This window comes from Daucus carota, chromosome 2 (genome assembly GCF_001625215.2).
Source record: "Daucus carota subsp. sativus chromosome 2, DH1 v3.0, whole genome shotgun sequence".
In the NCBI taxonomy this organism is placed as follows: Eukaryota; Viridiplantae; Streptophyta; class Magnoliopsida; order Apiales; family Apiaceae; genus Daucus; species Daucus carota.
The window spans coordinates 48,175,722-48,318,216 of NC_030382.2; the positions used below are offsets into that span (position 1 = coordinate 48,175,722).

The window sequence follows — 142,495 nt, forward strand, 5'->3', positions numbered from 1 at the left end:
CCAGTGGTTTTACGAAATATGCAACAATATATCACCAGTGCCAATACATCACAATCAATTCACAAATAAAACATCAATAAAGCATCAGAAATAGATACCAATTAAATATTTCAAAAATGAATTAATCATGCTTCTATTATTCTATCAAAGTCAATCATGAAACAAATAGGCATATAATTGTCATGGATCACAATTTAACTAAGATAAAATAATAATTACCTATGCAATATCATATAATTATCAGATCAACATATAACAACTAAAATCATGACAATCATACAAAGATATTCGCAAGCCCGAGGGAAAGTTGAAGAAAAGTTCACGAGTCTTATATAGATAATCATTAAACATAAGTGAACTCACACGACTCCTCGCAGAAAAATATTAACAATTAATATTAGTGATCTACATATAAGCATGCAAAAATATCACTAACACTAAAAGTATCACAACTATATGCAGTTAGACATGAAATAAAATATCAATTAATAAATCATCAAATATCCAACACAAATAGTTATGCTTCATATATACAAACTAATATAAATGGATTCATCCTAGAGAGAATCTAAGTAACTCCACAAATACTAGTATATCATGACTAAATTCTAACTAGATTCTAACCACATACCAATTACTGATACAAGTCACAAGTCTAGAAACAAATAAGTCATGCTTCATATTTTATACCTATAAAAATGAATTCAACCTAGAAAATAATCCTAAGTATGTTCATAAATACAGATATATCACGACTAGATTATTACAAAGTTCTCTACTAGATACCAATTGTTGAAGAGGTATAGATCAAGAAAAATAACATAATTAAGTCATGCTTCATGTCATCTCTAATCATTTAAATCATGAACAAATAATTCACTTAATTGTCATGCACCATAATTTAAATAATTTGAAATAACAAACACTCATGCTAAAACACATAATCACCATCTAAGCATGCAAAGCAATAAACATGGCAATCACATAGAATAGCAAAAAGCACGAGGTACTGGATTTTAAATAAATTCACAAGTCCTATGTATAGACAATTTAATACTCATGAATTCATTCAAGAAATACGATAGACATGCTCATGAAAGAAGTAATACCTTATAGTATGTGATCTACTTGCAGTTAAGTAAAGTGATAAGTTGAATACCTCTGAGACTTGACATTTCAGTTGATGTACCTTTCTTGTACTGATCAAGTCCAGTGGTTGTTGGCATAAGTCTTGACAGGTCTAGAATCTTCCAAAATGCGCATATTCAAAAGATCCTTGACTTCCTTTTATTGCCATCATTCTTTAGGCTAACTAGTAGACCATCAAGAATTGCAACTTTCCAACAAACTCATCATATCACTAATCTGCATTCACTTAGCAATTATCTTGCACAAGTGACGTTAGTCCACATATAATATAATCATGGTATCACAGCACAGATAGTTGTATTGTGTGTGCCTTGTATCATGAGAGGTAATAATTTGGATACCAAATATGATTCTAGCAAACAGATATTAAAATAATATGCTAGTCAGAAGTCATACCATGTCTATGACGATCATCAGGTGTTGGATAACAACTCATAGAGAGCTGGTGAAGAATGAGAATACAAATTCCGTTGGATCTGCAACTGCAAAGTCCTTGAAATGTTGCATGAAGCTTCATCTTCTAGCTCACTGTAATATCCTGAACCCGAGTCTCGTCAATGGTGCTTTAGTTCAATCATGAAGGTCATTGAGTTCCCTAAGATGTAGAGTTCTGAACTTGAAGATTCTGTTTCCATAATCTTCATAACCTTCTCCTTTGTAATAACTCTAAGCAACCAAATTGGCTTGTCCCTCGTAACAGAGCCAAAAACATCCAGTTGGAATCTAAATACCCGACAAATACTAAGTACTGAATTGTTATTAGGTCAGGGTATCAGACTCCGCATAATCTGCTTTCAAACTGACTGAGATCATCTTGCTGTGCAATCACTCAATCTGGATCCCATTAAGAGCTTTTGAATCTTCCCCAAGTTTCACTTCAGATTGAAACCCAAAGAAATAACATCCTTTCACCATAGCTCTCCTAGTCTTCACTTCACCATTAGGAACATTTAAGAACTAGAACCCGAGAATGATATTGATTTCAAGCCCTTTGTCTAAGCAGATACGTTCTTGATATGTCCTGTTCATCTTCAATTTGGTGTTGAGTTTGACTAGTGGATCCACCAAATGCTCCCCCTAAGCTGTTGTTGGGATCTCCTTAATAATCCTTATCCTTGCAAAGAGATTCTGCTTGGATCTGAATCATTATTAAACCAATACTATCCCCTTTAACAGCTTGGAGCAAAGTGTTGTTCAACGTCCCATCCAGACTTACAATCACCTTCTGTTGATCAATCATAATCACCCTGTAGACTATAGACTCCATTGAGTAGCTAAGGAAAATATTCTTTGATTTTCAAATGCAAGACTTTCAAAGAGGCATTTTCCTCCAAACACATACCAAGAGTTAGTGTTTGCTTCTGATTGGCCACTGGAAAGAATGGTGTCTTTCTGGATTTATCAATGATCAGGGTTCATCTTGATCAACCTTCATTTGTGACATCTTGTCCTTCGAACACATATGAACAACACAAAAGACTCTAGAGTAGTCAACGATCATCACAAAAAGATATCTGGCTTTGTTGTAGATATAACATTAACTGATCCGTAGAAATCCATATGTATCATCTGAAGCGGCTCAGAAATGTTGATCATATCTTTGCTTCTTTGTGATGCTCCTTCGACTTCCCTATTGACATACCTCATAAGCTTCATCCATATAGAATCCCAGATGAGGTAGTCCTCTCACTAATTCTCTTCTTACGAATAAAAAGAGCTCCTTGTTTTGACATACAAGTGCGAGAGCTTCAAGTGCCATAGCTAATACTCATCTGATGAGGCTTCACTATCAAAACAGCTCACTCCATCTTCAGTTGAAGTTCCATATTAGCTACGAGCAAAATTCACATCCTTCCTGATTTGAGATAAAACACTATTCCATGAACTGACATACTGTCATTTGTCAGAGAACAGTCTGATACTCAGAATTTGTGTGCTTTGACTCTTTTCAAGAAAGATATGCTTCCATGATGACATTCCATAAAACAGGCATGTCCCGAAAGAGAATCTTTGTCGTCATCTTTCAAAGACTATTGACGGAACTGCTCGCACGATCACATTTGCTAACAGGGTACTTTTGTGAATCATATGATTTCAGCTACTCAGAAAATAGAGTGCACCAAAAATCATATGGATCATATGTAACCTGCAATCACAAATGGAAAGAGTTCTATGGTCCCCAATCATAACTGGGTCCGGATGGATTAGAGATTTTTCTTTAACAGTGGTAACAACAGAAGCAACCTTAACATGCTAATTCTTATCTAGACATTGCCCTAATGTGATTCTCAAACATGCTTTTTCAAAATCAATGCAAGTACAAAGACATGCATTCATGACATGAAAATAAACAGACATGATGTTGAGTACACATGGCAAACAGTCAAAGATAAGACAAGAGCAAGATAGGCAGTTATGCAATTCAGAAGATTCAGTATTCTCTACTTAAACCAATTAACACAAGTGCAACAGGTATCAAGTAGAATTACATATATTCAATAATCTTCTAAGAGCATAAGAATTTGACTCCAATCTGTTGTTATATGGCATTATACTATCTCTATTACCTAAGTCAGTTTTAGATCTCACATGAAGTTCTAAAATTTCTACTGACACAAGGTAGACATTCCATCATAGAACAAATAAATTCCTTAACAAACAATTCAGATAAATAAGCAAGTCTAATTGTACTAGGGAATCTGAAAGTAAGTGTTTTAACAAAGTTATACATGCTAGGATCATAACCCCTAAAACTAAGAGTCGTGTTCCAAAGGAAAGCTTCTAATCTCACCATTGCAAATAATCAAATCCTAAATATTCATACACATGTTAAGAATCTGCTAAAGACACATGCACAAGATTATCATCAATCCTAGTTACCAGAACAGTGATCTAGCATACTAGTCCAATCATTATCTATTGTGATGCTATCATGCTTGTGCTTGTGTGTTAAACAATTCTACTCAGAGATTTATAACATGCTTTGAATATAAAGAAATATGTATTGCATAGTTAGAAAGAATTCGTACCTGAGATGTGCAAGTTGAGTCATCTTCAGAGAATGCTAGGATAGCCAGATAACCATAATCATCCTTCTCATCAGCAACTGATCCAGCTCACACCTTTCCTAAAATAGCATAAGAACTTGTTGTGATGTTTCTTTCAAAACATCCACTTGAATTTCAGACAAGCCCTATCATCCTTGTTTGTCGAGGCTTCAATATATATAGCAACCTTCTTTTGCTAAAGATACCAAAAATATTGTGTGCGCTGACCAACTCAGTTTTCAAACAGCCTGTTGAATTGAACCCTGAAGAGTCTCCACTTGAAACCAATAGATTCCATCTGAATCTGACATGACTAAACCTCTCAGACAGTGTTATGCTAATCCTTGAAGTTCTGTCCTCACATTCTTCAAAAGTGTTAACTTTCGTCGACTTGAGCTTCCTCAAATTCAGCAGTTACAAACTCTTCTGTTCAATCCTAAGGTTCTGACATAAATGCACGAAACTGATTTGGTGCGGTAGTAACTCGATAATTATATCCTTAAACCTCCACAGTTCTCTGTCTTTGGTTCAGTTGATTCTGGATGGATTTAGCATTGGTACAATTCACTGAGTAATTGTATATCCCTGAATCACTGAGTTAGATTGAAATCCCTTGAAGATTCTTCTGCAAAAACTTCTCTTTTCCTACTACTAGTGGTGCCATTCAAAGTTGACATTCCGAGCCCTGGAAAGATGCTTCATTGTAGATGTAGCAAATTCCCATCCTGATCTGGTGATCTGATAATCAAGTCGGAGTAATTACTCAGATCAAGGCCTGAAGTACCTTCTTCAAAATCCACTTTTAGTAGTACCAAATTAGTCTTCAATAGAATCTTCTTCGAATCACAATCAGCTTTGTCGAACATAGAAAACTGCTTCTAATAATCCTTTGAGAAATCAATTGGATTGGGTCATCAATGTACTTCCATTACCGGTTCTGAGAATCTGGTATTTGAAAGCCCGGTGTTTGTCTTGTAATCTGTCAGCCTCATCTGTCTCAACTAAATGTCAATCTGATTTGTCTTGGACTAGAATAATTAATAAGGTTACGGGACACTTGATTATTTAAACTATGTTTAAATTATAAAGAAAATAAATTTAAAAATAAGTTTTAAAAGATGAAAGAAAATAAAGTATAAAATAAACTTAGTTAAATCTATAAAGTAAATTTATTTATATTTAAAAAATAAATTCAAATAAATTCATAATAAACTGAATAAGTTTAGAATAAATTTATTTCCAATTCATTTAGTAAATATATTAAAATTTATTAGATAAATTTAATTTTTGAAAATATTCAAGTGTCTCGTCTCCAATTAAATCATAGCTTCCAGAACAAATGAAATTGAACCCTTGAACTTGAACTTATATCCATAATCAGTTAAATCCTCTTAAATTTATATTTTATATTTTAACTTAAATTTAAATCATAAACTATACAAATTTAAATAATAAATTTATAAAAATTTATGATAAACTTGATAAAGTCTAAGAGTAAACTTTACAAGTCTAAAATAAATTTAAGCAAATTTATTAAATGAATTTAGCAAAGTTTATAAAGTAAATTTAATTAAGTTTATAAGATAAATTTAATTAATTCATAATAAACTCAATTAATAAGTTTAAAATAAATTAAGTTAAATTTATAAAATAAATTTATTAAAATTTAAAGTATAAATTTATAAGTCCCGGTCCAAAGTTCAGTATCCGACAGATAATCCTTGCTTAGGCCTACGGACAAATTTAGCAACACAAACCGGAAGAACATTTCCCCTAATCAAATATCAAAAGCTAGGTTCTTGATTTTCCGTACGATAAGGATCCTGATTTGTATATCAATCAGCCTGCTCTGATACCAATTGTTAGGTCCAAAGTATCGTAGAAGGGGGGGTTGAATACGATACTCACTACAATTTAAAATTCTTTCGAATCTTGCGGATAAATAAATTGCAGTCCTGTAATGGGTTTCGTGTTCCGGATATTTATTGGGTCGGTTTATGAGGATATGAAAATATTAAACCAACACACAATATTTTCCAAGGTATATCTGTATATTGATAAATACCTCGAAGGTGCTATAAATCCAAACCCGAAGGTTGGCTACAATGACCACTCCTCTAAATATTACAAGCCCTATCCACTACAAATATTTATGGTACAAAACTAGTCTAGGGTGTGTATATATTTAAGAGAGTTTGTGCATAGCACTTGGCCATCCATCCCGAAGGATGATGTTAATTGTGAGAACCACAATCACATATTTATAGGCTTTCATAAACTAACCATGGTTAACGAGTTCGTCCTGGACGACTTGAGTTCGTCCTGGACGGATTTGATTTAACAAAATAAATCTAACTCTAGAATGTACAAAGAGGTGGCGCCACTTTCATATACATATATATATATATATATATATATGAAAGTTGCGCCCCAAATGTATACATATGCTACTGTGGTCAAACTTGGCGCCATGGTCAAAGTTGGCGCCAGTACAGTGTGTCCCTGTGAGGTGTTCTTGGAAGAATTCCAAGTTGTAATGGTTGGCCCAAGGGAGATGAGTAGAGGCGCAACATTTGACCGGGTCAAATGTTGCGCTTCTTCATTGTTGTTCTTCCACAGTGGATGAGTAAGGGACTTAGAAAAATCCAAGCAACTTGCGCCATGACCTAGGAGGGTCAAACATGGCGCCAGTCAAACCTTGCGCCACATACAGTTGGTCCTCTCAGAGTGTAACCACTTAGAAACAAATCCATCATGTTGAACTTGCGCTATACAGTGATCAATTCCCCTGTTGTCTCTCCTTCAGGGACGTTGCATGGCTTCAGTGTACAGGAGCTTAAAGAGAGTGAAACCCTAGCTCCATGGACACATGCAAACCCTAGGGTGCCCTTGACACCTGACATCATCACATGCATGCATAATATATATAATATAATATATTATGTTGTTATTATATTAATAAATAAAAGTATATATAAATATATACACACATATATATATTATTTATATGAACATATAATAATATATGTACATATATTTAAATATATTCTCATATATTTAAATATATATAATATATAATTATATGTAAATGTAAATATATATATATAAATATATATAGAGATATATATATAGTTATTTATAAATATAAATATAAACATAAATATATATAAAGAAAAGTATATATAAATATATACATATATATAATATTTATATAAACATATAGTAACATATATATACACATATATTTAAATATATTCTCATATATTTAAATATATATAATATACATATAACTATGTGTAAATATAAATATAAATATATATATAAAGATATATATAACTCTCTCTAAATATACATATATTTATGCACATAATATAATATATATATACACTTAATTATATAAATGCTTATGTAAAATATAAATACATATATTATATACATATATATTTATTTAAATATACATACATATAAATATACATATACATATGTTTAAAAACATATATACATATATATTATATATATTATATTTAATTAAATATACATATATACATATATATAAATATATTTGTACATATACAAATATATAAGTGCACACATATAAAAGATAGGTCACTTTGGCATAGCTTGCAGAGGCTAGGCATTTGGCTTTGCTTGGCTTGACTTTGGAACAAATGACTTGATATGACTGGATCAATTCTTCGATCGATAAATACTTTGCAAAGCTCCGTACGTGCTGACGCTTAGTGCACTGGTCTGGTTCACAAGCGACTAACACTGAAGTTAAACATTGTACCTTCTTTGTCAACAAACATTGATCAGTCGGTTCCGGGTTAGTTTATGCTTCAGTTTGTTGATTATAAATAACCAACCAAGATATATAGAAATATCTTGCTTCAGGGGTTGCACTGAAATCTTTCGAGTACTTGGACAACATCTTCATTGCTTCCACAATCTTGAATACTTCAATCTTTATTCTTCACTGAGGCATGAACATATTAATGAACTTCTTCCAGTGAACTTATTCCTTCAAGACTGTAGATGGCTTCTTCAACCTTTGTCTTCGTATCTTCCGATTCCGGTGCAGGCGTAGTGTTATTTACTTGTCCTGTTCTATTGTTGAGTTATCATCCCTATGTAACAGATAGGGTTGTCTTTACATTTAGACTTACATGTATCTAGGAGAGGTTGGGCACAAAGAGCCTTATAGGAAGATCCATCCCTTCCAATTATGGTTTCTAAATCACATGGGATTAGGCCTCTGGAGATCTCCATCACCTTTATCGGGGAATCATGAATTTTTATTATAAGAAATATAATTAAAACTAAATGCAATACAAAAACAAAATGTAGAAAAAATAAAAGAAATCGAGAATAGAGATAAATGGAACTTTCACCTGTTGTTTTAGTCTAATGTTTTCTTTCATTAGTCGCATCTCCTGCATATATTTTAAAATAATCATTAATATAACATAAGAGAACATAATATGTAATGTAGTATCTTAATATTTTTAATTCTAATTACCTTTTGTTGTAAAGTCTCAATTTCTATCATAATCATCTCACTCTATATATGGATCATTAGGACATAAAATTTATAAGTCAGTACAGAGTCCCACAATTGAGTATGAAATTGCATGATAAGGTTCTCAAAAAATGTAAAACAAAATAAAACTTACCTTCTTTTTTACTAGACGACTTAGTTTATTTTCAAGAGATTTCTCTAACTGCTCTAATTCTTCTTTACTCATGCCTTCAAGAATTTCTCCTCTTATCTCCCTGTTTTATTGATATTTGGTCAAAATCTCAATCATCGTCATAATTATATACTAATATATATATATATATATATATATATATATATATATATTGTCATGGTTTTTAATGATATTTAGTCAAAATCAAATCAACGTCATTATAAATAACATATAATCATAATTACCTTAATGGATTGTTCTTAATATTCACTTTGTGGTTGCTCTGTACCTGCATATAACATACTTTATGTTAATAAGCTATAACATTAAGATATAATCCATATTTATCATTATAATGTATGTATATGACAATTTCCAGTTTTATGTGCGTTTCTTATGATCAACCAATCAACTACAACTCAAATCACTTGTTCATTATAAAAAAATCACTAAGTGCAACAATATATTTGATATGCTTAGTCCAATTAGTTAAATATCTTTTTTTTTATCATGTTTGACTTGTTTCTCAAAATCAAAAAATTGTCAAAAGATATTTACCTGAGCAGATGTTTGTTTCTTTTTATCGGCAGATGTTTGTTCCTTCTCCGGGAGATTCTTCAAGTATAAACTATGCCTTTCAAGTATATCATTCATTCTGGAAGAGATGTTAATACAACAAGTTTATATAGAAAAATACCTTTTTTCAAAAAAACAAGAGTTAACCCCAACATATATCATCTTCTACTTCAGAACTTAATAATGAATATATTTTTTAGGAGAGTGTTAAAGCATATATAAGACTTCCTATTAAGATTAAGATACAGTTATACATCTTTATATATCCTTAAAAATTTTAGTTCATTAATAAAAATAATTAGTAGGTTTCCTATATATTTCAAGGGCTTTTAATATTACTATCTATCACTTTTGAAAAGTATTCACAGATGAATTTTGATATAGAGAAATCAAATTATAATTATATTTTCCTACATATTTTATTATAAGATTATCATACTTACAAACAACTAACTGAAAATGGAAACTAGTATTTATATTTTGTCCTGGTTAACTTTTTTATTTCTATATAATATAATGAGATATGTGACCTACTCATGTCATGCACATTTTTTTATCTTTTTTATTTGACTCGGTAACACATGATATTTTTTATTTTTCTTATTTGACTCGAGTAACAATAGACTATGTTTTACATGATACATAAATATTTATTTAATTTATATTTATAAACCATATTTATTGTAAAAGATATGAAATTTAGTTATATCTTGAAATTTTATATTATATTATAGAAGTTTTAATAAGTTCTAGTACATTTATTGTTTTATTAAATATACTTTCAATAGTTAATAAACTTAAATATATAATAGAAAACTATCAAAATTTATAAAATAGAAAATTAGCCTGTTTTTATGAATTAATATTAATTTAAAAAACTATTTTCACAAAAAAAAAAAGTATCGAAAGAGACGGGTAGTTGGGAAAGATAGACACGCTTCCAATGGATTAAGCAACTTTGAAAAGATGATACCATAAAACAAGTTTGAAAACATGAAAGACTTTCACTCGATCAAGGAGACAAAAAAGGAAAGAGAGGACCTCGAACTAGCATATTGAAAGAGTTGTCCAGTAGAGTCTATGATGATGAGTGCAACATCAGCGTCACAAAGCACAGAAAGCTCTTCAGTTTTCTTGAAAATCCCTTTTTTTCTTTTGCAGAAAGTTACCCTTCTAGCTCCCGTGTTCTCTATCTTCTTTATCTCAGTGTTCTTCATCTTGTTTTCTAAATCAATCTTATGTTGCAACACAAACAATAACTTAATAATACCATGCATAGAAAACTGTGACACCGTCATATAAAGAATCCCAAGAAAAATAAAATATAAAAAGCACAGTAATATTTTTGTCATATTAAGGAAAACAACAAAACTCTTTCTCATCTCTGACAAGACAAAAGTAACACGTGGAGAAAGATAAGACCCTGTTTTTAAATAAGCAAGATTCCCTAGAGAAATTGGCTCTACTAACAATTAAGAGACACAAAAACTGACACCTAAAAATATGTGAGAATCTCTACTCTTAATATGTACTGAGTACTATGCTTGGACTATGTTGGTCTTTTACTGGAACTTTTATTTATAATAATTTTTTATTAAACTAATCTATTAAAATAATCATAAGACTTTTATTTTATAATGATTATAGGTTACACTAACCTATTAAAATAAATATCAAACATTCTTAGTTGATTAAGCAGACAAAGGAGGAAAGAGAGGACCTGGAGCCAGCATGCATATTTGAAGAGTTGGCTAGTATCAAAACCCAGAATGCTCTACAGCTTTCTCGAAAATCCCTTTTTTTCTTTTCCAAAATGACACCCTTCTACCTCCACCTCCTGTGTGTTCTATCTTCTTCATCTATGTGTTCTTCATCTTGTTCTCTAAATCAATTTTATGCTCCAACACGAACAATAACTTACAATATCATGCATAGAAAACTGTGACACCGCCATATAATAATATAGTCATAAATCAAGAATCCCAAGAAAAATAAAATATGAAAAGCAATAAGACCCTATTTTTAAATAAGCAAGATTCTCTAGAGAACTTAACTCTACTAACAATTAAGAGACACAAAAACTGACATCTAAAAATATGTGAGAATCTTTGCACGAATGTTTAGACTATGTTGGACTTTTAGTGGAACTTTTATTTTATAATAAATTTTTATTAAACTAATCTACTAAAATAATTGGAAGACTTTTGTTTTATAATGATTAGAGGTTAAACTAACCTATTAAAATAAATATCAAACATTCTTACTTGATTAAGCAGCCAGAGGAGAAAAGAGAGACCTGGAGCTAGCATGCATATTTGAAGAGTTGGCTGGTGCCTATGATGATGCCTATGATGATGAGTGCAACATCAGCATCTCAAAGTTCAAAAACCTCTTCACCTTTCTTGAAAATCCACTTTTTTCTTTTGCAAAATGATACCCTTCTACTTTCACATCCAGTGTTTTCTATCTTCTTCATCTATGTGTTCTTCATCTTGTTCTCTAAACCAATTTTCTGCTCCAACACAAACAATAACTTACAATATCATACATAGAAAACTGTGACACCGCCATATAATAAAATAGTCATTAATCAAGAATCCCAAGAAAAATAAAATATGAAAAGCACAGTAACATTTTTGCCATATCAAGGAAAACAACAAACACTACAAGAAAAACGACTTTTAGCGACCGACTTTCAGCGACCGCAGTTAGTCGCTGATAGGCTTTAGCGACGGAACCCGGTAGCTGAAAGCTGTCGCATATAATCTGGTCGCTGGCATGCACTCCAGCGACAGCTTTCTGCGACCGACTATTTAGCGACGGCTTTTAGCGACCGAACAGAGGAGAAAAGAGAGACCTGGAGCTAGCATGCATATTTGAAGATTGGCTGGTGCCTATGATGATGAGTGCAACATCAGCGTTTCAAAGTTCAAAAAGCTCTTCACCTTTCTTGACAATCCACTTTTTTCTTTTGCAAAATGATACCCTATACTTCCACATCCAGTGTTTTCTATCTTCTTCATCTATGTGTTCTTCATCTTGTTCTCTAAATCAATTTAATGCTCCAACACAAATAATAACTTAATAATATCATCTATGAGATAGAAAACTGTGGCACCACCATATATCAAAATAAAAATAAATGAAGAATCTCAAAAAAAAAAAATATAACAATTACAGTTAATATTTGTCGAATTAAGCAAAACACAAAACACTTTCTCATATGGACAAAACAAATGGAACACATGAAGAAAAGAGAGGATTTGTTTTAAATAAGCAAGAGTCTCGAGAGAAATTTACTCCACTGACAATTAATAGACACAAGAACGGACACCTAAAAATATGTGAGAATCTTTGATGTTATTATGCATTTACTCCCTCCGTCCCCTTTTACATGTCCCCTTTGAAAAAAAAATTTGTCCAAATTACTTGTCCACTTCTCTTTTCAAAGCAACTTTTTGTATGTTTTTTCAAAAAGTAACAACTTCCAATGTTTGACTAGCATATATATATACACAACTCTATCTAATTCATTACATTTATTAGGCATATGTATGAAAACAAGATATTCAACTAACATTTTCTTAAGATGCGTTATTTTTTCAAAAGGGACAAGTAAAAGGAGACGGAGGGAGTAATATTGATGTTTAGATTATGTTGGAATAGAACATATGAAAAATGATACTAGTAAGACCCTATTTTTAACCGAGACTCCACTAACAATTAATAGGCAGACAAGAACTGACACCTAAAAATATGTGAGAATCTATGTTGTTAATATGTACTACCTTCGTCCCTTTTTACTTGTCGACTTTTTGCACGTAATTTAAGGTGAGTAAAAAACATAATTCCGCTCATTATTTTTAAAATTTTCTTTTTGTGAATAAAAATATAAATTATAAACTTTAATTCAAAAAAAGAAAATTTTAAAAATAATAAGTAGAAGTATGTTTTTTAATCACATTAAGTTACGTGCAAACAGTCAAAGTGACAAGTAAAAAGGGACAGAGGTAGTATTAAATACTAATGCTTAGATTAAGATGGACTTTTATTTAATAATAATTTTTGGTTAAACTAATCTATAAAATAAGATTTTTATTTTCTAGTAATTATTGGTTAAATTAATTAACTAAAATAAATATCACATATTTTTATTATCCATGTGTCATATTTGCAGCTATGATTGGCTTGTCATATTCTCAAACTAACAATAACTATTATATATGGTTCTAATTTATTAATAAATAAAGAATTTATAAAAAATTTGTTTCTCGGTTATTCAAATACTATTATTAACAAATTTATAAATAAAATGAACTCTAGAATTTGATTTTTGGAAGCTTGATATTAGTTAAATATTAAGCATATTACACATTCATGGATAAAGAATAAATCCATTATTTTAACAAATTTAGTATTCTCAATGTAGTATAGTGAAATTTTATATAAAATTATGTGATTAAAAGATAATTAACATAGATGAAATACATATTTTTATAAAGGTATAGAAAATTATTACATATTTAATATCTTTTGAAAAAGTGTTAATGACCAAGTATGTTGAATAAATAATATATTTTATTTATATCTTGTATGATTAAATTATATTGAGTTGAATATGATTTTATTATACTTATCTAGATTAAAGTAATTTAAACTCATTTGTAATTTTTATTATTAAAATTTACTAAACTATTTCTTAATTTCAAAACTATTTTATTATGAAGATTGAAATATGAGTTAAGTTGCACATGCATGATACAAACACGGGTGCATATAATATATATACATATACATAACTTCTTAAAATGAGAACCGTGAGAACTTCCTTAATTTATCATATTTTGGCTAATCTAAACATCAAACTAGTGGGTACCCAATATAAAAAATGTATATAAAACTAGTCTCTTCCTAGCTAGTCAAAAAAAAAATTCAAAAAAAAATTCAAAAAAAAAGTCCACTGCCACGTCATCAGTGAATTTTTTTTATTTTTTAAAATTTTTTTTTCGGCTAGCTAGGTGGAGACCTTAACGATATACATTTTTTGTGAAGGTGCCCCTGGCGGGGCCTTCAAATGAATGAGATATTGATAAATTAAAAAAGTTCTCACGGTTCTCATTTTAAGAAAGTTCTCATTTGATCAAGTGCCTATATATATATATATATATATATATATATATATATATGATTTTTCAAGTTATTATAAATTATGTTTTTCATATTTTGATTTTTTTCGTTTACGAAAAATATTATTTGCGTTGTATGAATTATATGATAACTTAAAAAGATAATCATGGAGTGTTCGTTTTCTAGTATATTTTTTAATATTTTAAATTGGTTGTTTAATGATGTAAGAATAACCCGTGTTGTATCTAGGACAAAAAATGACCCAAAAAATCATCAAAATTTTGTAAACAAATTATAGGGAGTCAAATTTAAAATTTTGTGGGAATTCAACATGTATTAATATATCAAATAATACGTAGTATTTTTATCTTTTTTATTTATATCATACTAGGTAGTCAAATCAATATATTCATTATCTTAAATAATATGCATCATTCTTAATTCATAACAAACCTTATCTATTTTAATTAGTGCTTGTTTTGGAGTGTGGTTAAAAATTGTTGTGCTGTAGTGCTGGTAAAAAAAGTGTTGTGGTAAAAAAAGTGTTGTAGTAAAATCAGTTTGGTATTTTTTTTTATATTTGCATATCTTGAGTAATAATATTAAAAAAAAATATGAGATTTGATAGTGAAATATATGACCCTTTATACAAAAATTAAAAAGCAGCTTTTTGTAAAAATATTGGAGGGTCTGTTTTTTCTAAAACTGCTCTTCAATAAAAACGTTTTAGATTTACCAAACAATTTTACAGTTTTTTTTACATGTTTTTAAGCATAAAATTATTGTTGATTACCTTAATTGATTATGATTTATGTATCTTTTTTTTCTCTCATCTGTGGGTGTGAGAAGTGTTGGATATAAACAAAATAATAGCAACAAACGTGATTGAAACAAAGCAAATGATTTTACTGATATGGAAAGCTTACAACTCGATAAACAAACTGAGAACTACAAAAAGTAATAAACACCTATCTCAACTAGAGTGCTACAAATCAGGGACGTGCACCAGATTTGCTCAACTTATTTTCCAAGACTCCTAAACTAAAGCAACTGCTCTATGACTAAGTCTGTGTCAACGTTTACAAACCAAAGACACCTGACTTTATTTATCGACTAAGACACAGAATAAAACAATTAAATGTTTAGATTAAAAATAAACCCAACATACTCCCCCCTAATCTAAACATCTCCAAGTTCCCTGACTCCCAACAAACTCCTCATCTTCTCAAATTTTGCAACTGCTAACGCCTTTGTCAGAATATCAGCACGTTGCTCATTTGTACTGACATGTTTAATAACAATCAACCCTTGCTCAACACAATCTCGAATAAAATGATACCTCAAGTCAATGTGTTTGCTCCTGCCATGAAAAACCGGGTTGCGTGCTAGATCAACTGCTGAACGATTGTCAATATACAGAGTGACAGGTCCTGGTTTGACGTCCGTAACATGGCTGAGAAGTCGTTGGAGCCATATTGCTTGACAAGCAGCAGCCGTTGCTGCCATAAACTCGGCCTCACACGAAGACAAAGCCACGCACCTCTGTTTTTGAGAAACCCAAGTGATCAGATTTTCATCCAAGTAAAAAGCCATCCCTCCTGTACTTTTCCTATCATCCAAACTCCCAGCCATATCACTATCCGAGAAGCCAGCCAAGATATAATTTCCACGACCTCGCTTGTAAACCAGCCCATAATTTAGAGTTCCTTTCACGTACCTGAAAATTCGTTTCACAGCACTTAAATGGAGTACAGTTGGTCTCTCCATGTATCGACTGACTATCCCCACGGCGTAAGCTATATCCGGGCGTGTGTGTACCAAGTATCGTAACCCACCAACCATGCTCTTGTATTGTGTAGAATTCACAGGGGTTCCATTTTTGTCAGCATGAAGTTGTAGTTAATGCTCCATGGGAAACTTCACAGCGTTGCATTCAAGTAAACCTGCTTTCTCAAGAATTTTTCTTGCATATGAAGTCTGTTTCACCTCGATAAACCCACTGCCCTGAATGACCTCCAAACCCAAATAATACGACAATTTTCCGAGGTCAGACATGTCGAATTCACGACTCATCTCCCCCTTGAATTTGACAATGTCTGACAGATTGGACCCCGTAATAATAAGATCATCTACATAGACGCCAACAATCAAACAATCCGAACCAACACGCTTTGTGTAAACAGCATGCTCAAATGGACATTTAGTGAAGCCCAAAGTTAACAAGTACTGATTCAACCTTGAATACCAGGTCCTTGGAGCTTGGCGAAGCCCATATAATGCTTTAAGAAGTAGATAAACCTTGTGTTCATACCCTTTCTGCACATAGCCCTTTGGTTGTGTGACATAAACTTCTTCTAAAAGAACACCATTGAGAAAAGCGGACTTGACATCAAGATGATGAATTTCCCAATCATTTTTGGCTGCCAACGCAAGCAACAAACGGACTGTTTCCAGCCGTGTAACGGGAGCAAAAACCTCTTCAAAGTCAATGCCTTGACGCTGAACGTATCCTTTTGCCACGAGGCGAGCTTTGTGTTTTGTGACAGCCCCGGTTTGATCTTTCTTCACTTTATACACCCATTTAAGATCGATAGGTTTTCGTCCTGAAGGAAGATCTGTTAGTTCCCACGTTTGGTTTTTTTCGATGGCAGCAATCTCGCTGTTCATTGCCTCCTGCCAGACCTGTTCTTTGGCAGCCTGTTCATAACAAACAGGCTCATCAATGCCCATAAGTAGTAACTCCTCTTCGAGTTCAACTTCAGTAGTTTGATCATAAATATCTTGAATGGGACGAAAATTGCGGGGTTGTTCACTTTCAGCATCCGTATCACCGGAACGTGCAGGGTCTGTCTCCATTTGATGTTGCACTGGTGTATGTACAACAGGTGACGTGGGAGTCTCATCCGTGTCTTCAAATGAGCACTCCACTATAAATTGTGGTGTCACCTGTGCAGTACTAGAAAAATTATTCTCCCAAGGCCAGGATTTATCCTCATGAAAGACTACATCACGACTGACTTGGACTTTGCCAGTGAGAGGATCATACAAACGGTACGCCTTTGTACCAGGTTCACGACCAAAATGTACCACCATTCGGCTACGTTCATCAAGCTTCTTCGTATAAACAGAGGGCACTTTCATGTACGCAATGCATCCAAAGACTCTCAAGAATTCAACACTTGGTTTCCTATCAAACCATGCTTCATATGGAGTAATAGTGGACATCGATCTAGTGGGTAGTTTGTTCAACATGTAAACGGCATGGCGGACAGCTTCTCCCCAATACATTTGTGGTACTTTTTTTTTCAGACAGCAAACTCCGTGCCATGGCAACTACTGTTCGGTTACGGCGTTCTACCACACCATTTTGTTGAGGTGTGTAGGGCGCCGTGTAGTGCCTTAGTATTCCATTATCATCACAAAACTTCTGAAAATCTCTTGAACAAAACTCGCCTCCACGATCTGTTCTGAGGACTTGAATACCTTGTTTAGCACCATTTTCCACCAACTGCTTGAATTGTTTGAAGTAATGGAGAGCTTCGTCCTTCGTTTTCAGCATATATACCCACATCATTCGAGTATAATCATCAACCAATAACATAAAGTACCGGTTACCAGCCGGAGTGGAGGGTGTAATTGGACCACACAAGTCTAAATGAATTAATTGTAGAGCAACTTTAGCAGAGAAATCAGTTTGAGAAGGAAATGGCTTACGAGTTTGTTTTGCCATGAGACAGCCACTACAAGTCTCCTTTGGTTGATTGAATGTAGGTAACCCGTGAGCCATACCATGTTTCGACATCAGTTGCATAGATTTAAAGTTCACGTGACCGAAGCGTTTGTGCCATAACTGGGTAGTCTCTTCTCCCTTTGTCAGCAAACACTCTTGTTGCGATGCTTCGATATAAATCTTATATAGTCGGTTCTCAGATCTCTTCACCTGCATGAGGAGTCGCCCACAACTATCGAAAACGCATAAGTGCTCTCCACCAATCTCTACTCTGTTCCCTTCTTCCGTTAACTGGCCTAGACTTATGATGTTACTCCGAAGCGTAGGAATGTAATATACCCCCTGCATCACTCGTGTTTCACCATTCTTACATACAAGTCTGATCGAACCCTTTCCCTCGATTTTTACCAAAGATCCATCACCAAAATTCACTTCTCCTTTAATAGTTTTGTCTAGTGTTTCAAATTTCTCTCGTCTTCCCGTCATATGATTGCTGGCACCATTATCAAGATACCAGGTGTTGCTCTCCATTCCACCATCATCACTTGATTTCTTGTCCTCGGTGAATGCCAACGTTCCACTCTCACACATAGCCATCAATAATGCTGGTTCATTATCATTTATTTGTGTCAGGTTCGCCTCTCCTTGCTGTTTCTTGAGCTTTGACGGTTTTCGACATTCAGCCGCAAAATGGCCATATCCCCCACAGTTAAAACACTTCACTTGGCTCCTATCACGAACCAAACGGTTGTCCCTCCTACGGTAATCTCTTCCACCCCCAGTGGAGACATTCTTCCCACTCCTCTTTAGCCATTCCTCTCTTGTCAGCAACAATTTGCCCTCCTCATTCTCCCTTTTCTGCCACTCATCCTCGGTTAGCAGAAGTTGCTGTCCCTCACTGCTTTCACCTGGTCCTTGCAAGCGTTCTTCGTGAGCTCGCAAAGAACCAACTACCTCCTCCACTGACATGGATTTCAAATTCCCAAATTGCTCAATGGCTGATGCAATTTGTAAAAATTTGGTTGGAACAGCTCTTAACAGTTTTTTCACCACATATTCCTCCTCAATTGTTTCTCCCAATGCCCTGATTTTTGTGACCAGGCCATTTAGTCTCATACAGAAATCATCGATTTGTTCCGAATCCTTCATCTTCAATGACTCGAATTCTGCCTTAAGTGTTTGTGCTTTGGCTTGTTTTACCTTATCCGCTCCCAAGCACATAATCTTAATAGCAGCCCAGGCATCCTTAGACGTCTTCTTCTCTGCAATCGACAAAAGTATGTCATCAGAGATGCCTTGGTACATGATAGCCATTGCACGCTTGTCAGTCTTCTCCTCAGCCACAGCCTTAGGATCTTTCGATTCAATCGCTTCCCACACCCCATAAGCTTGCATAATCACTTTCATCTTCATAGCCCAGGTGGTGTAGTTTGTTTTTGTCAACATTGAATAACTCAAGCCAAACGACCCTTCTTTGCCCTTACTCGACTCCATCTCTGCCTTGTTCGTGACTCACCAGGCAACCTCGCTCTGATACCAGATGTTGGATATAAACAAAATAATAGCAACAAACGTGATTGAAACAAAGCAAATGATTTTACTGATATGGAAAGCTTACAACTCGATAAACAAACTGAGAACTACAAAAAGTAATAAACACCTATCTCAACTAGAGTGCTACAAATCAGGGACGTGCACCAGATTTGCTCAACTTATTTTCCAAGACTCCTAAACTAAAGCAACTGCTCTATGACTAAGTCTGTGTCAACGTTTACAAACCAAAGACACCTGACTTTATTTATCGACTAAGACACAGAATAAAACAATTAAATGTTTAGATTAAAAATAAACCCAACAAGAAGAATCCTAAAAAATTCTTGTGCATCCAAGAATTCTCAAATATAGTGTAAAATAAATGAAGAATATCGGCTTGTAGTCCCCAACTCTTTCTAAATAGATGGGAGGGGTTGTCAGGGAGTTAATTACCTGCATTAAGGTACCACCATGTGGATGTCTACTTTATTTTCGACTAAAGATTTCCAGATGTTATTGGCAATTACCTAGCCCTTTCAAACTGAAAGCCTTCTCCCACTGTAGCATTATACCAAGTGCAGGTGTAGCATATGCATAAGGCATCACCACTTTAGACAGAGGGTTCAGATCACCGAGCCAGTCAAGCTCAGGAGGATTCTAAGGACAATGATAAAACTGTCAGATACCTTTAGCAATTAAAAAGAAATGAAGTTGTATTAAGGAACAAAGGGCAACCTCAGAAAGAACCAATGTGTCATACAATCAGATAGACTTCCACCTTCAGTGGCTCAACTCCAGGTGAAGGTTCTCCAGGCCAGTGAAGAACTTCCTGCAATTGAAAAGAAATATACACACGATCAGAAATATTTTAACCAAGGATAAATAGTATAAGATTAAACAAAAATCTTATGTGACTGCTATATACACCGTGAGTGGCCTTTGGCTTTGTGTTCTTCAAAGGGATCATACCGCACGAGTCTCAAGAACAATCTCTTCAATTTGTCATCTCCAAGTAATTACATCTGTGCATTTTAAAATCTCAAGAAAGCAAAATGAACATGTGCATGGACCATAGTAAAACTGTTTTCCCCGGAGCAAGGCCGTAGTAGTCTTTCGAGTTTTTTCCTCGAAAATCGGTATGCTCAATGTAGGAACTTTCAGTAACGAAACCTACGTCCGCCAAATAGATGCAAACTTAGTTAGCAAGGATGTCATGACATGAAACTTGCTGAAATATTGCCGAATCAACCCCCAAAAGTGGTAAAGGATTCAATTTTTATTGTGAACCAGCAGTAAACATGCTCAAAAGATATATAATCCTATTGTCTGCATCAAAATTAAGCCTATTTACAAATTCCTAAATATTCAGTCCGTTTCGAAATATAGGTATCTTAATTTTTTTTTGCACAAATCTTTTGACCGTATATTTAAAATCATTATTTTTTAAAAAAATCTTGAATTATAATATTAATCTTTTTTTTATTAAAAAACAGAATTTCAAAATAACAATTTTTTATTATATGATCAAAACATTAAGAATTATATGTCAAAAAGTCAAACGAACAATATTTCAAAACAAAAAGTAACATGACTCGGAGCTTTTGTTCTTTTCACGGGGCCTTGTTTTAATTGAGAAAGAATACTCCTTTTGTAACATAAGTTAATGTTATTAAAACAATAGTACAGGTTTTTTGTATATTGTATAATAATAAGAAAATGTTTCATGCACAAAATGTGGATAAAAAATCGTTCACAAAATGAGCATATGTTAAGTTTTGAATGGAATTATATATGCATTTATATATAACACCATTAAAATATTTCACATCAATTGCTATATCATTTTGTGTGAAATTTTGTATCCAATTTTGTGGATGTAATATTATCTGGTATTAATGACTACGATGATTTATTCACTGTTTTCGCCCAGTGCCAGTACGCAGTACAATTTTTGGATCCTTTCATATTGGAATGAAGAAATGAAGAAGTGAAAGCCATGATGATCTGTTTGAAGCTTTAGTCCCGTCAGTACTATAGGTAATTATTTAAAATAACAAAAGATTTAATTGCAAGTTTTACCACATAAAAAGCCATCGATCGATTTGTCCAGCTGTTGGGAAGGACAGTATGAAATATCTATGCTGTTGGACATTTTTGACTTGAGCTTTCACATTGCAACTACCCTAAGACAAAACTTACGATACAATGCACAAAAAATGTACCCGCTCTAATTATCTCAGTCATCATTACCCGTGTCAGAAACTCGAAACGAAATACACCTGAAATGATAATGACTATGCTCGAACGGAGGGGCCTGATCATGTTGAAGTAGGGATGTCTCGATCAATGGGAGCTTGAGCAACTAAGGAGCATGTCACATGGTTAGGTTTCAAGTACTGGAGTACTGCGTGTGGGACTTGTAGATTCCTTAAAATAGTATGATGGAAAAAAGAGAGACTTGTCATTGTTTTGGTTAACAATGGGCTTGTTGATTATACTTGCGAGCAAATGCAACTGCATGTACTATGCCTTTCTCACAGATTAGGTAATTGATTAGACACTTCGCAATGAAACCGGTTCAGCCCAGCTTATGTATAACTATACCTAGCCGAATGGCGGGTCCTTGTTATATATGCTTCTTCCTTTTTATTATGCAACTATCAAGAATCGATGTTTCGGTCGTACAGTCATATGTTCAAAACGCATACAATACCGATATAATGTTATTTGGATGAAAAAGGCTTGTTACACGACATCCTGATCTACATAAAATTTATTTAGAAATTTGTCGAGTAACTCTATAGTTAACACAGGTAAATAAATCAGATTAAGAGAATGATATGACCTAGTAAATGGGAACTTCATGCAATATGCACGATTCGAACTTGATCTTTTTTAGTGAAATCTAACCACTGTCTTTTTAGCACTCTCTTTCCGGTAGAAAATCATGTTAACCATTATTTGTTGACCATGGAAAAACATTTAAAATTTTCAACCTTCTAAGCTCCAGAATTCATCTCAGGAGTTCAAAGTATGCTGTTACACGTAATGCACAAAAATAAAACAAGGTTTCCAGAACAAGCACCAACCAGCAAACACTAGATTGTTTTTTCTTTGCACCGCTTGCGTGATAGCCTTATACTAACAAGGAACTAATTAGTGGCTTACTCAAGTAATATTAACAACCATAGAAAACTTGTGTAACTTATAGTACAAGTCACTAGAGAGGGCCCATGAAAATAATTCTCTATCTCGGTCGGGACATTACATGTGTATATAATTCCCCCTTATACGTGTACATGATTGGTCCCAGGCACTTAGGGTAAGTGGAGAGAATTAAATACAGTTTAATTAGTTTGTAAACACAAACAAATATTAACAGCAACTAATACATAACCAAGTTAATTAATCAGCATTTGCTTTGTTTCTTTCGGCAAAGTTGTGGGAACAGGGGATGTGGTTAGATTCGCCAAACACCGTAGCTTTGGTCCAAGATTTAGAATTTAAAAATTTGTTTATTGAGTTTAATAGCATAAAAATATTGCGAGTATGTGTATACATGTGTATGTGTCAGAGAAGCAACAAGCATTATATAAAAACAATCAAACTACTCCGCACAAGTCGTAAAAGTATTCAGCATTATGTTTAAATACAAACCACTTCTTTTCTTGGTATTATGGTGCGTGAGCCGACCATAAACTTGTACTGATTAACATGATCATCCTACTCGTTGGATAACTATTAAGGGGGTATTTGGATCAGAAATGAAAATGTGAGTGACAGGTATCAGAATGAGTTTTAATTGGATAATGGAGGGACTGATCGATCCGAAAATGAGATTTCTGTTTCATATAATAAAATTGCTAATTCAATTATAAACATATAAATTTAAGATTTCAATTCTTATTAACCAAACTCATTAATCATGATCCAAACTGTTGATAGTTGGTTGATTATAAGAAACAAAGTTTGTGAGATCCACTTATATCAGACCTGGAGTAAGTAGAACGAAAGTGATGAATCTATGTGCAACTTTAATCACAGTCGACTACTCCTGATCTGCAATTACTTTAGGGAGATCAAGTCAAGATTATACACCTATCAAGAGAGTAAACTATTACACCAACATTATATTAAAATAGAAAAAGTTATCTAACACCGGATTAAAGTTACAATCATTTACCTTAAATACGAAACTGAAAAGCCATTATAATGTTTACTAATCACAACTGGCGACAAGTTGCATTCTAGCTAGATTCTAGGCTAGCTAGTTTCATTCACCACTTCGTGTTAAAATATAAGACATGGTGGTAAGTCCATATATATAAAATAACTCTGAAAATTCCCTCATCCAACCATCACTAAAAATTACTCTTCCCTAGCTGGTAGCACAAACCTAGTTATATTCATCATCTTGAGTAGATTTCCACTACTAAAAACAAAAATTAAATGATTAAAAAACGGTAATCCACTTATTCACTTACTAATCTCCTTGAAAGTAGCCGAAATTTTAGTTTAATTAGGAAAGATGTAGAGGATTTGACTTTAACCATTATATACAAACTTGCTTTGGTTCAGTTTCGATCTCATCACTAAGTTAAGATGAAATGGTTGAGTCAACAAACACAAATCACTAAGCTATTATTTAACTTGTGATGTTCTGAAGTAATTAGAGTTAAAATTTAGTAATGTGAGTTATTGGAGATTTAACTTAAAAAAATAAATTAAATAAAAATGATGAAAATGTACAGAGATGATCCGAGTAAGTGAGAAATAAACATCAGCTTCCCACCAGCTGAAACTAAGAGAGCGACAAGCCACAAAGCCGACTACTACAAATTTCAGATTTTTGGAACTAAAAGCACGGCTAGATCCTAGTCATGGCGCGGCTGGAGCCAAGCTCAAATGCAAATCCAAGCCGAAAGCATCGTCGAAGCTGGGCCCACCGTCTCCTCTAGAAAACCTACTCAACGAAGGCCCATCATGATGGGCTCGCCCTTGCTGAGGCCCGACACTGGTCAATGTAGACTCCGCTACACCGCCAGCGTACGATAACGTCCCTGCACCTCTCCCGACAGACGATGACGTGGACGTGGAAGGGAAAACACTCCCATGCGAAACCTGAAAAGGCTGTGCGGCGCGTGGCACGTACATCCACGACGGCGGTGCGGCAGCCGAGGGCAAAATCATCGGCATCGACGGGGCTAGCAGGTGAGGAGGCGGCGCAAAAGCGGACACCATAGGGTTTCTCATGTACGAAACGGCGGCGTTTCGAGAAGCTTGCATTTGAGCTCGCTTTAACTGCTGCCTCTCTTTTTTGTGAGCGTTTTGATGGCCACCTAGCGCTTGTGAGTTCGCGAATTCACGACAGCAGTACTGACACTCGTATTTCCGGCCATCGGTGGGAGGAACCCCGCCGGAGTCCGACGAACCGGACGGCGTCTTGGTGGAGTCCACCTCTTCATCTTCTTCCGTGACGTTGAAACCAAAGAGTTTTATACGTCCATTAGCAGCTGTGTTGTTATTGTTTACTTGTGTTTGAAACTGTAGTTCCTCCATATATTCTGTGTGAATAATATATATGAAGAGTGAACAAGTTTTGATGCAGATGAGAGAATGAAAGGAGGAATATATATATAGGAGGTAAAGTTGAAGTCGAGACTTAAAAAGAGATGTTGAACGAGTGGGGGTATTTATACAAGTAGGAAAAGGGGTTTCGACTTTGTGGCAATATTATTTTAAACATTCTCTCCCAGAGAGATAGCGAGAGAGAGAGATAGCGAGAGAGATGGTTTCGGACATCCCAAGGAGAAGTAGAAGAAAGGTAGTTAACAAGTCATAAGTGTGTAAATGGAACACGACCCAAGAACAGGGGTCTCCTGCCCTGCCCTAATGGATTGCGCATCAATGAATCCCATGATCCATCTACGTACGTGCTTATATTACTAAACTATGTTTGTGTCTAACTATCTAACTCTATTTTTAAGACAGGAGGCTCGGGACCAATAATAAAATATACTAGGACTCCACTAATATAGAAAGACTATTTGGCAGCAGCTAGTCCTTTAGGTGGTCTTATAGGGTACTTGAATAGTTAAATCTAAGTAGAGAAGTGTCATCTCATTTGCTTGCTTTTTTGTTTTATTGCTTGTACTCGCTCTACTAATTGTTTATCATGAGTTTGTTTGAAGAATATACAAGAATGTGATGCATGTGAATATTGTATGTATGTGCTATGTAGGGTTCTCAACCAGGAGCTTATACATGTTAAATTTGTCCGAACAATGTTCTTCAGCCCTTGGAATATTCTACCTCACTTCCGTAATGCATTTGAAATTTAGTTTTATAGATATAAATTAATAGATCACACTTCCGTAATAAGACAAAATGCGCTGTGTTGCTAGCTAGATCCATCACTTATAAGTAAATTTACTGGAATGGATGAGATAAAGGAAAATTTGAAATTGACCGTGTGGCTAGGTGTATAGCGTGGTGGCTTCACCAGATTAGTTCATTCAAATGACAACTTAATGTCTAATTGCGGTGTCTTAGTTTTATTTCACGAGCTTAATTAACACCCTAATTAATATTTCAAAGTAATTCATCATGTACGTCCACTACATACAATTATATATAGGCCCGGGGGTACTTGTTGCAACTGTCGGAAAATAGATACTAACATATGGTCCAATTACAAGTCGACAAGAGTTGTAATAATATAATATCTACCACTAGTATGAAGATTATGTTAACTCGGTTATAGTGTATGAAGTTGTAACTTGTGCATATTTTGAATTCTGAGATGGAAGTAGGCAAAGGGGGAGGCTAGAACATAAAACAAATATTATTTGGAGATAGTGTAGGCTTATGGAACGAGCCCCAATGATCACAAGTTTTAAGCTTGATTCGTGAAGCCCATCTCTCTGTTCACTGCTTCTCCTGCACTTGCCATGAGATGTTAGCAGACCACCGCGCTGCTGCAAAATGTTTCTTAAATAAATCTCTCTCTCACACTCTCTCTTTCTCTCCTTGTATATACAAGTTCTTCTATAATGATGAATCTCTGAGACTCTGACTTCTTGCTTATTGGTTTCTATCTCAGGAGCCGACAATTCCAGCACCGGGCCAATTAATTATTCGCGTTTCTGAAAATGATACCAAAGTATATTGAAATGCATAAACATAAACGTCTCTCTTCGTGGACGAGTCTCCATCATATAAGCCTTTCTTTATTTCCAAGGACATGCACCCTTGTAGCTTGATGCGCCACAGGAAGCCTCAAATGAGCATTATGTTATATTTGAACATTTTTTTGGATGGAAGAGTGGATCGGACGTCATCGGGATAATTAATATTTTCGTGTTTATATTAAATTGTGAGAATATTGGTCGAACGTGCGTGAGACTTCCGTCAAAACAAAGATATGATTGAGAATCAGTCCAACTAAAATTTTAAGGTGTTAGAGAAAGATCTAAATGAAACTTATATTTACACTATGTGAACCCTTTTTGGCCAAACCAATTTTATTTCTATTTCAAATCATTAAATCAGTTCTAGAAATAAAAGTTCTACTGAAATTCGAACACTGATCTGACTAAGTTGATGCTATATAGATGTTCTAGAGTCTTGTATATATAATTATAAAGGTATTAATTACATGCACATAAAATTAACTAATTAACTAAGTCCTGTATAATTAACAACAATCACTACCAATTAACTGGATAACTTGTCAGTGTGAAAATGATTGTCCTAAAATTGATTGTTTTAATTTTCTAAATGATAAAGTAATCAAACCAGCGGTATGATCAACAACAAAAGTGAGAGGGCGTTTAACGTCTAGAGAGATGTAGCTAGATTTATCACTTTCAAACATGCGTGTTTCATTTGATTTATTCTTCTCAAGTATGCAATTAATTATTGTTCATCTCCTAGCCGAACCAAAAAAATAAAATCTCATACTGGTAATATTATCCGACTATACAAGCAATCTGACCCTCCATAAATATTGGACGGATCCTAACGATTATATTAGTTGTGATATTATTTGTACGTTGATATATAAATTAGCAAAACAGCTGTAACACAAAATTCTGTTCAGGTGTTGCAAGTTAGAAAAAGACCACAGCATGCATTATATTAGGGCCACCATTACGTGTTGATGATGAATCAATGTCTGGGATGTTTGCGTGATTGACGTTGATCAAGTACTTAGTAAAATCAATATAATAATTATGTGAGAATCACAAATAGCTCAACATTTTTATATGGTTTCAGTCCATGGCAAGCGATCTTAAGAAATCTTACTAACTACTCCAACTTACTTGTGAACAAAACTAGTATTACTTTGTGGGTAGTTTGCTTACCGTTTATATTATGTCAAAAACTAAGTCCTCTCGTATCATCAAGCAAGTCAAGAATTTAAATTTGAAGGGTTATGATTATTTTATTGAATGGAGTATAACATTTGATTTAATTAAAGAATGCATGAGATTACGTTTAAATCTATCCATATCAGAAGCTCTTCCCAAGTCTTCATAGCAACTTCAGATATGCCCCACTATGTCTCCTCTTTCTTGTGTTCCTTCGTTTCTTTGATGGACGCAGCTAACTAGCATATAGAGTTTCTCACTTTCTCACCCTAAGTCAAAAAATATAGGGGTTGTTTGGTAGCTTAAAATTAGTGTTTTTTGTTTAAAATAAAAAAGCGGAGTAAAAGTTAGAAACAAGTTAAAACTTATAAGTGATTAAAGTGTTTGGGGAATAAGCAGAAAACAAAAGCAGCATTCCTAACTTTTTATAAGTGCTTCTTGATTTTTTACACAAACGGTACACATAAGTGCTTCTAACTTATAAACCAGAAGCCCGGCTATATCTTATATTTTCTATTAATAAATAAATTAATTCGGCTATCGTAAGGGAGAAAGTTGCCAAAAATACTCTCTCCCTTAATATCAATTTTTGATCTTTCAATGCACATTAATATAATTTGATTCTTTCAAAAAATTTAGATTTTTTATTCAAAAAATTATGATAAGAAGTATATGCTGAACATATCGTTCATAACAATAAAATTACGTTAATAATAATAAGGGTAAATAAGACTAAAAGAATATATTTTTAAGAATAGAGGACATGTCTTTTAATTTATAATTAAAATAAAATGAAACAAGTTGCTAAGTATAAAAATCATAGTTACTAGTGGCCGTATATTACATACAATATTGATATATATACTGTGACAATGTTACTTATTCCAAATCATTTTCTTTTCAAAAAAAAAATTGAAATGGGTGATGTTTTAATATGAGATGATTGATTATATTGGGAGGTTGATGTAATTTTCTATTTAATAACAGAATATTTAACAAAAAATATTGTTAAATTTGTGGGAAGGGGGGTTTTGTCTAACCATTTTCCATATAATAAACCGGCTGGAGTTGCACTGGGCTTATAAAAAGCTAAAAGTAAATTTCTTGTTGTGCTCTAGTTGAACTTAAATTGTTGTTTGAATATATTTCAGCAGCAGCAGGAGTATTTTAATTGGTCTTATATTATAATAAGCACGATTGAACAACATAATCACAGTATGATGATGATGAATGTTGTGTGGCGAAAGTCTAATTGGTTTTGGCACAAGGTAGAGTTGCTTTAGGAAGAAAATTAATAATCGTGGCTGATGGGAAGAAAAGTCAACAAAATCTAATCCTCATGATTATATATAATTTGGCAATTTCTTCTCAACTAGCTCTTAGATTAGCATGTGATGTATCATAAGAGATGGGATAGATTTAGGCAGCCATTCATGCATCATATATGCATGATCTTACGTGAACCAAACTAATTTATTAGTACTACTTATTTGGATGTGTAGGCCTGATCCTAATTACTTATTTTCAGAGTTAGCTTGGACTCTTAGCCATCCTATAGTAAACGAGTAAATAATGGTTTTGATCAGGTCGACTAACCTGCATAGTTTAAGTTCCTATAGTAAAATTCCTCAAACATAAAAAATGTTTTTGAAATATTGATCTCTTGATGTACATAATTATCATTAACACCAGGTCGGGTTCGGCCACGATCATTTCATCAAGGGGCTCGATCAAAGGCATAGCGGCTAGATCAAGAAGCGACACTGTCCAACTAGTTTAAGTTAGTTGTTAATTACAGCTGCTTGTGTGCAGACTTTAACCCAATAATTTTAAGTGACTTTTAACTTAATTTGAAATATCTGATTGTATTATAAATTAGAAATTTATTAGAATTGGAAAAGGTTGTTCAAAATTTAAAAGTAATGTGGAATGACTTTTTCGGCGACTTATTTTATTCCTTATAATTCTAGGTAAAGGAACTTAATATCATCACTGAACTGGATATATATTTATCCGATTTATTTATATACTAGTTGATAACCCGTGCCAAGCACGGGTTTCAATAAAATTTTAAAATTTTTTATTTATTGGAAGAATAATGTCTTTTTTAGTTACATTATCATATTTTTATTATACTTATTTAAATTATTATTTTTAAATGATATTTAAATTATTGTTATTTAATATAAGACTTTCGATATATTAAAATTTGATCCTAGTTTAAATTTATTTCATAACAATATGGGTCTCTGTTCTATGGAGTCCACAAAATAAGAATATTGGCGTCCAAAATTATTTAAAAATAATCTACTCGTTTCAATTTTAATTTTTTTAGTCTACAATATATTTGTAAACATCACTATGTTTACAAATATATTTATTTTAGTAAAATCGCTATGTTGTTTGATGATTTTTAAATTGTGAAAATAATATTTAAGATCAACACATATAAGTTCGTTTACAGCGTCTTTAATCTCGAATAAAATTCAAATTTTTAAGTCGTAATTGTTATATTCAATTAATAGGCAAACATTATATATAATTATATTTGGAGTTTTTGTAGATCTAAACAGTTGTAGTAGTTGTTTGATTAACTGATATTGTAGTTTGACAAAATTAATTAACTTTCCAAAAGTAATTTGATATCAAATAATTTGACGTATGTCCAGAATTTTGGTTCTTTTATTATATGTTGCAATATGGATAATGACTTCATTTTCTTTCAGTTTTTATTTGTCAAGTCAGTGTTACCACCGCCTTATTCGTCTTTATCGCAATCTTCTGGAAAACACTGAATGATAACAATTATTATTATTAAAAAAAATATGACCAGGTTTATTGGTACTTTGGTATCAATATTGAATCTTGTTTATTTTAATTCTGAAATATGATAGAAATTTTATAGATTTGTTTTGTAAATTAAATTGTATGAGTATTAAAAATTAAAACGAATATTTGACGTATGTATAGAGTTTCGGTTCTTTTATTATATGTTGAGATATGGACAATGACTTCATTTTTTTTTAGTTTCCATTTGTCAAGTCAGTGTTACCACCGCCTTATTCCATTATTCATCTTTATTGTACTTTTCTGAAAAACACTAAATGATAATTATTAAAAAATATATGATCAAGTTTTTTGGTACTTTGGTATCAATATTGAATCTTATTTATTTTAATTTTGGAATATGATAGAAGTTTTATAAATTTATTTCGTAAATTAAATTGTACGAGTTTTAAAAATTAAAACGAATAATTTCGTTGACATTATTATTCTATTGATAGGATATTATATTAATATCAATTTGAATTCCTTATTTATTTGAACTCTGAAGCATGATAAAAATCTATAGAGTTGTTCAGTATATTAAATTATTTGAGTTTTAAAAAATTAAAGCAAATAATTGTTGGTAATATATATTTATTAGTGAGATAATTGTTATAATACAAAATCCTTTCAAATATAGAAGTTCTTTGATAATAGTAATAATTGTTAAATAAAAAATAATATGATGATAGCCAAATTTTGATATGAATTTTATAGAACTGTTTCATAAGTTAAATTGTTAGCGATTTAACTGTGCGGATAGGATAAATGTTATATTACAAAATTCTAAACACCATGGAAGTCTTTTTATAGCAGGATAATAATCTTAACCAAAATTGAAATTTTTAATAATAAAATCCGAATATAGAATTCTTTTCATAATTGTATAATAATAATTATAAAAACCTAAAAATGTATAATAATAAGTATAAAATCCTAACATTATGAAAATCTTTTCATAATTCTATAATGGTTATTGTTATTAAATAAAAAAATTTATATAACATTGTCCTAATCAATATTGAAGTTTTTAATAATAAAATTCTAATCAATACAGAAGTCTTTCACTGTCCTAATGAATATTGAGGTCTTTAATAATAAAATTTTATTCAATATAGAAGTCTTTTGATAATAATATAATAATGACTATAAAATCCTAATCAATATGAAAGGTGACCGAATTTTGGTACCTTAGTACAGATGTTCCACCGAAACATGGTTTCGCTTATTAATAAAGGGTATTGATTACATTTTTATTATTCATAATTAATCTATATTACATTTATGTCTTCTTTGATGCCATCTTTATATTATACTATACTTGATGCCGGGACTGGGAGTTCTTAAGATGACAACCTGTTTATTCCTATTTTATATTGTGTAAGAATCTGTTGGCAATATATTTGATTTGATTATATTATGAGTTCATTTTTTGAAAATATATGTCCGGGCCTAAAATAAAATTAGCTAGATAACTTTATGCAAGGACGTCAGAGTATTATTTAGAAAGAAACCGACTCATTTTAAGTTTTTCGCCGTCCAATTTTTATTTGACAAAAAAGTTTAATCGTGTGATGAAAATTGTCTCCACCCTCCCTGATGATTACAAAGTTATTTCAGGTAGATTAATAAACTGTAAACAACTTGGTATCTTTTTAGCCGATTTTATAATCCTTCCATACTCTATTATTACTCTACATGTATATGTCCTTTTCTCTTGGGAAACATGAAACAACCAAAACCAAACTAGTTGGCGTTTATATAATAAAACATGCTAGCTGGGAAGTGGCATACTGCATGCACATTGCTGTCTGGCTAGGCCGAAAGCTATATATACTAGTTAAAACTGTGCATATATTACACATAAAACATCGTTCTGTCGTAAAGCACATGGTCATCCCACTGATGAAGGGAAACATGTGCAGCTGCAATTCTGCATCCATTAGGTATCTAACTGTGCGAGATATTTTTACTTAAATATGAAGTAAAAGTGAGAAGTAAATAAGTTAATAAACTGTTTCGAAAAGAAGTAATAGCTCTCAGAGAAAAACTAGTAATCTCAATTTCCTAAAAGTGCTTTTACTTATTTACACAAACGAGTCAAGAAAAACAGAAGCCGGAAGCTGCTTTTGCTTCTACAAACCAAACAGCCCAATGTAGTTCCTGAGTGTCGCAGGGGCCATGAGTGCTGCTTAATTTGTGCCTAAGCTCTCACAAGTAACAAGTAAACTACCTGATTATCTTTCCCCTTTTTTATTGCTAAAGTAAATTATGAAGATTAAATATTATAAGGAGCCACAAGTTAGCCAGCTAGCTGATAGAGATTAGAGATAAAAAAATGTCTTAATCCAACTTTCCCAAACATGTTCATCGACTACCAAGTGTCTATAAACAATAGAAACAGAGGGTGAGTAATGGTTTCCACCATGCATTACCCTAGTTAATTTATCAATTAACTCACCTTTCAAGAGACAATAATCATGCTTTGCATTTGTTTAATATTTGATTAGATGATGCCCATAATATCATTTTAAGATCTTCCAAATCCTAGGCAAGGCCCACCAAGTTGTGGTTATCGAGGACAATTCAACCAATGAAACAAAAACTTAACTACATGATCATCCTTTCGTAATACGACTCTCCATTAACTTTCTAATCATCTTTTGTATTTAATTTCTTTCTTTTGGAAGGATCTCAAGGAGAATAATATAAAGAAACCCATAAATGTATATGCACTAGTTCAAGTTGAAATCCCCTTTTTTGAGAAATGTTCATTTTAAGTGTATTTAAAATTCCAAACAATGTGGGTATGACTCAAATAAGTCCCTCCATGTATTTCAAGTGACACAACCAAACCTACTCCTACTACTTTAAATATTACAAAGTTTGTATTTGGTGGAGTTAGCTTTAGGTCATGTGAATTAGATTTGAACTCTTTCTCTATCCTCCCTAGATTCATGTATAAACCTATTATATTATTAACACAATATTCTAATCATCCATGACTTGAATCTTAATTACTCTATAGAATGTCTAGATGGAATACTCCCTCCGTCTCTTAATACTTTTCCTGTTTGCCTTCGACACGTTTGCCAACACATATTTTTAATCATTAATATCTTTAATTTTGTATTAATATTAAATATAAAAATTTCACCATATTAAAGTACTCATAAATACGAATCTAACAAGATCACTCATGGCTATATTTGGTTCTATAAATCATGTGTAAATTAATAATTTGTCTCATGTTATGAACAGTGCCGACATCCCATATGGGAAAAGAATAAAGAGACAGAGGGAGTATTAAACTAGTGCATGTCTCTTTTGGTAGCATTACAGAAACATGTTAATGAATGCTGATTAGGTTCTGATCAGTTAATTAAGTGAGCCGCAGTAATAGTAATCCCGTGATTTGAGATTACTCCATCATAGTGACTTGGTCAATGGATAGGACAAATTCGGTGTGCAATTTTTTAACCACTTTCATTCACTAGTATAATCTATAGGAGTAATAAAACAAAGAAGTCTAGTCTTAAGCGGCTACATAAACACCACATAACATATGTATAGAGATGCACTCTCGCCAGACATCCGCACATGAGTAGCTAGGTTTAAAATTCTTATGCTTGAATGCTTAATTAGTTGAATACCCAGCTAGCTGCACTGGTTATACGATAGAGTCTAGCACACCACTAATTAACAGCCAAATGCATTATAAATTAATTAATGACGAGACTCCAGGCCTAGAAAACTTGTCCGTTGTCCCCCAGTTCAGTACAAGTCAAAACCGGAAATTGAAGGACTAATCAGCTAGATAATTAATGTTATATACTCCCTCATCTTTTATAGAGCTTAATAGGTACTCTCTCTGTCCCCCTTATTTTTTTAAATTACTCATAATATATTTTTTAAACTTTTTTTGAATAAAAGTTTGATATTTAAACTTTTATTCAAAAAAAAAAAATTCAAAAAAAAATTATGAAACTATGTTTTATAAGAGCCTCAAAATGCGTACAAACAGTGTACGATTGTACGTAAACTACCACGGGGACGGAGCGAGTAGTATTTTAAAACTATGATATATAATTTAATATATTATATTAAATAATTTTTATTTTAGAATAAAAATTTTATATTTAAATTTTTGTTAGAAATAGAAAAATTTAAAATAAATTGTAAAATTATAAATAAAGACATGAATGAAAGACAATAAATATTAGTTTAATACATATATATATACACACACATACACATGAGTACATCAATCATCTCTTAATAATAATGTGTACACTTGTAGTTGTGGATCCATCATCCATTTGTTCCTTGAATATACTTCATGCTTTCTTAAAAACCGGGTCTCCAAGCAGATAACCTAAGTTGGCGCTCTCTTATTTATTTGTTTAAGCTAGTTTCACAAGTTTTATTAGTGTTCAGATGCATGTCAGTATTATATTGCTTTGCTAAAAAAAATATGCATGTCAAACGTCAATATCTTCTCCTTGGATTAAGGTGATTTTCGGCGATTGAATTATGCGTTTTCTTGCTGACTCGGCCAAGGTAGTTTACATATATATATATATATATATATATATATATATATATATATATATATATATATATATATATATATATATATGCTCATGATCAAATAGAAACCACTCTTAAAATAAAAACTAAAAACCACTATTTACACTCTTGTAATTACTAAATACACTCAACCAAAACAAATCTAAAACCAATAAAACACACCCCTCCCAGGCCACCCAAATCTGCCCCGATCAAATCTTATCCACGCAAAAAACATTGACTCACCTCACCGCCATCATCTGCAGTACCAGCTTTGTCTCTCCCTCTCCCCGTCATCACTATCCCTTCTCTCTCTCTCTCTCTCCACCATCACCAACTCTGTCTTCTCTCCGCCATCACCACCTTCGTCCTTCCCCTTCCCTCTCCCTGATCATTTTTCCGATGATCTCTCTCCCTTAATCTCGTGAACGACTAGATTCTATCATATATTTTAGTGTTAAAGTGTTGATATACTCGTTATTATATTTACAAAAACTGATGATTTATGCGTACAATTTAGTGATATACGCTTCAGAAATTAGTGATATTCTCTTTAGAATTTAGTGATGTGTGTTGTAAAACTTAGTGAAAACTCCCAGAAATTGGGGAAATCTGCAGATATGTTTTTGTATTTGATTCTGGTGGTGGTGGCAGTGGTGGAGATGGTGGAGGTGGCGGTGGATATGAAGGTGAGGACGACGGAGGTGGAGGTGACGGAACTGGAGGTGGTGGAGGAAGAGAAGATGAAGAAGGAGAAGGTGGAGGTGGGTTGGATTTGTTGGTTATAGATACGGTGGAGGCGGACATGGAGAGGCGGCGGACATGGAGGGGCAGTGGACATGGATGGGGTGGCGGCATGAAGTTAAGGAAGTGAATGTGGAGGCAGGTTGGGTTGGAGGAGAAAGTGGGGTTGCAGGAGAATTTAGTGATATTCTCCTTAGAGTTTAGTGATAATCCAGTTGGGTTTTTAGTTTTTAGGATAAGGAGGTTTCTAGTGGAGTATGACTATATATATATATATATATATATATATATATATATATATATATATATATATATATATATATGAGGGTCTGATGGCACGTGATTGAGGTTGTATTTACAATAAACTATATTATTCTATAGTGATTAATAAATTACAGTATGTGAAAACTTGTCACAAATTTAGTACATGTTCATTATGATTTTAATTTATGATATCATTTGTTCAATTTTAGCTCCAGATGTATACAGTTGGAGATGTAGTACAATTAAATCTCGTCACTTTGAGTCGAAGAAATTTATCAAAAAATATATTTTATATTAAAACAAAAGAATAGTATTACTTCTCCAAAAAAAAAAAGAGAATATTATCACTTTTTCAATATTATCTATTTATTAAAATTTTATTATAATGATAAAAGTTCAGCATCTTACACTTTTACGAATACGATGCCTACCGCATAATAACATATATTTTGAGTAGGTTTTTCTAAAGAAAGCAAGGACCTCCTTATTCCAAGTAGGTGTGCTCAGCAAAAAGAAAGAGCGAGAACATTCTGCCCGAGAGGATATGTGAATAAGTTTATCACTAGGAAGTTCTCTTTTTCTATTACTGAAAAAATAATAAAAACAGAACACACAAGGTGTACTAAATTCTGTATTCTATAATCTGACAATAAACAGAAATACAGATGTAAATTATATTTTTGAGTAGAAACTAGAAGGATTGGAGGAGAAGTTGTGAAGGTGACGACAAATGGCAGATACAAATCCACAAGTTCAGGCAATCAGGTAGAAAGCGTAGCCAGAGCTTTTCAGTGCTAGGCAAATATCTAAAAAGATCAATTACTTACTCATATTTAGCCGCCCTTTTTGTCTGATCCTTTCAAACCACCAAGGTTGAACCATTTCTTTTTGCTAGACTTATCTTTCTCATCATCCCCGGGGCTCTCATCCCTAATATCTTCACCTGGTGCATTGCTACTACTACTGTTGCTAACGCTGGAAGTGCTCTGAACAACAGGTTTGTTAACTGTAAATGTGGAATGTATGCTGTCTCGTTGTTTCAGTAGCTCATCAACCTGATTTTATTAGCACGAAATGGGGATAAACTTATCACATTTGTCATTTTTTATATGTCACCAAATTTGCTAAGCAACATAAAACAGGAGAAAATTCTCCTGCAAAAATTTACATTAGTTACTGAACCTAAAACAAATTTACTGGAAATAAATAATTTAAAAGGAACCTCTACTTACATTCAAGACATTGAAAATAATTTTAGTGAAGTTCACCACAAGCACCACAAACATGCAATAGGAAAACAACATATGCAAAATATTTTTTTCTATTCAAGTTAAAAATTTGTCAAGCGGTAGTTTTAAGAGCAATGCATAAGATGGGAAAAATGTTAAGGTTGTCGTTTGGTTAGGGTAAACTAACAAAGTAAAAGGGAAACAATAACCTCGTTGATGTTTGTTTCATAAAAATTACTATTCTCTTTCACTCCTTTTGGTTTTGGGTTTACCCAACATCCCTCATAATATATTTCCCACCCCTAACTAGGCATTTTTAAAAATCAAAAATAAATTTTAATTTAATTTTAATAAATTAAAAATAATTTTGATATATATAAGTCAAGTTACATTTTTAATAAATAATCTTAATTAATAAAAATATAAATAACTTAATTTGATTTATAAATATAATTATATATGACTCTTTTAAAATTATATAATTATTAAAGAATCCGATATAGAATCATAAAAAAATTATTCCATTTCCCGATCAGATCAAAACCAAACAGGTAATACAATTCGGCATCATTCTTTTCCTTTCTGAATTCCACTTTGTTCCTCCGAGTCGAACCAAACGGCCCCTTACTGTTTTTGAGTTGTGAAGAAAGTCTCAGCAATTTTTACTTGATGCTTTGCCTTTCTTGAAATATTTCAATGTGCTATTACTTTTACTATAACCTCGTGTCCATATTAATAGAAACATAGTATGAAACACAAACAGCTACAACGGCTTTGAAAGAGAACTTACAGACTGCTTTTCTTGGCTATATCTGTTAGTCACTTCTTGGTAGCGTGCCAATGCCTACAAATGTCAAATGTATCAAGCTTTATTAGCCACGCATATACCACCATGGTCGAAAAAATTATGTAGTTACCTTTCTGTATTCCGTTTCAAATTGGCGCAGCTCATTTCTCTTTCTCAGGATTTGAGCTTCAATGTCCTTGAGCTTCTCTGTTGTATCCTCGTATGACTTGGTGCAAAGAGCTTCGATTGTATAACTAGCTGTTTTAAAAAAGTTGTCGCCTGCATAGGTCAGGGGCAAATTTAAGTAGTAATTAACTCCTCTCCTTCTGGGGCATTGAGATCATATACAAAAAAGACAAAATTGTTATAAAAAAACTAACGCACCATAGACAGCAAATATGTGAGTGCCAGCTTTTAATTCTGAGACTTCACAAGGTTGTAGGCCTTCCAACCTTTTAAAGAAAGCAGCCTCAGGGTCCTTGGCCATTGCTAACTGCAACTCAATTAGAAATTTAACTCATTGATTCAAGATAGATAGTGCACATATTTTTTTGTTAAAGATGTAAAAGCAACTGGCATACCGCATTTACGGTTGAATCCATTCTGTAAACTTGAAAATGTAAAAAGTACATCCCTGCAGCTGTCACCTTGCCAGCCTTCTCACTGTCTTCCTGTGCACAAAAATTAAGATCACTGTTAGTGTTGACTACTCATGCATCAGAGATTTCATTGCTCAGCCTATTAACACCTTTAGCCTTTAGGCCTTAACTACCTCACTTGGCATAATGGCATCTCATAGCCATATTTTAAATTTTAAATCTGACTACAACATTTTATTTACTGCAACTATGTATAAATATTCTAAAAGTTTCAATTGTATTAAGAGCAACCCAATATAACTGATTTACTGAACTTATCTTGATTGATGCACATCATTTATTTTTATTTTTGCAATCCATTCTTTGTTGTATAGCAACAGCACGAATCTAGAATTCCAAAGTCAGTTATTCTAAACTTGCCGAATAGCATAGCTTGTTCTAATGGTCTATAATGATCCAAGACCCGAGTGTATGAACATGATAGACCAACTTTAAACGTCTCCTTTGGGACATCGTGAACTTAATCAACAGAATCAACAGGATCAGAATCACAATATTATCTAGAATCTAATACACTGCCCTTTTAATTCTCTCGAAACCCAATAAAGTGATCTAGAAGTTAAAATTTAGATGACAAAGTTATTGAGACATTAAAGAGAAGGGAAAAACCTAAATGAGGGGAAGTGAGAATAAGTATCGCTAAGCTAGTTACGACTTAAGCAGCAAATATATGAAGTTAAAGAAACCCTTGAATCTTATGAGAACAATATGTATACCCGGTCCCAGTAGTTTATCAGAAATTACTTGGGCTTCATAATATGAACCATAAATCTATAATAGAGATATTAAGTTTTTGTAAACTCTGAAAACAATCTTTTCCAAATCCTAGCTAGCTGAATAGATAAAAATAGTATAACATTCCAAGCTCGGCATATATGTGCCCTTAAATATTATCACCATCTCCAGTGGAGTCGATTCGAGTTAACAGGCCAGTAAACCGGATGACTACTTAACTAGGACCCTGACCACTCATCCATAAATCAACAAGCTGAACATAACAAATTATAGTAACTATCAAATTTGATACAATATGGCGATAAAGAGCTGAAATTCTAGCATCATAACTGAAAAATAGTTTACGTCATACATCAGAAAATGTATGAAGTATGAAGATAGAGTACTTTCTAGTTCAAGATTCAGTTTGATCATCAAAATAATTAAATACACTCAGCAAAAGAATAACAATTAAATACACGGCAATAAATCACAACTTTCATTCTTAATAACAAGATCAAAGATATCGTAAAACTGAATGAACATTGAATCAGCACAATAATAGAATATACAGCTAAAACTTATAGTACCTGTAAAGCCAAACCATAGCCTCCATTGGCATCATGTTCAAAGTATAGCAACTGAAAAATAACATGCATATACATGCATTAATATGCCGCTGGGGGAAAATTAAGGCTCTTTTCTCAGAAAGAAATGGTGGAGGCCAGAGGGATGCAGCAGTGTTAAATAACTTCATTGTGCATTCGACATACCTTGAACTTGCTTTGTGCAGCTGAAGTAACTCTAACAACTAACCCTGCCTCAGCTTGTTCCTCACTTATAGTAACGCCGAAAAAGTGGGCACTTTGCTTTTCTACCTGTTAGAAGAGCTTAGAGACGATAACTTCATCTAAAGTATAAAAATTTATAAAGCTATAACAAAGATTCACCTTTCCACTAACTAATGATCCGACTGGAAGGGGCCTGACGGTCACGGTTCCATTCATGGCTTCTTCAAGGACATTAGCAGAAATAGTAGTCTTGATAGGAACACCCAGCTTGCTAATAGCAAATACTTCATTAGCAAACATATTTTTAATAAATGAACCCCCCAAATTTCAGATAGAAATCTACCTGAATAATGCAGCAAACACAGTATTGACAGTTCCAAGATTAGATAAATCAATTTCCATATCCATGCCATCAGCATCAATAGCCTATTAACCAACAGCCAGCACTATTAAGTATTAGACAGAAGACAATTAGAAATGGTTAGTTTGATTTTATACTATGATATTAGAGTCTAAACATTAAAACTTTGGTAGTCGGTAAATCGATCGGTCGTTAGTCCACTAGGAAAGGAATACTTTGGTCATCCACATTTTTCGGTGTTGGATACTCGGACAAGAGTATCCCCATATCAGACACAGGGATACTTTCACAATCTTTTCTTTTAGATTTTCTTCTTTACCAAAACTGTTGTAAAGTAGCTACTTTCACAAAAGGAAAGTATTGATATTGGTAAGAAATTTTAAGAAAAAAATGATGTCAATATTAACTTTTGCGGAAATTAAATATTAATGTCAATTTTCATCTTTAAGATGATAAAGTTAAGAATTTGCTTCAATTTGCATTTAGTGCGTAGTTTTGTTTTGTCAGAGTTATTATGTGTGATAGGAAGATCCATTCTGATTTCTATTTGTGCAATTAGCACACTTATGAGTTTTAAGCTCCCAAAATTTGGCTACAAGTCGCATATAGGAAAACATTGAAGTGTGGGGATGTCCAGGACACAAAGTGTAGTATGATGAAGGTGTGAACATTGAACAATTAGGAGACTACTGCTGACATATAGTATAGTCAATCACAACACAGTTATATCAAAAGTATACAGGAGGTGAAAGAAGTAATTAATTAAGTACTTGACGGCGTTGACGCAGACTTTGTCAAACAGACTGCAAGCTTGGTCTAAGAAATCAACTCTGGTTGCAAAGTCTAAACTAAAATGAGGATTACATTACATTATTCACTGGGACTCTGGAAGAACCTTAACTCTATTTATTTGAGTCTCTATAATCTGAAGAGTGAATACAGTATGTATATGCCTTTGCAAATTACATATTCACACATGAAGGCCATCAGTGATTTACTACAAATGGCTATGACATGTTCCTTGCATGATCAAGGTAAAGAAGCATCATTGTCATATCAAATTAAGTCTTACACAATTTGAGCTCCAATTGCAGGGCCGAAGCTTTTGGGGGTAGGCAATTACATGCCTATACATAATTCTGTGGCATACAGAACGCCTAATATATAATGTTCTTAAAATTATATAAACTTCGAGCCTAGAGGTTTGTTATATATGCAACTTGAACAGTGAGGAATATAAATATACAATATTTAGATTGACATGCAATAAATGGTTTTAAAATTTTCAACAGATTTAATTGATCTAGTATGCCAGAACTATTAAGTGTTTGTAGATGCCTAGAAGGAGCATCTGACAGCATCCTATATTTAAATATTAGTTTGATATCTGTTTTAAGTTCATCTCCACTGAAGTTATTTGTCCCCTTGACACAATTAATGGCAGCTAAACGTTCACTCTGCAGATGTATGATTTTTAAAGGCGAGTTGCAACAACAAAGAAAAATCTTACCCCTTGATCCACCAACTAGATTAGGTACAACCCGATGTTTAATAAATTAACAAGGAAACCATTCATTTTATAGAGTGCGTCAAATGCAAAGAAAATTATCTGTGGAAGTATAGCAAGAGTCTTAAGGTGCAATGTATTATATGTTAGACATACTAGTTTAATCTAGACAGTACACCAGGTGGCATTTGTTAGTTCGTAAAAGTAGGGTTCCCTTAACGTACAGATGTTCGTTCCAGTGTAGTACCATAGGAGTCACAATGTACCATCTAGTTGCCACTTACCGGGACTAGGCTAAAAGTGTCCAACTTGGAGACATGTCCAGTGTCGGACTCGGTAATATTTTGTAAAACATACATGTTTTTGGCCTAAAGTAAGTGTCCGAGTGTCTATACCCATGTCCAACAAAGGTACTAAAGGCAAAATGAACAATCAAGGTAAAACAGTGTACCACTACCCCCCTCTCAATGTATTTTCATAACTTACAAATTAGTTCGATACGAGGTTGGTGATTAGCACTAGCAATCTCGTTGCTAGTTTTCAAGATCTCAAAAATCTCACGCCTTTAAGGTTTGATACACAGAATTGAGAGATTCCTATTGATATAAAAGGTAATGTATGCTGGAAAAGGACAAGTGCTCAAAAGTGAAAGTACCGTAGCTTGAATCTCCCCTAAGCAGATCATGTATGAGAAAGATATTTAAGAAAAAGTACCTCAAACCCAGAATTGTCATATTGCCTTCTTTTCTCTGGAGCAGACAATATACTGTAGGAATATGCAACCTCTTTGAACAATTCCGAGGCTTCAGGATTGTTGACATTTTTGTCAGGATGATACCTGTTCAACATTACATGTTAAAACCAAAAAAGTACTAATAACATCAGTCAGGCTTTGTGTTTGAGTCATTAGCTGTTCTCTATCAACCAAAAAAACCACCTCCAATTTTTTTCCTTGACCACATAAATCCATGAAAAACCACATAATTCAACATTCTGCCATCATTTGTTTCATATCATTATCGCAGTAAAGTTACAATGACATTAGTAGACAGATGAAGCTCTTCATATATACCCACCTGTTTTGCATTACTAACACACATAACAGTTAAACCAAAATTAACCTGAACTTTTAAATTAAGTTAAAAATGCCCCATTTTCTGAAAAGATGGCTGCAATACTAAAACCAAATCCTGACAAACAGGCCCAAAGAAACACCGAGAAACTCATAATTCACGAGCAAAAGCATTAAAAAAAAGGAAACGGAGAGATTACTTGAGAGCAAGCTTCCTGTAAGCCGTTTTAATCTCCTGATCAGAAGAATCCCTTGAGACACTCAATACCTCGTACGGATCTCTACGAAGCACAGGGGCAGAAGACCCCTCCACTTTCGAACCGCTCATACCTCCACTTGTCTGTTTCTTGCTCTATTATCCAATAAATATTTTCAACCAACTTAACAACCTCAATTGAACAATGAATGCACCTCTTTATACGCCAAATCTACAATCAAAGATTCAGCAGACTTTAGATAATTTATATGTGTGGTTAAACGATGCTCATCCACAAAATGTAGACACACAAACAAAAGAATTGGATCACTGTCTCGATTCTTGGGATAATACAGAACGCAAGAAACAAGAAACGAAATAAAGGGAATGAAAATCAGAAGATAAATTCAAAGATCTAAGCAAGCAATAATTTGGGGAAAAGTGAAGATTTTATTTACCTCGCTGTAAATATAAAGAGCCGGACAGATAAGAATGATGGTGAATAGTAGTTTAGATTTGAAGCTGCGAAGTGCGACCAGCTTGGTCTTCTTGTATCCTGCTTTAGGAATATACTTGTACTGCAACTACGTATAATATTCTGTGTGTGTCTGGTATTACTACGCACGTTGCTGCTCAGACAAAGAACGTTGAGATGAAGTTATTTTCCCCAAATTATCAGACTTCTGATTTCATCAAGCTACTATTCCCGTTGACTGTGCACCAGATTAACTCCTCCTGTATTTGCTAAGCGGATTTTAATGAATTAATATTATTTTTTTATATTTTAATTATGGATAGTATCCGGTGTTCTAAAAATCCCCGATTTAACCGATAAATCCCCGATTAATCCTCTGCAGGGTCGGCCACCGATCCCGATTTTTGAAATCCGATTAATCCTTATATATATTTAATAATCGAAGTATATGTGATAAATTATTAAAATTAAAATACTATATTACTTTAAATATGAATAATTATATAGTTTATGAATATAGTAAATATATTAGTTACTAAATAGCTAATATAATAATAACTAAATATTAAATAATATTTTAATATTAAAAGAAACCCAATTTTAACTCCGATTAATCCCCGATTTCCGATTAATTCTTGAATCAGTAGCTCAACCGATTATGTACGATTCCCGATTTCTGTAACACTGATTGTATCTAATATTAAACTCCAAGTATTCAGTTAAATTATTAATTGTCTATAAATTTTAATAATTAGGCATTATGTCTCGGTCAATAAACAACATTATGTCGAATTTAAAGAATATGAAAAAGGTTGTGAAAGTCCAAGACAATATATTCATCTGGAAAATTCTTTAGAGTAAATTTTCTACTCCAACCTAGGGCCTGTTTGGCAAAATAAGTTAAAGCTTATTAAGGGTTTTTTTTAAAAAAAATTGTATATTTATTAAAGAAAATTGGATATAAATATTTAAAAGTTGTTTCACATTCATCATTTAACTAAAAAAAAGGACTTATTTCACAAAAAATAAAATTGTTCGTAATTTTCTCCAAAAATAAATCCTTGTTTTTAAAAAATAATTTTAGCCAAACGGCCATCTAGTCTGCTTTGGTATATTATATACAGTTTTAGTTTCCCCAAAATATTTAAATTCTATTAATTTTGAATCTAGAAGTCTCGTTTGATGTTAGTTGTACTTGCTTTTTATATATAAACCTAAATTTTAGAAATTAAATATTAAAATTTTGGTTCAGTTTAACTATGTAAAAATAAGCTTGGACGTACAATTCTTCAACCAAAGGGTTTGCCATCTGAAATAATTTGGCAATATTAAGACATGTTCGGAAAATCCTTAAACTTGAAAAATGCAAGACCCCTTTGAAATCCATTTCCCACAGAAGAAAATAAGTATAGCCCTGATTACATAAGTATAAGATATACAAGCTTCAGCAGAAAATATAAGTATTGCCCTTCCTACATGACATAGAAGATATACAAACTTATCCTGATCGGTACAAAAGATATACATACATAATCCATGTACCATAATTTTCATAGTTCACTGGGAAAAAATGACAGATTCTCTGTACAAAGAACCGTGGTGCAAGGTAATGAACGAAAGAATAGAATACTGAACAAAAACTAGAAATGAAGGTACCAACTACCAAACATGTGAGTTTGTTGGTCAGTAGAAACACAGTGTACTTCCTGCTTACCATAACAATTTATACGATGACTCTCTCTGAAAAAGGATCCAAGATATTAACGAGGAAAAATCCAATCTTATTAGGATGCAACCATGCAATTGCCAGCCTAGGAGGCTTCTCCCTGGACTATATAGATGAAACAAAGACCAAATGACCAGTGGATAACCCCCAACTCTTAAGCACTTGTACTTGACAAAGACTTCAGTATCATACAGTGGCTAAATATTAAACTACCGGGTCATGGAGCTTTTTACAAGGCTACGTAACTTTTGCAATATCAAGATACAAGCCTCGAACACTATTGTGAGCGAGTCCCTATTTTACCTACTTAATTCACACAATCTGGGTTTCTGTCAACCTTGATGACTCTGGTATTGTATGATCCACAGAACCCGCACTTGTGATATAGCCAGTGAAAAGCAGCATTTCCTTTTTTGTCACAGTCATTGCACAATATATCCTATATAGCCAAAATTTAATGAGTAAGGTTTGTCACTTCGAAGACTGCATCGCAATAATCACACTAATGACACTGTACCTGGCAGCGACCTCGATATTCCTCTGGCAGCACCTCAGAAGCCATTAAAGCATCAAGCATTCCAAAGTAAACCTAAGAATTAGGAAGAAAAATGAATTACATTACGGAGGGAAAAAATTGGTACAATAATGATTATTCTGCTTGTTGGATGTTAATTTGCAAAACAATCAGTATACATCTGTAATATTAGTGAGTTAGAAACGACATCAGACGCTAAAGCTTATCTGTTATTTCACAACATTCAGTGCAGACTTCTCGATTCTGAATCATGGTTCAGAGACTTAACACAGTACGATACCAATCTCAGAGAGATCATAAACATTTCTCTTTTGTTCCCAACATTATTCTTAAGTGATTTCCATTCTACAAACAAACTCTTTAGTCAATATACTCTAAAGAACGTTTTCTTAACCAATTTATAGACTTCCATCGGATTTTCCTTTATCCACGAAGATTACTCACGGAGGCAAACCATCCACCTTGTTATTGACAGATAATTGTCCCATATTTATTAATGCTTTTTAGCCCTATCAGAAATATATACAAGGGTGTTGGCTGGTTAAGTATAAAGAGTAAACCACAAAGATCCATGCTAATAACATAGTAGGTCATTGGTATTAAGGAGCTTTATTCTGCAGTCCTACACAGTCGCACGGTGTTTAAACAAAGAATCTAGAAAAATATTAATATAATTTAGTTTTTACACAGTTGCAGTTGACAAAACTAAAATATTTTACTAAATAATTTATATGGACTGAATGAATAAGCCAATTGTGTGGATTAGCATTTTGCAGAAACTCGTAGAAGAAATTATCGGCAATTTAATCCAAAGCCGATCAAGAAAGACAAGAATATCCTTACAGACATATCTCCCATTGATTTGCTACATATTGGACAGATGTAATGAGTGCAAGCATATGCCTGTAGACAGGAAGATACACATATCACGATTTACCAAAAAAAAAAAGGATAACACGAAATGATGTCTATATGCACAAAAGAAATATTGCAGTTGAACAGATGATCAAACCTGAAAGCAAGCTGAATGCATATAATGGCCACAAGGAAGTGCTCTGACACTTTCACTTGATGTGAACATAAAATCACAGCATATAGGGCAGTTCGTTTCTAGACTTTTCTCCCTGCATTTGTGGTCCAACAATTTTATTCCCAGACAGCAATTGCACGTCATACAATGAAAGAAATCAACACCAAGCCCTCTTCCCAGCCGGCACAAATTGCAAAATGGGCAGTGATAAACTGTCCTGAAGAAAGAACATTAGAAGGGAGATAATGTCACGAATCCAATTCAACAGAAGTTTTCATGATATATATTCAATATAAGGCCAAAAAGATAGAATTTTGATGGAATAAATTTACAACCTTTCATCATCAAAAAATTTGCAGTAGCTGCAATAGTACTTTGCCATTGAGAATCCATTGCAAGATGGTGTTGCACACACTGGTCCAACCGGCTGAATTTCCAAGCACTTCATGCACATCATCTCTGTAGTAGCCTTCCTGTAAATAAAAACAGAAACTTCAGATGTCATCTATATTTTTGAAATGCTAAAAGAAAGTAACAAGAATCATTACCAAAAAAAAATTTACCTATCCATCGAGTGGTCACTGACTTTGTCATGGCAGAATCTGCACGTATATAATTTGCCACAACAAGCAGCACGAACCTTGCAGTTTCGTTTGTAATGTTCACACCCAAAAATTTCTCTCTCCGGATCACGATATGATGGAGAGCATCCAACTAGATCCTCACCTTCTGAAGCTTCGCTGGTTCTTGCCTGAGGTAGCTTCTGTTGAGCAGCTATCCAACGACTGAACCATAATAAATACAATGTTGAGGCTGCAAGACAAACTTCTTAAAAATAAGTAGTACATTAATCATGTATATAACAAAGGCAGACCTAGTCATAAGATTTTGAATTAGATAGTCCTTCCTTCTTGGGTCAAGAGTTATATCCCGAGAAACCTTTCTTATCTCTGACTCAAGTTCATTTTGATTCATTCGAAAAATATCTTTCCAGCCAGGCTTAAAGGTATTGTCACTTTGGTCCGGAGCTTCATGGATATCAGTACCTGAAAATGGAAATTAAAAAATAAGCTCATCTTATGCGCGGCTGTTCATCAAGGTGAAAGACCTTCACAAGTATGCATAAACATATTAGAACAATAATAAAAACACAGTGAAGACGTAAAGATGCTTTCGTGTAAAAAGTAGTGCAAAGGAACCTTCGAGATTAGCATCATTTGATGATGATGCCTGTGAAGATGCTGAAGGATTTCCTTCCCACCATTCATCAAGCCATTCACTAAACATGGTGTTCTTAGTTGCTTGCTTCCACGTGTCCATCATTTTATTTTGCTCCTCCTGAGTAAGGGCAGAAGTTACCCATGGCAACATAGACTGTAGCACTTCTGCACCTGTAGTACCAATTATACGGCCAACAAGCTTATCTTGCTCCTCCAAAGAAACATGTCTGTCAAATAAAGGCCAGAGTTCAAGTTCTTCACGCAAAATATGTTGATCTAGGGTTACTTTGATGGACTTGCACATTCCCTGAACCCTCGTCGCTAGTTCATTGTATCTTTGCAAATTATCGTTGTGATCAGAAGAAACAGAGATATGTCTGTTTGACCTTACAGTCATTATATTTCGATGAAGTTCTGAAAGTTCCGCAAGTGTGGAAGAAATATTCTCAAACAGTTCCTCTTCCTGTTTGTGGTCCAATGTGTAAGAGTGACTAACATTGTGAAGGGTCTCTCTTGATTCTAGTGCAGGGAACACAATATCATCCTCTGCATTACTGTGAGCTCTATATAATCCCCACAACAAACGGAACCTGCCATTGAACTCCCTGAGAACAGCCTCACTACAATCATTAAGTTTTCCAGATTCAACATCCAGAAATTCTAGATCTTTGCTAATGGCCTTGTGAAACTTAAAAATGTTGTCAATAGGTCTCGTCACATGCCCAATAGTCGTCAAGCTCACGTCTGTCTCCCAATTAAAGAGACTGGAATTAAGGGAAGGAGCACTGGGACTGAATGCTAATGAACGCAGGGATTTGGCTGTAGCAAGTGAATTATTGCTATTGACTCCTAATCCAGGCACACAACATGACTGACTACTAAAAGATACTTTCGATATGTTTGTGGAGCCTGGATGGTCACTGGCATCCTTTTCATCCCTTTGCAATGAGTTCCCACTCTTGACTTGACTCTCCTGATTTTCTTTTTGGCCTAAAGAAATACCTTGGACAGGCATGAATGAGGTACAAGCACATGGTTTAGCAGACCCTTCTTTGCATCCTGTTAGCAATTTGGCAGGACAACAGCCAGTTGCAGTTGAAGACAAACAAACATTACTTGGACGACCTTTACATGCCCAGCCAGAAAAAAGGGTAACCAGAGCAATGTCTGAGGCTGGGGCTGCATTGATAAGTACGCACAAGTTAAGCATATAGTAGTCAACAAATGAATCTCCACACGAAAAAATCTACTATGCACAAGAGATATATGTATTGGCAAAAGAAGAGGTTGAACCTGCCATATGCATATTATAAAGGAATGACCTCGCTTCTTCTTCACTTAGTGAACCTACCAGCCATGGTAAGACGCACTCAATCAGTCTCAAGGGCATCACGCACAAGCTCTGATACAGAAGTTCTCGCTGTCTTCTAGGACTAAAATGCTGCCGCGCAAGTGGAAGAACCTGAAAATGCGACAAGGACATAAGAGATTGTTAGAAACTTATACAACATATAACCTCAAGCACACGCACATATACATATAAAATTTACTGAAAGTAATAGCAAGCATGAACAGGAGAGTGCACAAAAATGATGTGCAAGCTGATATGTATTTTTGTGAAAAGATAGAGGGTTTAAGTGATAATGTTAAAATAAGATTAGGACAAAAGACTGCTCACCTGAACTTCCTCATTATGAAAATGCTTCTCTATAGTGCCCATTATATGATCAGCATGTGAACACAACTTTGAATAAAATTCCGCGGAAGATGAGTTGGCTCCGGCACTTTCTATGCTTTCAATCAAGCATCTAAACTTCTCAAACTCACTTTCTTCTTCTGCATGCTCCTGGGCAAAAGAAAGTTCTGCATCTACAGCCGGAAATATAACTTTGTCCTCAGCAATGCTGCAGTCAATGTGACAAGATAGACTAATAAATAAGGATGGTGCAAAATCATAGCCAGAAGCAACTATAAAACATGAAACCCAGGAGATCCTATGAAACCATTACAAAAAGTTGCTTCAAAAAGAAGCATACTGGGCTTCAATGTGGTATCTCACTTTGTGAAGGATAGAGATCAAGTATCTTAAATATGTGCAGTTCTTGTGTACAAAATTCTTTAGGAAAAAAAAAACTCCTTTCCCATGATTTTAAGGAAACCTGAATGTTACTTGTAGTACATCCCGACCAAGACTTTGCCCACAGGCCAGTCATACATGGAAAGCATCTCTTACAGAAAGTACTACATGTGGAACATCTTTAAGCAAGATGCATACAGTCACCACTTATCATCCAAACATAAAAACTTCAACTCAAGGTCATTATCTCTCCCAGTTCAAGGGTTATCAATATAAACAAACTAACCAGCAGCGACCTCAGGATTTGGTTCCGAGTTTGATTCTTCATCCATAGTTTGATAAAAATTACTACAAAAGAGTATAAAAGAGAGACTGAAAAGGAGTATGCTTCAGCATACCTATGGAATATACAAACTTCGGCAATAAATTGCAGCCTTTTATTAAATGTGGATAGATCAGAAAAATCTCCAGATAGCTGTATCGTTCTAGCTGCTTCAGCGATATCATTCAACTCACTTTTTATTGCCTTGTGCCAATGCAATATTTCATCTACTGGTCGGTCCAGAGTGGAATTTGCAGGACAGCTGTCTGGTAACAAAATCTCTCTTTTTCCGGTGTTTGAAGATTCACAAGGACACTGGCCTTTATCAACCAAACATATGGAGGTGCTAGCCTCAAAATCTGAAGAACTTTTGAGCTCAGAATGATCTATACAACTTTTACGCTTCTTATTAATCTTTTCCCCATCCATCCAAGTGAAAATAATCTTCAATTTTAGAAGAAAAGTCAAGGAGGATACATGATGCAGTTAAGATTATTAAATCCACAGTTAACAGTCTAGTGATGTCACCTGTTGAAGCAGTTCCTCTTTTGGGATCACTCTGCGAAACCACTTGCGCATATCCTGGCGTTCATCAGAGGATATAGAGGAAGAAAGCCAAGGAAGAAATTCAGCCATCATGTTCACAGGAATGCTGCACAAAAACTGCCATACCAATGAAGCTTGCTCTTCAAATGAAAACTTTTCAGTCAACAGCGGGAAAACCTGCCAGAACCAAGATAAACTTAATTCACTGAGATATTCAAATATGTAAGGGAGGTTCAGGATACCATGGCTTTCAACATTGTGAACAAGCATTGTTGGACAAGGGATGAACCCCGATTGACTATTCTTCATTACAGCACTTTGGGGTTAAATTATAATGGACTTTCACAAAGAATTTTCAAATCTAGTTGGATAAAAACAAGCTTTGAAAAATGTTTTTGCTTTACTGGAAGAATCCAGTATGCATATCATTTACAATTTATCAATCAGTCAACATATATATTATGAATCAAATAATGCATAGATTTTGGTAAGTTTCAAGTTTGGATCAGAAATAATATATTAGGATGGTCCTAGGAGAGACACAATTTGCAATAATTAATATGAACAATGAAAAAAACTCCAAATTTAATTTAGATTCCTTCAATACATGTATAACATATGCAAACACTTGAAACAATTTCTAGTCATGGACAAAGAACAGACTTTCATAGTTGCAAAACAATAAATAATTTAAAGCCAGAAAGATGGCAATTTAAATTGATATATCATAAACCTAGCGTAAGCTAACTTGACATACCTTACACTTGAAATGGGAGACGTTAAATATATTTTTCATAAAAAATAAAAATAAATAAACATCATTCAGTATCCTATTATTCTAAGCTGTCTAACAGGACTACCATGACTTTGTAACTGAGCCACAAATTTCCATTTCCATGTATCCAAGATGTCTGTAATATCTTAGGCTACTCGAAGCTACTTTATCATAGGTAAAGCATACAAAGGCCAATAGAACAACATATATACATACCTGCTCTTCTTCCTTGGACATGTGCTGGCTAATTGATGTTTCCAGAGCTCCTGTACATGAGGCTAGTTCCCTCCTGCAACTTTCTTCATTATGCATATTTGGATCAAGCAGTGTAAAGAGTTGATCGAAAAGAAAACTTTCTCCCTCATGCTCCAAGGAATAAGTCCGCGCCACATTTTTCACACGGATATCAAGAGCTGGAAAGATAACCTGCCATTTCAAAATTCATCTGAATCATGATTCCGTGTATTGCCATGATTTATGATTGATATCAGAACTCTATATTTAGGTTTCCAGAAGGAAAGCCATTTAATTAGGAAAATATATAGGTTCAGATTTTATGAAGTTCAACGTCATTCTAATGTCATTAAAACTTGAATCAATGACGCATACAATACTGGTGATATATCTTCTGGGGACATAAAAAAGTACATGTCATCACCAACAATTAGCAAACAAAGTAGGTATCAGAATATCTTGTTCCTAACAACATGAACCAACAACAGTCAAATTATTATGACAAATTACTAGAACTGACTAGTAATTGATTGATTGATTGATTGATTAAATATATAATTAAAGGGAGATTTTAATGTGTGTGTGTGTGTGTGCAAACATTATATGTGAAACTTGCGTGTAACTTATGTGTTTAATATATTTATATATGTACATTATTTATAATGATAAAAAAAAATATGCATGTGCGTGTACACATCGTACACCAGTACACGACAAACGATATCTTCCCCAAAATCGGGTAACAAATTCCAATAAAAAATATACGATGATGTCAAAATCATATCATATGTAAATAGTTTAGTTTTCCTCGGCACAAATGTAAGAACCCTATAAAAGAATATTGAGTCACGGAACGAACGGGCATATATTCATTACATACAACGATTACAGGCAGTGGTTTTCATATGACGACCATAAAAACAATTCAAATCAAACTCCCCTCCCCACTATTATACAAATTGAAGAACATTACTGCTTTCTAAAAACAGACAAATTCCACAAAGCTAGACAAGACGTGTCAAAGACAACCTACTCCAACTACCAATTAGTGAGCACAGATACACATTAGCTTGAGAACATCTTGTTTTACAACCATTACGTAAGTTCGAGAAACAGAAACCTGTAAACTACCCAAACATGTGTTACACATAAAGTATATGATATTGTCTTCAACAAGCACTCCATATAGGTATGTAAAACTTGACACTAAACCTTTTCTTTTATGGTACTTGATACTAATACTGAGCAGCATTTGCAAGTAACATGTGCAATTACCATCACAAATACAAAAGAAATCACAATTACTTCCCGCAACAAACTTGCAGATATTTCTAGGTAAGACTGTAAGAGTTCAATCAAATCGTGATCCCAGCGCAATTCAATTACACAATAACACAGAAATTCGATACCAATAAACAACACAACAGTTCCATCACAATAAACAAATCCTGCATATCTCAAAATTCATTTAATACCATAAAACAACCACAACAAGAACACGTAATAGATACAGTATCAAAACAAACCTCATCCTCCGCATTGCAGTGATGCTTATAAATGGATCGAAGAAAGTGATATCTCTCCAACAAAGGCTTAATATCAGTCGAAACGTCACTAGCAAACGCCATAGCAGCTCGGTGGAGCGCATCTAACTCAGACCTAATAGCCTTATGAAAGAACAAAAATATCCTAATTGGCGACGCCGAACTCTTCGAACAACTCCTCTTGTTCGACAATTCCAGCTGGCTCGTCGCGCCTGCCATTACCGCTACGCCTCCTCCGTGTTGAATCCCTGACAATGGCGTCGCCATATCTATCTCTATATATACACGAGAGAGAGGGAGAGAGGGAAAGAGAGGGGGAGAGAGAGATTGTGTATTGGTGATTCAGATTACATAAACCCTAGGGTGTTTGTGTTTCCATTGTCGCCAAACTTCATCTTTTCCCAATTTTGTATGTATAATTTGTGCATCTTCTGTATGTATGTATTTATTGAATAATCCAGATTAGTTTGTTTCTCTCTCTAAAACGGAAAGGGGAGCAGAAGAATTGCTTGAATAAGGTTAATATCATGGATAATATTTGGGCTTTTTAATTTTTAGGCAAGTAAATATTGAGCATTGTTAAGGACACGTGGAATTTGAAATGCCAGGTGGAAATTATAAAAACGTTCCACGAAGAAGACCGTGTGTATGCGCGCCAGCGTTAAAACGATACAGTGCGTGTGAGAGGAGTGCTACCAAGTGTGCAGGAACGGTACGGAACAGAGATGTGCACCGTTCTGCTTGTTCACTCGTGACTTATGGTGAGATTTGGAATACCCCGCGAAATATCTACAGTAAAAACTTTGTGAATTAATAATGTCGGAGAAATTCATTAATTTATTAATAAATTATTAATTATTAATTTAAAAAAAATTTAATCGATTATACTGCACATATCAGATAAAAAGGCAAATTAGTTTATGCCTCTTAGAATTATATTGCAGTGAACTTCGGGACTCGACATAAATTACTAACTATTGTGTTTATATGTATTGAAAATCAATAATGACTTTTGAAGTGTAGTATAGTAAATATATACAAGAGGAATAAATATATTCAATATACGGTATTTTTAAACAAGTTTCTATGAATTATTAATTTATGATTTTCTCGTGACTGAAAATTATAAAGAGATCTCCCGAAAAATTATTATCTTGTAATTTTATTGAGTTTTTCAATTTTTTACATTGACCCAAATCGGGACCGGATAAATTTATTATTTTAGAGAATTTATTAGTTTACCGAATACTAATTTAAAGAGTTTCTACTATAGTTTCTTATTAAATTTATTTGTTTTCATATTGTAGTATCAGTGCTAATTGATTTTCCTACTAGGGGAGAGCGTGGGCCAGTTCGGCTCGGTTTTCCGATAAAACCGGAACCGCAACCATATATCCTCGGTTTTTGAAATCGAAAACCGCAACCGCCGGTTCGGATTCGGTTTCGGTTTCGGTTTAAAAATCCCGGTTCGGTTATAATCGGCTCGGTTTCGGTTACAAAACCGACTACAAAATTCACTTGGTACTTATTGCCCAGACATCAGTCGAAAGAATTATTTTAGGATTTCACACCATATAATCAGAGAGTGCTCCAGTTTAAGAATTTTCAGGGCAATCTTTGTCCTGTGATTATGACCTCTCTAATGTGTAGTGTGCCAAGCATCATGACTTGGGTAATATTAGCAACAGCAGAAGATAAAAATTTCTGACAGAACACAAAAGAGCTGCATATAAGAATTCATGTGACTTATAAATTAAAGTTAGAATTACATTATATAAAATTATATAGATTATAAATAATTATATAAAATTATATTTAATTATTTATTTTAATAATCGGTTCGGTTCGGTTTTTTCCGGTTCGGTTTGGAAATATAACCGGAACCGAACCAATTAAAACGGTTCGGGTTCGGTTTAATTTTTTCGGTTTCAGTTTCGGTTTTTGACGGTTCGGTTTTAGCCGGTTTTTCCCGGTTTCGGTTTCGGTTCGGTTTCATATCGGTTTTTTGCTCACCCCTATTTCCTACTACTGTATTTGAAGAACTAGGGTTATGAGTTGGCTGAGTTATTATTGACATTGTAGATAGCATCATAATTTAGTATTATGAAAAATAGGTTTTTTGAAATTTTATAAAATAAAATTTTTATTGTCAAAATTTAACTATTTTATAAATTCCACAAAAGTTAATTACATATTTCGCCAACTACCCTATAACAAGAGTTAAGATGTGGAAAAAGTTAATTATATGTATAAAAAAATATGCTTCACTTCATTTGATCTTAAACCTCTGAAAAGAGATTAAAGATGTGAAAAAAGTTAATTATACGTGTAAAAAAATATGTTTGCCTTTATTGTATTATGAGAAGTTGGCGGATACAACTATGAAAACAACATATTAATCATATAATTAAAAATTAAGTTAATTCGACGATTTGCACATAACTTACAGATTAAAAGGTTAATATTTGTATTAAACCAATCATAGTCAATTTTTAAATAAGTGATTAATTTAATACATTTGAATAAATAAATAATGTTTGTGTTCGTTTCATTCGTTATATTCTCATCTCTTATTTTACATGTGTCTCCGCATCTAGTAAATATGATAAATTAAGTTTCATTCATATTACTATTTTGAAATAATATATTTTTTTGATAATTACCGGCTTACTTTTAGTATGAATAAATAAAGAATTATAGACAAAATGAGAGGGATGGTGAAAATCAAAGAATGATAATTAAACTGTCAAAAATATATATCTGGGAGGATGCAATTGCATACACAATAACTTCTTTTTTAAATAAAAATGTGAATAATAACTAATTTAAATATAAAATGACAGTTCTTAGTTCCACAATTATAAGTTTCTTATTTGAATTATTGTTTTATAATAATAAGATTAAATATTTTTTAAATTTTCTAGAGAAGGAGGATTAATTGAGCTGGTAAGAAAGGCGTCCTGTCTAGTCTTCTAGATCTGAAGAGAAGACTTGATATTCAGGAATACGCATTTTGGGTGGTTTTGAAATGCGAATACATTCAAAGGAAGAATTTTGGTCCTTGGACGCAGGCCTTTTCTCAAAACAAACCGACAAGTTCATAAAATTAAAGTATTACTCCATCCTAAATTAGATGAGCTCATTGATTTCGAACACGTATTTTAAAATTCATAAATCGCATAGCTATATTACTTATTTTTGAAATTTTATTTTTCCAAATAAAAATTTAAATATGAAATTTTCATTTACAAAAGAAAATTTAAAAAAATAAATTTCGGAACTATACGGTCAATGCACTTTAAGTTACGTGCCCAAAGTCAACTAGCTCATCTAATTTGGGATGGAGGGAGTAATTACTCCCTCCGTTTCAAAATACATGTCCACTTTTGAAAAAAAAATGTTTCAAAATATTTGTCCATTTTTACTTTCAATGTAAATTTATATTTCCAAAATCAACTCTCCTTCACATATTTCAAATTTATATTTCCAAGATCAACCATATACACCACATATTAGGTTCAATTAATGACTTAATACACCTATTTTTTCTCAAAATCTACTTTTCTTAACCTATGTGTTTTTTTGAAAGTGGACATGTAATTTGAAACGGAAGGAAGGAGTATAATAAATTTCAAAATACACAGTGAATCCAGATTATTATGTGTCGGATAAATGTCAATAAATTTGTTAATTAGTTGACCGGTGCATAACGAAATGTCTACTCATGCAGTTAAATGAACGATGGGGTTAAGATAGCAGGAGTAAAAAGGGCATGTCAGCAACATAAAATAATGCTACAAGCTGCGAGGGGCGTGCCACTAGGTGGCAAACATGTGATACAACCGTGGCATCTCAAGGCCACTCTTAGCTTCTGATGTGGAAGGCGAGCCCACATCACATTTATATTGTGATGTTCTGGTACATCTTTCATGTTTGTATCGTTTTCGCAGCGGTGACCCTGACCTAACCGATTTGAATTGAATGTTTGTCTGACCGATTCAAATTTCCCTTTTTAATTAATGTTAATCTGGACACATTTCTTCTCCATTACTTCTAGCAATTAGCAATTCGAAACCAATCTAAAATAAATTCAAAGTCTTTCTAATAGATATAGAATTATATTTATCATACTAATTTTTATATTATTTTAATCTTAATAAACATGTTATAAAATGCTTTAATTGTATAACTATAATTATTTTTTAATTAATGATTTATAAATTAACATTCTCTGCATCATTAGTTAATTGTCATGTTTGACTTTTAAATTATCAAATCAACCAAAATTTGACTGTAATTTGTATATACTATATAATCGAAGAAGTATAAAAATGTTATACACCATAAAATAAAAAATTATTACAAATTTTCGGTCAATATTACATAATTTGATCACCAAAAATCAAAACAAGATATCTAATCTTATTTTTGTATATATCGGTTTTAATTACATGACAAGTGTTCATGTGTGTAAGGATTTATCATATTTTGAAGAAATGACAATACAAAATAATAAAATATAAGAGAATAGATAAAAATTTAATATGTAGTCTGTTATGCGTAGAGATGTTCGAAAAACTTGAAATATGAAATCCTATCTAATGTGGGAAAAAAGTCTGAAAAAACCAATCCGAAAAAAATTCGGTCCGGCCCAACCTGAAGGCCTAAAACATGCCTATTTTCGAAAAATCTGGATAAAATCGGGATTTTTAAAAAACCCGAAAATTTATAAGTAAACTAGGCCTAGTATTTTCGAGAAAACTCGACCCGACCCGATTTTTAAAAAAGCCCGGTCTAACTTATTTTGAAAAAAATCTGATTTTTTTGTCCCAGATCTTTTGTGCGAGACGAGGGGTGTCAAAATTATAATTTCGACTACTCCGGGTTTGCCACCGATTTCTTTTTCTTGTCGATTTTTCAGTATTTGGACTCCTGCACCATCTCTTCAAGCTGAAAAAAAAAAAAGAGCCTCAATCCTAATTGACAATTTTTGAGTCAGTATCGGATTTTCGCGCCACAATACACAATATCACAAACTAAAAGTCGCATAGACAGCTGAGATAAAAACCACACAACTATCCTAAAAGTTGAGGAGTAAAAATTAGGTTGTCTCTTGGCAAGGCAATTCAGACAATGCAAATCTAGAAGGATATCCAGGATGGTTGTTCACCATTAAGGGGGCAAATTGAGTACTACCAAGCGTCGGGTAACATGAGTGTTTCAACTCAACAGGCTTTGTTACGTGGAACATTTTCTGATTCATGCGCTCATTATTTCATCCATATGGACCAACTTATTCAAAATGTAATAATGTCAGCCATTTTAATACAAAAATGACCAAATTTGGTTGGCCTGTTTATGGCCCAATATAAACAATTAGGCTTTGGGCACAGTTTTTAGGATAACTTGTCCATAAGCCCAATTATATTTATGCGTCTTCTAGGAACCCGATATTGTTCTACAATTTCCAAATTGATCGGCATATCTACGGACTACGATCGAAACTACGTTTTCTAAAATCAATTTTATGGATAAAAATATAAATTATAAATTTTTATTCGGAATTTTCTTTAAAAAAAATAATGAGAAAAAGTATATTTTTTGTAAAAAGTCAAATGACAATTAAAAAGAGATAGAATGATTAATATTTTTTGAATCCGATGACTAAGAAATTACTTCATGTTCCCGTCCATTATATAAGTCATTTGATTTCTTACACATAATTTTAGATGTTTTGATCATGTATCAAAAAAGTAATATTTTTGTAAATATCTTTTTTTAAATAAAAATATAATAAAATATTTTTATATTAATTTTTATTAAAATATAAATTTTAGATATGTGATCAAATCCTTTCATAAAAATCTTGCATAAAGGTCAAACGATACTTATAACGGAGGGACCGGACGGAGTCCTGCAACTGCGCTTAGCAAAAATCCCTCTCATTTTTTTACGGTTACCATTTTGGGATGTCCGTCTCAATTCTTTACGTTACTAAGTTTTTCCCATCATTACACTCACTATCTTCCCCTACTATCTCATATTTAACAAGAGCTATTAACCAAAAAACCAAACTAACTTGTCTTTTTTTTGCCAAAAAACCTTTAAACTTTTTTTTCATTAATAACCCCAATAAACTTTACTAAATCTTTGAAAAAAATTAACTAGAGTTACTTACAGCTTGCGTGGACTAACCATGATCATATTATGTGCGTGTTTGGGGCGGGCTTAAAAGCCCGCTTCTGGACTTTTAAGTTATAAGCACTTATTCGTACCGTTTGTGTAAAAAGTCGATAAGCACTTATAAAAAGTTAGCATTCCTAGTTTTTATTTCATGACTTCTACTTTTTCTCCAAACACTTTAATCGCTTATAAGTCTTAACTAACTTCTAACTTCTACTTCGCTTATTTTACTTTAAGCAAGAAGCACTTATTATAAGCTCACCAAAACGGCCCTATATCTTATGTGGCAAATTGATTACAATTAATCAAAAAATATTAAAATTAACTAAAAAATATATCAGCACCATTAAAAAAATCAGCTTTAAGATAGGTTGATCAGCATGAGTGTTACCTTTCCCCGTATTGTTATAACAAACATTGCTGTGGTAATTCACTATGATGCAATTCCTTAATACACACAGGAACTTCACTATTATGCACTACTATAGTGAACACTTGAAATTTGACTGGATGAATGAGTTCAGGAATAATAAAGTTTAAGAAAAATTATGATATTGTTGGCTTGCTGCTGTTGTAAGTTCAACATGTCAGATTTTTATGTCTATTGATTTTCAATCTTTAAAATCTAATTTCAGAACGTTTTCATTAAAAGACGTGATTAAATACAAAAGTCTACTTTGATTCTCTGTGAATACTATCTCCGGTATGTAGGGGTGAGCATTTGGTCGGTTCGGTCCAAAACCGTATCGAACCGAATAGACCGAGAACCGAAGTTTGAATTTTTTTTCGGGCCGAACCGGACCGAAGTCTTATAATGGACCGAACCGGACCGAATCGAATTATTTCAGAAATAAAAAAATATATATTATAAATAAAAGTAAGATTCATGATTTATTTCAAAATTTTCATATTAATTAATCACCCCCTATTCATTCAAGATGGATATAATTAAATTGACAAATTAAGTATTACAAATATAATATATAAAATATATATAATATAAAATATAAATTAAATTATATATATTTTGGACTATTCGGTCCGGACCGAAATATTTTTTCACGGACCGGACCAGACCGAACTTTATTTCGGTCTATTTGGTCCGGACCTAATGGAACAAAATTTCTGAAAACTAGGACCGAACCGAACCGAATTTACACGGTTCGGTTTTTCGGTTCCGGTTCGGTTTTGCTCACCTCTACCGGTATGTGCATAACACTTTCAAAATCACATACATGTCTTGTAGATTGCTCGTGACTTTGATAAATTTGTTTGTATAAGCGTAACTTTGACAAAGATGATGAAACCTAAGATATTCAATGGTTTTTTAAATTAAAATATTATAAATTATTAAAAGATAAATTATTATTATCAATGAATAGTCACGACGTGACACACACATGTATAAAAAGATACAAATTAGGAAAAGATACTTGACAATTCAGATCGGTAGATTTAACCATGGATTATTTTGTATTTTTTTAATATATTTTAATAAAGTTTATTGGGGTTGTTAATGAAAACAGAAGTTTAAAGGTTTTTTGGCAAAAAAATGACAAGTTGATTTGGTTTTTTGGTTAATAGCTCAATAAAAACTACTATTATATCCCTTACTTTCCTACACTATCTCAAATTTATTATTAAATATTGATAGCTCCACCACTTTACCTAATTTTCATCTAACTTTACTCATTTTTTATATATTTCGTATCCGTGTCCCCCTCCAATGTAAACAATTTTAAACAATTGAGGGGGATGGAGGGAGTATTTCGATTACCGGTCCGAAAACAGAGGGAACGTAACAGAATTTGGGGCGAGTCGACGTCTTGTCAACAAAATTCACGGTGAGGTCACAACTTATCGCCTTCCAATCCATCTAATTACGTTATTAACCTTTAGAAAATCGCAAGTACCTGGTTCGATTCTCTATTCTCCAACCTCTTGAGAATTCTAGTAGTACTTTACAGCTTACACTCCCAAATGGCTGCTTCATACAAGCTAGCCGTGATCATAAAAAGCCCTTCAAACGACAACGAGCTCATCCTCGTAAAGCAGGCCCCACCACCCAAGTTCGATGATGAAGAGTACGATTCCTACGTTGATTCTCATCTCTGGGACTTGCCTTCAGCTCAATTGCTGTTACTTCAAGGTCAACAATCTAATTCTCAGTTTCAAATTCAGGACCTGGAGTCGTGTTCACACAAGATTGACTTAAATACTCTCGATTTTGCTCTTGCTCTCAACCAGGTTGATTATTATTTCCACTTTGTTTCTTTTATGTGAATTTTTGATGTAGCAAATAAATTGATAAAATTAATTTTTTAGTTGATGCGTTTAAAGAGTTTAATGAATTGTGTTGAATGTGATTATATGCATTATGTGAGAAGGTAGTGTAATATGATTTGCATTTTGCCTGTTGGAAATTATAGGTTTTGGCACAAGTTGGTTTTGGGGAAACAAGTGGGGCGCAATGGAAGTTTTGGAAGTTGGTTGAGGAACCTGACTTTGGCCCCGGAATTCCTGTACATACAGTTTATATTACTGGAAAACTAGGACCTGATGATGGGATCTTAAAAGGTTTGTGCTGGTCGATAATAATCGAATTGATTTTAGTTTGTTTTGGATTCAAGTAGTTTGCACAGTACCATACAAAAACTGCACTATTTAAAGAAGTGCAGTCCCCAGTTTTATATAGGTTGGGGTTCAGAGAATTGTAAACCGATAGGTCAGATGCTTGTAATCTCTAATTAATTTAGTGTAAACTAGATTTTGAGGTGGGTAGCTATCTGTATTATTGAACTTTCATAGGAGTGACTGAGGAAAACAGTTAAGCTTGAACAACACTCAAAACCTCAGGTAGGATTATCATATTGGATAGCATTGCCTGAACATATTTAGACGGTCATATCTTTAAAGTGGTGGCAGCATGCATTTAAACTGTAAAATACTTTTGCTTAAAGCTTGAAAAATCTATTTGTTCACGACATATATGTAATGCCGGAGTTAGGCTGTATATCTAAGCCTCTCAAATAAATAAAAACCAGGATACAACTGACATGTAGAGTCTTTCGTATCACGTTTCATACACCTAACATCTCTAAGGCATGACATAAAATTCCTTTGCCGATATATATAAATTGTAAGGCATTATAGTCTTAATAGTTGAAGACTTGAAAAAAGAGTACAGTAGTACACGTAATGCCTAATGTGCTAATGCTTAACTGTAACATTGAAGTGGTCAGGGCATCTGATAGCTTCATTATATCATATAAAATAAAATAATAATATTTAATTCTTATTTGTCAATGCATTGATTAGGCGCTGCTATCAATTATCGATATGGGCTTTATAATTTGCACAAGTCAGAGGATGCTAAAGAATTAGTTCACTTTTGTTTTCTGACACTTTGATATAAAAGTATTAATAGTATAAGTTATCTAACCTGATTATGTCAAGAACAATCAACTATTCTCATATGTGCTTTGCTGTTATGTTTACTGAATTATACTGGGATTATATCATGCAGAACATTGTAAGTGGATGTCCGACCAGAGTTGCCAAAAGTGCTTTCTTGATGTAAAGCCTAAAAGTGATCGCATAGGGCCTTTGGTTGTTCTTGGTCCTCTCCAAAATTTAGTGCACTCTGATAAGTTGATCATTCCACCCAACCTGCATTCTCAGGTTTGTTGCTGTCCTTTCTGCTTCCGTAGCTAGGCAATAAGATCAAACCAAAAAGGTAAGGAAGAATGGCTAATCTTTAGTTAATTGGTAAAACCTTTAATTTAATGCTGAAGGAATTTAGCTCTTAAAAGCATTCTTGTAATTGGCAATAAGAAAAAAGTTAATATAGAGTCACATAGCTCGTGTATTATTAATTTGTTATACAATCATCTTGTGTTAATGTATTATGAAGATATTTTTTGTCAAACTGAGGCTGATTGTTCATAAAATTTAAGTTGCATGAGTTTATCAAACTATAAGATTCCGGTGTTTCATTTTTTTACAGGAGTATCCTCCCGGGATTATAATTATTCCGATGGAAAGTAGAACGGCAAAACCATATCGGACTACGAATTTGGTTGTATTTGCATCTGGGGGTAGTCATGACAGCTGTGGTGATCACAGTTTTGTTACTCATGGAGATGCATTAATAATAGATCCTGGTTGCCGTTCTGAACTCCATGATGAGGTATTGTATGTAAAACCAGTCAATTAGGTAGTCTTCACCAGAACCATTCATGCATCCTTTGGCATACCGTGCACCTCAAAGCAGTACTTTATTCATGTATCCATTGGCATTGCCTTTTAAAGCAATATTTGTTTTGTTCAGCATGTTTCACGTCAGTAGAATTCAATAACTTCAACTGCTCTAATTTATAATAAACCGATTTACATGTACTAAGTTTCACATTTGTCTTCACCATCTGACATATGTGTAATGATTATTGAACAATCAGCTTAGGGATGTTGTTGCTGCTTTGCCCAGAAAGTTAGTCGTGTTTGTTACTCATCATCATCATGATCACGTTGATGGTAAGTCACAGGGAAAGTTGCAAGGTTATACCAAGACACACCATTTTTAAATGTCGTGTACATATGTGAGTGTAACTTACTATTAGTTGTTTGCAGGCCAGTTGACGAAGGCTACTGGAAATGAAACTATATATACTCCAACTATTCCAAATTTTTTGTTGCTTTGACTTTTTCAACTCAGTTTAAGGGACATAAAAAGTTACTAGACATTATGAATTAAAATGCATTTTACTTTAATTAAGTGACGGGGAAAATGTTAAAGTTAAGTTTTGACGGAGTATATTTTGCTTTGAAGTCTAAGTCTTTGATAAGCAATTGTACATGTACAGCAGTTTGCTTCAGTACCTTAACATCAGCCATCGGAACTGTAAAAACATTTATCACATCATTGGTTGGAGAGCATGATAAATATAATAAAGCCATGATATAAATAGGCACTTCATACGATGCAAATATATCTTTAGGGATTCCCTCAGACATGTACTGTGTTCGATGCTGAAAACTTCATTGTAAAGCAAATACTGTATATTACATGTTATCATCTTTCTTCCTGTAGATACAAACTACAAAAACAAGTTGGCATAGTCCTACTATCGCCTGCTTTACTCTTAAATTATAATGTTAAAGTCCTTCCAGATAACTATAAAAACAAGTTGGCATAGTCCAACTATCATCTGCTTAACTCTTAAATTATAAAGTTAAAGTCCTTCCAAATGACTCCCCAGGACTTGCAGTGTACCTACCTTTGTATGGTCTAATTCTATTATCTAGAACAGAATTTCTTTAAAGTCATCTTCTACTTTAATTTCGACATCTCCTTTTAATATAAGCTTCCAGAAAATTGTGAAAAATTTGGTCACAAGACGCCAGCGTCTAGTCATGATGACATCTGAATAATTCTCTGCAACTAGAGGCTGATGTTGCGTAGTGATATTAATTAGACGGTGTTGAATCTAGGAAAAAGATATTTGCCTTGGAGGATGAATTAGGAGTAGTTAAAGCATCGTTCATAGTTGACATTCTTATTTGTGTGTTTCTCTTTACTTCCACCAGTGCAATTGAGGTTTCATAAATTATACCGAGGCTGGTTGTTTCAAGCAAGTCAGACTTATTTTTTTTTATGATTTGAATGAATCTTGGTTCAGGTCTTTCAGCTGTCCAGAAGAGCAATCCTGATGCTTCTCTTTTGGCCCATGATGATACTATGCGTCGAATTAGAAAAGGTTTCAAGCTTTGTTCCCTTTGAAAAGTTGAATATTGTAATTGGTTAGTCATGTTAATTTTCTTTTTGAGATCAAAATCTTGGACAGCACCAGTTTCATGCATTACCTTGTAGATTAGTTAATTGGTTAGAGCTCTTGCTGAATGTATTAAACTGGTTACTTAATCGGATAAGTACTTACCAAAAACTCACATGTCATTTGTTCTTTTCTAAAGGTCAAAGACTCAAATGTGGCATTGTAGTCATCTAAATCAATTTAATACGTAATTGTTGATCAGAATGTAAGACTGTTGTTTATGAATCTCATTTATGTCCTTCACAGATGGTTTGTCTCTTAGTCATACCCCAGTTTCTGGAGCTGAAGAAATTTGCATTGGTGGCCAACGATTGAGAGTTATTTCGGCTCCTGTAATGTTCTATACACATTTCTTCCTTTATTTTGCATCCTCAATTCTGTTAGCCTATGGATTTAATATGGTCTGCTTCGATTTTGCTCCTATAGTCCATATTAAAGAAGCAATATGTTGGAAATAGAAAGGCCTTTTTGCTTACATAACTTGCTCGCTAGAAGAGCATTAACCATTGATGTGTATATGCAAGGCTTAGCACCAGAGGTTCAGATTCTCTCTGTTTTTGGTTGTATTTTACTGGAGCTGAAATGCTCCGGCATTGCAATTTAGCTCACTAATATAAAGATGTCGGGGATCGGGAAGCTATTTTGTAATAAAATCCTTAAAATAAATTTGGTAAATGCTATCGCTGGTGTCTATCCATCTCAGTTTCCTCTTTATATATATATATATATATATATATATATATATATATATATATATATATATATATATATATAGTTACCAATCAACTGCTATTATAGCTTAGCTATACATATCAAAATTCTTGGTGCGTTTATCAGGCAGATTACCTCAGCAAATGAAACTTGTGATATTATCTGCTACTGAATTTCGTTTTTGATTTTCTTTGATGGTAATCATGTTCTAATTAGGGTCACACAGACGGCCACATGGCGTTGCTTCATCTCAATACTCACTCATTGATTGTTGGTGATCATTGTGTGGGGTAAGAATTTATTCTGGCACTGTTCATTTTGCTGAGTTATTCTGGCACCTTTTTTGTGCTAATTTATTTTGCCACCCTTTGACTTTCTTCAGCCAAGGAAGTGCAGTCTTGGATATCAGCTCCGGTGGAAACATGAATGTGAGTGACCTTTGTTCTCTGAGTTTGGGTAGGGTACAGTGGAACCCTAGCCAAACTAATTATTGTCAATTCAGGGATTTAAACTTTGGGTTTGATATGAGTTGTGATTCAATCATCCGAGGGTTTGATTATCTTAGCTTTTGCTAACTTGTCCAACATCAGATGTCTTCTTTCAGATGTGTAATTGTAAATTTGTACCGAATGTATCTCATATATTTGTCACAAAAATTTATTTGTGCAGGATTACTTCCATACAACATATAGATTTATGGATCTTTCACCACATACCTTGATTCCCATGCACGGGAGGACAAACTTGTGGCCTAAGCACCTCCTATGTGAATATCTCAAGTACGAAAAATGTTAAATGCTTTTGTTTTTATATTAGATGACATCTGGGTAGAATCATGCTACGTGTATAGAGTTCACTCTGCATTCTCATATTCTTGTACATAGGTCACGCTTAAGTAATTGAAATTAAATCTGGTAAAATGGTTGATCAGTTATTGTTAAACGGTTTATTCTTAAGCGAAGGGATGGCACATTCTACACCCTTTTAGTGCTGATGCTGTAGTCTTTTTGGAACCGAAGGGCTGACTCATAATTGTTTTATTTTCAGGAACCGCAGGAACAGAGAATCTTCAATTTTGAAGGCCATAGAAGATGGAGCTGAAACATTGTTTGATATAGTAGCAAATGTATATTCCAATGTTGACCGCAGTCTCTGGTTTCATGCAGCATCAAATGTGAGGCTTCATGTTGATCATCTTGCCTATCAGGACAAGTTGCCAAAGGTATAACAAATCATTTTTGCTACCCTTGCCAAGCATGTTGTTACTGCACTACGCATTGTGGTCATGTGGATATAGATTGTGATTTACTTTTTCAAGTAAATATTATATATTTTTGTGTGAAATATTTTTTGAAAGTACAAGAAGTAGTGAAATAGTTAACCTTAGATTTAAAAAATTGTTATACGCCTTCCTTCACAACTCTAAAATTATACCAAAACCTGTTGACGTCTTTCACAGTTATGACACATTTCCACAAGAATCTGCTCAAGATGTGAATTTAGAAAATTCTGTTATTATTTTGCAGGGATATTCTTTAGAAAATTTCAATTGCAGTTGTGATGCATTTGCTGGAAACATTGGTAAATTATAATGAATAAACCGCTGAATTAGGTATTTCAACCAGCCCTTTATCTTAGTTTGGAGTTGGACATCTTTAGCAACTGGTGACTAGTATATAAATTTGTAATCTGGATGAAAAATTGTGGCCAGTTTGAGAACTTAGATTTCATTTTGAAAGTCTGTATTTGAACAAATAATATGTTTGGAAAATTTGAATCTTACTTGAAATTCAAGACATTATACAAGTATAAACTTGAGAATTTGAAATGACAACTCAAATCATGTCTCTTGAAATCCAACATTTGAAATGTCTTACATGTTCCCAAACACAATCTTAAAATTTTAGTATGTTGCAAAAGTATATTTAGTTCATGTGAATAGATTTACTAACTTTTCTAGTTTCTCTTGCAATAACTTTGGTTATCATGTGTGCACTTATCTGATTCATGCTTTGGCTGTTGATCTGTACAGGAATTTCCTCTTCAAAAATATCAGAAAACTTGTGGGGTGCACTTTCTGTCAAGATGGCTGTTGGCATGTGCAAGTAGTCATTTTGCAATGAAGTATATGCTAGGTAAAGCTAAATTGCCTTGTGCTGTGGCTTTGGCAGTGGCTGGCTTAGCTGTAATCTACTCTGCCAGAATCAAACATTAGTTCTATATAAGAAAAAAGCTGCAAACTGTACTGTAGTCTATATACTCCTAAGTCCTGAGGAGAAGGGAAAATGGGATGGTAAAGTCATGTAACTATAGACTAATGCTAGAGATTCTGATATACAGTAGCTGTTAAGAATGTTATAGGAAAATGCATTTATATATACTGCAGGATTAGAATTTAGAACCAACGATAAGAAAATAATTTATGTAGTTGTATTTTCAGAAAGCAATTAATTTACTTCGACTCTCGCTAAATGGTTATACGTGGGATTAAAAAAACTCCATCTCTTCTATGTGGAAAATGGAAATCTAATTATTCATCTATGCAGGTTCTGTTGCAGTGTAGTAAATTTTAGGATTATCTGTCTACAAACCTTAAGAATACTCCCATTTGACATGACAAGCTAATATTTTAGTATATTTCGTTGGGGAAGATATTCTTTTTACATATTCTTAATGATTCTTAATTATGGAATTTCTTATTCAATTTTAGCTGGTTTTAGCCGATGAGATGCTCTCACGTGATATAAAATATTAAAATAGTAAAATTTGAATTTAAAAGACAATTGCTAATAAAAATTAACAATTTATAAATTAAATTGTTATAAATGAAATATATTATTTTAATATGATTATAAATCATGTGAATATTTTCTACCAACATAAGATCTTCAATCAATATACTTATATAAAGGAGAAGCGAGGGGCGTGTAGGTGGCGCCTCTCAGATAGCTCCGTTCTATTTTTCTAATTTTCCGGAATTTTTGGGTGAAAGATATAAAAAAAAAATTGTTTCAGATTCATTGATATGGTATATATCTTGGCATAAATTAATTTGATTCTGTTTTAGATTATTTATGGAATATAATAAATTGAAAGTATTAGTCTGATTTTATTTCAGATTATTTATGGAATATAGTAGCTTGCAAGTTTTTTAATCTGATTCTATTTCAGATTATTTAATTATGGAAAAGAGTAGCGCACAAGTTTCTCGGCACCTATAAATACCCTTATAGGTTGTAGGGTTTTGGATCATCTAAACACAACCTACACTGTCTCTCAATATCACAGTTAAGGGTGTGCATTCGGTTCGGTTAACCGAAAACCGAACCGAATAACCAAAATAATTTCGGTTTGGTTAATCAAAATTTATATTTCGGTTCGGTTTTCGGTAGCCAAATTTTCATTTTTCGGTTATCCGGTTTTTTAACCGCGGTTTCATAGAATTTCAGTTTCGGTTAACCGAAATAAATTTCGGTTTCGGTTAACTGAATGCACACCCCTAATTACAATGATATATGTTTGTTGGTGATTCTTTTATAATATTTGTTTTGGTCGTCGGACGTATTTGTTGTTGTTTGCAAGCTTACTATCTGTTTTATTGATATCATCAGTCAGTATAGTCGTATGCTATTTATATGCAGGTAGTGGTGTATGTGTCTAAGAAGTAGTGTTTGGAAAAGTTAATGACAATGTTAGTCAAGAACATGATTACTTTTCAAAAAGAAAAACACAATTAAAATTAAAATTCGTCGTGCTTTAAATCGTTAATTACATGTAGAAACTTATTATCATTTTTTCACATATGAATTATAGTCCAATTTTGCAATTTTAAAAATTAATATTGGTATTGCATCGAGATGTTTATAATATAAAATTTATTTTATTTTATAAATATTAATTTTGAATCATTAATATAATTTTTATAAGTCGTCGCAAATTGATTTTATTCTATAAATATTAATTTTGAATCATTAATGTAATTTTTATAGGCCGCCGCAACGCGCGGATTCTCAACTAGTTTTAAATAAAGCAAATGTACCTTGTTAAAGTTCGTTGAAGTGAAGAAGATTTTAGAAATAATATTGTTTATGACAGCAGATGCTCTGTTTGTGATGCAAGATGACTTGTATTTGAATTCCAGTCAGCAAGGAAAGTAAATTGATTGGAACAGAAAAGAAGAGCAACTCAGAGAAGTTTTAGGAAATTTTATTTTACCAAAAAAAATTATTAAAATGGAAGGAGGAAGTATATAATTTGAACTAATTATTCTCAATATATATATATATATATATATATATATATATATATATATATATTAGTCAAGTTCTATGGAGTACAAAAAATATTGGAGTACAAGATTGATATAATATAATCTAGTCATTTAAATCTTAATTTTTTTTGTTCTACAATATTTGTAAACATCCAGCAACCTGCACATTATGTTTTACAACATAAACATTGTAATTAAAAAATAGAACAGTTACTTTTATAAATCGTAGGACATTATGTTCTGCAATATAATTTATAAGCAGAACAACAATCTTAATGCTTGTTAAAGTTGAAAGATATTAATGATTAATTGATAATTATGTTTAATACTACTTATAAATGATAAATTGTATATAAATTTGGATAATCAGAGATATTATTTATGATTAAACTAAAAAATTATGATTTGTACTCCAATACTCCGATGTTTCTATGTACTCCATAGAACTTAACTATATATATATATATATATATATATATATATATATATATATATATATATATATGGAGTCCTACTCCAATAGAAACCAAATTAGCCTAAAAACTAAAAACCAGTTTCTGGACAGTTTTTTATCACTATTTTTAACTACAGAAATCACTAATTTGTCCATAACATATCACTAATTTATATATAGCATATCTCAAGGATATAAATATATATATACACATATATGAAACGTATATGATCATCATCTTCACCCAAATCGTAATAATGGACCTTTTACCATCATTACTCGACGTTTCTATGACTTGCCACCATTGTCTATCATCACCTATAGTCACATATACTTTCCATCATAACTTACAAAACTAACGATTACTTACCATCATCATACAACTTCTCTTGCGGCTTCCTACCACCAAGAACCTTCCTACGGATGAAATTGATCATCTATAATCGATTATCAATAATTTAGATAAGTAGATTTTCTCAATTTTGATAATAAAAATCGCTGTTTACATACTGTATAAAAACAGTGATTAGTGCAGTATAAATTAGTGATACCCGTAGTCATAAATAGTGGTAGGGAAACTGGTTTCTAGTTTTTATTTTAAGAGTGGTTTCTATTTGATCATGAGCCTATATATATATATATAGAGTCCTACTCCAATACAAACCAAGTTAAAATACAAACTAAAAACTACTCACTCATCTACATGTATATACCTTATATATACACATACAATATATATATATCATCACAATCATCCAATATATACTACCAAAGCCGCTACAACCATCAAATAACATCAATATATTCGATCATCAAAAATAGCGAATCACCAGATTCTGTCCAGGTTCTGTTCTCTGTTCTCTTTATTTCACTAATTTCTGAAGTAGTGATCACTAATTTTTAAAGCAGTAATCACTAATTTCTGAAGCGAATATCACTAAAATATATAGCAGCGATCAGCGAATTCATTAGCAAATTTGCCGACTAGTGGGGCTGAGTGGAGGGGTGGCAGGGTGGTGGTCGGGATCGAGATAGGTGGCTGGATGATGGGTCATGCAAATGGGGTGCGTAGATAGTGTAAAATAGGAAGTTCTTTGTATTTTAAGATTGGTTTGTATTTGATCACTAGCCTATATATATATATAGGGTCTTACTCTGGTACAAACTTTCTTAGCGTACAAACTACAAACTAAAATAAAATATATATATATATATATATATATATATATATATATATATATATGAGAAAAAAATTGATGTATACGTTTATTAAAAAAAAAAGATTGATGTACACCTAATTTAACTTATACGTTAAATTGTTCACGATTTACTTGGAGACACGAAGTTTCCTGAATTATAGGTGCAGGAAATCATCTTTGTATCATATCAAACGACACCAGCGACCAACGAAAAAAGGAATGGGAAGTAGTGAAATTAAGCAGCGCTTCCTATATGGAAAATTGAAAATTAGAGAATATATACACGTCTTTGAAGAGTCAAGCCAACAAGGAAATTGCACCTAAATTAAAACAAACTAACAATTGATTTGAACGCTATATTGCACAAGTGGCTAATATCTATTCGATACAAACAAGATGTTTCCAGAATAAAATAAGTCATATTTAATGACCCTTTACATAATTGCATAACACAAAGGGTCGAATTTATACATAGTACTCGACGGCATTAATTGTTTGAATAATCTTTCTTCTTTCTTGGCCAGGCTATTAGAGCAAGTCCAACAGTGTCTTAGTAGAAGCCCTATATATATAATAAAATATAATGTCCTAGTGATTTAGGACACTATACACATACATCTACTCCAACAATATGCCTTATCTTCATGTCTTAATATTAAAATATTAATATATTTGAATACAACTATATATAAGTATGAAAAGGTGTGGAAAGAGAGAGAAAGTGAATATTTTATGGATTAAAATGGTTTAGGACAAGTGTGGTAGTGCCTTATAAATAAGGCACATGTAGTGTGTCCTAGTGTTTTAAGGCACCACTAGGACACTGTTGGATTACATCTTTACGTCAAATGCCTTAAATTTTAACTTAGGACACCATTATAGGGCACTGTTGGACTTGCTCTTAATCTTCTCACGCGGCTCCCTCTCTCAATATTCACACTGCTAGCTCAGAACCTTCTGTGCGCACACATATAAATTCAAATTCTCTTGTGCATATAGCTAGCTTTTGTATTTTGTTGGCTTTAGTTTTGTCTCTGTATAAACTACAACTAGTAGAGATCGCAGCGCATTGTTTTACATCTATAAGTCTTGTAAATTCTCACGTATAAACTTGGGTCTGGTTCGGTTTGGTTTAATTTTGATCTGACGATCGAAAGCTTGGTTTCAAGATCAAGATCATGAAGAATCAAAATCAAGTTTCTACAAACAAGGTATTTAGCTCCCCAGGGCAAGGATTTGTTAATATTCTGTACTACATTCTTTTCTTTGCTTTCGGTTTAACTTTTGGAATTATAATCACTTTCTACTCCAAAAGCTTCTCATTCAATCTACAATTCACAAACCTCACCTTCTCAACTTCTTCATATACACTTTCACCACCATTGTCGTCGTTGTCATCGTCGTCGTTATCCAGCAGTACTAGTGTTAGTAAAACGGTGAAGAGCCGCACCGGATTGCAAGAATTTGTGAAACCACCGAATGTTATGCATGACATGACCGATGAAGAATTGTTGTGGAGGGCTTCGATGGTTCCGAAAAGAAACGAGTTCCCTGGAGCTGAACCTGCCCCTAAGGTTGCTTTTATGTTTTTGATAAAAGAGAAAGTCTCATTTGCTCCTTTGTGGGAGAAGTTTTTCAAAGGGAATGAAGGACTTTACTCAATCTATGTGCATTCTGATCCATCATTCAATCAGTCCAAGACTGAAAGCTCCATGTTTCGCGATCGGAGGATTCCTAGCAAGGTAAAATCTAGAACAATAACTTTACTCATTCTCCAAGCACTCTGTTTTTTTTTTATTAGCTAAATTTTGAATTCGTATACATGCTTAATAGTTCATAGACTCGTAGTTTAATGACTTGTATTGGTTTGTCCGGAGGTTTGATCTACTTTAAGTTTAATATTCTGCATTGCTTTCTCCGGAGATTGGATCTGTGAATTTAAAATTCAGCTTTGTAAATTAGAATAAAACTGGTTAAACCCGATGTTAGAGAATCTTTATTGGCGTTTACCTTGTTGAAGATAGTAGCTGTCAGTGCAGAATATGCTTATTGAATCTCGGATAAATAATTACCAACACATATTGGCTGGGTAACATATGGACTTTTTCTGTTTGTTGTTAGTAATTATATTAGTTTAACAACTGTCTCCGGAAGACACTGAGTAACAAGACAAAATCTATACAAATCAAATAAGGCGATATTAGTAAGGGAGTTCTTGTTGTTATCGGTGAACTCGAAGTTAACAAAGTTTTATATTATTGTAACATTTTTGAATTAATTTGTTTCTTCTCAATGTGCAGGTTGTAGAATGGGGAAATGCGAACATGATTGAAGCTGAACGGCGTTTGTTAGCCAATGCACTTCTTGATTTCTCAAACCAGCGTTTTGTTCTGCTATCCGAATCTTGCATTCCTCTGTACAATTTCTCCACCATTTATTCTTATCTAATGAATTCGTCGGAGTACTTTGTGGAGGCATATGATTTGCAAGGCCCTGTTGGACGTGGTCGCTATAGCTCACTAATGTACCCACCTATAAAACTTGATCAATGGAGAAAAGGTTCTCAGTGGTTCCAGATTGACCGTGAAATAGCCATTGGAGTCATCTCTGATACTACGTATTTCCCTGTATTCCAAAAATATTGCAAGGGCATGTGTTATTCTGATGAACATTACCTACCTACAATGGTGAGCACAAAATATTGGGAGAGAAATTCGAATAGAACATTGACTTGGGTTGATTGGTCGAGAGGCGGCCCTCATCCATCGAAGTACTCGGGATCCGATGCCACCAAGGACTTTCTGGTGAAGATGAGGACGGGGAAGCAATGCAGCTACAATGGTCACAAAACCAATGTCTGTTACATGTTTGCAAGGAAGTTTTTGCCAAGTGCTTTGGATAGTTTGTTGAGACTTGCACCTCAGGTTATGCACATAGACTCATGATCATAACTTAACTTTCATTTTTACATGATTAGGGCACTAAATCTGTAATATATACTTCCATGTCATCTCCTTCCTGCATTTGATTTAGTTTTGCAAGTTTGGTGAAGGTACCAAGGCAGCCATATGGAGAAGCAATTTTTATACAATTTGTAAATGAAAAATATGAGAAACTAATATAAGAATTGCATTCACCAACAATGTAAGTACTCAGAGCTCCTATGCAAAGTTATCAGATTCAAAAGCTTCATCAACTATTTTCTCAAAGGCCTCAGAGAAGAATTTGTTATGCATTACCTTCATACTTACAAAGGCTTTAAGAACATACATTGTTGATCGCATAATATGTAACCAGGTTCAAGTGGAAAAACGTCAAGACGGAAACAAATTATCAAAAAAGCGTTGTAAAAAGCTAACATTGATTGATTTGTTAAACATTGGAAGAAAATATCACATATCCTCGACAGCCAAACGTTTGTACAGCTGGCTTGGCAACCTCGGCGTTGGAACAGCTTGTAGCGGTGTTCTCATGTAAGTCACCATTCCGGGGCTCTCCGACATGTCAATCTCATCGGAGCTCAATCCACTAGGTGGTGCCCATGAGTAGTGGTGCAAGAGATGCCCCAACATTGATGTTACCAAATTGATCCCTAATTGTGCCCCTGGGCAGACTCTTCTTCCAGCTCCGAATGGTAGTAGACGAAAATCATGCCCCTTCATGTCTACATCCTCCTCCAAGAACCGTTCAGGCCTGAATTCCAAGGGGTTTTTCCAAACAGCAGGGTCACGAGCCACGGCCCATACATTTACATGCACATTTGAGCCCTTGGGAATGTCATAGCCACCTATTTTGACATTGGCATTGGCACGGTGTGGGAGCATGAGGGGAGTTGGGGGATGTAGTCGCATAGCCTCTTTCGCCACACATTGAAGGTAGGGGAGATTTGAAAAATCCAATTCAGTTAAGACACGTTCGTATCCGATCACACGGTCAAGCTCCTCTTGGGCTTTTTCCTGCACCCTTGGGTTCTTAATAAGTTCTGCCATGCCCCATTCAACTACAATTGCAGTTGTGTCCGCTCCTGCCGTAATCATATCCTGGTAAAATAATGATAATTCTCTTAGCATCCACCCAAATGTGTGTGTGTGTGTGTGTGTGCCCGCAATTTCTTAGAACAGTTATCATACTAAGAACTGGAATACATGGTTTTGCCATTTGATACACTGGACCGAAGTAATAAGAAAAGGAGATTAAAAATTATTAGGGGAATGAAGTAAGGAGAGGCAGAAATACCCAAAGTAGACCGATAATGGTGTCCTCAGTAAGGTCATATTTAGATTGAAGGGTAAGCAACGCATCCACAAAATGGTGTTTGGTGCCACCAGACTTTTGACGAGCAAGAGTGTGTTCTTCCATAATGGCACGAGTGAGATTATCCCTGCGCGCTCCATGTTTTGCAAATGCTTCCTCTTCAAGTGGAAACAACCATCGGAGCCATTGAATGTGCTCAGCGGTTGCAAGAGAAGCGCCCAGTTTCAGACCATTCGCTATAATAGCCTTGAACTCCTTGCCTTGCTCATCCATCACCCCCTCCGAGTTCACGAATCGTTTCCCAAAAGCAAGCCTGGTGATGTTGTTGAATGCTACACCTCCCAAATACTGCCTCACCAGTAAACTTTTCCCTATGCTATCTGCATTTCAACATTTCAGTGTCATATAAGGTTTCAGCTTTCAGGTGTACCTTGATTTCTTAAACAAACAGCAAGCTTGAAAATTTAAACATACATAGCCAATGCTATAAACAGAGGAACCTAACCTATACCAATTGTACTTTTGTGAACCTAAATTCATAACATGAATCTAATATGGGATATATCAGAATTCTATATAATTGAACAATTTTTTGATTCATACATAATTTTCATATAGAGGCATACACTAAAATAATGCGCGATTATTTGGCTTCGTAACTAAAAAACTCTGTTTATCCTTCACAACTAAAAAACAGAGATTTCTAGTTCAAACAGCTTGTATCTGCGAAAACTGAAAAGTAAAAGAGATATACCTGAATTAGTACAATCTTTATAAATGGATTCCACCATAGCCGTAACTTCATCTTCTCTAACAGGTCTTATAGCTTCAAGTCTCTTAGGAGTAAACAGCTCGAGCGTACAAACTTTTCTTACTTTAACATAATGAGGTCCATAATCAGCCCATATCAAGTCCTTCCCATCTCTGCTAAACTTAGCTGCTGATCGGCTTCGATGCCGATCAGCCAGCTGCTGGTCCTTCTCTTTCAGCACTTCCTTGGCTAGCTCAGTGTTATTAACTATAACATTGAGAGTTGATCCGAACCAAACTGATATGATAGGGCCATAAGTCTTAGACCAGTCGTTGAAGCACCGAAATCTGACCGGTTCGACGTCGTAAAGGTTGCCTACGATAGGCCATGGACGAGGTCCAGGCGGGAGCTTGAATCTTAGCTTGTGGTAGAGCTGGTGTATGAGGATTATGGCGCAAGGAATGATCAAGTAGAGGAAAAGAGCCATGAAACAAGACTTTGGATTATGGCAAGTGTTGAGAGAATGTATAAAAGATGGTAGGAGTTGGTAAAGGATATATTAGTCATTAGAGTTCAGAATATAATGCTTTAAACAAATTTTCTCTATAAGTTTGAAATGAAGGATATGGCACAAGTTCCTGACAAAAAAAAAAAAAGATATGGCACAAGTTGATTTGCTTTTGTAAATTATTTAATATTTTTTTCGATTATACATATACTTTTCGCTAATTTAAAAATTAATATTGTTATCCAAGTAAAAGCTTATAATAAATTTTGTACATAAACGAATTACAATTTTAACAAAATAATGGGAACAAAATAGTTGAGGTGGGTGAGGGGCATAGAAGTAAATGGAGGTGATCAGGAGTCAAAGTTGCTGGTGAAATAGTTGGTGGCGGTGGGACAGGTTAAAGTTGGTAAGAGTTGGTGAGGCGCACCGAAATGTAAAGGATAAGAAATTGAATAGTGTTGGTTTCGATTTTTAAATTTATATATAAATGAAAATATATATGGTTTTTTTATAATTTATAAATTATTTAAAAATTAAATTAAATAAGCACTCAATATTTTTGCTCTGCTTAGTGTATTAAGTACTTCGAGTGATCTCTTACATGTTTTGTACTGTGAATTCCGTTAAATATTCATTTTAAAAGCAATTTATTACTCCCTCTATTTTAAACTTTGCTTTTAAAACTATTCATAACGGAATTTACAAATTTTTATATTATCTTTTGTCAAAAATATAAATTTTGATATTTATATTTAATTACTAAAAAATTCAAAAATGTCAAATAATTTATGGAGCTATCATATGAAAAATGAACAAGCTACTTGGAAGAAAGCACTGAGCGTAGCCAGAGCTAAGCAGCTTTGGCTCGTCCTCCGTCCTCGATTTATCAGTATGCTTAGAACAAGTCCACGATATGCCCTATAAATTATAATTTAGGATAATTGACCAAAAAACTTGATCCAACAATATCCTAGTGATGCTTTAGAGCAAGTCCAACAGTGTCCTAGTTGGAGCCCTAAATATAATATAAAAAATTATGTCTTAGTAGTTTAGGACATATTCAACTAACTTCAACTTCAACAATGTGCCTTATTTTCAATATATGTTTAATATTTTATTATTAAAAGTTCACTTTCATCATTAAAACATAATATAAAATAGAGAGAGAAAGAGAGTGTTAGTAAGAATTTATTATAAAATATGGGATAGGACAAGGAGAGAGAGTGCCTCAAAAATAGGGCTCGAATGGGTTGTCCTAGTGATACAGGGCATCACTAGGACATTGTTGGATCAAATTTTTTCATCCAATGCCCTATATTATGACTTAGGACACTAAATAGGGCAGCTGTTGGACTTGCTCTTATATCACTAGGACAACCTCCCCAAACCCTATTTTTGGGGCACATCTCACCTTGCCCTATTCAATATTTTATTATAAATTCTCATCACACTCTCTTTCTCTCTCTACTTTTATATTATGCTTAAATGATGAAAGAGAGTCTTTAATAATAAAATATTAAACATAGTTTGAGAATAAGACACATTGTTGGAGTTCAAGTTAGTAAAGTATGTCCTAAATTACTAGGACATAATATTTTATATTATATTTGGAGTATGAACTATGACACTCTTGGACTTGCTCTTAGTTTCAGGATTCATTAGTTTCTATTCCTGGAGTTGAGCTAAAAGCAATCTACATAACCAATCAAGATTGCTCAAGTCAAATCGGGCAAACTGCCTTTTCAAATTTGGCGAGCTCTCTCAGATTTATATTGTGCAAGCATGTCACTTCATAGAAAATTAAACCAAAACAGAAGATCTCGTAACCAATAGGTGATGACGTGATGTAATGTAACTGGTTTTTTCTCTCTTTAAAAGTCGATATTTGTTGCAAAAATAAAATCAAATGCAGAAGCTAATAATGATGTATCTTTTGGCACTTGCCTTTGGCTAAATCTTTACTAGAAGCTGGCAAGAAACTCATACTGTCGTAGCTACAACATATTCTAACAGTGTCTGGGAATATAGAAACCTTTATATTGGTGCGAAACCTTTTACAAATTAAATAATTTTCTGGCCTAAGAAACATATGGGACTCGAGAAGAATGAATATAAGAGAAGCAATCACAGCCAACAAACAGTGGGTTTATACAACCTTAACTCCACTTGGTATCTTTCCTTCCATCGCATCCTTCTTGTTACGACAATCAGCACACAAGAAAGGACCTTGCCAAGGTTTTGAACTCGTGGAGAATATGGAACCAGCATGAACGGATATACCCTCGCTTGCAGCAAGGTCAGTTTGACAAATGGCGCACATGAAAAGGCCCGTTGTTGATTGATTGCAGGTGTCATCATTTCCTAATCTATTTAGTATGACGAGAAAAGGATGTGTGTTAAAACAGAAGGAATATATATATCAATGTAGTTTGTGAAACTTGGATAGATACTCTCTCAATTGCACAAAATGAGCAGAGGTTAGATGCACAACAGGTCAACAGCACAAGATAATTATAATATGGTGCAAGAAATAGCCAAATAGGTCACTGTGACTGGTTGCTCAAAAAAGGTTTAGAAGTCCCAAAATGCTATGTTTTCTGCTGTTTTTAGCAAATTTACACCAAAAGTGATGATTGTGCTCCAATGGAGTCGACAAATCCCAACTTATTCTAATATAATCAGATATATGAGAAATAAAAAGATGTCTAGGTGACCACCCAAGCACTAAATAAAATTAAGACACAGTGAGTCAGTGACTTTGCTCCTCCCCATGCTATTGTCCATTGGTATATCTATCATATGCAAGGACCAGAAAAAGGACTCCTTATGCCTATTCTAGTATAATCTTCAGCTATGTGAAGCATAAAAAGAGGCGCTATATATACTTCATTTCATAGGAGAAATAAGACAGCTAGGTGCCTGTATTATACAATTTCATTGCCATGAAGCCTTCCTATAGTGATGTGGGTGTCTGGGGAAAGCCTTGTTCTATCCAACTCAACTTAGCTAGACCTCGCAAGGAGATAAACATCACTCCATTTCTTCAATTATGAACCTCTCCCCATATGCTTCCCAGTTTCCAGTTTTAATTGTGTAAAAGGCACCATGCATGATTAACTAATAAATTCAAATCCAAATGAGAAATTGAGGATCAAGATTATGTAGATTTTATTATGTTGATCAGATTTAATAAAGGGAAAAATATATTAATCTGAGAATGAACACCGAGGATATAAATAAAATGCATATATACTTGTAGTCATCAAAAAGTTAAAAGCATCAATGATTTGACACTCTTAATAATGTACTAACTTGCTACAAACCATAATATTTATATTATATATAGGAGTCAACTAGGAGACTCTTGGAATATAATATAAATAATGTGGCTCCTAAGTCTCCCAACAAGTTAGCACATTATTAAAAGCGTAAACTCCAACAATGCTCTTTATACCCATCCTCTAATTTATATTTTATCCATCTCTGAACCAAAAGAGAGGGAAAAGTAGTAGATGGATCGGAGGGAATGAATTTTTTATTAAATAAAAGTAAGTTGAGAATTATGTGGAGGCTCTCAAAATAGAGGACAGAGAAGAGTCACTTAAGTTTATAAAGAGCCTCTAAGAGTCTCTTGGAGCTCTATCTGAAACCTGGCTCTTTAATTTTCAACTTAAGAGCCCATATAGAGAGCCTTTTGCAGATGCTCTTAACTTATCTAGAAAAGAGATGACAATAGTTTTAGACCAAAGCCGTATCCCATAGCTCATGGACCAAAGGGCTATACATCTAGTGGTACTATCCTCGCCCCTTTTAGGAAAGGCGGAGGTTCAAGCCTTGTAACATTGTAAAAGACAAAAAGGGTGTTTTAGCGTGTGAATCAGTATGGCCAATTGTCTCCCAACTTTGTTATCATGTCATCTGACCGAATGAATGAATGAATGAGAGCATTATATTTCAATAAGGAAAGATGTGAAGTACAACAAGTATCAAACCTGTCAGCGAGCATTGCCGAACCCTCTTCAAAAAGCTCCTCTACAATACCAACAGCTGATAGTTTCCTTGACAGTTTGCTGGCAGAATCATGGGACCTTTTTCTGAACAATAGAGCTCTAAATTTGTTCTGTTTTTTTGGAGGCGGGGAAGGTGGTGTTGAATTATCAGGAGGAATTACGTCTACAACGATACAGGTTGTGTCATCCTTCAGCCCCCTTGTCCTTAATGCTTCCTAACCACCACCAAGTAAAATTCAATGAGAAAATTCATCTTTTGGCTTTCCAAGTCGATGAATGTCAAGTGAAGAACATGTGAGTGATTTGCTTATGAATGTAGGGGCAACATCACACAAGATGAGCTTATTACCTTAACAACTTGTTTAGCAGCAAGTTCAGCAGGCAATCCGCGGCAAGATTTGGCAGCCATGTCCGAAGATAACGCATCCCAGATACCATCAGATGCTATAATAAGCCGCCCTCCAGCATTTGATAACTTTTATAATGATAAAACCATGTCAGGCCACAAGTCAATAACATAAATTTATTTAATGCAAGGAAATATAAGTGTGGGAAGCAAAAAACAGATTGATATACTCGAAAAAATCAAACATATAAATTATAATTGTAGAAATATAGTACTTACTTTCACTTGTTTAACATATGGTATTGGCACTATGAATTCTCCAACATCCATATCCCCAATTGATCTGGAAAGGCATAAACCCCCTGGCCAGCAACGGAGGGGACCAATCTGTGACGATTGAGCAATATGATTAGATAGTACAAATAAACTATAGCAAGTACTTCTTATCTATAAGTATAAACGGAAATTTTATGATCTCTTAATATATAAAACTTAAAAACTTAAAAATTAAAGAAAGAACTTGCCTCTGCACCTCCAAAGATACTAAGCCTTCCAACTTCACCTCCACTTGCTGTTACACGCTCTCTTCTGAAATTAAATTGGAGTTAACATCTGCACTACAAATGAAAATTTAAAAAGCTGGAGATAGATACTCACTCATCAACGTTATCTTCAAGTCTATGATCTACAGTCAATTCAGACACAGCGCCTCCCTGGGTATCTAAAATGCAACGGGAATCTCCAACGGATGCAACAGTTACTGTCCATCGATCTATTATAACAAATGTAACTGTGGTTCCAGAAGTTAGTCCTGAAAGAAAAAAGATAACATCATAATTAGTTATATTGAATAAAAAAATCACAGTATATTAAGATCTAAAGGAGTGAAAATAGTATGATTTGCAAAACTCATGCCTCGACTCTGAAATTCCTTGTCTGTTTTTACAAATCCTGCAACTAATGCCCTAGGTAAAGCTTGAAGCCACTCATCTCGTCCAAGTCCTCGAGGAATAGCATTTAGTACATGATTTAATAAATGATCCCGTGAATATATTGCCGCAGCACTGCCATTGTGCCCATCAAATATCTGAAATCAGAAACAACATCAAATATAGCAGAGGAAATCATTTTGCAGAAAAATGAAGCTATAGCAAATCATTTTGTTCTAACTTTCTAGTGCTATGAATCATAAGCACAAAGAAGAAGCTAGCAAGAAAATTATTTACTGCAAAAGTTGCTTCTTAGCATTAGCCTAAGTTGAATGGTGAAGCACAATGTAAAATTTCATTTTGGGGAGAGTGTGGCACATGTCCAGCATAGCAGAATGAATGAAAAATCAAATGCAAGTAAACAATCCTTCTGGATTATTAATCATAAGACGGAGATCGTAGAAAACCTAACCAAACATACTTGGTGCATCTCATATAGCAGGGTCACTAACTCACTATAAAGTGTAAATTGAGATGTACATAGACCTTACATCAACTCCTAGCAGATAGATTATTTCAGTAATGAACCAAATTTAACAGTGCAATAACAACAAGAACATTTTAATACGAGAGACGGTAGATAGCAGAGAGACTGCCTACCGCAAACACAGAGAAAACTGATGAAGGGTTTCCAGAAACTCGCTGACAATCAGTCTTCATAAGAAAGAAATCCTCCCCTTTCCTAGATTGAGCTGCATATCCATATCTCACAGAAGGCTTCTCCATTTTCTCATTCCTCATCTCTCTACTAAGAAGTGCAGCTAAAGGCACAAGATCATGATGATGCTGATGCCTCTCCACCCTAGACCCCATCCTCACAACCCCAAAACACTTCTAAATTCCTTGTAAAAAAAATCCCAATAATAACTACCTCACAATCACTAAAACCAAAATTAATCCCCAAAAGCCCTCTTGTCAAGATCACTTTTTTCCCACCTGGGCAACTCAAATTTCCACTACAATCACTAATTCAAGAACCATTTGAACTAAAACCCTGAAAAACCAAACTTGAAATGTGCAAGAACCAAGAAAGCCACAAGAACAAAACAAACCAGTGTCTAAACAATATAGAAATAAAAAATCAAATAAAATTGAAAACAACTAAACATGGGTTGTCAAATAAGCACAAAGATATGATGAGAGAAAAAGTGTGTGTACGGATTATGTTTGTGAGTGAAAGACAAATGTAGATCTGATTGGAAGCCAAGAAAGCAAGTAAAATTGACTAATTAGCAGATTAGTAAAGTAATGAGTAGTTGTTGTCGCAGCAAATAAAAGAAAGAAAATCAACACGGAAATCTTAAAACGCGGATTGGTGATGAGAAATGAACTGTAATGTTGCAATCATACATTACCAAGAACCTGAATAATACAAACATTCTTAAAGAGAAAGACAAGCAACATGTACTTATAATTATGTCAAGTAGACTTGCAAATATTTACGCACAGATAAAATATTACTCCCTCTCCCTCAGACCCTCTCGTTTTCTTTACGTTACTTTTCGGCATGCTTTTTCAAAATATAATTATATAATATATTTTTTTAATTTCTTTTTCTAAATAAAAATATGATATTTAAAATTTTATTTAAAAAGAAAATTTTAAAAAAAAGTTATACAACTATACTTTATAAAAGCCTCAGAATACGTGCAAACAGTGAACATAGACAACCACGGGGCGGAGGGAGTAAGACTGTGTATTTTATGGTAATGTATTTGTAACTTGGCAAAAAGGCAGAGAATTTTTATTACAGCTCAAAATTGAATGAAAAATTCAGCTGGTGTTTTGTTAAAAAGGCGAGGTTTCTTTTTATACTTCTTTGTTGTGTAAAAAATAGGAGTATCTTTTAATGTTTTGGTTGATGATTTTTTTTTGTGTGATGGAAAATTTTAAACTAACCAGAGAAATGAAAAGAAAAGGAAATGAGAAGTGGTGGGCCACGTCTAAGTGGTTGCGGCGAGGGAAAAACTGACACGTGGTTAGTGGGTTGCAGCTTGCATTTGTTTCTGTGTTAAAGTGGGTTGCAGGCTTACAGCTTGCATCAATTTCTGTGCAATTTTTTCTTCTTTCTTCGAGAAATACTATAATCTCAAAAAAATAATTAAAATAAGAGTAGCGATAATAGGAATGAACGAAAATTTAATATTTATGTGATAAATATAATAAAATATAATAAAATATTAGACAAGTTTAAATGTGTCCTGCAAAGGCTGCAATGCCCACTCTAATACTCTATTCCTCTTGGATGACGGTGCCCTGTATTAGGTCACATTCAGGAAAGCTGGGAGCTGGCTGTTTTTGCGGCTACATTATTTACTACTCCCTACTGATCAATAATGATGGGTTTAGCTAATACGTGTCACGGATACATGTTAAACGTTAAATTTGATATATTTAGTTCGTTTTTACTGGTTAAATTTTTGTGCATGAAGTACAGGGAATCACCAATATTAATGAGAAGTCAATCAAAATGAGTTAAATACATGAATTTTGATGCTTACCATGATCATGACACGTCATACAAAATCGATTCATGATGCGGTGAGTTTAACATTACTATGAGGCCGTTTGGATGAGATTAAAATAAGTGTTTTTTGCTTAAAATAAAAAAGTAAAGTGGAAGTCAGAAGCAAGTTAAGACTTATAAATGACTAAACTGTTTGAGAAATAAGCAGAAGTCCTGAAACAAAAGCTAGTAATCTTAACTTCTTTTAAGCGCTTCTTGATTTTTTTACACAAACGGTACAAATAAATATTTATAACTTATAAACCCAGAAGTCGACTTATAACGCCCTGCCAAACACCACCTATACCTCTTGTATGTTCAATATTATGATGAATGCACCATGAACCAGATTCATATATATTTTAACTTTTTGATTAAAAATTTATATCTTTTCAAACTCGAATCCAATTATGATTTCTCTTATGCCATTTTTATTTTTGGAATTTATCGTAATTAGGAATATAAATTTGCTCTCGTTACTTTGCTCATCGGTGTCCTTTACAAAGACAAAAGTTTTTTCTTTAAATAAAAGTGTTAATCAATAAAAAAACATACCACATTTACCCTAATAATTGAGTCAAACAATAAATTATAATCACTTGTTCTCATGAAAAGACAATTAAATAATATTTTGGAGATAATATACATACAAATACAAGTATCCACTTTACATATTCGTTGAATTATTGGTATATTCTCCATTATGTCCGGTAGAGCTATCGTTCGAGTTATTGATCAGAATTACGATTTCATGCAAAATTTCATCATCAAATCAAGACCCGCTTATAATCAAAAAGTGAAAATAAACTTCTCACAAGCAGAGAAAACAACTTGAAAAATAAAAGTTTAAAATTGAAATACAAACAAACTAAATACAAATGAAAACAGAGGCAGCTATTTCAAAAAAAGAAAAAATAGAAAGACAGAAAAAATTTAAAGTACTCCCTCCGTCCCATTTTAGTTGTCACCTTTTATATTGTGCCAGTCAAATTGACCAAAATTTGACTGAAATTTATTAATATTTTATCAATTGAAAAAAAAAATATCACCAGAAGCAACTTTTAATCTACTTTAAGATGTGATTTTCAGTTTTTTAAAATAACGAAAGAATAACTTATAATCTTTGGTCAAAAGTTAGTCAATTTAACCCACAAAAATAGAAATATGACAACTAGAATGGGACGGAGGGGGTATCCTTTAGATTTTTCGGGAAACTTTATCCGAAATGAGATGCCGAAGAGGTTTTTAGCTGAGAAGTTACTAAGAACGGTAGAAAGTTCACAGCAGGGATTGACAGGGAACCTAGGAAATTAATACTATTGTCCTAGCTAGTTCATGCTATTCATTAGTTACACTTTGCATTGTTGAATGGTGTACGGGGACTGACCTGATCTTCTTCAAATTTTAGCTGTTACTAGAGTCGATTTCAAGTCCTCGGCCAAACTATATGGACACATTTGTTGTACATATATGTTTCATTGAATTGCAGGTAATATTTGTCAACGCACAAATTTAATTCAAGACGGTTTGTATATCTGCCTCGGATAGCCCCAGTTGTTAAACACTCAACATGGCCGATAGCTGGTCAAGGCATGAATGACCAAACATGTACTACTTGAATTTAGGGAAAATATATTTTTTCGCTATCCAATTTATTGCGTATTTAAAAACTTACCACTAAACTATAACACTTAGGTCCCATTTGTTAATGGGTGGATGAGCCAAATACATCTGGACGACAAAAATGTTGGTTATCCAGATTGTTTGTTTACTTTGTAACTAGCTGGACGAGAACAAAATGTAGCTGGACGATGGAGGCTATAAAATATGACTGAATGGTTCAGATATCAACCTTCTGCTAATTTATCACATATTCGTTTTGATATAATATAAGTTTAACATATAATTTATGACATCAGAATATATTTATGATTGTAGAATTAATAGTATATATAATTAATTTTTATTAACGAGATTTGAATCTTATACTTGATAATAATCAATATTCTAATGCATATTTTCGTTATTATATTGAAAATTGGTATTTTATATTTTCTTTTTGCTAAATAATTTTTATTTTATATTCTTTCAAGCTAAATTAATGAAATTATCAATTATAAGTTTTTGCCATTTAATTACAATATTTATGAAATAAGCTTAATTTAAAAAATTTAGTCATTCAGATCTCAATTTAACAAATGATCCAATTTGAACTCATCCAGAACTATACTCATTCAGAATTTTCATTCATTCAGAAAATATGATTCAGATTTAACAAATGACCCCTTAGCCTCTCTGTTCCTAAATAATAGTCGCTTTGATTTTTTGCACGTATTTTGAGGTGCAATAAAAACGTATTTATACACGTTATTTTTTAAATTTTCTTTTTTTGAATAAAAATATAGATGTCAAACTTTTATTCAGAAAAAAAATTTGAAAAATAATACGTAGAAATATATTTTTTGTACACCTCAAATTACGTGCACAAAGTCAAAGCGACAAATATTTAGGAACGGATGGAGTAATAACAAAACCTAACGTTAGTGACCGACCAAACATGTACTTGAATTTAGGGAAAATAGATTTTTTCGCCACCCAACTTATTGCGTATTTAGAAACTTACCACTAAATTATAACGTTTAATAACAAAACTTAACATTAGTGACGTAAAAAAATACAAACCTAACATTAGTGACAAAAAAGAAAGAAATTATAGTTTAATGATAACTTTCAAAATACACAATAAGGTGAGTGGCGAAAAAATTTAATTTCCATTTAAATTTATACGGATTTAAATCTGGAAATGAGAGTGTGAATTAGGAAAACATGCAAATAGCAATCGATTCATGTTTTCGACAATTCGACAAGAAAGGGGGAAATATCGGTAACACACTGGAGTACGAAAAGAAACGTTGAAGAAATTAAATGGGTGGATTATTAGCATTGACAGAAGTAGTTGGAAGACAGGGAGATGGGATTTGTAAGAAGACAGGCTGTGAAGATGGGCCTGGTGCCTCCCAGACCTGCGTGCGTTTCTTCATTTCTAAGAAAACACCAACTTTCGAGGGCCCACGTACTGCCCTATCCTCATCAACATCTAAACTAATTTGAGTATAATTTTTTTTATTATTAATAGGAGCAAAGCAACTCTTATTTACTACTCCCTCCGTCCCCCTCAATTGTTTACATTGGAGGGGGACACGGAGACCAAGACAATGTATGAAAAATGAGTAAAGTTAGATGAAAAGTGGGTAAAGTGTTGGGACCTACCAATATTTAATAATAGATTTGAGATAGTGGAGGAAAGTAGTGGGTGTAATAGTAGTTTTTATTATTAAATATGAGATAGGGGGAAGATAGTGGGTGTAATGATGTGAAAAACTTACTATATATAGTAACGTAAAGAAATGAAAGGGAAACGGTAAAGAAATAAGAGGGACGGAGGGAGTAGTAGTAATTTGAAATGCCCAGGAGAAAACTCAAAATTCAAGTTTACGGACAAAGACATCATACGGTCCGGTATAAATATAAAATTTGATGAGAATAATAACTTATATAAAAAATAAAAGTGTTGACAGTATCTTTAGGCATATTATCTTAATCCCTTGATTTTTGTAAAATTAGATGTTATATTTGAAGGTGTTATTTACATAATAACAATAAAATCTCTCATATTTAAATAATCAAAAATTATAATTTAATTGAACTATTTTTTAAGATGACCACTTGTATAATAAAAGAAATTAATATAGCATATTAACTGTACTTTGAGACTTTAATTTGTGAAATATTCTTTCAAAATATTATAATCTACTAAAATAAATGAAAATATTTGTGATTCTAAATTATTACACTCTCTTAAAATATATTGATAGAATTTATTTTTGATTTTATTTTTAGTAATGTCTGTAATAAATCATAAATAGAATTAAGATTATGAGAAAAGAAATACTCCCTCCGTCCCTATTTATCTGTCCATTTTGGAAGTAAAAATTTGTCCCTATTTATCTGTCCATTTATACTTTCAAAACTAATTTAATGATAGTTTTTCAAATATATCTCCATAATTTCAATTTTCAAAGCTTGACTTATTTAAAACTTGGTTGAATTCATGTTTTCAAAACATAAAGTAGGGGTATTTCACCATTTTCAATGTTTTCAAAACATAAAGTAGGGGTATTCCACCATTTTCAATATATTAATTAGAGGTATTTAATGAAAAAGTTTATACAATCAATTATTTTTTGATATGTGTTTTTTTCTCCAAAATGGACAAATAAAAAGAGACGGAGGGAGTAGTTAATGGGGGTGGGGAATTGGAAATGGACCTAAAAACAAAAGAGAGCACCACCATATCAAACTTACGGATCAAACTCTCGTTAAAGCTAAGCTTTACACATCCTCACTTGAGTTCGGATTCCCAATTAGATGACATAAATTAAGTTACGCACATCACAATGCTTAATGTTTACTTCATCAAGATTCCACTTGACTTCTTTCTATCAACAATAACTGTATTTGATGACTGCCGGCGATCGCCGTAGTTTTAGGGACATCTTCTGCGATGCCGCTGCCGGCGCCTCTGCAGGTGCACGTATATCTTTTTTTTTATACATATAATCTTCACCGCGTTGCAGAAATTGGGTTTTACAATTGCAAGCGGGAAATCAATATTTAGAGAAATAAAATAGTGCAGATTGGGTGAGTGAAATATAGTTATATTTAGATAATTTGATGTTATTTAAAACTATCATCGGAGTATAAGTTCGATTTTAACATCAAAAATTACTTGTTGATTTCATAATATAGCAATAACTTATATATATTTTAGCACCGTCATTGTAATTGCTCTCGTAAGTCGAAAAATATACCAGGGGCAAACGCTTGATACACGTAACAAACAGAAGGTAGGTGTAGGGTACAGTTGTTAACAATGCAACATATACAGTACGATACCAAGAAGATGTCACTGTATTTTGGTTTTGATTCATGATTGCTACTAGTATGCTTTGATTTATAATTATTTGGGATGCAGAAGTGATTCTTGGTTACTGGAATTTTTGCATATTTTCGACCAAAGTTTGTACCTGACTTGTCGTTTTGAGATTATTGTTATTCTTCTTTTTCTTTTGTTGCAGGTGCCATAGCAGCTACAGTTGTTTGCCCTCTGGATGTCATCAAAACAAGACTGCAAGTCCATGGACTGCCTAATGCATCCCATTCTAACCGTAAAGGTATGCGGTATATCTTGCACTGCCAGTTACTTTGGCTTTTGCTATATCTTATAGGATTCCGGTTCATTGGATGCCATTTATTTCCCCTGCTTATCTGTTGACATATTTATTTAGTCTTTTTGTTGTTTTGATGACAATTAGGCAGTGTGATTACCACAATCCTACAAAATATAATAAGATCTGAAGGTTTGAAGGGACTTTACCGTGGCCTATCACCAACGCTGGCTGCATTGCTACCAAATTGGACAGTGAGTCATGAGTATTTTATATTCAAACATTTTAGCTTTTTATATTATTGTGTTTACTGACTCTACCCTTTGATAAACTGTTATATTATGATGCTAATAAAATTTTCCTGTAAGTTGTGGCATTGTTCACTGTTTTTATTCAATTGCCGTTTTCAATTGTCTTTATAACTTCACTTTAAGTAATTCTCATCTGGCAATAACAGTATTGTTTTTGATACAAAAAGGATTTGTAAAACATTTTCTACATGGATACAGATTTTTCTAATTCTATATTACCGCAATATACAGATTTGCTTTTCTTCTTTCATTCATGTACCGGGTACACTATGTGCTCTACTCTTTTGCAAACATTATTTTTCTACTGTATTTGGACATGAGAAGTTTAATTTCCTGATTTTGTAATCAAGATGTTTTTCTTAAACTAAGTTTGTACAGCTTGAATTTATCAAGAATCTAAGAAAGATTAAAGGGTTGCCGCCCATGGTGCAACCTCTGAATGTAAAGGACCTCTTAGCTAGCCCTCACTTGCCTTCTTATACCTCACAGCAAACTTTCAACTGACTATATGTAATTTAGGCTGTCATGCCTCTTGCTGACAAGTTTACAATTACGCATAGTGTGTATGTTTTCTTAGAAGATCAACTACAGATTTTCTGATAATACATGTTGTAGCATACACTAAAAGAGTATTGTTGGATTTATTTTGGGCATTTCCCACGATAGAAGTCTAGATTGTGGCCAAGAGCAAAAATATCATATATGACCTTGCCAATTTTTCTGGCAAATAAATACAATTCTTGATGCTTCAGTTAAATCACAGTAACACAAATACTCATCTCATCTGTAGGTATACTTTGCAGTTTATGGGAGTCTCAAAAGCCTACTCCGTTTGCATGGTTAGTATATGAGTTACTATGGAATTGCTAACTTCTGTTAATTTATCGAATTGGATTAAACTAAGTTGTTCTTTGTATTCATTTCTTATTCATCTGTTGGTGCTCAATCGTTGACATTTTCAATTATTCAGTTGTTTTTCCGTGTGACGGAATAAATTTGATATTGGTGAGTGGTGACTAATGATGTAGGGGACGACAACGGACAACTTACAATTGGTGCAAATATGGTTGCTGCTTCAGGAGCCGGTGCAGTGACAGCAATCGCGACAAATCCTTTATGGGTTGTTAAAACCCGGCTCCAAGTAAGCATCTATCCTTTATATCCCTGATGCTCTAAAAATATATTTTTCATTAAACTACACATAGTCATTTGATCTGAAGTCTCAAGAATTGGTTTTAGACAACTAGGAGAGTTTCTACTGTATATACGCCCGAGTTCCTAAATCTCACCAATAATATTTTATATGTAGAAATCTATTTGTATCATAATCTATGCGGTGTAGTTGATATATGTTCTGTGTGAATTTTAATGTCTTACAAAACGAATTAAAAGGAAAAGTGTCCAAATAACTCCGCCACTCCCTTCAGCATTTTTATAGAAAATATGTAAATTTAGACAGTAAGACTAATCACAAGTGCTTTGCTATAACTTGTATAGTGGTTCTCATTGATGGGATACCACCTATGTTTTTTGCCAACCTACCACCTATGTGATTATTAATGATCATCTTTTCATTTATAATTTACTTAGATACTAATTTTGGTTTTCTTTGATTAGACACAGGCCATGCGACAAGGTATTGTTCCTTACAAAAGCATATTTTCTGCCCTTAGACGGATTGCTCATGAGGAAGGAATTCGTGGATTTTACAGGTCAGTGTTTCATAATCTGCTTTAACGTTTACGTACATTATGTGAACTTTAATATTGGCGTTACACCTATCATCTGGTACTCATTTTATTTCACGTCCTCCTCTGTAAGGTACTAAAAATATTAAAATCAAGTTGTATTTCCCTTCAGTATATGTGGCTTTGCTGCCTCTTTTCCCTCTATTATTTTGTTTACATTTTGAAACATTTTTCCTTGATTTTTTATACAGTGGCCTTTTGCCCTCACTGGTAGGTATAAGTCACGTGGCCATCCAGTTTCCTGCATATGAAAGAATCAAGTCTTACTTAGCCAAAAGGGGTATTCCTCTCTGTTTAAGTATCCCGTTATCATTTCCTTTGACAGTGTTCAAGTCATTACTTAGTTTGATTAATCGACAGGGAACATGCTTAAATTTTTCAGATAACACTACAACCACTGAACTAAGCACTGAAAAAGTTGCAATTGCCTCCTCACTTTCTAAAATAAGTGCATCTGTCATGACATATCCACATGAGGTATATCTTCCCTGAGTATTCTATATGTATGTTTCTTTTCACATCAATTAACAAAGAGTATGACGACAGTTTCTGCTTCAGTCAATCTAACGACAAATTGTAGCTGTGATTCTTATAACGCCTTGTACAGTAGGTGATTCGTTCTAGGTTGCAAGAACAAGGGCAGGTCAGAAATTCAAAACAACAATATAAGGGTGTTATTGATTGTGTTAAGCATGTGCTGCAAAAAGAAGGTCTTCCTGGATTCTACCGGGGGTGTGCTACTAATCTAATGAGAACTACTCCATCTGCTATCATCACATTCACCACATATGAGATGATAAAAAGATTTTTGGAGCAAACTTTACCTTTCAGCGAGAAGCACCCGGAAGCGCACTTCTAAGCTGATGGCAAGATCAGATCTCACTCACTTGGCAAAAGATTATATCAGATCTAGTAATGGTACTGGGGAGCAGGGAGGGACCAGAGGACATGATGACTCCATTACTCCATTTGTGGGGAGGGGCCATGGACTTGATGATGACTCCAATTTTTGTGCATCAGTGACTGTCATCCAGTAACAAAACTGGCTCAGAGAAAATAGTTTGAAGAATAATTTTAACTCAGACGTCAGACCCCCTTATTTTTTGTTCCTTGCAAGGAAAAACAGTAAGGTGGAATTTCTGAATTTTGACTATTGTGAATATAAAGAGGTGGTTTTTTCCCCCTGTATCTCTCTCGTGATTGATACTTCTCTTGCATTTAATGCGTAAAGCTTTCACTGGAGTTGTATAATGTAAACTGGATATAGTTCTCTCTTAATTCATTACTACTGTCCATCACCAGAGGGGTGCATGATTTTACAAATTTTCTTTACCAACTGGGTATTATATGCGACGCGAAAGTAATCTGGTACAACATGATGCATCATAACAATGCCCCAATTCTTTTATGTTTTCAGAGTCTATAGATTTTCTGTACAGACTAGTAAACTACAAACACTGAAGGCTGAACGCCTGAACCTGAAGCTCAAGGTTCCTTCAGCTGTATTGACACAATTTTCCAGCATCAAAATGGGAGTTTCCCTATGTGCGCATCTCATTTTTTTTTCCTCTAGTTACTCAAATTTTCTGAAGTACAATTGTTGGACGCGAGTTCAATAGCATATCCTAAACACACATTCTAAAGATGCCCGGAATCGTGGAAACTGAGCATATTCCTGTACGCATTGACGGATCTAGTAAGAGGCAGGGAAACACATGTCTCCCTTACGTTTTTTTTTGACATTTTCTCGTCATTTGACATATCCCTAGCATCTGCATTGAACTTGTCGGATATTATATCTCACTAACACTTGGTGTGGTAGATCTACTGCTCATCCAGTTGTCGATCACAGTCACTGGAGAAGCTGGACATGTTTTATTCTTCAACAATACCACATTTTCAGACTCCGGTGACGGCTGTGGCTTGGCTTTATTTGATTCATCAACAACCTGGATTTGCCTCAGACATTCATAGACTTCATCCATCGCAGGTCTCAACTCCTTCTCTAGTTGCAAACACCGGAAAGCTAGTTCCGCCACTGAAGTAGTCATCCTTTCAATAACAGGATCAGATTTGTATCCAAGACTCGGGTCAATCAATTCATCAAATGCGCATTTCTGAATCCTGTTTACAGCTAGATTAGCCAAGTTAATCTCATTTCTACTCCTACTTATGTCAACTGCAGGCATGGATGATATGAGTTCAATAAGAACCACCCCGAAACTATAAACATCACTTTTATCAGTCAACTGGTAGCACTGGTGATACTCTGGATCAACATAACCTGGAGTGCCTTGAGGAGCTGTTGAAACATGAGTAGCCGCAGTTGGGAAAAGCCTCGAGAGCCCAAAATCTGCAACTTTGACAGTAAAATTCTTGTCTAAGAGTATGTTGTTGGTCTTGACATCCCGGTGTATAATATCTGATTTATGAAGATAAGCCAAGGCACTCGCCGTTTCCAGGGCAATGTGCATTCTGACATGCCATGTAAGTGGTTCATTTTCCGCTCTATCGCCATGAAGATGATCAGCCACCGTGCCATTGGGAATATACTCATAAACAAGTAGAAGCTCATGACTGCGGTGAGAGGTGCAACCATACAGTAACACAAGATTGCGGTGGCGTAAGCGTGTGAGGATTTCAATCTCATTCATGAACTGTTCCTGTCGCTTAAAGTTGTTTTCGTAAAGCCTTTTAACTGCAACCTCTCGGCCATCTTTTAGTTTGCCTAATTAACCAACACCTAAACCATGTTATTTTGCATTTTTCACACAACATGATACGAAAAAATTATGGTATAATGTAATTTTTTTACCATAATAGACAGTTCCATAACCTCCATCTCCGAGTTCTTTGGATGCATCGAACTTATGAGTAGCCTCTTCAAGATCTTTGTAGGAGAAGACAGGCACCCCGAAATATGAAATATCATCGTCAATGTCAGAGGATGTCTTCTTCGACAGGAAAGTAGTGAAAATATTACCGCAGCCCTTGTACATCCAGATGATGGTGAACAAGCAGATCATAAGGACAAAGGAAGCTCCCAATATGGCTAAAGAAAAGGTAATGTGTATGTCAAGTTCCGATATATATAATCATAATCAACAGATGGACTGGTTTGTTCATACCGGTACCTGTTGGTAGGATCACTCTTGAATTTCTTTTACCATTCACTTCTGTAACAAAACATCAGAATAAACCGGTTCAAAGTTACTTCAAAAATACTATTGCTCAATGTAGATGGAATATAATTCAGATATTAGATCCGGTGCATATATGTTAGATCATTATAAGCACCTGATCCGGAACATATGTATGTTAGTAGCATACATCCAAACCCATAGTATTAGACAATTTTTGATATTGGCTGTCCCACTACATACAAAAAAATTTAGGATGAAACTGTCTATCGTTTTTTCCCCGCCAAATGTATGCTTCTAACATACCTTTGTCAAGACCGGATACTATAATGAATTCATGAATATAATGGGAACAGGTTAAGGATTTGGTGGAAACTGAGAAAAAACAATGAAACATTGCAATCAGATACAGGACGAATAAGAGAAATATATTAAATTTAGTTGTAAATTTTTATCGGCAAGTTGAATCAATAATGTCTGCGAGAGAGAGATCAGAGATCGACAGGGACTGGCTAGCTGGCTGGCTGCTTAATGGCTTCTTTGTACAAGTGGGTAAAGACTTGGATGAATAGATGTGGCATGTTTTAGTTCTCACACAGTTGCACTGTACTTTTTATCTAGAGTCAGAAATTTCAAAAGCTTCTGTAGAGTTGTTGTAGATAGAGGTCATTGCAATTAAATTTTTGTTTCGAAAAAGACCCTTCTTTTTTATTCCCTATATTTTGACTGTACAATCCCATAACACATATTTAAAGATTGCAATTGCAATGCATCTAGGATGAAGAACATAAACATATGAAACCACCAGCATGGGCCAAACCAGACATAAGCACCCTTCATTAAACTATAGTACTACTAGTCTACTAGCAAACAAGTTGGCATGCAGACGCGTAGTTACATTGAATTCCAAACAACTAAACCTACTAAATTGCTGCATAGTTGACCAAAACACATATCTTATCTTAATTTCCCTAACTCGTTAATTTTGTACAATTAACAGATTCAGCATTTTTCCAACCACTTACATGCAGCCCTACTTCTGAGGTATCAAACATCAATTAAAATCTCGGCATCTCTACCTAATAATTACAAAAAGGATAGGATTGTGAACTGTAGAGTAACACCAGGAAAAAAAAATACAGTTCCAACTTCCACCCAAATATCTAAAAAACCCAGATAAAATGTAAAAAAATAAAAATCAAACTGATGAAACAGGGGATGGAATTATAGGGGTAACTATGGACTTACTTGTTGCAGCTGGAGTTGCAGTGCAATTCTTATAATGAGGCCTGTCTGGACAGAAACAGAGAAACTGGTCATGTTCGATGTCGAATCCGCAACGCCCCTGAGTTAGCTTGCATTCTGTACAATCCGTAGCCCTCCATTTCAAAACAAACCCCCTTCTCATCACTGTCGAATAATTCGAACCAGTCACAATTTGTTCATCATCTATCACAGCTGCCTCGGCCCTCGTCTTACAAGCATCAGTCGACCCCTTTAAATTTGCATCGTTCCCTTTCATTACCAGATAACTAATACCATCGCAACCAACTCTGTATCTGTCTAACCTTGGTTCAATACCAGAACAATCCCATAACAACACAAGTCTCGAATCGTTGGCGTACTCAAAATGATCACTGCGCACACTCAAGTTGCGCGCAATCTCTCGCACAGCCCCGCAGCTTCCCTCGTTTGATCTGAGAGCCGCGTTGGAAACACGAAGAGATCGATTGTCGTAGAATATCTCATCAACCAACAAAGCCTCATTATAGTCGGGGATTCTAAGTAGTGGCTTTGTATTGTTTACGCAAGTTATATTGAACCCCGGGGATCCACAGTAAGCTTCTTGCGTCCCCACGATAAAGAACGGGAAGCTTATACTCAAGCTTCCGCAGTTTCTTGGGACGCAGGCTTCGTATTGTTGATCTACACAGCAACATCTGTTGAAGAATAAGGAGATAACGCTGATGAGTAAGCATACATGTATATGACAATGATAAATGGCTCTCATTTTGTTTTTTTCTGGAGGATCTTGATCAGTTTGTTCAAGATATATATCGTTGATTTGTAGAAAAAGGGAGATTAGAGAGATGAGAGGATTGAAAGAGAGAAGAATTTGACTTTTTTATTATTGGTTCTAGTCTAAAGCTGCCGCATATCTTGAATTATTGACTTTTCCCTGTTACTGTGACCGTTGTTAAGGTAATCTATTGTGTGTTTGTCAGTTTGTGTCCGTGTGTTTATGCTCGGTTTCAATTAGGCAATGTTTATTGAATCAGCGATGATAAATCGTATGGTACACTTTAACTCCCGATGGTATACAATGAGATGAAGGATTGCATTTTCTCTTATCAAATTAGTCAAAAAGAAGATTAAATTTTTTTATTAATTATATAAGGGTTTATCCTCTGTCGTCCCAGGTCATGGGTTCGACTCTGGCTCACCCCGAGAATATCTTCGAACAGATACTCACTTTGTAAGGCTATAAGCCATATTAGTCAAAAAAATTAGTTAAATCTGGTCTCGAAACGCAATCCATTACATGCGTACACAATATTCACAGTACCTGTAATAACTACCCAATCAGATTAATATTTCACTATATAAATTAAGTAACACTTCTATCAACATAATATGGCTATATTTTAGCTTGGACATATTATCGTTACAACAGGTACAAGACTTAAAAACATATTTATATTTGATCATTGTTTTGGATAAATATATATTTATAACAGAGAGTATTTTTATGTACTCACGATTTCAATTATGAAATCAAAAATATGAAAATAATAAAAATAATTTTATTTAATTATTATTTAAAGACAAATCAAAAATATGTAGACGATGCGGACGTGTATATTTGGTCATTATATCAATCACAAAACAAATAATATTTAGACAACAAAATTACAAAAAAATTTGTTGAATATTGTTACAATTATAAATAATTTTCTTAAACAAACATCTTTAGTTATGAATCATTTCATTCACAAATCTGGAATAATAGTCTGTGGGTAACTTTTATTTTGACTTGACGGTTATTAATTTTTAATTTAATTTGATAAAAAAATAAAAATTATATAAGAAAAATAAAATATCAACTAAAATAATTCTATGATATATATGAAAATATAAGCTAAACTGGTGGACGCGTTCTGAGCGGACTTTTCTACTCGGTGTCTATAATTTTGAAAATGAACGTTTAAAGTTAGTTTAATTTGAGTAACGGCGGTTTGACTCATATTTTAAATTTTTTATAAAACATAGTTTTTAAATTTTTTTAATATAATTTTAATATATAAAGAATTATATAACAACTAATTTAAGAAGTAGATTATTAAATTATATTTCATATATATATATATATTAAAATATGTATCAAATAATAACATAAATTATTAAAAAATAAAATAAAAAGGACATAAAAGAATATTAATTTTAGAGCCGACGCGTTAAAACAAAATCCAACTTAGAACTGTAGAAGGTCCTATTGTGCACTGAGCCGTGGTAAAAAGTCCAGAAGCAACTAGCAAGTAGCAAGTACTCCAATACACTGAACCTAAAGAAGACAGATGGATATATGGATTATGGACCGCAAGTAGTCAGTTTTGAAATTGCTCCTCGACAATCGATTTGTGGTGATCGACTTTTCTCCTGTCATGATTTAATTTTAGGATGTCAACTTAGAAGCCCGTCTTCTAATATTAAAGCCGGTATATTTAGCATCGAAAAATAATTTTAAATATTTTTGAAAGCTTTTTATCAAAAAAAAAAATATTTTTGAAAGCTAGCGAGATAACGTAATATCTTTAATGATTATTTTGAAGTTTATACCGGATTTAACAAAACTCCACACATATCCAACTTTAAATATAATTTATCTAACTTTCAAGTATATCACACTCTTAAATATTTTTTCTAATTCTGTTTTTTCCGGTTTTAACAATTATAATTCTATTTATTTTTATCTAAACATAACACAAAATTAGCATGCCATCCTATTTCAATACAAGAATATAAGATATTGTTAAAAACATAAATTTTTAATTTTTCGAAAATCAAAACATTTAGAGTGCAATTTATTATTTTTATAAATGCTTTGATTTTACATAACAGCGCATTTTAATGTCTGAAATGAGTGTATATATAAGTCTGATAAATCGTGCATGAAAATTTATACACAACTCGCTATATTTGTTGATTTATTAGAGATTCTAAGTTCCTAAATTCTATTATTATACTAAAAATTAACAAGATGATATAATAATAATACTATAATATTTCTAAAATACAATCAACTAATCATAACTAACTTTATTATATCATAATATATTCAACAAATTTTATACAATCATATTATATAATTTTTAGCGAATAATATTTGAGATACCTACTAAATATTAAAGATTGCTTATTAAATTTAAAATTTATAAGGAATAAAAAATAAAATTTATTGTAATAAGATTAAATTTCCAATTATACATGTGTTTTTTGTATATTATAACATACAATCAAGACCTAAAACTTTATTTTTATATTTATTGTAATAAAATGATTTTTGTAATCCATAAAATACAGCAAAGTAGTAGCAATACTGATCATAAAAGGCATTATGTCAGATTGTAGTAAAAATATAAAGTTTTGACAAGGACTAAATTTATAAATATGATAAATACTAAATAAATATATTTTGTGTGGGCGAAGAGATGAGGTGTCCCGTAAAAGTTTTAGTGGCTGACTGAACCAATCCACTATGTATACAAAATACAAATGGAAGGTGTCCACTTTATGCTTTTGCTGTGATTTGCCACGAGAAAGAGTTGGATTAAATAGTCAAACATTCATTTGAGGAGAGTGGTACAATAAGGCCTTGTCTTTTCTTATCCTCTCTATTCCTTCACGTGTCCGTTATTCCACTGGACTACACCTTTAATATGGACCATATTGATTAATTTGATTTTGAATCTCATGAACAGGTCCATTAAGTGGTCCGCTAATTTATTTTGAATCTGCTGCTATGAAGCCTGTCAGGCTGCTGCCTTGTTCAATGGGCCAAATATGTCGATTCAGTCCAGTTTTATTTTCATCAAACTTTCTGAATTTTTTCGCAACTTGTTCTTTTCTCAAGTCTTATGATAAATATTGTTTTATAGTGTCTCCAGTAATGGCATTGAAAATTTTAGGATTATCTTATCATATTAACTTAGTGATATATTTGCTTCAAGAAAAACTTACTGATATATTGAAACTTATAGTGTTAATTAATGAAATTAGTTAATTTATGTTTTATTTAAACAACATTTACAGGCACCTAAGACTTTTGTTTTCTTTTCTCAAATTAAAGATGCAAAAGTCAAAACACCAAAAGTAGCAGAATGGTGAAATTATTAACACGAGCACTTTACTTCAGGAGAAAAAAAGAAGAATACGACTGTGGATATAAACTTTACTGTCTAATTTAGTTTAGTGGTGGAGCTGCGGTAGCTGATACGCCTCCAAATAGAATATTTTCAGTTTGGTATTTGTCCAAAATCCAAAAGTCTGGAGTTAGTGATATGAAGATACAAACCAAAATTCTGTCTAATCCAAATTCCTTTATTAACATTTTTAATAAGCTTTTTTTAAATATATAAGAAAAGTAATGGAATAAAAATACCATTAAAAGAGAAAAAAGTGAGAAGTGATGGAACTTATTACCTATTTTTAATAAATTTACAAATTAAAAAAATTGTCAACAACAGGGGGAATATATGATATAATCATATAACCATAAACCATCCCAATCCTAACGGCCCACGTGCTGCTAGTCTCGATGGTCGGGGCGGACAGAAATGACAATCAAAGATTCAAGATAAGAACGGACATCCTCTCATCGCCACCCTTCACGTGTTCGTAACAGGTGTCACTGAAACAAGAGCACCCCTGCTCAACTAAAAGCATTTATTTATATTAAAGATCATGTTTAGAATTAAGAATGTTTAAAAAAAAAAAATGTTTAGAATTAAGAAATTGGAGGGGAAGTTTCAATTTTGAGCCACATCATAAGTTTGGCTGTACGAATTATTTAATATTAATATGCGATAATCCGTTAAATACATCCCTAAATTTTCATTGTTTACTTCTAAAATCAAATCATTTCTGCAATCAGAATTAAAGTTATTCTCGTTTTACAAGATGAAAATATCTTCTAAACGTAGTAAGAAAGAGTCGATGATCATCCATCTCTATATACGATTTATCATTTCTAATCGTATGAAATCGAAGTTAGAAAACAAATTCTCTCTGTGTTTAAAACATATTTAGATGCTTCGAATTTATAATATTTATTATTACCTGAAGTTTGTTTGATGAATTAATTTTATTTATATATTTTTATTCACAAATTATTTTTAATAAATTTATTATTTATCATAAATTTTTAAATATACATGTCAAAAACTAAAATGGGTTACAAGAAAAAGATTACATAGTTTACAAAAAAAAAATATATATATATTGTCAAGTACATATATAAATTAAAAGATTTTGTTCTAAAAAAATAAAAAAAAGATTGCACAACTGTTGCAAGTTAAAATAAATTGAAGTTTATTTTAAGATTTTGTTCCCTTACACTTATTATTTTTTGGCAATAAGCAAGGGGTGGCAAAATTCCAAATATTTTTTTCAATTCTAATCATTTTTCTTGAGAAAAGGATTAAATTTAATTTGGTCGAATGTTTTACATCCAAAATTTATAAGCTCTTAATTAGGATTTCATCACGTGTATCTCGGACAAAATTTCATAATTTAAAAAAGTTTTCAGAAGATCAAATTTTTGAAAATCACACTTGACTATATAATTATAATTCTTTGCTGAAGAAATATAATTATAATTATACCCTCAGCTCGGCCCTGGGCCACTGTTTGCGGAAATAAATGGATCAAAAGAATAGGTAAAATTATATATCACAATTAATAAATTTTAAGTACATATTAAAAAGCAATTACTTACAAAGTAGGTATTTCCTATAAAACTATTTCCAGTATCTCACCAACTCCTGTCACTAAAAAAATAAATAAATAATAATTAACAAATCATCATCAGTCCATATAATTATATTATCGGTTTTTCTATGGTGTGCACATGGGCACACAATGGATACTAAATTCTATGAGTTTGGTGGATTTTTATTGACCATTTAATTATAAATAAAGATGACCCTCTGCATTTACACCAAGTCTACCAATCAAAATCCACCAAACCTAGTGTATAATGTGTGGCCATGGGCACACAAGAACCTTATATTATTTCAGTTAAGTTTTGACTAGAGAATACCAAATCCCTATATAACCCAAAATCAAACGGGCATACATAACAACTATACGTACAAATTCACACAAAAGCTTTTGTATTCTCGTTTGATCCGGTCCAACTCCAACATTTGTTAGGGTTTATTAAGATTCATCACAGACTCAATTCAATTCCTCCACATTCAATCCTCTTTTCCACAATCGATACATACAACCTATACACACACCGATCTATCATCGTCCTTGACTTTTTACTATTTCAAATCTCAATCACATATATAATTAATTTGAAAAAAACAAACACATATTCAACTTTTGTGTGTCTATATTTGTGTCTATAGCTAGGGTTTATAGGATGTTAGGCGCTGGATTGCAGTTTGGGCGGAGCCGTGGAGAAGATCGATTCTATAATCCGGCGAAAGCGCGGTCGTCTCGGAGAGGTCAATTGAATCAGGATCATCTCAGGAGAGCTCTTAGTGATGTTACTGCTAGTCAATCTAAAGCTGCGGCGTTGCAGAGAGACCCGGAGATTAGAAAGGCGGCACCTTTACCGCCGCCGCCGCCGGTGATTCAGCCGGTGTCGTCGCCGTTGTGCAATTTAGAGCGGTTTTTAGAGTCGGTTATTCCTTCTGTTCCGGTTCAGTATCCATCTAAGGTATTAAGGGATTAATTAGAATATTTATATGTGTGTTCTGTGTTTTGAAGTGAATTTGTCTTGTTTTAAGTGTAAAAATTGGAATTTTTCTGTTGATTTTTGTGTTTTTAGGGTTAATATTGTGTTTTGTGTAGTGATGTTTATGTCCTTATTGTCAAGATTGTATTTTGTGGAGTGATGTTTATGTTTTGAAGTATAATAATTGTATTTTGTACAGATTGTGGATGTGAGGTGATTGATTTGTGTTTAAATATGCAGAGAAATGCAAAGTTACGAAGGAGTTGTGCAGGGGAAGCACTGCCATATTTCTTGCTTAGTGATTTGTGGGAGTCTTTTAAGGAGTGGAGTGCTTATGGTGCTGGTGTTCCTTTGTTACTTAATGATACTGAGTCGGTGGTTCAGTATTATGTTCCGTATTTATCCGGGATGCAGTTGTATGTTGATCGATCAAAGCCTACAGCGAGTGCAAGGTACTTATGCTTGTGATTGTACTTTGATGTTTATCATGTTTTGTTATTGGCTTTTGATGATCATGATTGCAACTCCATGTCTTTGTGTATTGTAATGTTATTGCCTAATAGGAACCATGACTGTTTTGATGTTTTGTTTTTGGCTTTTGATGGTCATGATAGCAGCTTCTTGTCTTCATTGTAATAGAATGTTATTGTCTAAAGGGAACTATACCTGGGTGCTTGATAATAATATGTTGTGTTAAATAATAGCCTATTTTTTTGTAGTATTTGAAGAATGATGTGAAATAACAGACTCATATATGGAATTTACTACAAAACTAGAATATATTTAGTTAGGCAACATCTATATTTTTATAGCGAGCAGGCGAGCAGTTAGAAATCTAATGGATCAAGTCATCTTATATTGTTTGTATTGCTAATACCGAGCTTTCATTATGTTGAGGCATCACTTGTGTTTGTATACTGAAGGGCAATCTTATATGCAGTATTGTCTGAACCCCACATATGTGCGCACAAACATGCATACTTGTAATGTGTTCTTATATTTCACATGCAGCAAATTCTAGTTTCGATACAGACATTAAAATCTGACCTTTTATATGGGCTCCCGGGTAATGTGCATTTACACATTTGGATGTCTTGCTTTGCTTCTGCGGTATGCATGCAACATTCTTGTTGGCACTCAAATGTCTTGCTTTGATCTGTTGTACGTTCAACTTTTCTATTTCTCAAACCGTCTTGACAATATAGAACCATTTTTTCTCTTCTATTGCACGTGTGCCACTTTTTTGTTTTTTAAATTCTCTTTGGAAACTCATGTAGGACTGTTATTATTTTCCAGTGTGAAGATCAGTACAAGAGCTTTAATGTTATCTATCTTTTCATAATCTTAGTGCATACTCTGCTCCATACACAGTGCATGTTGCTATGATTGCTCCACATTTCTCGGTTAATGTTATTAATTTGCTATATGATTGAATTATTAGCAGACTAAAAATTTCTCATGTCTCATTAGTAGTTGTATTTGAAAGCCTAGTTTAATTTACTGCTACTATTTATTGGAAAATTCAAAATATATGTATTTGATTGACATTAAATACCAGTATTGAGCAAAGCATTTGGATGCTGCATTGACCACATTTATATAAATTTCAAATATGTTACTCTACTTGATGCATTATGTATATGTGTACTTGAATGTTAGCTTGGCACCCTACGTTTTCACCTCAAAACATCGAGATAGATAATATTTTTTCTCGAGCTCACCTTCCCCATTTGCTTTGTATATCAATGATTTAAGGTGTTGTATGTTATAGAATCAAAGCTCAATTTGCAACTAGATTTTACAATATTACTAGTAAAAACTTCCTAAGCTTGCAAGTCTGAATTTTCTTTGGTGGAACAGGCGGCCAGGTGTGGACAGTGACATGGAGTTTCTGGATTCTAGTAGTGATGGGAGCAGTGATTATGAACATGATAGAAATTGCAGGGGATACTTAAGGGAACAGCGGAGTTATAACCATCCAACAGGCGAGGTACTTCCAAGAGTGGAGCGCTTGTCGCTGCGTGACCAAAACATTCCTCTCCAAGACGATTTTTCTAGTGACGAGGGTGAATCTGGCAAAGCTCAGGATTACTTGTTATTTGAGTATCTTGAACGGGATCCACCTTTCGGTAGGGAACCTTTAGCAAACAAGGTGAGTGCACTGCTCCATTTTGTTTCAAGTACATCTAATTCTTCTATACCTCAGTGTTTCGTTTGCATGGGTGTTAATGTGTATTTTTCCTTCCTAATTATAGGTACTTGATCTTGCTCTTCGGTTCCCTGAACTGAAATCTTTAAGGAGCTGCGATTTGCGACCTTCCAGCTGGATATCTGTTGCTTGGTACGACTTTTAATTTGCATTTCTTTAGAACAAGCATGTCTTTACACGTTGCTTAATGTTGTTTAAAAATTACAGGTATCCAATATATAGGATTCCGATGGGACCAACATTAAAGGATCTGGATGCTTGCTTCCTGACATTTCATCCTCTTTCTACCTCCATGGCAGGTAATTGGATCTTTTTGTGATATTGCCTTGCGTATGTGAACCAGCTATCTTTATAATTGTTTCTTTGTCTCTTATTATGTTGTATGAAGTCAGATCCTTGGGGTTTGTTTTCAGCCTCATACAGTTTGTTCTTGAATTCTGCATCCTTTTTTGTGGTTTTGTTCTAGTTGGCACTTTTGGAACCAGTTATGGTGACGCCAATATCTGTTCTGGCTGGTATCTTTGTATACCTTTTGTCTTAGAGAAACATTGTCATTTACCATCATTTCCTCCTGCCTGGCCTGCCTGGCCATCTCCATGTAAATTTTTTTTTGGGGGGGGGGGGGGGGGGGTACCTGAGACAGCTTTTATGGGACAACTTTAAGCCATGGGTTTAAAGTAATTTTTTATAAGCTGAAATATTTCTGTTTGTGTAATAAGTTAGAAAGCAACATGTAGTTAGAAAAATGGCTTAAGGTAGGAGTTGATAGAAGGTACTTTTTTGAACAACTTTTTACTCATGTTTTATGATTCTAAATGACTAAAGTGGACAATCTATCAGATTTATTTATTTTTATGCATTTTTAATGAATCACAAGTCACCATAATATAAAATTACTCAAACAGATTGTAACTTGAAACTTTCACTTCTAACTTAACACATCAAGTCACTTTAAGTCGCAATTAATTATTTTAAGTTCATCCATATGGGCCCAATTGTGATTTACATGTTTTGAGCATTGTGGATCAGAGTTGGGTCACCTGCATATATAATTGTATGTTTAGATTTGTCTTTAATATTGCATTCTAACATCCTGCAGATCTTCCTAGTAGTGTGCCTGCTCCAGTTGTTACAGATGCGAGTGAGATTGATTGTGCGCCTAGGATGTCATTGCCTGTTTTTGGTTTTGCGTCATACAAGTTCAAATTGTCGCTATGGACAGAGAATGGTCAATTAGTAAGTTCACTCTTGCAGGCTGCTGAAGAGTGGCTGACTTTGCGGAAGGTCTATCATCCTGATTTTCGCTTCTTCTGCCGTAGATGATAATCGGAGATGTCTTCTGTAAGCTTTCTGTCAATGAAAAAAATGCAAGATTATTAGTTCGATGAAGTGAAGATTTGAAAAAAAAAATGTAAAACTATGCTGATGAAGAAAAGTTGAGCACATGACGGAGTCTACAGTCAATGGCAGAATAAAAAGTAGACTACAAATTATATAGTGTAGACGCAGAAGGTGGAACCAAATCCCCTAGCCGATCTCTGCTTGCTAGTGAGTAGAGAATGTTTGATCTTAGTTTATATCTTTTTTCTCGGTGTTAGAACAGGCTTATTTTTTCTGTCCTGATGTTATAACTTAAAAGTGTAATGTTTATTAGCTATTGAGGGGATTTTGATAGGTATAATAGATTCGGAAGCAGCAGGTGGTGTATTTTAATGTTTCCTGGACTAAATTCATCAGTGTTAAAAAAACAAAAAAAAAAAGAAAAAGAAAAGTTTAGATATACTTGTGCCTTGCATTATCATCTATACCTTGTTACTTTATTATTATGAGTTGAAGTCAGGAGTATTAGAAATTTAGAATACGAGTTCTTTTCTTCTCTTAGAGTAATTTTATTTTGTTTGGCAGTATACTAGAAAATTTTGAGTAGATTTGTTAAGAATATGCAATATAAATAGAAGCACAGGGTCTTATAATTTTGTTTTGATGATATTTCGAATCTGAATTTAACAAAAAAAGGAGATTTGGAGACGCGCGCTTCTCAGATGTCTAATGAATCTCAGCTACATGAAATTCTTGTGTGGTTTCTGTAACATATAATATAATAAACGAGTAATCGGCACTGCACTTTGCCATCCTTATTTGGTCGTATTCTCTATTTGAAGTGAAATTATGTTTTTTTACATGTCAAACCTTTAAGTTTTGAAATTATTTTTTTTGACTCAATTCCGTCTACATTAACTGTTATCTTTAACATGAAAAGAGATAGAAACATGGAGGATTTATTTGAATTTGTATTACATCTTTAAATAATTAATAGCAATCTGGAAGAAATTTGGTTAAAAAGATGGAAGATAATATGAATTTAAAATTTAGAGGTGTGCATAATATGATAAGAATCATAATTTGAGACTAAATCCAAAAAATGTCCAAAATAAGGGATATAAAGTACTGATTACTCGTAATAAACAATAACGTTCACATCTTTTATACTGGTGCAAAATCGCCTGTACTCGTAATAACCAGTCATTTTAAGCAACAAGCAGCATTTCTATTTCGGGTCTATCCAACCAAATTCACATGTTAGATTGCACAATATTCCCAAAACACCCCACTCTTCTCGCCTGCCCATATATTCAGACAAATTGCATGCTCCAAAATCTAATAAAGGCCATCTGAAATCACGGTGGCAGCCGTGGCTATGGCTTCCAACAACAAAGCAAGCATCAAAACCGCCCTCGTCGCCGCAACCCTGGTGCTATTACTGGCCACACCATCGCATGCAGAGACTCTGTCCTTGTTCGACAGGTGGGCATCCAGAATCAGCAGGAGCTTGTTCCCCAGGGTAGAGGTGACTCTGTTCAATGAATCAGAGGACAAGGTGCTCTACATGTGTAGCTTTGGCAGCGAAGACGAAAGATCATTGCAGGTGCTCGAGGGAGGGCAGCAATACAGCTGGAGCTTCACACAATTTGGATTCCCTTTGCATTGGTGTTATTTGTATGTGGATGAGAAAAGGCATGGTTTCTTTTGGGCGTATGGTGTGAGATCAAGGTGCATCAAGTGCTTTTGGAAAGTGGGAAAGTACCCTTTTCTGTACAGGAGTGATCGGAATAGATGGGAACGCCAGCAGTTATTTCCGCCGCAGAATCTTAAATTTAATCTCACTCTGCCCGGTGGAGCTAGTTCTTGAATCAAGATAGAGAGAATGTAGCCATGGAGATGCATTCAAGGAGAGATGATGGAGACCTTATTTTTATTATGATGTCGATGGTTTTTTTTTTTTTTTTGCAATTGTGAATCATTTGTAATACATTTGCACACTTTTTTTTTTCTTCGTGAAATTATTGATTTCAGGATATTGTAACTTGTGATCTTGGGCCCTTTGGCAAATTCTGGTTTTTTGCAGTACAAGTATAATCTTGTCTAAATGAATTTTTCATGCATGCTCTCTGTCTTAAATTTTGATTCTTTAGTTTTGTAGTGAATACTGGTTGCATAAATGATGATAAAGAATTACAACTTACAAATCTTGGAAGCCATGCTAAAGTCATTCTTTTCTTGACCCTTGTATTCAGCTAACAGTTATCTTGGTTAATAATCTTAACAAAAGTGAAAACTCCACCTATTATATAAACTTGACATAGTGCATGAGACCATGATAGATACTCACATACATATTACCAATTGTCATCATCAATTTCATATTAGCAATGCCGATCTATACCTCTGATTCCGATGATCAACCTGCAACGACGACGAGATTATTCGGCCGTGAAAGACCCATGCACGCTATACTCGGTGGAGGAAAAGGTAACAATGGACAGCCAAATCTTTTGTAGTCGGAAAAGAGCTAACAGGATCAAATGAGGCAAGCGAAAATTTTCCATTTTTATTGACATTAAGATTGATTTGGATTGCAGTTGCTGACATTCTGTTGTGGAAGAACAAGAACTTATCGGCTGCTCTGCTGATTGTGTTCACGCTCATTTGGTTTTTATTCGAAGTTGTGGAGTATAACTTTGTTTCACTTCTATGTCACATCTTCATTATCCTTATGATCACTCTCTTCGTCTGGTATACAGGGGCAGGATTCGCCAACTGGTGACTTTCTTCTATCCCACATTCAATTTACTAACTAAATACCAACTTTGCATTCCATTCATCCTATTTCCAAATGTCATTTAAAACAGGGATCGTCCGAATGTCCGCGATTTCACAATACCAGAGTCTTCTGTGAGATGGTTATTCACAAAATTCAACAAATTCCTGTTGAGATTCTATGATATTTCTACTGGACAAGACTTCACCAAGTTCTTTCTGGTATTTGAAACTTTTGCTTTATACCCCCAAACATCAGTTTATTTTCCAGGGGATGAATTTCTGATATATAGTTGAATTGGTAATTCACATGCAGGTCATTGCCCTACTGTGGGTGCTCTCGGTTATTGGAAATTATTTTAGTTCTATTAACCTATTATATCTTGGTAAGCTTACAATCTAACACAAACACTCATTGTAAGATACCATTTTGTTATCTAACTATCACATGTCATATATTTATGTATATAGGCTTTCTCAGTCTGGAAACTCTACCATTTTTGTATGAGAAGTATGAGAGGGAGGTGGATTACCTTGCAAGCAAAGGGAATAGAGATGCCAAGAAACTCTACAAGAAATTTGATGCCAAGGTCTTGAACAAGATTCCTCGAGGGCCAGTAAAGGAGAAGAAGTTCAGATAATCACATATGGAATGGAATTTCAACAAGCATATTACTACATTACAAATACAGTATACATAAACATCTGTTGATTTGATTATTGGTGTAAAAATTAATGAACCAAATTGGTGAAGCTTTGCCTCTGGTGAGACTATGATTTGGCAAAGCTTCAGGAAAAGCAATATAACTTTTTTAAGAAAGTAAAATACATATATGCAATGAAAGGAACAAACCGTTTATTTGTGTATGGGGGTTGATCAACTGCACCAAAGAACTGTACTTTTCAACAGATGTCAAGTAGCATAAAATTAGAATGCCAAAAAGTTTACAAGGCACTACACAAGAGGTAAACACGCCCTAGATGAGTATAAAGTGCCCTTATCAGTTATAATGACATACGAAAATCTAAGGCTAAACGATAAACCATCCCCACAATTGGCTAGTTCATATCAACTTCACATCACAGGAATAACGACGTGAAAGCATGTGTTCCCAAACTTCGGTCTTTTTAGAAATTGAAAGATAACTCAATGTAAGCATCTTTCCTAATATATTGCAGTAGCACACATTTTACATTCCTCTGCTATTTCTGATCTCAGTTGATGATACATCCATTCTGAATTTTTCTGCTGGTATTGATATAAACATATCCCTTAACTCCTCCGGAATGTTAATATCTTCAAGAACCTACACGCAATTTACAAATTATTATATAATGCATATTTTATAAAGCAAGCACAATAAAAAAAATTCTAAGCTTCAATATAGGAGCCTAACCATAAAAGCACCATCCACATTTCGACCACCTACGAGGAAAGTAGATCCTGTGTTTTTGCAGCCAAGCAAGATCTCTAGCATTTTGTCATAATCACCACCATAATACTTGGGCTGGGTAAACATTAATAATAGTTTTCACTTTGTCAGAACCAGCTGTGGTTAGTTCAAAAAATTTCATAATGCTGTCTAAACTCTCTATTCGTGACATTGTATGCCTTACAATAACTTTATCAATATAGAGACCTACATCTTTATCAATGCCTTCTCTTTTCTATTTAGTATTTACTGAAGGTTGCTTATAACAGAATAATATCAATAATTTGGTAATCCTTACATTGACAAGCCTCACTGCTGTATCTGCACCGATTACAAAAGCACTGCCAGGAAAAAGTTCTGCTTTCTTATAAAAGTAAGGCTGAGTGGAAATGATCACAGTCTTTCCTGCATTGCCCATGTGAAGAAGCCACAGTAGTTTACTTTACATAATCAAAACAAATTGATAACCAGCTAGGTTCAAGAACCTTATTGAATGCATAAGCCCAATTGCAATAACAAGAGGAGAAATGAACTAATTTTAATTACTTGCATAAACGATGAAAGAAGTCATATTTTTTTTTTGAAAACATATTCTAAATCAAACATCATACTCCCAATAAATAGTATGTACAAACTCTATATAAACTCTATTATCTCTCGTACCCATTTTCTTAACAAATCTCTATCATAGAAAATTTGCCCTTTTTTGTTTTTTTTTAAAAAGATCTTCTCTTCTACATCCATTGTTTCCTGTAAATTCATTCATTCCATTCAATTTTCTCCAGCCAACACTACATAACTTACACTAAAGTATGCATTAAAATATTCTTTTACATTATACTTAAAGGATAAGCTCACCAACTTTTTGAAACTGCTCAACACGATTTTTTATTTGAGAGACAGTCAAAGGAGGTTTGTCCGCATTTATAGCTGATATCTCAAAGCATGGATATCCATTACCACAGATGCTGCATATACGAAATCCATAGTGAGATCTTGAGAAGCATTATCTATAGGTTACATGACAAATGTACCAATTCGTCTTTTGAACTATGGTGAAGAACGGATATTTGCACTTTGAATGTCCAGGATAAACTCTAGAACTAATCATAACACGCATATATCTTGAGTGAAAAAATGCACATGTTCATTGTCATCACTTAGCTACGCCATCGACCAAACAAGATCAATATGAATTGATTAGCACTGAGATCCCATCCGTTATTAACCTCTACCTAACAGGAATTAGTAATCAACCCCTAACTAATAACTACTTGAATAATTTATCAGAACCTGCAAAGTAAAAACAATAATTTATCACATTTTAACATATTGAAGCCCCATTGTTCAAGAGGTATTGTGCAACATGATCAGGTGACAACTATGTCTGTACAAATAAGCACTCTCAAATGCAGTTGAACTGTTAAAAAATTATTCACCAAGGCAAAAGGCATTGGGAACTATATATTGTCTTCCGGTCTTGTATAGATATAAAAGGAGTGATAAGTATTTTACACCTTTTACTCCAAATTCATATCACATAGCAGTTTTGTTTACAAACACAACTTTATATTTTTGGAAAGAGGATAGTGTACAGATGCAAATCATGTTTTGTACTTGAGAAATAAGAATACACGTGAGGTTTCCATGTTTCTATCCACTTCAGCAAAGTTAAAGCACGACACTGTCAGCTTTTAGGAATAAGCTACATACCTAGTAGCTACTTCCAGGAGTTTCAGATGACCATCATGTAGAGGATTAAATGAACCAGGTAGAATAATTCTTCTTTCTACGTTTGAAGCATCTTTCTCTGCAAAATATATCCTTCACATTGAACCATAAATAAATAGTATATTTATTGATATGTGGTATCCTACCCATTGCTACAACATACCACTGGAAAATGGATAAACCTTGAAGCATATTTGCCCATCTATAAGCTGTTGTAATTCTTCATCTTCTTGAAATTGCTTCTCAAGGTTGTCAGGAACTTCAGAATCAGTCAACTCAGATCCAATTGTTATCGGAATTTCGCAAGCATTTCCAATTGCCTGGCACCATGAATGCTAATTAATAAAACTGCAGCAAAGGTGAAAGAATAAAAATCTACATTTAATAAAGACCTAGACCATGTCATAGTAATGCCTCAACTTGTCAACAAGTGGGGTTTGTTGTGCACTTGTACTATATGAACTTATGAAGGCTCTCACTGAAGCGAGTCAATGCTAATACAGCATACATTTACCATGTACTCATAAAATATATCAATTCGCTTAACAGTTTAGTGTATGACAACAAGATCAAGTATAATATTAACCATTAGTAAATAAGTTCATAACTACCCGTGGTATATTATTTCTAAATATCTAGAAAAAAGAATTTAACCATTGCTTAGAAAGCAACCAAAAATGAAGCTCAATCAGCTTTAGGATTAAGAAAGATATTCATGATGCCATAGACAAAAATAATTCAGTATAGTAACGAAATTAAGGTAGGTGTTAATTTTGTATTAACATAAAGGGCATGAAAGTGATTACATATGCAACAGAGCAAAGAAAACCTAGAGTGTTCACATCCATTACACTCCTAAAGAGTGGTTAAACTTTGGCACACACAGAGATCAGTGTTAAACTAGAAAAGAAAATGGTATAGAGCACTGTTATTAAGGAGAAGTAAAAAGTGGAGCATAGCATAATCAAGAAGTTCTTCTACACAAATAATGGTGTATTGATCAGCTATAGATCCTAGCATCTACATCTACAACAGACCTTAAGTAAAACCAGGCTTGAAACTCTTTCTTCTTGTTCTCGAGTTCGCAAGCCCTAAAACAGCATAAGAGGCAGCTTCGTTTAAGTATTTGAATGCTCGACCCCGAGATCTAAAGTATACTACTTCGAAACAAAAAGGAAAAAGGAAAATTAGTACCTTTGACAATGTAACTGAAGATACCGAAAGCCGGCTAGAAGTTCGTGTTGACAAGTGAAACCTGTTGATAAAGCAAGGATTCAAATTAACGATGAGAGAACAGAAAGAACCTTACTACCTTTTGTAAATAGCTTCTTCAAGTTATAATAGGTAGCCTCATTTAAATATCAAAAAATAGTAAAAAATTACAGAAAAACCATGATTCCCTGCTTCCATGTAGGAAATTACTAGTATCATATTGATAAGGGAAAAATAATGAAAACCTGTGATCACCGAGCTTCAGGCGTGTACTAGCCAAAGAACCAGTAAAGCCAACACCAAGAACTGGACAACCTAATAAAAAAAATTAAGAGAAACACTATTATTAGACAATAAGAATCATTTGCTTTATACAAGGGCTGATTGACATATGTTATGACACATCCAGGGTTTTTATGTAAGAGGAGCTGTTAGTTTTTGTAATTATTAAGGAGGTTTAACTTCCAGGATTTGTCACAAGTAGAAGGAAGATAAAACGAATTTTAAGAGCACCTAATATTTAAACATAGAACATATGTTCCTAACTCCCAGGTTACACTATAGTACAACAAATTGCCAATCCAAACTTTAACATTACAGATCGACTTCATTTTGTGTCGAAAGCATATAAAAATTTAGCGGAGACGGAGAGTAACAGGACAACATTCACAATTTCTATAATTTTGACTAAAATGCGGAGTAAGAGCTTAATGGTTCACAGTCATAATATTAAGCAAATATGGCTTCAGATGTATGCACCAAAATGTAACTTGTAAATTTATTATTCAACATCTTGTCATTAGCTTGAAAAAGATCAATAACAAAATTTATTTAGAATAAACTTATGGTCTGTTTAGGAACTTGAATTTAATTTAAAATTCCGGATTTGATCAACTGACATGTTTGGATACACAAAAAAGTGGGATTTAATTTTAATTTGAAATCCAGGAAATTCAAATACTAGTATAAAGCTGAAAATTTGAAATGACACCTCAAATCACGTCATTTGTAATCTATAATTTCAAATGAAATTCAAGTTCCCAAACGCACTTTAATTGAATATCCAAAATTAAAAACAAAACAAAAAAGTAACCGGAAATACCTGGCTTTGAGAGCTTAAGAGCACGATTGTAAGCCAATAAAGCCATCTGCTCAGCAGTTTCCCGACTGCTGAACTGTCTTGGAACCTATAAAATGTTAACACCATATTATTATCATGAGCACATTTATATGAACGATAAAGGAGGAGGAAGTGGTGGACAGACCTGGCCGAGCAATTGAATCATAGACATTCTGGAATATGGAACAGTGACTTCTAGTACGGTACTGGAAGCCCCTGGAACTGACATCAACCAACCCACAACCTATGCCAATTAGAACAAAAGGAAACACGAAAACGCCACGTATTCTGTTAGAGACATTCCTAGCTTAAGATATGCATAACAGAATTTCCCGCCTAGAATTAGTTAGAGCACTACATGTATGCGTATGTATGTCAATTAGGTTAGCTAATTTTAATATGCAGTCAATTTAATACATAATAAATCATATTAAAATCATTCTTTCCAGTTGTTCATTCCTGAGCAAGTTCGACATATACAAATGCATCTATATGTATAGAGAGGGGAGAGAGAGAAGGTACCTGAGAAGCACCGCCGGAAAAGTAGAGGACGGCCTGAGTAGGAGTGGCGTGGATAGCTTCCACTAATCCTTTAATTCCTACGTCCATCATCTATATCTCAATTTTAATCGCAGCAAATTTTCCCCAAATTTGTTACTACCAAATCTAATTAAACGCATAGAGTAACGGGATTTCAAATCTTACGCCGGTCTTCCTACGCTACCTTTCATCAACTAATTAAAAAAACTTTGTGTATTTTCCATAAGGCTGCAGTCTATATTCAATTTTATTTTTTAAATATGCATTCTCACTTTCTCAGATATATTAATTTTGTTTTTTTTTTCAAAATTACACATTAATAAACTTTTTTAATTTATAATTTAAAATTTTACCATCCACTCTCACCCCTATGTATTTTTTTTCACATTTTTATTTTCTTGATGAATAATTAAATTTAGGGAAATCTACAAAACTACCTACCTTTTCTTTTATTGTTTTCAAAAATACTACCTTCCAGAATTATTTTTAAAAATACCTTTTCATAAAAATTTTTTTTCAAAAATACTGTTTGCAACTTTTGCAACCTCATTTGCAACTACAGGCGGCGCCAGCCGTGTTGCAACCTCTTTTGCAACTTCATATATATATATATATATATATATATATATATATATATATATATATATATATATATATATATATATATATATATATATCGATTCCGAAAATGAGGTCGAAAATGACATTTGAAAACCGGAACTTGAAATCAGGAATTGTAATTGCATATATGGTTGCATATGGTATGATTGCATATGGTTGTATTCAGTTGCATATGGTTGCATTCAGTTGATTCTATTGTAATCTAATGGCCCCGCCAGGGGCACACCATACATCTGTTGTTACTTACAGTTTTCAGTTGCATTTAGTTGCAACTGAGGTTGCAAATGAAGTTGCAACCTCATTTGCAACTTTTGCAACCTCATTTACAACTATATATAGTTTTCAGTTGCATTTAGTTGCAACTGAGGTTGCAAATGAAGTTGCAACTGCAGTTGCAAAAGTTGCAACTGCAGTTGCAACTTCATTTGCAACCTCATTTGCAACTTTTGCGACCTCATTTGCAACTTTTGCAACTTACAGTTTTCAGTTGAACTAGTTGCAGTTGCAACAGTTGCAACTTTCCATTTTTTTTTGCAACTTTTGCAAACTCATTTGCAACTTTTGCAACCTCATTTGCAACTTTTACGGCTGCGCCGCCCAAGGTTGCAAAAGTTGCAAATCGTATTTTTGAAAAAAAAATTTATGAAAAAGTATTTTTAAAAACAATGAAAAAGATGGTAGTATTTTTAAAAAAATAATTTTACAGATGTGTATTTTTAAAAAGATCCCTTAAATTTATAAATAAAATATCTTATCTTTTATTATTTTGATATCGTTTAATCTCTGATAATTATATTTATAAAACATAGTGATTAGTTGTAATAATTAAAATAATTTATCGAAATTTGAATCGATTAAATTAAACATCATCTCCAATAAATACAATTAATTTTTATTTAGTTAAATTTGATTCACATTTTTGCAATAATAATAATTATTCTATCATTTCTATCTATATTAACAAAATCGTGAGATTGTATATGCCCAGAGTTATAAAGATTGTCCCAGTAGCATTTATTTATGTTTGTATCATCCCAAGTTCCAATGTAAAGTGTAAACCATCTTTACTCTTTCCACACTTTGCTGTCTTGTCTTCCTCTTGCTACTAGTATTAATTCTTTCACAATTTCTCCATCCTAAACACTCCATATCTTGATCTTGCATTTGTAGATCACTTGCTTTTTTCTTGCTCAGAAAGGTTAGATTTTTCTTAGCCCTCCTATATTTACTATTCACAACGGTCATATTTCTTGCTCTCTCTTTTCTAAAGATGCTAGCTTTGTTTTTGTTCATTTTACTTGTTTTCAACTCACAAAACCCAGTGTATTGTATGAATGATGAAGGGTATGCACTTTTATCATTTAAGCAGTCCATTAGTGAAGACCCAGAAGGGTCACTTACAAACTGGAACACTTCTGATGAAACCCCTTGTTCTTGGAGTGGTGTTACATGTAAAGACCAACAGGTTGTATCTTTAAGTATTCCAAAGAAGAAACTTAAGGGCTTTCTTTCATCTTCTCTGGGCTCTCTTTCCCAGCTCAGGCATGTTAATTTGAGGAATAATAAGTTGTTTGGGAGCTTACCTTTTCAGCTTTTTAGAGCCCAGGGGCTTCAAAGTCTGGTGCTTTATGGAAATTCTTTATCTGGGTCTATACCATTTGATATTGGGAAGCTTAGTTACCTCCAGACTTTAGATTTGTCACATAATTTTTTTAATGGGTCATTACCAGCTTCACTAGTTAAGTGCAAGAGACTGAAAACTCTTGTTCTCAGTCAAAACAACTTTAGTGGCCCTTTGCCTGATGGGTTTGGGACTAGTTTAGCTGCTCTTGAAAAACTCGATATTTCTATTAATAGGTTTAGTGGTAATGTTCCTAGAGATTTAGGAAATCTGACGAAATTGCAAGGAACTGCTGATCTTTCTCGTAATTTGTTCAGTGGATCAATCCCAGCTAGTCTTGGCAACCTTCCTGAGAAGGTTTACATAGATCTTACTTATAACAATCTTACTGGTCCAATACCGCAAACTGGTGCTCTAATTAATAGAGGGCCTACTGCTTTCATTGGAAATCCTGGGCTTTGTGGACCTCCACTGAAAAATCAGTGTGATACAAGTGCAAGTCCACCTTCGTCTATTCCATATTTGCCAAGTGACTTTCCACCACAATATGGTGGCAATGCTGCTGGAAGGGGTGCAAAAAGAAGAGGTCTGAGTAAAGGATCTATAATTGCTATTGTTGTGAGTGATGTTATCGGAATTTGTCTTGTTGGTTTATTGTTGTCCTACTGTTATTCAAAGGTCTGTGGCATGAGAAAAGGTGATAATGGTTATGGTTCTGATAAGAAATGGAAGGGAAAGAGGGAATGTTTGTGCTTCCGGAATGATGAGTCAGAGACCTTATCAGAAAATACGGAGCAATATGATCTTGTACCACTAGATACGCAGTTAGGGTTTGACTTGGAAGAGCTTCTCAAGGCCTCCGCATTTGTGCTAGGGAAGAGTGGGATTGGAATTGTTTATAAAGTTGTGCTTGAAGATGGGAGAACCCTTGCTGTAAGAAGGTTAGGCGAAGGAGGCTCTCAAAGGTTTAAGGAATTTCAAACAGAAGTAAAAGCAATTGGGAAGCTTCGGCATTCTAATATTGTAATGCTTAGAGCCTACTATTGGTCTGTCGACGAGAAGCTGCTCATATATGATTACATTCAAAATGGTAACCTTGCCACAGCAATTGATGGTGAGTCTTTATTTTTTCATATACTAAATGAAGATTTCAAATACTCGGTGTTAATTTTATTTAGTCCAGTCCATTGCTATGTGTCTGCTGATTTTATTAACTTTGTTGCTGTTCTTTAAAATGTCCTCAGCTAAGCCAGGACAGGTTTCTTATACACCTCTCTCGTGGTCTGCTCGATTGAAAATAATGAAAGGAGTTGCCAAAGGATTGGTGTATCTGCATGAATACAGCCCTAAAAAGTATGTACATGGAGACCTGAAGCCGTCTAACATACTGCTTGGACAGAACATGGAAGCCCTTATTTCTGACTTTGGGCTCGGACGGCTTGCTAATATAGCTGGGGGAACCCCTACTCTGGAATCCGATCGAATGCCTTTTGAGAAAATTCAGAAAAAGCAGCAAGACAGTGCACCTCTAGAAGTCATCAAAGTAAACTCTCCTGTGAATATCGATTCATGTTATCAAGCTCCTGAGGCCTTGAAAATGATCAAGCCATCACAGAAGTGGGATGTTTATTCATTTGGGGTTATCCTACTAGAAATGATTACGGGAAGACCACCTATCGTTCAAGTGGACACCACCACAATAGATATTGTTCATTGGATTAGGCTTTGCATCGAGGAGAAGACCCCGTTTTTAGAAGTTTTAGATCCATATTTAACGCAAGATGGCGATAGAGAAGAAGAAATAATCGCCGTTCTGAAAATTGCAATGGCATGCATCCAAAGCAGCCCCGAGAGAAGACCGGCAATGAGGCACGTCTCCGATGCATTGGAAAGAATAGGTGTTCCATCTGAATAATTGCCTTGGAAAGTAAAGCTGTTTCATCTGAATGAACCTTTTTTACACGGCATGAGAAACAGATTCAAATCGATGAATCAAGCGTAGGCACCACTATCTGGCACTAGGAGTCAATTGATGACAGAATTGTAGTACTGAAAGAAGTGTAGATGATGGACTTGTGTAGTGAAAAGATGATTGTAATTTGTAGCATGGAGACAAAAGGGAACAGAGGTTTCGTGAGCTTGTTAGAAGATGTTGCAGGAGTCTTCTGAGTATGCTTTTCATGAGTTTGTTTTACTGTAAAAATTGTATTCATATTGCTCTTCTCCCAGGCGTTTTTGTGTGCACGTTGTATCAATTGTTTATTGTGCTTCTGTAACAAACATTTTAGTTCATGGAAACTTGAAATAAGAAGATAAATGTGAAAAACATTTATATAGTATTGTTGGATGTCTTGATACAGATCAGATACACTGGAATCTGGAGTGAGAACACCATAATGAGCAAAACTACATTGCATTTAAAATCAAATAAAGGTGTACCTGTGACTGTGTGAGGTTATTGCACAAATCTCCCTAAAATAATTGTGGGGCTCTGTGGAAGGAGTTAAGCTAAATACTGCTGGGCTGCTGGGGTATCGCGGTCACTAGCCGTTGCTAACTTCTAGATATGCATCAACCTACCTATCAATAATCAGTAATCATGCATACGCGGAATCTGCTTATGCACAGACTACTCCAATCAAGACATTGCACATTTTGATTTAGTTCATCTTTAAGGCGGAAGCAATTTTTTTCAAATTTTGATATAAATTTAGACTGAACCATCTTTTCATTTCAATAATTTGATCTAAATTTTGGACCAAATTCATATATCAATATTTTTATTCTTCTAACTATCTGTATATAATTATTTTAATCTTTTAACAACAATAAAAGAGTTCATATTAATATTAAACTTAATGTTATGGGGTTGTTTGGGTGAACTTAAAATAAGTGCTTCTTGCTTAAAATAAAAAAATTTAGAAGCAAGTTAAGACTTATAAGTGATCAAAGTGTTCGGGAAATAAGCAGAAACCCTGAAACAAAAGCTAGCATTCCTAACTTTTTACAAGTGCTTCTTGACATTTTACACAAACGGTACAAATAAGTGCTTATAACTTATAAACAGAAGCCTGGCTTTAAAGCCGGAAACAAACACCCCCATGATTATCCGGCAGGATCAAGAAATAATGTATTTGATAGAATCCGAATTTTAATTTATATTATGTTTTCGAAATTTTAGTTAATCGATCAATTAACTAAATATAACAAAAAATAGAATATTAATATTTTATTATTAAAAAAGTTTAGGGCGTTGAATAGTGCACGCCACTGGTCGCCACATACTTCAACAAATTGTGTTGTACAGATAATCTAATAGATTCTGAAACGCATTATTTTTGCCACCTGATTTCTTGTCTCGTCATATTTTTTCGGTGTTCGGTGTCTAAAAGATTGTTCGATTATTGTCCACTCTAACAATTACTCCCTCCGTCCCGATCAATTCTATACGGTTTTATTTTTGGAATGTCCCATCATTCCTATACATTCCCAAAATAATAACTTTTTATAATATAAAACACTACTACATCCACTACATTCTCCCACTATCTCCCTTATATAATAATAAAAACACTATTACACCCACTATTTTACTCTACTATCTCAAATCTATTATTAAAAAATATGTAGATCCCACCACTTTACCCATTTTCCATCTAACTTTACTCATTTCTTACATTTTTTCTTAGTCTCCGTGTCCGATCCCAATGTATATAATTCATTGGGACGGAGGGAGTATTAAAATTTTAAATGATCGATCATTATATCGATGATTATGATATTATGAATCTGTGTCCGTTATTCTGTATGACATAACTAAAGGAAAGAAATGGTTCACGTGCAGGCTAATAATTAGAGGTAAAGCGAAAGACAAAAATGATAGTACACAGCTAATACTCATGGAATTAGGTAGCTAGCTGGGATTGTAGCCTTTGGTCTACAAAAGAAGCAACCGGTAAATAAAGCTCCATGCTTGTTGTCTATGGCAGCGTGTACAAATGCTTGGTCTTTCAAAGTAGGCTGCATGGAATGGTGGGGGGCCGTGGGGGCCTTGAACAACCTTATTTTTCTCCAAGGGGTTCGATTGGCAATTAATTTGTTTTTCTTTTCAATGAAAGATTGGTGGATTATTTTGTCTGTTTACCGTATTTGACTATATATTGTGGTAGCCGTATAATTTTTTGGAATGTATATGTAAATTTTCAAACTTCACGCAGCTAGGGATAGGATGAGTCACCAGTGTAGCTTAATTGAAACAAACGTCAATCATGCCAGAACTTAACACTACAAGGAAGAACAGTGAATGGAGATATCTAGCATATACTTGTGTTGGAGAAGTCTTTAGTACTGTGTCACAAAAAATTGACAAACTTGCATACTTGGCACTTGGGCAAAATGGAAATTACAACTGATCAGATCTACAAAGTTTCTAGCATCAAGCGTTGGGATTTCAAACGTGAGAATAAGATGCTTTGACAGTTTGACTAGAAAAAATTAGTAGGTCTCTTTCTTCTTTTCTCATTATCGTTGGAGTTTTTATTGATTTTTATCAAGAAATCTACGTTTTCATATTTTATTCATTTGTTTGATTTTTTTTCTAATATGTTTTGTTCAGAAATTATTCGAGTTTTGTTTTATTCATTTGTTTGATTTTTTTTCTGATATGTTTTGTTCAGAAATTATGCGAGTTTTGTTTATCCTTCTCGTGAGATTTTGGTATTTTATCTTTGTATTTTACTATAATCAACGGGTCATAATGCTAGATTTTGTCAGAGTTTTAAGGTTTTGATCCAATCATGATTCATGAATGAGATTGCAATCACATGAATATGCAACGAGTTATGGTGAAGCTGTAATCAATCAATAAATCATACTCCCTCCGTCCAGTCAATTCTATACAGTTTCCTTTTTGAGCTGTCCCATCATTTCTATACATTCCAAAAATAGTAACCTTTAATAATATAAAACACTATTACACCTACTACTTTCTTCCATTATCTTCATTCTATAATAATATAAACACTATTACACCCACTACTTTCCTCCACTATCTCAAATCTATCATTAAATATAAATGGGTCCCACCACTTCACCCATTTTTCCTTTAACTTTACTCATTTTTTACACTTTTTCTTGGTCTCCGTGTCCAAACCATTTGTATATAAATCACCGGGACGGAGGGAGTATAATAGTCTCAAGACTGAATTAATAAGAGTTATAATTTGTTTTATATGTGTTCAGACTGTTATCATTATTGAATTAGCCTTTCTTAATATAAATGTGAACATTTTAATTTTTATAAATATATCACATTTGAATTTTATGATTATTTTTTTCCCAAAAAATTTAAAGTTATAAGTTGATTCGTATTTTTAAAATATTTTTAAATAAATAAATTTTTTCATCTATAATTTAAATATAGTATTTATCAAACTTATTTTCACTATTACATTTTTAATAAATTTTTAAAACATTTATGATATAAAACTACTCGAACAATTAAAATCGATTTTCAACTTGTCACGTTAATTGTTTTTGAGTTTTTGGCTAAAAAAAATGATTTTTTTTTAGTTTGAAAGTAATTTTTAGGCCCATTAATGGCTCATGTCCTGGTAGTGCATACTGAGAATAAGATATGATAAACTAAAGTATTATTATTAAAGTCTTACTGGACTGGACGTAATTCAGCCCATTTAATCTAGCAGCAAATTATGGTGGGCTGCATCAACCATGTGCCCAATTTCTTCAACTCATCGCCACTTTCCCTAACCCAATTCTGAAATCCCCGTCGTCGCCTGAATTAAAACCCTCGCCGGCGCACTTGTTCTGCGAAGTGTCACCCTCTTCACACACAAACACACACACACACTCTACACACACAGAGGCAGAGCTTTGAAAGTGTAAGAAGGGGAAGATGTCTAGCTGTGAAGTGGAGAGTGTGTTCATAGGAGCTGGTTGCAACAGAATCGTTAATAATGTTTCATGGGGTGCTTCTAATTTGGTTTCCTTTGGTGCCCAGAATGCTGTTGCTATTTTCTGTCCCAAGGTACTCTATTGATGAACCTTACTGTAATATATATTACTATGTGTGTATTGTGTATGCTTATTATGTGCTTAAACGGGCTATTTGTGTGTTGTTTATATGCAGAGTGCACAGATTTTAACAACACTCCCCGGTCACAAGGCTTCTGTTAACTGCACTCATTGGCTTCCCTCCACCAAATTTGCTTTCAAAGGTTCTCCAATTCACCCCCCCCCCCCTACTGAAACCAATTCATTTGAGTTTGTTTTCTGCTATGTTTTTGTTGTCGGAAAGTTTGTTACTTTATAATATTCACTTGTACATTAATTAATACTAACTTAATCTGGTTACTGACGCTATTGTGGGATTTCTCGAATCCGGCTTTGTTTTGTTGGAAATCGGACTGTTTCTGCGAATATGTTGATACTATGTATTAAAGTTGCCAAGGACGGTTTTGTTATTGAAACACTACACCTGCCTGATACTGCATTTTATGTTACTACTTAGTCACTTCCCTTTTAAAAAATGAAGTTTATCATTATGGTTTAACCCTAAGACTTGCACGACATATTTGCAGCAAAACATTTTGAGCGACATTTTCTTCTGTCTGGGGATGCTGAAGGTGCCATCATACTCTGGGAGTTGACTCTCACGGGCAGAAAGGTGCATATTTTGATTATAAGATCCTGATTTTGCATCGGAGTTAATTTTGAAAACCTGCCTGAGTGTTTTCATGTTGCATTAACACAGTTGGGGATGTTTAATCATTGTATAATCGTGTTTGTAAATTTAGGGGGGTGTATTCAACTTGGATTGTTAAAGATTTTAATTAGGTTTGTCTGGTTCTTATTACATGTAATTATGATATACTAAGATGTTCTAGTGATCTTACATCATCATCTTTGTATGGTCCTGAAGAGTTTAATACAACATTCAAATTACATAGTTGCACTCGCTGCACTCCTGCTCCTTAAGTAAAAGGATTAAGCATAAGCATCACCTAACCGCTTTACATGAGATAATTGTTGCAATCAGAAGGGAACCTGTCTTCACTGGTACAAGTTTATCATCATCTCAGAGCAGAGGGAAACTGCAAGTGTCATTCTTGAATGAAGACATTAAATGAGACAAAACAGCAAGGAATAGTATTTCTTTTCCCAACATGATCATCTTTACCTTCAAATATATTCAAGAGGGTTTTTCTTAGTGGTCCAGAAACAGGATAGAGGAGGGAGCTCGATTTTTTTCTTATAATCTTAGGAAGGGTGAGGTGTCCTGCAAGGACTATTGATTCCTAACAGAATAGATATAGTGCTAAGTGGAATATCAGCCTATGAGCCTATCAGATTTGCATAAAAGAGAAGTGTGTAGAATGTTGCAAATCAACTAGAATAATCGGTTAAGGGTTGCCCAGCTGCTTAACTGCCTGATCTTACTGGAACAGACTTCATCTGATTGTGGAGTACTTTTCTTTATGTTGCGTTTTACATGGGACCTTATGATGCTTGCAGATGGAGTTTGGCCAAGACCATGTATTTTATTGTTGTGCTACTGTTACCTTTTAGATATTTGGAAAACCATTTGAAGCCTAAATTCCAAAGAATATTGTCTGTTTCTAATTCTTTTCTCTTGGTAGCTGCTACCTTCTCTGCATACTTGAAGAATCATATAAAAAATCGTTGCTACAATGTGCATTCAGCATAAGAAGGCGTTTGTTTTTTTATTCTTGTATTTAGAAGCAATTGATGTGTTTGCAAGTTTAGATAATTTGCCACACACTGACTTCATAATTAACTTTGTATAATTCATGTAACTCTTTTCGGCTCTACGCTATTCAAAACCATCTGATAAACCTGGTAATGATTTGAGAAGATTTTTACTGATTTTTTTTACGTGGTATTCAGTTAGACTGGATAAGTAACTGCTCATAAAGCTTTGATTTTTTTACTGCAGAGTGTAAACAGTATATCTTCTGATACATATTTACTTGTTTTCAATTATAAAATTATCTTCGCCTATGTCAGCAGCCTTAACTTCCCTTTTGTGTTTCTAGTGGAGACTTGTTTCACAAATACCACCACACAAGAAAGGAGTCACTTGTATTACAGCATATATGATTTCTGATATTGTTGCGGTATTTGCTTCCACCTCCTCAGATGGTAAAGTTAACGTGTGGGAGGTGGTCCTTCCATCTTTAGAAGGAGGTGAGTAAAATCTTTGTACAGTTCTAGCTACATGCTTATCATATTTTTTTAGTTTTGAAATTATATTAACTCATTTGTTATTAAGATAGGGTGAGCACTGGAACCATAGTATATATTTTTTCTTGATTTTTAATCTTCAAGAATAGTAGAGGTTGGAAGCGTAGTAGTAAACTATGGATTACCATCTTCAAATTATGATTGGAATATCAATTTTTTTGTATGAAGTTAAATTAGCTGTAGGATAATTTAATTTTTTTTCCAGTCACTACATAGGTTATATTGACTCAATGTCCTTTTCCCATTTGGTTTATACATATATATAGTAGCAATTTATTTTATTTACTAAAATCTTTCTGTTTTAGGTGAATGTAAGTTCTCATGCTTGGATTCCCTTCATGTTGGTTCCAAATCTATGGTTACCCTTTCTCTAGCACAATTTCCAGGGAACACAGGGCACCTAGTTCTAGCAATGGGGGGCTTAGATAACAAAATTCATCTCTACTGTGGTACGAAAACAGGAAATGTATGTGACCTTGGACATTGTCAATTGCATTTATAATTTTTCACATGTCATCTTTCCTTGGTTTAAACATTTGTCTTCTTGTTTAATTCATTCAGTTTATTCATTCCTGTGAGCTGAAAGGCCATACTGATTGGATCAGGAGTTTGGATTTTTCTTTACCTGTATGCACAAATGGTGAAGCTAATACTCTTCTACTAGTTAGTTCATCACAAGATAAAGGCATACGCATCTGGAAGATGGTTTTACATAATTCTTCAATCAAGCAAGAAGGAACAACTTTGGCTTCTTACATAAAGGGCCCAATTTTTGTAGCTGGCTCATTCTCTTATCAGATATCATTGGAATCTCTTCTCATTGGGCATGAAGATTGGGTGTATTCAGTCGAGTGGCAACCTCCTTTTTCCATCGAGGGAAACACGTGTTATCAAAGTGAAAGCATATTATCTGCCTCCATGGACAAGACAATGATGATCTGGCAACCTGAGAGGACTACAGGTATCTGGACGAATGTGGTAACTGTTGGGGAGCTGAGTCATTGTGCTCTAGGCTTTTATGGTGGACATTGGAGTCCAAATGGAGATTCAATTTTAGCACATGGCTATGGTGGATCTTTCCATTTGTGGAGAAATGTTGGTGTTGACTTTGATAATTGGCAACCACAAAAAGTTCCTTCTGGGCACTTCGCAGCTGTGTCTGACATTTCATGGGGTGGTGATTATATGTTGTCTGTCAGTCATGATCAGGTGATTTTGCCTAGTACACTAAAAACTATTGTTTTTAAAAGAAATTAGGAATGTATTATGCTATTATGTTGTCTATGATATATTACATAGCAATTTACTTCTGATTTAATGTTTCTGCAGACAACAAGAATCTTTGCTCCATGGCTCAAGGATCCAATTTTGGGGGAAGGAAATGCTTGGCATGAAATTGCTCGCCCTCAAGTTCATGGTCATGATATAAATTGTACAACAATTATTCGTGGGAAAGGTAACCACAGGTTTGTGTGTGGAGCTGAGGAGAAAGTTGCCAGAGTTTTTGAGGCTCCTTTATCATTCTTGAAAACATTAAACCATGCTACCTTGGAAGGAACTGGTAATTTTGAAGATACGCAAGTAGATATGCAGATTTTGGGTGCAAATATGTCTGCTCTTGGGTTATCACAGAAACCTATATATATTCAAAGTAAGCTTGACCCTTGTTGTTTATACTCTTGTTAAATGATTATATATATATCGAAGTCAAATTAGATTTTCAGCAATTTAACACAATAATATTTTTCTAGTCGGGTTATAATATAATTCCTTGTATTTCCTTTGGCAGAAGTTTAGCAAGTCAAGGTACTAATATACAATCAGGATGACAGTTGACTAAGAGCTCTTTTAGATTAGTTGTAACTCTTGTAACGAGCATGTTTAATATTTGAAAATGGAATCTCTTTTCCATCAAGTCTCTCTCCCTAACCACTTTTTCATTCTGTAAAGTGTAAATGTCTCTCTTTACTGTTTTCTGTCTCTATATTTCTGCTGCGAGTCTCTCTCTAATTCTGTGTTTCTATACGCTGTAAACCTAGTCCCCGACAAACTCAATGTTTTAACTGTATAAGTGTATACTGTTTGGTCGTTCTTGTAAGGGAAGGCACTGTAACGTGAAAAAAATATAGTCAAAGGATATGACTGATGAAGGAATTTGAAATTAATGTTCACCCTGTTGAGAAATATCTATGTTTTAGCTTGATGTTAATAATGGTCATATACATGGGTAACAAGACTTATTCTGTTCTGCAGCTTCCCATGAGACCCCAAACAGAAATGGTAGCGAAGTTCTTGATACTCTGGAAACTATTCCGGATGCAGTTCCAGTTGTGTTGACTGAACCACCCATTGAAGAACAACTTGCATGGCATACTCTATGGCCCGAGACCCACAAACTCTATGGTCATGGAAATGAGCTTTTTTCTTTGTGTTGTGACCATGAAGGCAAACTTGTTGCTTCGTCATGTAAGGTATATGAGGGTTTATTTTTTATTTGAATTATGTTATATTTTCATCGATAATGTGACATTATCGAATAGTATATATATGCATAGCCTTTATGATACTTGAAGTGCAACAAAAGAATTTATTGGTTAGGAGTTGGTGGTATCTAGTGCTGCTGCCATTGGGCAAGAAGAGTAGGGCAGTTGGTAGCATATCAACAACAAAATATATCTGTACGCTCCAGAGAACAATTTTTTAGCATATCAACAATAACGCTCAAGAAAACAATTTATCTTCATATACTTTTTACCAAGTCTTCTGGGAAAATGAAGCTGGGGAATAAGTTGCAGATTGAGTATGACAATACCCACTGTGTTGTAGTTAAGCCAAAGATTCTCTCAAATTATCTTTAGCACCCTTGGCCAACGAGGATTGAGCCAGGGTATTTTCTTCAAAAGCAATGAGTAGCAGTTACTGGTTTTGTCCCGTCTGTATGACTTGTGGCATTGGAGAACATGGATGGTTGTTTTGCCTTATAGATTTCTCCCTCTAATAGTAGAATATCTGTCTTCTATCTGAACTGTATCTCTGGTATTGCCTACTTATACGTTATACTATTGCAGGCTCAGTCAGTAGCAGTAGCAGAAATATGGCTATGGCAAGTGGGTTCTTGGAAACCAGTCGGTCGTCTTCAGTCTCACAGCTTAACAGTAACACAGATGGAGTTCTCTTATGATGACAATTTTCTTTTGGCTGTCTCGAGAGATCGGCATTTCTCCATATTCTCCTTTAAGCAAACAGGTTATTACACTTCTTTCTCCTCGCGCATGTAGTCCTGTGCCCTAGATCATAGTCAACTGTTGTGCTAAAAATATCACAAATTTTTGGGTTGCCTATATGCTAGATCCAGGGAAGAAATGTAGATGATTTTCCATGTGTTACTGACAGATAGTTGACTCGTTCTTGGCTTAATAATATTTGGAACTTGTGGGGGACAAAAATAGAGTTAATTCGCAGGCTATTGGAATAACAATGGAGAGGCAAAGAAAATCGTTCTGCCAAACTTAGTAGTATTACCTTCACCACTATATTTCTCACAGTTTCGTGCTTGCACCTACGCTAAGAAACCTGTTTCTTGTTCAAGTTTCAACAATGACTGAGGTTGTTTTATAAAAAATATTTCTTTTGGGAAAAAAGAGCAAGAACTTTAGGGTACAATGCGCTTGTTTTTTTTCCTAACACATAATAATAGCCGTAGGATATCTTTGCAAAACATATTATCTTGCTCTATCCACAAAGTCCCTTCACATTTGAAAGTGGAATTTATTCACAATTCATGTCAAGGGGGGCTTTTGAAGCTACTAATAGCTTTGTGGAGATTGTGGTTAACAATTCCCTTACTGACTCCTTTGTTTCCAGGCACAGATGTGACCAGCCACCAGCTTTTAACCAGGCAAGAGGCACACAAGAGAATAGTATGGGCATGTTCTTGGAATCCATTTGGCCACGAATTTTGCACAGGATCAAGGGACAAGACTGTGAAAATATGGGCCATAGAGAATGAATCTTCAGTCAAGCTTCTAATGACACTACCACCGTTTAAAAGTAGTGTAACGGCCCTATCTTGGGTCGGTCTTGATCGGCAGCGCAATTCTGGATTACTTGCTGTCGGAATGGAAAATGGTCACATTGAATTATGGAGTATTTCTGTTCAAAGAAATGAAGATGGTGTTGCTTCAGCGCCAAACGTTACACGCATCATACAGTTTGATCCATTAATATGCCATGTTTCGTCTGTCAATCGTTTGGCATGGAGAAACTCAGAGAAGAGAGAAGATTGTGGAAGCATAGAGCTTGCTTCTTGCGGCGCTGATCATTGTGTAAGAGTTTTTAGCATAAATGTACTATGATTTTAGGCCACTTTATTTCTGCATTACGAGTTTGGCAAGAACAATGCCTTTTATATAGTTTTATCTGTTGCTTGTTGCATATTTTGATATTTATCATCTGCAAAGGTAGACAAGTTTGGAAATCTAGCAGCACAATCGATCTCACATGACTGGCTGTATATTATTGAGATGCATGAGCGGTGAATATTTGTATTCATGTAGAAACTAATCCGTTTAAATCTGATATATTTTTTATTGCCCTGATCTCCTTTTTCCTCTTGAGATTTTGCTTCATCACAGAGACCAAAATTCATATTAACATTGTACAAAATATTACATTAAATACTTTGAAAGAAAAGAACGTATGAATCTGCGTTGCATAAAAAGAATTACTAATAAAATGCCAGAGAGAGTTGTGTCAACCTTTTCCGATGGCTGTATTATAACAAGTTTGATTTTGGATCTGGCTTTTGTATTTGTTCATTTATCAATTAGACTCTAGTGGGGTCATATTTGATGCGACGCCACCAATTATCTGAGATAATTTCAAGATTTTCAGCAAAAGATATCGTGATTCCAATAATAGCTTGGAATACTATTTTGTATGCGTCTCGCTCTTTTTTCCTCGCCCAAGAATGATAAGTATTTGTTGGCTAATTGAGTACTGGGTAACCCTAGCTGATTTATTTTATGTGCTTTCAGGTTCTTTTATTACTTCAAAAAGAATTTACCTTCTTAGTGGGTGTTTGGCATGGGATTATAAGCCCGGCTTCTGAATTTTAAGTTAAAAGCACTTGTTTGTACTGCTTGTGTAAGCAGTCAAGAAGTACTTAAAAAAGCTACGATTACTGGCTTTTGTCTCACGGCTTCTACTTATTTTCCAAACACTTTTATCACTTATAAGTTTTAATTTGCTTCTAACTTCTACTTCATTTTTTTACATTAAGCAATAAGCACTTATTTTAAACTCACCCAAACAGCCCCTTAATTACATCGTCATGCGATCTTCTTGTTTGCTAATCTTAGAAAAGCTTTTTAATTTTCGACGACTCGAAAATAATAGAATTTTCCTTATATTGTCTCATGTCTTGAGTTTGATTCTCAAATACTCAAGAATAATTAGAGAATAATAGGCTTACTAAAAACATTAGAAAATCACTCTTTATTTTTGATAAGTTTTGAAATGTAAAAAATTGAATGGAACATTCCAAAAAAAAAAGGGTAAAGAATCTGGTGGGACGGAGGTAGTAACCCGTAGTCTTCGATTGATCGACAAAAAGAGGAGCTATCATGCTTCGCACAAGCATAAGTCTTCACAACTTAATTACACAGCAAGACAAAGAGTTACCAACTGCTGGTACTGAAATGGAAGATCAAAAAACGTGGGATCCAGTCAGCACTCTACTTTGTATGTACTGTTTTTTTCACACTTTACTTCCAAGTTAAACCTCGTACGAGTTTGGATTGTATTTTAATTCCTCATCAACTATTAAATAAACAGAAGTTGTAACATGAAATGTCTGTTTATAAATCTTTATCTAGCACAGGTCCACAGCTGCTATAAAAGAATCCTAATAAGGCAGCCAAAAAGCCGTGCCGAATGCCGATACCTTCACGAGGCCATGACTAGACTTGTATGGTCTTAGATGTACTACTAGTGATAAAATAAAAACATATGTTTTTTTATTATTGTACCATGACTAGACTTGTATGGTCGAAGTTAAATATTAGCCCAAGCAGACCTGTACAGTTTCTGTTCTAATGTTTTTGTGTTTATAATTCACTTTGAGGCGTAGGCCATAATTTTAAGTCTATCTAAACGGGCTCTATATCAACATATGGTATTCGATATTTAAGATAGACGGATCTGTTGTTTTTCCCCGAATTCATTTTTGTATTGCAGGAATTTTGCTTCACCCACAGAGACAGAGAGAGTAAAATTTATGAACAGATCTTCCATGTGGGCGAGCTTTGAAAGCCAAGAAAACAAGTCGTGGTTGCGTGTGTATTTGTGGACATACAGACACAAGACCTAAAAAGCAGGGGTGGGAGTAATGCTGAAATTCTGCATACATACCATATCTAGTAGCCAACAGATAATGACATGAAAAGAATAGCAATTATTTTGGGATCTTGAACCTAAAAGGGCTCAAAGCCTCAAACAACACACCATCAGGATCACAACTCCAAAGAAATTTCCATAAACGAATGCATTGGGAACTACTGTGGTTACCATAAAATCAGTTAAACCACCCAGCTACTTACCAAATGTAGATGTATATGGTTCTGACTATGTAATACAAGAGTTTTGACACTATTACGGATAAAACTGAACTATTGCTTCTACACTTCATTCTAAAACTAAACTAGAGATTCTTAGGCCACATCGCAAACCTGATGCAAAGCAATCTATTGCACCATGATTAGACATATGTCCATAAAACTGAACTGAAAAAATATATATATATGTAAGTTTGAACTTTTACAGTATAATCACTGATGACAGAAACACTTGTATCTCCACAGACAATAACACGATATAACATACAATGGTAAGATAAAAAGGAAACTTCAAGTTCACATAAACTATAACAGACACATAACACAAACCAAACCAGTAGCTAGAAGTTGACGGTGTATAACATAAAATTAAGATGGCCCGACCCGATGCTGCAAAATTTGTTCTTCAAGAACGCTCCCCCTGCTAGAGCTATGAAGTTCTAGCCTGCTGCTTGTTGCTGTCCGAAGGAAGAGAAGCAGCAGATTCAGGTGCATTCGATGTTGCGTTTTGGTACTGAGCAGCCAACTTGGGTGCCATGGCCTGGGTATAATACATGTGAGCCTGTGCAGGATCAGCAAACTGATAGGCATAGTTGGCAGGAGTCGCCAGAGCTGGAGCATTTGACTGAGAAGGATGATTAAGCTGAGGAAAACCAGCATACTGTTGTTGATGTTGACTGGCAGGAACCTGAACAAATGGAGTTGATGTAGTCTCAGTTCGGTACACACCTGCAGCCACTTCAGTTTTAGGAACAGGAGCATTCCTGGTTGCATTGTATGCTGCTGTAGCAGGAGGGGTTTGTGGACCACTAGATTGTGTGGTAATGGAAGCTTCACTAAAACCCTGCTGCTGAATAGGCATGTTATATGCTTGAGGCTGTCCAGCAGGAACATAGTAAACAGGGTATTGATGATCCATTGCGGGATGGTGTGATTGCTGGGAAGGGTACATGTGGTAGTAAGACCCCATTGGCACTGCCCCAGCAGGATGTTGTTGGATATACTGTCCTCCAGCTTGAATAAATTGTGGTTGTTGCTGCAGTTGTGGCTGTTGTTGCTGCATTTGTGGATGTTGTTGCAGCATTTGCGGATGTTGCTGCATTTGTGGATGATGTTGCTGCATTTGCGGGTGTTGCTGGACTTGCGGGTGTTGTTGCTGGACTTGCGGGTGTTGTTGCTGCAATTGTGGCTGTTGTGCTGCTGGCAAAATATACCCAGAATCTTGAAATTGTTGTTGCATCTGAACTCTTGAATTGGATTCTGCGATCTTTTGTTCAGGATTAGCAGAACCCCTACTCTGCCCAGATTGAATTTGGACATTCGGATCTTGATTGTAGATCATAGGTTTTTGGCGAGACATTGGATTTAATACACCACTATCACTGTACAAACAATTAATAACTTAATTTAGAGTCACTTAAGCAGATATGCATACACATGTATCATAAACATGCTAATCGATCAGCAGGCTAAATAGAAGTGATAGAACTAGTATCTCAGCCCCGGGTAACTCAGTTCAAGAAATTCAGCCTTGACATACCGTAAAATAGGGTGAAAGCAAATTCACTGCAATTTTAGGGTAAAAGCTGAACGGAACTGGAGGTAGCGGTTCGGAAAGTCTCAATGGCAAAATGCAACGGCAGTTAACAGCACCAACTTCAACCGCAAAGTTGCAGTACAGTTTGTGGTTTAACCGCTTATAAAAAATATATTCAAATAATAAGATTAAATCCAAGCAACACTCCAACTTAAGAATACAAGTCTGGGAAGAATGATCGTTTAAGACACAAGTTAATTATATGCTGAGACTACTCCCAACTTGCACAACCATCCCAGTACAGTTACTGCGCATAAAAATTTTAGAAAACAAAATTGCAGCTGTGAAGATTATTGTAGATGAAGGAAATGGCCAGATGTAAATGGGTGTGTGTGCTGCATACGAGAGAGGCAGAGAAAATGAGTGACTGAAGAAAACAAAAGTGAATGATAGTATAGGGCTTGAAGCGTTTGACGGATATATTTTAGTGTTTTCCAATAGAGAAAGCATAGTAAAATTTATAACATAATATCATCATATATATATATATAACATATATGGTTTTTAGGGTTTTACAATATTTGAAACCGCTGCCACATATAACATTTAAGTGATTATCAAAAATTCAATCTACAACCACCCGCTTTTCGTGTCATATGCATAGTACAATTCAATTGCAAGCAGTTGATACGTGTATTGTTACATCACTAAACAATCATCAGTTTTAGGGTATTTCAATATTTAAAAGCGCAGCCAAAAGTAAGTGGTTAATTGGTTATCAAAAATTCAATCTACAACCACCAGCACTTTTTGCGTCATCCGCAAGTCCAATATAGTTGCAAGAGTGTTGATTCGCCCAAATAAGTGGTTACCAAAAATGCAACTAAAACCACCCCCAAGAACAATCCAGTTGCAAGCGGTTGATTCGCCTGTCGTTATGTCACTAAACAACCACATTCTTTTAGGGCATTTGATATTTAAAACCGCAGCCACAGATAAGCGATCATCAATATCCAGTCTACAACCACCAATGCTTTCTCCCGTCATTAGCAAAGTAAAATTCATTTGCAAGCGGTTGGTGCACTGAATGCTACGTCACTAAACTACCATCAAACTAAATCTAGGGAACTCATGTAGAATATAAATATGCACACACATTTTAACCTAATCTATACACATGAATGAGATCATATAGGGAAAACATGGAAACGATAAGTGAAGTTTAGTAGGTACAAAGATCAAATACATAAATTTCACATCTTAATTTGGCAACAACAAAACAATTGGCGTAACAATTAAGCACATCATATAATAAGAAAATGAAAGGAAATTCAGCTTATATACCTGGAAACTGAATCAGGGGAAGCCAAATCAAAACAACCACCACTAGCAGCAGCAGCAGCAACAGCTTGCTTACTTGAAATCACCGATTGCGCCTGTTGTTGCAATAACTGTTTCCTATATGCCATAGAAACACCTCCCTGATCTGATCTCTCCGATCTCTCGGATCTCTCATCATCAGACACAATCCGATTTGAATAATCCCCAACCACCACAGGTGGCACCACAGCTACCACTGGCTGAACAAACTGCTCCTCAATCCCAGCCACCTTCCTGTGATCCTCCACCACATGCACTCTAATCGGAGGCAAATTCGCCAGAGAAGGCGTCGAAGAAGCCGAACCAAACGACGACGTCGTATCAAGCATCGGCGAATCAGGCACCGAATGAACATCCTGGTGACTCTTACTCACAACGTTTCCAGTCAATTTAATCAAATTTTCATTATTATTTCCATTATTATTATTGTTCGCCTCCACCGCCTCATCAAGCCCTAACAAACAATTGACCGAATTAGAATCTGACATCTGTCCGGTACTCGTCCCGTTCAAAGCATTCATAAACCAGTCCTCCGACTTTGCCGAGTTGTCAAGCAACGATCCAATCGACGTCACCGACTCAGGCTTCGCCGGAAACAGAAACAGCCTGAGGCGACCGGATTTTCCGGCGCCGGAATTCCTACTGAGGCGATCATACTCATCGATCATGTTCTCCAAATCTTCATCAGTAGTCACGGAAATCAAAGAGTCCAAATCTTCGTTGGGAATTTGATATTTGAGAGTGAAATTAGATGTATTGTTGAGGAGAGTTTTGGAAAGTCGGTGAATTAAATCGGAAAGTGAGGACTGACGATCGACGACGACGATGCGTGTATCGCCGCCGATATAACAGAGTGATTTGTCGTGCGGACGTGGCACTATATGGCCACCGAAGCTGCACATGAGTCTGAGTTTGGAAGTGAGTTGGAACGAGTCGTTGCCGTACGAATCGGTGGTGTGTGAGCGAGGTGATGAGTTGACTGAGTCGGTGGCGGCGAGTTGGGGAGGAGCAAGCGGTTGCTGTTGCGGTTGCGTTTGCTCCATGTTTGCGAGGAGAGAGAAAGAAAGAGGAGAGAGAGGGTGGTGTGAGTTGGAGGCGGATGTTCTTATAGCTGGCCCGCCTGTTTGTTAATTACTATTACTATTCTGCTTTTTATTTTATTCATTATCTAAAACTAATTAATAAAAAATCTGGAATATTGAAAAAAGGGGGATTACGAATTATCCGATAGGGGTTTTAAAATATCTAAATATTTCAATAAATTTTTAGAAAATATCTAATATTGAAACGGATGCAAATCGGAAGAGATGAGTTTTTTTTTTTTTTGACGAACAATAAGATTTTATTAAACATAGAACTTAAGAACACAGTCGGGACAAACCCCCAAACTGACAACTACAACCTGATTGTGAAACAAAAATCGAGCTAAACAAATAGCCGTTTTGTTTTCAGATTGCTTAACAGATAGAATATAAATATTCTTGATATTAAAAATGATTACAAAAGTTTCTCGAGCAATCCAGTCGACACCGACATCACTGAAAATAGTAGAATCACAATTGACCTGCGCACATAAAAAACCGGTGATAGACCAGTGTTCATATCCATCAGTTACACCAACTGAGGTTGGGGGTACAGATGCCCCATATATTGAACAATCATTTGTTGTGCGAGGTGAGCTCTCGCGATAACCACAATTCCAGATTTGAAGCGGGTTGCCCAGAGAAATCATTCTTCACGCAACATGACAACGAATCAAAAACGCAACAAGACATACACCCAAAAATTGGGGACAATCAACAACCCAAAAAGATGGGTACGGTAACAAGATCACACCCAAAAGGACTTAGATCTCGATTTTATTGAAAACTATTATAGTAGAAATTAAAGATATAGAAATGGAGGAAATGGGATGAGAGGATGGATGGGATGATGTGGTTTTGATGGAAGAAAGGGGCGGTGAAGGATGGATGATAATTATGAATGGCGGCCGACTCTCATTAGGGTTTTGTGTGGAGCACATCACTTGATTGAAGAGATGAGTATTAATAGTAGGAGGGCTCGTATTATTTTAGTGGGGTGTGAGAAAAAAGTGAGCAGAGACTAGCGCCAGCAAGGAGGCAGAAATGGATTAAAATTTACTAATAAAAGGGAGATGACATAATGTGTTAGTGCTGGAGGGTGGAAATTTGTTGTTCGACAGCTAAGTGACCGGCTGGCTGCATGCGTCTTATAACCCACGTTAAAACCTGACTAGTACTACATACAATTTGGGTAATTTTCAATGATTCCCGTTTAGTAATTATCTCCTCGTACTCCGAAAACTGCTAACGGAATTGTTAAGGTTTAAATCTTTTGACAGGGTCATTTTAAACTTAATCCGTATTTTGATTTAAAAAAAAACTTAATCCGTATTTATTTTCTTATTTGGCTTTTTTGGTTAAGTAGAAGGTTATCCGGAAGATTGAATATTTTTCTTTAAGGAATGTACTAACTTTTGAATCATACGCTCTGACCCGAGTAACATGGAGCACGTGGAATCCCGTGTGAATCGGCAAGAATCATCTGGCAAGATTAAATACGCCTGAGTGACCGATATCGAAGCAGTATCGTGAGGGAAGAGTCAAAAGAACTCTCATTGTGGAGTGAAATAGAACATGAAACTGTAAGCTCCCAAGCAGTGGGAGGAGCCCGGAGCTCTGACCGCGTGTCTGTTGAAGAATGAGCCGTCGATTCATAGGCAGTGGCTTGGTTAAATGAACTCACCAGAGCCGTAGCGAAAGCGAGTCTTTATAGGACAATTGTCACTGCTTATTGACTCGAACTTGGTTGATCTATTCATGACGAAAATGAAACTTGAGTGAAACTAAATGGAATTCCTTTCTATTTAGAGAAGTGTAACTTTTTTAAAACTAAACAGATATACGAGCTTTTACTTTCAATAATTGATTAAATGAAAAACTAAACACGTATCTTCAATGTTATTGTTTGTTCCAAAGTAAGATTTTTTTCCTCAATTATGTTTCAAAATTTAACTTATAAACCTGGCCAAACTCTCGACTACATTCGTCTCAATAGTTGAAAGTCTTGCAAGTTTACGTTGAGTTTCAGTTTGTTTTGTCTAGAAAAATGCTAACAAGGTAGCACATGAAATCGCTAAAATCCCTTACTTAGTTAATTCTCTTAATTTGTTCACGTCTCCTCCTACGTGTTTGTTGGAGGCTCTTTGTGATGATCTCTTGTTTTGAATGAAGTATCAGTTAGTTTCAAAAAAAAAAAAGGTTGAAAATCGTGAATTTTTTTTAATGAGTTGGTTATAAATTTTAAAATTTCATTTCACAAATATGTAGAAGACTATTTCAATTGATAATTTATTATTATTTATTATTATATCAATAATTTTTATACTAATGTAGATATCAAAATATTTATCCAAATATATAAACAAAATTTTCTTTTCATTTATAATTAATTTACAAACCAAAATAATATTTTTAAATTTCGCAAAACAACCCCATTATCTTTTTAAGCCACATGGATAAACACATTGAGAGGAAGAAAACCGGAAGTGGGGCCATGGAGATGGCGCAAAATCTGTGGGCAGTGGGGGCAGTGAACAGTTTAATGGGATGATACTGTGGGAGACCGCGTCAAGGTATAGTCAGGCTATTCCTCTGCATTCCACCGTGGGTGTTTGGGTTTATTTATTTTTTCTTTTGTGTGTTTGCAAATTTAATTTCCAAAAAATATATTTATCTAAAAAGTGATAACTAATCCGGTTTCTTGTTATCAGAAATAACCTTGCACACCTCCTAGATCAAATAATTTGGGTATATATAAATGAAAATATATAAACTATTCTAATATAGTAAATTGGCACATTTAACAATAATAATAATTAGTAAAATTTAAAATTATTTTTTTATTATTATGAAAAAATGTTATAAAATTCTATTTTATAAGAATTTTAAAATACTTAAAAATAATAAACGCACACATTCCAATGAGATGGAGGAAATAGTATATTTTTATATATTTTTATATGCTCTATATTTTTAGATTAAAAATATTTTTATTTTATTTTGAGATCTATCTCAATTTCGTATTTAAGATTTTTCTGGTTAGTATATATTGGGATTTCAATTTGTTTTTAGCTTTACTTGTTGATATACATGTTAGTTTATTGATTACCTGGTACAAAGGAGCTGAAATAATTTTAAAAAGTATTTTCAAATACTTTCACAAAAAGTATTTACAAAAAAAATATTATTAATATATTTAGTTATTAACTATGTACATAGTTTGTTTGTTTTTTCAAAAAAGCCTATGTACAAAATTAAAATTAAACGCCGTTAAAAGTTACACATATGATTAGCAGTATAATTCACTTGAGAACAAGTGAAATATATGAGATCCGAGGGAAGTTGAAGACAATTTGATTTTCCTGGTAGCATGTGATTGTGACGCGATAAAGATTATATACAAGCAAATGAAGTAAAAGGAAAACTCGTCGAAGGCAAATTTAAATCAGATAGACGAAGGGATCATCTATGAACAGTCCAATTGCAATGTGAATTGAAATGGGACCAAGTTGAGAAATAGTGGAAGATTTGACAAGAAAAAAGAGTATCTTATGTTATACCCCACAACTGAACAAGACATTAATGACCCACATTCTTCCCTCACACTATTACAGTCTACAACTACAAGCATGTTATCAAAATCTTCAATGCAGAACGTCTTACGTTGATGCTGTTTGGCTGTGGATGGAGCTAATAAGACTTTTAATGGAAAAACAGAGAGTTTGAGTTTGACTTCTGAGTTCCATGAGTAAAAACCTAAGTCGATTGTTGGAAAAACTTGAGTTGATTGTTAGCTCTGACAAACGGAGTAGTTAAGTAAAAGCTTAAGATTAAGTGGGTGTTTGGCAACCCATTTTAAGCCGGACTTCTCGGCTTATAAGTTAGAATTACTTATTCGTACCGTTTGTGTAAAAAATCAAGAAGCACTTATAAAAAGCTAGGAATGTTAGCTTTTGTTTCAGGACTTCTACTTATTTCCCAAACACTTTAATCACTTATAAGTCTTATTTTGCTTCTAACTTCTACTCTACTTATTTATTTTAAGCAATAAGCACTTATTTTAAACTCACCCAAACTGCCCCTAAATTGGGCAAGTTGGACTAAGAACAAAATGATAAGTAAAAATTGGAAACGATTCGATACAACAATATATAATTGATTCATATATTTTGATTTCC

The 142,495-nt window shown here is 34.1% G+C and overlaps 17 protein-coding genes across 21 annotated transcripts; 8 read left to right on the plus strand and 9 right to left on the minus strand.

The window, feature by feature from the left end:
- Nucleotides 1–8,515: 8,515 nt before the first annotated feature.
- Nucleotides 8,516–10,761, minus strand: LOC108207681 (MADS-box protein JOINTLESS). Its single transcript, XM_064086914.1, has 6 exons — nt 10,505–10,761; nt 9,446–9,542; nt 9,133–9,176; nt 8,870–8,969; nt 8,716–8,757; nt 8,516–8,629 (listed from the first exon to the last, which is right to left on the minus strand). Exons 1-6 carry the CDS (start codon nt 10,759–10,761, stop codon nt 8,516–8,518), a joined length of 654 nt encoding a protein of 217 aa, XP_063942984.1.
- A 13,803-nt stretch (nt 10,762–24,564) lies between these two features.
- LOC108207992 (zinc finger protein GIS3) lies at nt 24,565–25,531 on the minus strand. Its single transcript, XM_017378457.2, has one exon. The coding sequence runs from the start codon at nt 25,410–25,412 to the stop codon at nt 24,732–24,734; it is 681 nt and encodes a 226-aa protein (XP_017233946.1). The 5' UTR covers nt 25,413–25,531; the 3' UTR covers nt 24,565–24,731.
- Nucleotides 25,532–35,061: 9,530 nt separating this feature from the next.
- Nucleotides 35,062–36,494, plus strand: LOC135150549 (glycine-rich RNA-binding protein 1-like). The gene is made up of 2 exons (XM_064086916.1): nt 35,062–35,084; nt 36,239–36,494. Exons 1-2 carry the CDS (start codon nt 35,062–35,064, stop codon nt 36,492–36,494), a joined length of 279 nt encoding a protein of 92 aa, XP_063942986.1.
- Nucleotides 36,495–37,173: 679 nt separating this feature from the next.
- LOC108210261 (chaperone protein dnaJ 15) lies at nt 37,174–44,679 on the minus strand. The gene is made up of 12 exons (XM_017381569.2): nt 44,403–44,679; nt 43,949–44,176; nt 43,391–43,514; nt 41,152–41,234; nt 40,968–41,079; nt 40,791–40,895; nt 40,608–40,658; nt 39,226–39,315; nt 39,029–39,137; nt 38,775–38,923; nt 38,648–38,701; nt 37,174–37,683 (listed from the first exon to the last, which is right to left on the minus strand). Exons 2-12 carry the CDS (start codon nt 44,074–44,076, stop codon nt 37,462–37,464), a joined length of 1,227 nt encoding a protein of 408 aa, XP_017237058.1. The 5' UTR covers nt 44,077–44,176; nt 44,403–44,679; the 3' UTR covers nt 37,174–37,461.
- Nucleotides 44,680–45,908: 1,229 nt separating this feature from the next.
- LOC108209282 (zinc finger protein BRUTUS) lies at nt 45,909–54,961 on the minus strand. Of its 2 annotated transcripts, XM_017380101.2 has the most exons (14): nt 54,411–54,961; nt 52,867–53,076; nt 51,858–52,052; nt 51,406–51,773; nt 50,609–50,834; nt 50,224–50,392; nt 48,910–50,109; nt 48,585–48,756; nt 48,274–48,495; nt 48,046–48,183; nt 47,693–47,927; nt 47,524–47,583; nt 46,663–46,734; nt 45,909–46,584 (listed from the first exon to the last, which is right to left on the minus strand). In XM_017380101.2, exons 1-14 carry the CDS (start codon nt 54,693–54,695, stop codon nt 46,453–46,455), a joined length of 3,684 nt encoding a protein of 1,227 aa, XP_017235590.1. In that variant the 5' UTR covers nt 54,696–54,961; the 3' UTR covers nt 45,909–46,452. The 2 variants fall into 2 exon arrangements, with proteins under 2 accessions (XP_017235590.1, XP_017235591.1); XM_017380102.2 differs by lacking the exons at nt 45,909–46,584; nt 46,663–46,734; nt 47,524–47,583 and having other exon boundaries at nt 47,720–47,922; nt 54,411–54,831.
- A 7,422-nt stretch (nt 54,962–62,383) lies between these two features.
- On the plus strand, nt 62,384–69,531 carry LOC108205710 (uncharacterized). 2 transcript variants are annotated; one of them, XM_017375743.2, is made up of 13 exons: nt 62,429–62,858; nt 63,041–63,188; nt 64,138–64,292; nt 64,618–64,800; nt 65,069–65,144; nt 66,290–66,367; nt 66,689–66,774; nt 67,370–67,443; nt 67,536–67,581; nt 67,823–67,932; nt 68,201–68,375; nt 68,680–68,765; nt 69,186–69,531. In XM_017375743.2, exons 1-12 carry the CDS (start codon nt 62,592–62,594, stop codon nt 68,743–68,745), a joined length of 1,464 nt encoding a protein of 487 aa, XP_017231232.1. In that variant the 5' UTR covers nt 62,429–62,591; the 3' UTR covers nt 68,746–68,765; nt 69,186–69,531. The 2 variants fall into 2 exon arrangements, with proteins under 2 accessions (XP_017231231.1, XP_017231232.1); XM_017375742.2 differs by lacking the exon at nt 68,680–68,765 and having other exon boundaries at nt 62,384–62,858.
- Nucleotides 69,532–74,086: 4,555 nt separating this feature from the next.
- LOC108209805 (glycosyltransferase BC10) lies at nt 74,087–76,268 on the plus strand. Its single transcript, XM_017380925.2, has 2 exons — nt 74,087–74,818; nt 75,377–76,268. The coding sequence occupies exons 1-2, from the start codon at nt 74,255–74,257 to the stop codon at nt 76,019–76,021; spliced, it is 1,209 nt and encodes a 402-aa protein (XP_017236414.1). The 5' UTR covers nt 74,087–74,254; the 3' UTR covers nt 76,022–76,268.
- A 21-nt stretch (nt 76,269–76,289) lies between these two features.
- LOC108209804 (cytochrome P450 98A2) lies at nt 76,290–78,650 on the minus strand. The gene is made up of 3 exons (XM_017380924.2): nt 78,085–78,650; nt 77,313–77,710; nt 76,290–77,116 (listed from the first exon to the last, which is right to left on the minus strand). The coding sequence occupies exons 1-3, from the start codon at nt 78,566–78,568 to the stop codon at nt 76,469–76,471; spliced, it is 1,530 nt and encodes a 509-aa protein (XP_017236413.1). The 5' UTR covers nt 78,569–78,650; the 3' UTR covers nt 76,290–76,468.
- Nucleotides 78,651–80,519: 1,869 nt separating this feature from the next.
- On the minus strand, nt 80,520–85,362 carry LOC108209540 (probable protein phosphatase 2C 15). The gene is made up of 8 exons (XM_017380499.2): nt 84,538–85,362; nt 83,864–84,035; nt 83,606–83,759; nt 83,473–83,536; nt 83,228–83,335; nt 82,952–83,077; nt 82,585–82,817; nt 80,520–80,958 (listed from the first exon to the last, which is right to left on the minus strand). The coding sequence occupies exons 1-8, from the start codon at nt 84,748–84,750 to the stop codon at nt 80,739–80,741; spliced, it is 1,290 nt and encodes a 429-aa protein (XP_017235988.1). The 5' UTR covers nt 84,751–85,362; the 3' UTR covers nt 80,520–80,738.
- Nucleotides 85,363–90,773: 5,411 nt separating this feature from the next.
- Nucleotides 90,774–94,911, plus strand: LOC108209200 (nicotinamide adenine dinucleotide transporter 2, mitochondrial). 2 transcript variants are annotated; one of them, XM_017379993.2, is made up of 9 exons: nt 90,775–91,031; nt 91,582–91,677; nt 91,819–91,925; nt 92,773–92,821; nt 93,011–93,123; nt 93,600–93,694; nt 93,922–94,010; nt 94,113–94,207; nt 94,341–94,911. In XM_017379993.2, exons 1-9 carry the CDS (start codon nt 90,965–90,967, stop codon nt 94,587–94,589), a joined length of 960 nt encoding a protein of 319 aa, XP_017235482.1. In that variant the 5' UTR covers nt 90,775–90,964; the 3' UTR covers nt 94,590–94,911. The 2 variants fall into 2 exon arrangements, with proteins under 2 accessions (XP_063943959.1, XP_017235482.1); XM_064087889.1 differs by lacking the exon at nt 91,582–91,677 and having other exon boundaries at nt 90,774–91,031.
- Nucleotides 94,912–95,099: 188 nt separating this feature from the next.
- LOC108209199 (LEAF RUST 10 DISEASE-RESISTANCE LOCUS RECEPTOR-LIKE PROTEIN KINASE-like 1.2) lies at nt 95,100–99,032 on the minus strand. 2 transcript variants are annotated; one of them, XM_017379991.2, is made up of 4 exons: nt 98,119–99,032; nt 96,859–96,906; nt 96,546–96,782; nt 95,100–96,458 (listed from the first exon to the last, which is right to left on the minus strand). In XM_017379991.2, exons 1-4 carry the CDS (start codon nt 98,879–98,881, stop codon nt 95,524–95,526), a joined length of 1,983 nt encoding a protein of 660 aa, XP_017235480.1. In that variant the 5' UTR covers nt 98,882–99,032; the 3' UTR covers nt 95,100–95,523. The 2 variants fall into 2 exon arrangements, with proteins under 2 accessions (XP_017235480.1, XP_017235481.1); XM_017379992.2 differs by having other exon boundaries at nt 96,865–96,906; nt 98,119–99,031.
- A 5,165-nt stretch (nt 99,033–104,197) lies between these two features.
- On the plus strand, nt 104,198–108,706 carry LOC108210102 (uncharacterized). The gene is made up of 6 exons (XM_017381368.2): nt 104,198–104,818; nt 105,077–105,288; nt 106,697–106,988; nt 107,092–107,177; nt 107,253–107,344; nt 108,145–108,706. The coding sequence occupies exons 1-6, from the start codon at nt 104,519–104,521 to the stop codon at nt 108,366–108,368; spliced, it is 1,206 nt and encodes a 401-aa protein (XP_017236857.1). The 5' UTR covers nt 104,198–104,518; the 3' UTR covers nt 108,369–108,706.
- A 1,989-nt stretch (nt 108,707–110,695) lies between these two features.
- Nucleotides 110,696–112,006, plus strand: LOC108205826 (reticulon-like protein B9). The gene is made up of 5 exons (XM_017375917.2): nt 110,696–110,855; nt 110,966–111,146; nt 111,236–111,365; nt 111,460–111,529; nt 111,615–112,006. The coding sequence occupies exons 1-5, from the start codon at nt 110,756–110,758 to the stop codon at nt 111,782–111,784; spliced, it is 651 nt and encodes a 216-aa protein (XP_017231406.1). The 5' UTR covers nt 110,696–110,755; the 3' UTR covers nt 111,785–112,006.
- On the minus strand, nt 111,983–117,407 carry LOC108205825 (uncharacterized). Its single transcript, XM_017375916.2, has 12 exons — nt 117,162–117,407; nt 116,785–116,883; nt 116,622–116,706; nt 115,765–115,834; nt 115,502–115,562; nt 115,345–115,398; nt 114,471–114,627; nt 114,290–114,386; nt 113,435–113,544; nt 112,875–112,981; nt 112,541–112,651; nt 111,983–112,450 (listed from the first exon to the last, which is right to left on the minus strand). Exons 1-12 carry the CDS (start codon nt 117,249–117,251, stop codon nt 112,334–112,336), a joined length of 1,158 nt encoding a protein of 385 aa, XP_017231405.1. The 5' UTR covers nt 117,252–117,407; the 3' UTR covers nt 111,983–112,333.
- A 1,427-nt stretch (nt 117,408–118,834) lies between these two features.
- LOC108205813 (receptor protein kinase-like protein ZAR1) lies at nt 118,835–121,760 on the plus strand. Its single transcript, XM_017375898.2, has 2 exons — nt 118,835–120,535; nt 120,666–121,760. Exons 1-2 carry the CDS (start codon nt 119,071–119,073, stop codon nt 121,334–121,336), a joined length of 2,136 nt encoding a protein of 711 aa, XP_017231387.1. The 5' UTR covers nt 118,835–119,070; the 3' UTR covers nt 121,337–121,760.
- Nucleotides 121,761–125,132: 3,372 nt separating this feature from the next.
- On the plus strand, nt 125,133–132,302 carry LOC108209710 (elongator complex protein 2). Its single transcript, XM_017380767.2, has 10 exons — nt 125,133–125,467; nt 125,570–125,657; nt 126,021–126,106; nt 127,497–127,647; nt 128,010–128,170; nt 128,266–128,913; nt 129,034–129,355; nt 129,958–130,175; nt 130,773–130,950; nt 131,569–132,302. Exons 1-10 carry the CDS (start codon nt 125,336–125,338, stop codon nt 132,057–132,059), a joined length of 2,475 nt encoding a protein of 824 aa, XP_017236256.1. The 5' UTR covers nt 125,133–125,335; the 3' UTR covers nt 132,060–132,302.
- Nucleotides 132,303–134,472: 2,170 nt separating this feature from the next.
- Nucleotides 134,473–138,359, minus strand: LOC108209328 (uncharacterized). The gene is made up of 2 exons (XM_017380172.2): nt 137,200–138,359; nt 134,473–135,700 (listed from the first exon to the last, which is right to left on the minus strand). Exons 1-2 carry the CDS (start codon nt 138,276–138,278, stop codon nt 134,749–134,751), a joined length of 2,031 nt encoding a protein of 676 aa, XP_017235661.1. The 5' UTR covers nt 138,279–138,359; the 3' UTR covers nt 134,473–134,748.
- Between the last annotated feature and the right edge of the window lie 4,136 nt (nt 138,360–142,495).

Coding starts and splice junctions, on each gene's coding strand:
- LOC108209805 (XM_017380925.2), top strand. CDS start 74,255: ATGAAGAATCAAAATCAAGTTTCTACAAACAAGGTATTTAGCTCCCCA. Junction 74,819..75,376: donor ATCGGAGGATTCCTAGCAAG/GTAAAATCTAGA, acceptor CTCAATGTGCAG/GTTGTAGAATGGGGAAATGC.
- LOC108210261 (XM_017381569.2), bottom strand. CDS start 44,076: ATGAGCGGTTCGAAAGTGGAGGGGTCTTCTGCCCCTGTGCTTCGTAGA. Junction 39,316..40,607: donor GCTATGGTTTGGCTTTACAG/GTACTATAAGTT, acceptor TTTTGTGCACAG/GAAGACAGTGAGAAGGCTGG. Junction 38,924..39,028: donor TCACATATTTGCTGTCTATG/GTGCGTTAGTTT, acceptor TGACCTATGCAG/GCGACAACTTTTTTAAAACA.
- LOC108209710 (XM_017380767.2), top strand. CDS start 125,336: ATGTCTAGCTGTGAAGTGGAGAGTGTGTTCATAGGAGCTGGTTGCAAC. Junction 129,356..129,957: donor GAAACCTATATATATTCAAA/GTAAGCTTGACC, acceptor TCTGTTCTGCAG/CTTCCCATGAGACCCCAAAC. Junction 130,176..130,772: donor TTGTTGCTTCGTCATGTAAG/GTATATGAGGGT, acceptor ATACTATTGCAG/GCTCAGTCAGTAGCAGTAGC.
- LOC108207992 (XM_017378457.2), bottom strand. CDS start 25,412: ATGGAGGAACTACAGTTTCAAACACAAGTAAACAATAACAACACAGCT.
- LOC108205813 (XM_017375898.2), top strand. CDS start 119,071: ATGCTAGCTTTGTTTTTGTTCATTTTACTTGTTTTCAACTCACAAAAC. Junction 120,536..120,665: donor CCTTGCCACAGCAATTGATG/GTGAGTCTTTAT, acceptor AAATGTCCTCAG/CTAAGCCAGGACAGGTTTCT.
- LOC108209200 (XM_017379993.2), top strand. CDS start 90,965: ATGACTGCCGGCGATCGCCGTAGTTTTAGGGACATCTTCTGCGATGCC. Junction 91,678..91,818: donor ATCCCATTCTAACCGTAAAG/GTATGCGGTATA, acceptor GATGACAATTAG/GCAGTGTGATTACCACAATC. Junction 91,926..92,772: donor CATTGCTACCAAATTGGACA/GTGAGTCATGAG, acceptor TCTCATCTGTAG/GTATACTTTGCAGTTTATGG.
- LOC108205826 (XM_017375917.2), top strand. CDS start 110,756: ATGCCGATCTATACCTCTGATTCCGATGATCAACCTGCAACGACGACG. Junction 110,856..110,965: donor TATACTCGGTGGAGGAAAAG/GTAACAATGGAC, acceptor TTTGGATTGCAG/TTGCTGACATTCTGTTGTGG. Junction 111,147..111,235: donor GGGGCAGGATTCGCCAACTG/GTGACTTTCTTC, acceptor CATTTAAAACAG/GGATCGTCCGAATGTCCGCG.
- LOC108210102 (XM_017381368.2), top strand. CDS start 104,519: ATGTTAGGCGCTGGATTGCAGTTTGGGCGGAGCCGTGGAGAAGATCGA. Junction 105,289..106,696: donor AAGCCTACAGCGAGTGCAAG/GTACTTATGCTT, acceptor TTGGTGGAACAG/GCGGCCAGGTGTGGACAGTG. Junction 106,989..107,091: donor GGGAACCTTTAGCAAACAAG/GTGAGTGCACTG, acceptor TCCTAATTATAG/GTACTTGATCTTGCTCTTCG.
- LOC108207681 (XM_064086914.1), bottom strand. CDS start 10,761: ATGACGGTGTCACAGTTTTCTATGCATGGTATTATTAAGTTATTGTTT. Junction 9,543..10,504: donor TTTCAATATGCTAGTTCGAG/GTCCTCTCTTTC, acceptor CATCTCTTCCAG/AATGAATGATATACTTGAAA. Junction 8,630..8,715: donor TTGAGACTTTACAACAAAAG/GTAATTAGAATT, acceptor AAATATATGCAG/GAGATGCGACTAATGAAAGA.
- LOC108209804 (XM_017380924.2), bottom strand. CDS start 78,568: ATGGCTCTTTTCCTCTACTTGATCATTCCTTGCGCCATAATCCTCATA. Junction 77,711..78,084: donor TAAAGATTGTACTAATTCAG/GTATATCTCTTT, acceptor GTTGAAATGCAG/ATAGCATAGGGAAAAGTTTA. Junction 77,117..77,312: donor CCATTATCGGTCTACTTTGG/GTATTTCTGCCT, acceptor TTATTTTACCAG/GATATGATTACGGCAGGAGC.
- LOC108209540 (XM_017380499.2), bottom strand. CDS start 84,750: ATGGGGTCTAGGGTGGAGAGGCATCAGCATCATCATGATCTTGTGCCT. Junction 84,036..84,537: donor CAGTTTTCTCTGTGTTTGCG/GTAGGCAGTCTC, acceptor TTCTGATTTCAG/ATATTTGATGGGCACAATGG. Junction 83,760..83,863: donor CAAGGAATTTCAGAGTCGAG/GCATGAGTTTTG, acceptor TTTTTCTTTCAG/GACTAACTTCTGGAACCACA.
- LOC108205710 (XM_017375742.2), top strand. CDS start 62,592: ATGGCTGCTTCATACAAGCTAGCCGTGATCATAAAAAGCCCTTCAAAC. Junction 64,801..65,068: donor GTTCTGAACTCCATGATGAG/GTATTGTATGTA, acceptor TTGAACAATCAG/CTTAGGGATGTTGTTGCTGC. Junction 67,582..67,822: donor GCTCCGGTGGAAACATGAAT/GTGAGTGACCTT, acceptor TTATTTGTGCAG/GATTACTTCCATACAACATA.
- LOC108209199 (XM_017379991.2), bottom strand. CDS start 98,881: ATGAGAGCCATTTATCATTGTCATATACATGTATGCTTACTCATCAGC. Junction 96,907..98,118: donor TGCAACTCCAGCTGCAACAA/GTAAGTCCATAG, acceptor GTTTTGTTACAG/AAGTGAATGGTAAAAGAAAT. Junction 96,459..96,545: donor TTATGGAACTGTCTATTATG/GTAAAAAAATTA, acceptor TTGGTTAATTAG/GCAAACTAAAAGATGGCCGA.
- LOC108209282 (XM_017380101.2), bottom strand. CDS start 54,695: ATGGCGACGCCATTGTCAGGGATTCAACACGGAGGAGGCGTAGCGGTA. Junction 47,584..47,692: donor TGCATTCAGCTTGCTTTCAG/GTTTGATCATCT, acceptor TCCTGTCTACAG/GCATATGCTTGCACTCATTA. Junction 46,735..47,523: donor AATCAATGGGAGATATGTCT/GTAAGGATATTC, acceptor CCTAATTCTTAG/GTTTACTTTGGAATGCTTGA.
- LOC108209328 (XM_017380172.2), bottom strand. CDS start 138,278: ATGGAGCAAACGCAACCGCAACAGCAACCGCTTGCTCCTCCCCAACTC. Junction 135,701..137,199: donor TCCCCTGATTCAGTTTCCAG/GTATATAAGCTG, acceptor TTGTTTGTACAG/TGATAGTGGTGTATTAAATC.
- LOC108205825 (XM_017375916.2), bottom strand. CDS start 117,251: ATGATGGACGTAGGAATTAAAGGATTAGTGGAAGCTATCCACGCCACT. Junction 115,399..115,501: donor CTTCAGTTACATTGTCAAAG/GTACTAATTTTC, acceptor ATGCTGTTTTAG/GGCTTGCGAACTCGAGAACA. Junction 113,545..114,289: donor CTCCTGGAAGTAGCTACTAG/GTATGTAGCTTA, acceptor TCGTATATGCAG/CATCTGTGGTAATGGATATC.
- LOC135150549 (XM_064086916.1), top strand. CDS start 35,062: ATGCGTACAAACAGTGTACGATT. Junction 35,085..36,238: donor CGTACAAACAGTGTACGATT/GTACGTAAACTA, acceptor GGAAATCTGCAG/ATATGTTTTTGTATTTGATT.